Here is a 144,179-nt window from a genome sequence, read left to right as displayed (position 1 = left end):
TCAGCTTACATACACTCAGGTGTGTGGGTGAGTGTAACAGTCACTTTCTGGCTATATGAGTGATGGGTATATAAGTGCTTTTGTGGGAGCATGACTGGGTCTGTAAGTGCCTGCCTGACTGCATGAGCATGTGCAAATTACATACTACTAAATTGCATACTATAAGCAAGCACACACATCTAATTTCAAACACATTAATTTATACTGGCATAACAAAATTAATATCCATTCAGTATATCAATTCCTCTTTCTCTTTTCCTGCTCACTGTATTTTAAGTTAATGTTCTCATCTAAGAATCCTTGTCTTTTCCCTTATAGTATAGTGTCTAGAAAGCTATGAAAGAAACCCAGAACCAGGTCCCAGGATGCTTGTTTCCAGTCCAGGGAGGACCTGGCCTGGCAGTTTGGGCTGGACTGTTCCAATGAGGAGCAGGGTCAAGACTGATTTGCATATGGATCAAAACTGTGGAGGTACAGTGAGCAAAAGAACAATGGATTAAACCCTGATCTCTTGACTGGGGGTGAGTGGTTGAAAGGGTTCAACACTCCGTCCATCATCTTGTTGTGTTTGCTATGTTTGTCCCCTAGTGGCCAAGGGTATGCCCAGATGAGGGTCCTTTGATTGGTGTGCCACTGGATTCAAGCTAGCCTGGCTGATGAGGGCTGAAACTCCAAAACCGGTCCCAGGATGCCTGTTTCCGCTCCAGGAAGGACCTGGACTGGCCGTTTGGGCTGGACTGTTCCCATAAAGAGCAGGATCAAGACTGATTTGCATATGGCAGGGTCGAAATTGGGTTGGCATATTGAGCAAAATAACGATGGATTAAACCCAGATCTCTTGACTGGAGGTGAGTGGTTGCAAGTTTTGAACACTCTGTCCATCATCTTGTTGTGTTTGACACATTTTTTTTCAGCTTACATACACACACTATTTTTTATAAATATATTTTTTATATACTATAATTAATTAACATACCTATAAATGCTCTTTGCCATTATTTCAGTTTTATTTCTATGTCTGGTAACATCTGTTTTCATTTGAAATCTCCAGTCACAACTCCTGCAAACCACCTCCTCTCTCAGTAGAATGGCTACCCCCTCACCATGTGCTCTTACTTATGCTGCTCTAGTTAACAAACCACAGGCTTCCTTTCATCTTTCTTTTTTGTTATACCACTTCTAAATGGTCAGTATTTCTTTTTTTTACCCTTTCCATGTTTCCTATGAAGAAGCTCAATTTGGTTGTTTTTTTCCACGAAGCCGCAAATTTGATGCTCAGCACAGCTCCCCTATGTAACTTCGACGTGGATCCATGGATCTATGCAGGAGTCTGTTAATCCACTTAACATTACTTTACTATAACTTTGCATCTACAGTTAACTTTATAAGATAGTTCTGATTTAGAAACTAACTCCTCCATAATAAGGAATGTGTCTGAATCATTCTACTTTTATGTTTGAAAGTACAGTCTCTTTGGAACCCATCGCCTCACACTTCTTTTTGCTCAGTTTCCATAGCAACCACCTTTGGAACACGCTCTTGTACCAGTAGGTCAAAAGTTCACAACACTTTCTGTGAACAGCATACTAGTCCAAATTTAACTATAGTAGAAGTGGTTGACTGGAAATATTAGCATATCCCAAACAGCATAACATTTTAAAAACAAATCCAGAGCCAAGCACAGAATGAGTTACTTTTTTCTCAAAAACACTACCCAATTTTAGCTACCAGCATATTTATACCACCTGATCAAATTATTATTATTTTTTTTAATTAGGTGCGGTTCTTCATTTTAAATACTTTTCATTTTGAAAACCGTCTCATTCAGCTCAGCTCCAGCTTTCTCCTGTGGGATACATCTCCTTACTTTCAAAATGGTTAGAGTTTGGATTGTGGGTCATAGCTTTGTGTTTTGGGCTAGAGAGTGTGCTAGAAAAGTGGCATTGACAAGGACTTGGGTTTGCCTAATGTGGACATTACTTGGATTGGCCAGAGAGGATTAACATGGCATCAATTGCTGCCTTTGGTTGAAAGCAATGTGGATTGCCAACATCCTGACTTCATGATTGTGAACTGTGGTGGCAATGACCTAGGCACAATGGACTGGAAATCCAAATGAAGGCTATATTTGATCAATTAATGGCACTTTTCCCTCTCTGTGTCTTGGTGTTCTCTAACATTTGTCAAAGGCAGAAATAGAAGTGGTCAAACAAATTCTGTCCACAGAAAGACAAAGCCAGGAAACATGTCAATATAATTGTTTCTGCATTCCTCATAGAGCACAACATGGGCTTCATCTATAACAACAATTTACTCTTTGACAAGGAGGGTATATATAAAAATGATGGTGTTCACTTGACAGACAAAGGCAACAGGGTGTTCCTCAAGAACTTCAAATACTGCATCCTGTATTATGTGTAGTTATCACCCACACATTGACACAAAGGCTCTTTTCAGAGCCAGCCCTTTCCCAAAAGACCGTTTATTTCATTTTATATTGCAATTTCTTCAATCTTATGTGGATCTGCGGATCCGTTCGGATTCCCAAACAAAAAGCACTCATCCAGTACACACCAGTAACCCCGTAGAATGTCTTATTGGATATGTGATTGGTGTATCACACTAACACTAGGTGTGCAAGTGAATATGTGTGTGAGTAGATGTGTAAGAGTGTGTCTGGGTCTGTGAGTGTGTGTCAGACTGTCTCTGTGTGTGTGTGAGAGATTGTTTATGAGGGCATCAGAATGGGTGTGACAGTGTGTGTGTATGTGTGTGTGTTTATATGTGTATGTGAGTGGGTGTGAGAGTGTTTGTATGGTGTTCAGAGTGGATGTGGCAGTATCTGGGTGTGTCATTGGATGTCAGAGTGTTTGTATGGGCATCAGAATACATGTGAGAGAGTGTCTTAGTGTGTGAGTGGGTGTGATAATGTCTGTCTAGGTATGTCACTGGGTATGAAAGTGTTTGTTCGATAATTAGAGTGGGAGTGAGAGTGTCTGCCTGTGTGTGTGAGTACCAGTGTGTGAGTGGGTGTGAACTGTCTGTATGGGTGTCAGAGTGGGTGTGAGAGTGGTTGTCTGGGTGTGTCACTGGGTGTGAGAGTGTCTGTCTGGGGACCATAGTGGATGTAAGAACATCTGTGTGGGTGTGTGACTAGGTGTTAGAGTGTCTGTTTAAGTATCACACTTGGTGTGATAGTGTCTGCAGGGGTGCCAGAGTGGGTATGAGAGTGTCTATCTGGGTGTATCAATGGATGTGAGAGTTTTTGTATTGGTATAAAAGTGGGAGTAAGAGAGTGTGTGTGGGTAAGTGGGTATGAGAGTGTCTCTGTGTGGGTGTGAGAGTGTCTGTGGGTGTGAGAGTATCTGTATGTGTATCGGAATGGGTGTGAGACTGTCTGAGTGTGTGTGGGTGTGAGAGTGTCTGTCCTTGTGTGAGTGGGTGTGAGAGTGTCAAAACATGGCTCTTGGATACACTTCCTCCTTGATAGACAAGACCCTGCACCTCCCCCCCGCACCTTGAGACCCCTACGGGCGAGTAGTCGCACTCAACAAACCCATGATTGATTGATTGATTGAGAGTGTCTGTATCGGTGTCAGAGTGGGTGAGACAGTGTATGTCTCTGTGTATCATTGGGTGAGTGTTTGTATGGGCATCACAGTGGGTGTGAGAGTGTAACTGGGTGTGTGAGTGGGTGTGAAAGTGTCTGTATGGGTATCAGAGTTCATGTGGGAGTGTCTGTCTCAGTCTCACAGTGGGGGAGAGAGTGTCTGTGTGGGGGTGTGACTGGTTGTGAGAGTGTCTGTTTGGGTGTCACAGTGGGTGTCAGTCTGTCTGTATGGGTGTCAGAATGGGTGTGTGAGTATTTATATATATTATAGATATATTTTTTATTCACAGTGAGATTTTTAGATCCGTTGCATCTTTACACAGGGTGCCACACTGAGCCCCATGACAGATCCGTAGACCTCGGGTGTGGCAAAAAAATATACATGCATTTTCTACATCTGTAACACATGTGTTCAGGAGAGCTCTAACATGACCCCTTCATTTACCTTTCAGCTCCAAGAACAGTTTCCCAATATATAAAATGGCGGCCGCCACTTTTCTGTCAAGGAGCGGCCAGCCCATCAGGACCTTGATTTGGCATGTGGATTCTCGGACCACTGCTGGTGGATCCATGGAGGGTCCACGTCCCTAGATATACAAAATTTGGTTTCCATTTAATATCTCAAAAACTACTGAATGAATTTACACCAATTAAAAACAAGCATTTGCAATGCAATAGGTCTTGCATTTGGGTCCTTATAAGTGTTTAGCTATGCAGCATATTATTGATTATATTATATTATCTATTACAGTTATGAAAGTTTGTGGTAAAATATCACAAATGAGAGCACTCATATACCAACACTTTCATAACCGCGCAGGGAGCGCAACACAGTGCGGCCAACCATGCCTTTAGGGACATCTGGGAAAAGTTTTTGTGCGTAGGAAGGAACAGAAATAAAACTAGCAAAACAAAAACAAAGGCGCTTGGCCGCCACTGTTACTAATGAAGCGCGGTGTGCTGCACTGTTAAAAAAACAACATACAACATTCAACTTAAGAGTCTGGCGAGCAGTGCATAAGAAAAGAAATGTGCGTTGCCACTATTGTTAAACATGAAGGGCAGTGTGTCGTGCTGCTTTTAAAAAGCATGTAATATTTATATAAATATATATATAAAAGAGTTTGGCAAGCCACCATAATGGGCAACATAATGCATGCCACACAAGTGCAGGTAATAAACCCTTCAAAACTGGGCGGCAAATGTAATGCATTACCACATCTCACCCACAAACAACTGCTTAATTTACAATGTGTCTGGCCTCAAGAATGTACGGGTATTGAGGTAAACAGAATGAAGAATGTATCCATTGGCAGCAAGTCTCCAAGCAGCAGGGACCTATAATCCGTTGAAGGAGGATCCTAAAAGCAGAAGCCTTTTGAGTACCTGCCTTCAGCCCCTTCGACGTCATCAGGGCTCAACAACTAGCGAGAGTGCATTGCTGCAATGTCTCAGCTCCTGTTCATGACAGAACTCTTCTGGGTTCTGATTGAACAGCATATGTGAGCGTGCACCACAGAAGGAGTTGGAAACTAATATTATGGTACTGGAAAGTTTGAGAGTGGTAGCATTTGGAACGCTAATAAAGTGACGCAACCGACGTTGATTTACAGCGTGTGGCAGACGCATAAAGAACCAAGCATTATACTTCCCTACCCGTGGAAAACTGCCTGATGCTGAGGGCACAGTCTCCCTAGGCAGGCAGTGAGTCTGGGAGGAGCGCTAAAATACAAAGGGGCAGATTTACAAGAACTGGCGCATCTCTCTCTGCATATTAGAAGAGAAGCATATGTTTATTTGCGTCACGTAAAAAAACCCTTGCGCCACAATGGATACGTCGCATTTCCAATGTGGCGCACCGTGGCGCAAGGATAGACAGATACATGATGCATCTTTCAGCATAAAGGCAGCGCATTGCTGGAGTGGTGTCCCAAAAACGACGCAACTCCAGCAATGGTCTGGAATGTTTATTTCTATTAAGGTGCTTCACACCTTACACCTGCTTCAAGCAGACGTAAGGTTTTGACGCAGTGGCATTGTAAAAGTGACTCAGTGGAATCTTGTAGATTTCACTGCATCACTTTTACGAGGCTTTCTCACATCGGAACGCCCACCCTGCGTACATTATACCTGATGCAGGTATAATATAGTGCAGGGCTTTACAACGTGACGCATCTCCCTAGATGCGTCACTTTGTAAATATGTCGCAATGTGGCGTATTGTTTACGATGCCGCTGCGTCACAGAAGTGATGCAACGGCAGCGTAAAGTTGTTGCAAGTGGCTTGTAAATCTCCCCAAAGCGTTTTTTTGGTGGTGGGAGGGAGGGCACCCCCAAGGGGAGAAGCAGTGCTGAAGCTGCAAGTCAAAGGTAGAGTGCGGCGCTCGGAAAACGGATGCCGCACTGAGAATTAACAAGGTGCTGAATAAGAGCGCATATACCGACTGCGATAAAGAAGCACAACACTCCACAACCCGATAAAGCTAATGTTTAGAAAGTAAACGAGGTTGTTCAGATGTGAATGGTCAGTAACAGCAGCTGATTGACTCTGCATGGGAGAAGGTATACTAAGTGCAAACATAAATGAAGGAACACATTGTATGTAGTGGATTGATTGGATACATTGTTATACATTAAAGTGAATTCAAGAGCATGAAGAGCATCACATGATATGAGTAAAGAGTGGAAGAAGTGGGTGTGATCAGAAATGTTACAACAATGGAAGATAGACAGGCGAAACGGAAGTTGGAGGCAGAGCATATGTTCAGTGAGAAGCCTGGTAGTATAGAGGATGGAAACTCCTCTAATACTATGAATAAAGCACCGACCAAATCAATGAAAGAACTGGAAAAAGCAAGGAGAATGGAGGCACAACAGTGGTGGGAGATTACATCACTTACTAGATGCCTAGAGTGCAAGACGATACAGAGGGGGTTATGAATAATGCTAGTACCCTCATATGAAGATATGGATGAGGATTTAATAAATGAGTGGTGTGAAAATATAGAGGATAGCTCAGTGAAACTAATGAGAACACTGACTAAACACGAAAAAAGGAAAATTGAGTTGCAAGCAGTAAATGATGAAACCACTTTAAAAAAACTGGAGAAATATAAAGATGGTTTACCAGTAAAAGCAGTGGTGTCTTGAGACATTTGAAAGTGGTGAGGCGTAAAATGTGCGGTGGAGCGCAAAGCGGCAAACAAGCGCAGCGAGCGAGCCTGAATGACCTTTGGAGGATTCGGGGAGGGGGGTTCTCCCCGAGAAAAGTTTGCAAAAAGAGTGGGCAAATGGTGCATTTTCAAGCAGGTTTCAAGAAGGTTAAAAAAGCAATTGTGAAAGTAGTTATTACCTTAATGAAGAAATGTCACTGTCATATAATATAGATAGCTGCTTATTCAGTATAACCAAATTAAAGTGCAGAGTGACTCTGCACTTCAAAGAGTTTTAGTGTTTATAGAGCGGGAACCGTGAACTGAAGGTAAATTAAGAGCGCGGCCGCGGCTGGTATCACATGAGTGCTCTAGTTAGTACAGAGGACACAGTAGGGTCCTCACACACAGTCCTGCTCACAAAGTCAACAGTGGACTTTGCAAAGTCAATTTCCTACCACCTAGCATTCCCCCAGGTATCCTGATAAAAGTGGTACCTCACTTGTGTGGGTAGACATAGTGGCTGCAACAGGAAATGGCCCAAATCGTACTGTGGAGTCTTCAAAATTACCTATCATAAAACTACCTGGTTTTGTGGGGGGGACCTGTTTTTTTGGGCCCGGGGCTCGCGACCATCTCGGGAAACCTACCAAACCCACACATTTCTGAAAAACAGACACCCTAGGGAGTCTAGTGAGATATGGCTTGCATGGATACCCCAACTTTTTCCTACCCGAAAAATCCTACAAACCTCAAATTTTGCTGAAAAAAAAACGTTTCCACACATTTTTGTGTGGGATTAGTGACGGCACAAATGTCCTACCATGTAGCGTTCCCCTTGGTCTACCGAGTAAAATGATACCTCACTTGTGTGGCAGTTCAATGCAGTATCCGCTAAGAATATCTTTTTTTTTTTTAAATGTAGTGCTTAGAATTTGCGGTGCTATACTTTTAATCCCTATGTTTGTGGCTCTTCCCAGTCATAGGTCACACAAGCGAGGTATCATTTTACTCAGGAGAATAAGGGGAACGCTGGGTGGTAGGACATTTGTGCCAGCACAATGATGCCCCACAAAAATGTTTGGAAAAAGTGATTTTTCAGCTAAACTTGAAGTTTGGAGGGGATTCTGGGTAGGGAAACGTTGGGGGAGCCACGCAAGCCATACCTCCCTGAACTCCCCCAGGTCTCTAGTTTTCAGAAATGTGTGTCTGGGTTATGTCAGTGACTGTATCAGTGTGTCCCGGGGTTTATCAGAGGTTGTATCAGTGTGAGCCTGGATCTCTCAGTGACTGTATCGGTGAGTGCGGGGGTGTGTCAGTGCCTGCATTGGTCTGTGCATGGATGTGTAAGTCTGTGTGTGGTTTTAGCAATGTATCCACACTATAATTTAGACAAGCAGCCAAGAGATTTGAGGCCGCACAGCTCAATAAGTCGCACAAGTAAAGACATTTTTTATATAATGTTGCCACCTCAATGGTCCGCTGCTTATAGACCACACAATATAACATACAATAACCACACCAGGGAGGCAACTATAGTAATTGAACATAGATAAGAAAGAGGTTCTTGAGTCTTCAATATTGTGTCTGTATTCTTCTTTAATATTCTTTATTCAACAGATGTGCAGCCAACACATTTCACCCTAAACAGGGCTTCATCAGAGCTGCAAATACAACATACCGAAATCAAACACTTTATAATCAAAGGGGCATATTATCAACGGCTAGCGATAATTATCGCTGGCCGTGCTTAGCTATAGTTTAGTTATCGCAGGCTATCTCTGGAATTTATCGCCCTGGTAGCGCGTTATTAACAACAAGTTTCTCCAGGGCGATAAAAATTCCAGAGATAGCGAGGTTTTTGCCGTTTTGCAAAACGGCGATAACCTTGCTGATACGACCCCCAGGGTCATATCAGCATAATCCACCCCAATGTTAGGGGTAGGTAATTCTGCATTTTAGCAGACGTTTATTTTTGGAGAAAACTGCGGTTTTCTCCAAAAACTATCATGTGCTAAAATGCTGGGGCAGCCAAGAAATATTGCGATGTGAACATCAGCGATATTTACAAGGTTGTCCTGCCCAGTGATGCCCACTTTGCAACTCATTAGAGATGCAAAGGGAGGCGTTGGGAAACAGGGTGCTAACATGCGCTAATGTATGTTAGCACCCTGTTGTTAATAGGACGATAGTTTTATCTCTGCTTTTTTGGCTTTAAAAGCCAAAAAAGCAGAGATAAAGCCCTTTTAAATATGCCCCTTAGTTTCTACTGAAGTGCAAATACAAAAACTTGTGATCATAATTATTAAAAAATACAAATCTCTTAAAAAATTTATTTAAAAAAGGGCATTGTTTAGATATGCCCCCTAGAACAATTAATTACCAAAGAGTGCAGGAGAATGAGTCTCACGTGATAAGACCAAAAGAACTCAAGAAACCACCACAGAATATATAAAAGAGAGTTGAAGAGGTAAAAAGAACAAAACCTTATAGAGAGACTTAACAGTAAACACACCCAAAAGTGTGAAGACACTAAATCATTGTTCCTAATGTGATCAACAAGTGAGATGATAGAGAACCTCAAGTCATAAATCAGAACAAGTCATAAGCTAATACAATAGCCACCAAACAGTAACACATGCCCACCATGCAGTGCTTGTGTTAACTAATCAGAGACAGAATTATTGAATCCAGCTCCCTAACCAAGACTAGTATCTCACGGTAGATTTTAGAATGGAGTACAGCGTCATCCAAAAAATGCAAATGTCAAGGTGTAAAACCTTCCTGTTAACGTCGGGAAATAATAATATTAATTTTAGAGGGACGTCTCACTTTTATCTTAAAGTGTTACTTAGCCTTTTAGTTTTTGTTTGAAAATCCTCCTTTGATATTCCTTTGTGAATCAGAACAACTAAGTTAGATGGTAACATGATTAATAAGGATAAAATAGTCTCATTGAAATTTGATTACACCGTTCTTATTCGTAACGTGCGATTTTTAGATGAGCTTTATTCTTTTTACTAAGCAAACACATGACCAGCTGAAAAATTAAATCTTTGTTATATTTGCTACCTATGAGAACTAGGAAGAAAAAAACATTACTTTGCTTTTAGCATGATCTGGGAGTACTCCTTCGATAAATCGTTGTCAACGTCGGGGAGACAAGAACAATAAAGTTAAATAGAGAACTAAACATGTCACTTCTATTTCAAAGTATTACTTATCCCTATAAGTGTGGTTAATATGCGGTTACAGGAAAGGTTATTTTTATCGTTTATCAGTAAACATGCGAGTAGACGGAAATTGAAACAATTTAAACAGCTACTAAACGTCGGGAAGCAGGAACAATATAGTTATAATGAGACCTAGAACTCGCCACTCCCATTTGTGACGTGCATATTGTTGATAGGTTAGTTTCTCCTTTGAAAATGACTGTGGAAATAGATGGATATTGAAGCCCTGAGTCGGCGGTCCTGATCCGTCGTCAACGTCGAAAAGGAAGGCGAGCCGTACACAGGTGAGTGCTGCCGGCTAATAACTATGCCGGGGTCTCTGGCGTGTAGTCGGTTTGTTTATGTGGTTGTGCATACTTGCGCAAATAATGATGATGAACCGGGTTTAACATCAGCTATTTACGAGCTGGCGGACACTCGTCTAAACTCAAGAGATGACCTGGGATGTTCAAATCGGACGGTCATCTCAGTGTTTTGTGTTTGCGCTTCGTTTGATTATAGTTTCTTAAAATGCACTGAATTAAATAGTGAGGTTGTGCTTTACCTAATGACATATGCTCTTGAGGAGGTATCCTGTCATTCAGGATACCATGCCTTTTCTGTCTTATGCCTTTTTTGAGTGATTATTATGTCTGTAGAACAAGAATCATGACGTTTTCACCAATTGAACAGACTACAATATGATTTCAGGTTTACATATTCAGGGTTGGCATCTTGTATTATATACACTAGCTTTATTGACATTCTCCAAACAATATGGACAACTAATTAATTTTAATTATCATAGGGTACGTGCATCTGATATTGGTGCTAGTTTGTAGGCTTCCTTACACAATGGCAAGTAAGCCGGGTCTGGAAGCTTAGTGGACTAATGCCTCCACTCTAAGGGCCTGTGTTCGAACTCATGGTCACAGGTTAAAATCCTGAAAGGTCCACTCAGCCTTTCATCCATCTGAGGTCGATAAAATGAGTACCATTGTGTTGGGTAACAATAAATATCTGTTATTCAGCGCCTTGAGACCCTAGCTTGGGTGATTAATGTGCTTTACAAATACACATGTTATAGGATTCTAGAGTACCTTAAGCTCTTGAGTGAGGCACTTCCTCCGCATGGACTTTGGTTGGACTATGCATAATCAGGAACTATGTGTTAAAAGATAAAATCCAGCAATGAAGGCCAATTAATCACTTCTTCGGGCATCATGAACTCCTTTGAGTCCGAAAGATGTTCAAAGCAGTATGGGCTACATAAAAAGGCAAAAGTTGTCCTTATTGTTTGACCTATAAAAGGCATAAATCGCCAAGTAGAGATGTTGTGTCTACCTCAAACGTAGCTTGGTGGGTGAGTGAGTGTGTGAATGGTTTTGTGGTTTTATGAGTTTCAGTAGCAGTTTGCTTGTGTAAATTGTTGTGTGACTGATTGCATGGGAATTTGAGTGGCTGTATGAGTGTATGTGTGGGTGCATCAGTACCTGTATAAATGGCTCTATAGGTGTGCAAGCTCATGTATGGGTACATGTATGGTGGATGTGTTTGTGACCCATAGCTAAAATTGCTAATATACATTTTTATAACTTTACAAATACATTTTAACAAATTACAAAACAATTTAAAACAAACAATTAACAAATAAACATAACATCGCACATTTAACTATTTGCAAATACACGTTTGTGCACCAGTACTTCAAGAAGCACAAAACAAAGTGATGTTTTGAAGCATCTTACAATATAGTCAAGGGAGATACATATCTGCACTGCAATACTTGCAGCAAGCAGTTATCCAGAGGTACTGCAAAAAAATGATTTACCTGTGACAACTTCTACGTGGAAGCAATTCCAGAAAGGGGCCACAACTAAATCATGCGGGACAAAGTAGTGCAACAGGACAGTCCACCTGTGCAGCACCCCTGGGAGAACCATCATCAGCTGCAGTCATTACAATAGCACCTGCCTTCAACAATTTAAGTGAGATACTTTCTCACTGTACAAAATGCCATATGTTTGTCAACATACCATATTCTCTGTAGGTTCATTTTCCCTGTTTTACTGCTTTCAGGTTCTATATTCATACACCAGAAGTGATGTACTGTTGAAATAATCACCAATAAACAGTGGGAAAAAACAATCATAAATATTGCACAAAACTCCTCAAAAACTTGGTTTCTAACTCTGAGCTGTGCAGAATATGTAAGGGATAACTTGCATAACTTGTTCACACAAACAAACTATAACATTGAAGGCATTAAATTCAAGACACCAGGAGACCTTTGCTATTTGCATCCGTCAAATGTTCGCAGGTACTTTAAGCACAGATTTCAAACTATGTTGTCTATTATCTGCATCAACAAAAAATCCACTTCTTGCAGAAATTACTGATTTCCTTTTACAAAAAGAGTATTAAGCAAGGGGAGCTCCTCATATTCATATGCTGTTGTAGGTAAAAGATGCACCTACATTTTGAACTGACACTGATCAGTCTGTAATCTCTTTCATGGAACAGTATATTGCATCTAGCATTCCAAAAGACACTGAGGAAAAAACATAAAGCATCAAGTACTGCATTTCCATTCACACATATGTTTAAAGTACTTTCAGCAGACATATTTAATTATTTTCATAGCTCCCCATTGAATCTTCATGTTTTTCACAGTCTGAAGATACTTCCTTCCTCCCAGTTCTCTTTGAAAAAAAAGTAAAAGTATAAAACTATTAGAAAAAGCTTCTTAAAAAACAACAGTACTTTTTGCAAACAAAAGTAACCTACAAAATCCTCTCAGGACTGGTGACACACTTTCAGACTGCCCCTGTATTTCAACCTCCACTCCTCTAGTGTGAATTCATATTTACTGCCAAGGGTCTTCTTCATGATGGGATACCAAACCTCTTCCCCTTCTCTAGAACCAGCAGGACATTCCTTCCATTACCAGGTAAATGATTTCAAACACCAGTTCCTCAAAACTCCTCAGAGATCATCCTTATCTCTAGAACTGCTCCATATGTTTCAAACAACCTGTGTATGTCACCCCACTCCTTGCAGTCAGGCATCATGTCACTGGGAATATGGACTCTTTCTTCTGCACTGGACACAGTAGTTTTGCTCCTACCATTTCTGACAGACTCTAACAGCTATTTGGCCTTTAAGTCCACCTCCTTCACAGATGGACCCCACGCAAGAGGACGACATAAAGAGTATGTTTCGTGACCTAAAAGGCTGCCTCAAGGAAATAGATAACAAACTGGATTCCATGGCTATGCGCATAGATGGCATCTCACACAAAGTCGACCAACATGAGGAGCGACTGACGGCGGCGGAGGCGCGAATTGCTGAGTGTGAGGAGGGCCACAGTGACACCCGGGAAAAACTGTTGCGCATGGATAAGGTCCTGGAAGTAATACGTGGACGTAACGAAGATTTGGAAGCCCGCTCACGCAGGAACAACATACGTATTATTGGCATTACAGAATCCACAAATATTGGAAATATGGAGCAGTTCGTAGAGGGCATGTTCCGTGACTTGTTTGGTGCGGACCTGTCGGCCATGTTTTTGGTCGAGCGCGCACACTGTACACTGGGCCCGCGCCCAGTGCCGGGTGCGCCGCCGCGCCCGTTACTTGCCCGAGTCCTCAATTATAGGGACAGGGACACAATACTGAGGCTCTCCCGGGAAAAAGGCGACCTAACCTTCCAAAACATGACTGTCTCCTTATACCCTGACTTTACACAAGCTGTGCAAACTAAAAGAAGAGAATTCATGCCGGCAATAAAGATCTTTCAAAAAATGGGGACCAAGTACGCCATGTTATATCCTGCCAAACTGAAGATCCAGGTTAAGGGGAAGCCGCTGATATTCACGGAGGCGAAAGAGGCGCTGAAATTTGCACGACAAGCAGAGCGGTCACAACGGGAAACGCGGGACGGCCGAGGGACCTCCCCGGCAAGCCAGCTGAGTGACAATGAGTAAAACATTATAGTTATCTGGGGGCTATGATTGTCTACGACGCCAAAAGAAGCCCTAAGGCCTTGTTGTTAAGTATACACCATCTCTTTCTTGATACTGTCTTGGGGCTTGGCGCGGGTAGGGGGCACAATGATGGGCCAATGGAGGAAGTTAGCCACGAGGCAGAGACTATTTTTGATTTGTGGCTGAGTACCAATACCGTGCTGGGCAAGGCATAGGGCATGTCCTGCTGCAATTAGGCATATTGCAAATACAGAAGGCAGGAAATGTTCGGCCACCCTGTCACTTTAAGACAGGGGAGGGTGCCGGTGACCCCACGCCCCCGAAGGGATGATTCCCAAGATATTGCTTAAGGAGGGTTGTTGTTTGATTTGTTCGGGGGAGGTGATGGATCTCAACCTGATTGGGGGGTTGGAGTGGGTGGAGGGGGGGTAAGTTCTTTGTTGTTTTGTGTTAATGTACTGCAGTATTCTTTCACACAACTGATTGCTAGGACATCACTGTTTCCGATCGTCTCTAAGTTAATGCTTGGGGTGGGCCATGGTGTAATATAGCTCCCACCACATGCCCCACCTGCTGTTCTAAAGGTAGACATACAGCCGCGTAGGACACATGTCCAGACATCCCTCTGTCCGCGCTGCGCTGCCTGACATGGAACATTCGCACCACATTGACATATGCCTCTTACAGGAGACCCACCTGTTGGGGAGGGCTGGGGAGCGTCTCAGACATGCCAGATGGGGTGAAGTCCACGCCTCTGGATACTCCAGCTATTCCTGTGGAGTGGCCATATTGATTCGTAAGGGCCTACCGTGGCAAACATTGAAGGTTCACATCGACCCCGAGGGGCGATATATATTACTGTTGGGGCGATTATTCCACACACAGGTAATAATTATTAACACTTATGGACCTAACACGGACGACCCAGGTTTTTTCCGGCATGTTTGGCTCAAAGCACAGACACTGGGAGAGGGGGCATACATATGGGGCGGAGACTTCAATGCCGTGCTTTCACTGGAATTAGACAGGGAGGGGGCTGCTCGCACACACCACCCACAAACGGCGGGTCTCCTTCGGGGCCTGATGGAGGAATATAACTTACTGGACTCTTGGCTGATATTGCACCCCGCGGTGAGGGAGGGCACCTGTTTCACACCGCACAGAGGAGCCTGGTCCAGACTAGACTTTTGGCTATTGACCCCAAATGTGCATACCTGGGTGTCTGGGGTTCATCATAGGGCACACACCCTCTCAGACCACTCCCCGGTAGAGCTAGTGCTACAGGTCCCCAAACCGTACATTCCACCCTTCACATGGAGAATGCCAGCACAGGCCTTGTTAGATCAGGTGTTCCGCGAAGACATACACCAGCACATCCTCGACTATTTCGAAATGAACACTGACTCGGTGCCCTCGCTGGGCACCTTGTGGGATGCATTCAAGGTGGTTATCAGGGGCCACTGTATTGCGGGGAAAGCCCGAGTATTGAAGGATATCAGGAACACGCTCCAAGGGCTTGAGGAACGCCTACACACCCTGGAGGTGCAATATTGTTCTGACCCTTCAGCAGACACGCTAGCGGAGACATGTACCAAGCTTACGGAATATCAAACTGAGGCGGATAGGGAGCTTAAATTTTTGCATAAGCACGCGGTGGCCCGCCGTTATGGTGAAGGGGACCGCCCGGGCAGGACACTTGCCAATCTGTTACGATCACAAAGAAATTCCTCTTATATTTCCTCAGTCGAAACTACACAGGGCAGCCTTGCACACACGCCCCCGGAAATTTTAGGAACGTTTTGGACATTCTATAAAGACTTATACAGATCTCAGGGAGCTCCTACATCGGAAGAATTGTCCGATTACCTGGACACGGTACAATTAATCTGGTTTGATGCGCACCAAAAAGGATATTTCGATCTCCCCTTTACGGTAGAAGATGTTAAGCTAGCAATAGGGTCCCTAAAAGCCGGAAAAGCGCCAGGACCAGAAGGCCTACCAGCGCAATTCTATAAGGAATATGCTGACCTCCTAGCCCCCAGGCTGTTGGCCGTATACGTGGAGGCAGTGGATGCGGGATTACTCCCGGCGTCAATGAGAGAGGCAATCGTCATTACTCTTTTAAAGCCAGACAAGAATGCCCAGAAATGCGACTCCTATAGGCCACTGTCCCTAATCAACACAGATGCGAAAATATTCGCCAAAATGCTCGCCACGCGTTTGCAGCCAGCACTGCCACTCATAATACGCCCAGATCAGTCGGGATTCGTACCGGGCCGCTCCACGTCTCATAACCTCCGAACCCTCTTTGGGGTACTGCACTATTTGGCCCCGCACGTAAAAGCCGCTGCGGTGCTACTGGACGCCACGAAAGCGTTCGATTCCCTGAAATGGGGATTCCTGTTTCCGCAACTGCAGCGAATGGGGATAAGTGAGTCCTTTATTCGCCATATCAGGTTACTCTACACTGCAATATCTGCCTGAGTACGGGTAAACGGGCTTATCTCTGAGCCCTTTGCCATTGGCAGAGGCACACAGCAGGGTTGCCCCCTGTCACCCCTGCTCTTTGCGATCGCCACTGAGCCACTGGCTGCACGGATCAGACAGCACTACACAGCCAGGGGTATCGGGTTCTTGTCCCGGGCACTAACCATCTCTATGTACGCTGATGACATCACACTGTACATGGTTGATCCACATGAAAATCTCTCCCCCATGACGAGAGAGTTGATACACTATGGCATACTATCGGGGGTAACTATCAATTGGGAGAAATCGGTCATTCTGCCCCTGACAACTGGGACACGCCGCTTTACTCCGGACTGCCCGTTGGTGTGGGCGAACGGACCGGTGCGCTACCTGGGGATATGGTTTAGCACTGACATGCAGGAATTGTGGACCGAAAATTATGGGCGAGCGCTGGGATGGGTCGAGGAAAAGGTGAGCCGATGGAAGCATTTGCCCCTTTCTCTAGCTGGGCGAATAGCTGTGGCCAAAATGGTCATATTGCCCAAACTACTGTATCTATTTGCCAACATCCTGCTGCCCCCGACCGCACATTTTCTGAAACAAGTGCGCTCGCAGATGATAGAACAGGCGTGGGGCGGAGGGCAGCCGAGGGTGGCCTGGGAGACCCTTACTCTCCCACAATGACAGGGTGGAATGGCGGCACCGGACTTCACGCTATATGCCTACTGCGCACAAGCGCAGTTTTTGCAATACTGGGTACACCCCACACCATTTCAGCCACATGTAGTGATAGAGATAGATAGGGTGGCCCCGCTTCCGCTAAACACGGCCCTGTACACACCACACAAGAGAAGATGCAAGGACATTGACACTGTACACGCACTTAAGTGGGCCTGGGACGGGCTGCGTCGACGGGCCAAGTTGGACCTTCTCTATACCAAATCGATACCCCTGCGTGGAAATCCCATGGGGAACGAGCAACGACACACGGCCTTAATACTGGGGGGGGACCTCTTCCCGGACGATACCTTCATCACGCCGGAACAGATGTGTGGTACGGAAGCCCCGACGACGCTCGACACACTGCTCTATTATCAGCTTCGCCACACATGTCAAAAGCTGTTTCCTACTTTTCCAGCGCCGCCACCAGATCAGCTGGCCCTTGAAAACGTGCTCCGAGTGGAATCGGGGCGTAAACGAGTATCCCGATTGTACGGAAGCATGCAGAGTAATCACCCGATAGTGGCCCCAGCGGTGCGACATCTGTGGAGTGCGGAACTAGGCACCGAACTAACTGACGATCATTGGGATCTGTGCTGTAAACTACTTGAGGCCCTTTCCCCTAACTATAGACTCCGGCTGATACATTTTAAATACATACATAGGGTATATCGTACTCCGAGCCGGCTCCATCGCATGGGCTTGAGGGACACAGACAATTGCTGGCGTTGTAGTGCGCCCGGCGCCACATTCTTACATATGGCGTGGGAATGTCCCAAGTTGGCCACCTTCTGGGCTAGGGCAATGGAGCTGGTGTGTGCAATCACTGGCCTACTGATCCCATGCACTCCGCAGACTACATTACTGGGGATCTTACACATGGTCAAGCCTAAACACCGTAAACTGCCGGCCACACTGATTGTGCTTGCAAAAAGACAGGTTGCGATACACTGGGGAGCGCCTACATCACCTACTATTAGGGACTGGATCAAAAGCGTGGTCTACTGCCAGACACAACTTTCTTTATATTGGGAGCTCTTACCAATGCGCTCAATGCCAAAGGACATATGGGAACCATTCACGCAATGGTTAGCTCAAACTACGATTCAGGCATTGTAAAGCAGTAATATACACCGATAATAGCCGGGGCGGGACAGGAGCTGGAAGGATCGTGGGGTGTTGAAGTCATCATGTGTGATGAGAGTGGGTTACGGGGCGGGGGGCGGGGATGGGGGGGCTGTGCAAGACTTACCGAGCAATAACGGGTTGGCACCTAGACCTCCTATTTCTATTGTTGTATTGGTGGGGGACTGTGTTGTCACTAAAATATCTAATTCATACTACAGAGAATTGTATTTGTTATGCTGTTGGAAATGCAAATAAAAAGAATTAAAAAATAAATAAATAAAAAAAGTCCACCTCCTTGACAGTCACTTCATGAGCCAACAAGGTGCTTTTCTCCCCACCAGGCACTCCCAGCCTCAGCTTCTCTCTCCTCTGCAGCCACCTGGGCCAGATGCATTGACATGTCCATCTCAGCCTGTCTATCTTTGGGCTCCTCAGGAGATTGGATTTGAGAGGAGACACTACTTTGTGCATCGGATCCAGAAGGGATCTCTCTCTCTCTGTGGGGGATCCTCTTTCTTCTCTGGAACCTTCACCCAGTCATTTCTAAACTCCTTTCTCTCCTTCTCAGTGCCAATACCCTTAGGGGCTCTGATTCAGAGGCCAACTACAATCAGGATTCTCCCTTCTTAAGAGTGCTGAAGAAGTCCTGTTAACACTCTTCCTGTGGTGCACATTGTATTCTGTGGATGTCCTCCTAGACTGTAAGAGCAAACCAGTACTAAAACTTGGAGGTACAGATGTGTATGTGAATTGTCTTATGATTGTGTGAGTGACTGTGGCAGTCACCTTCTGGTTATATGAGTGATAGGTACATACGTGCTTTTGTGAGGGTGTAACTGCCTGCTCTACTGTATGAGCTGTGTCAATTACATACTATTAAATTGCATACTATAAGCAACTAGTTTCAAACACATTCATGTATACTTGCATAATACCAATTGATATTCATTCAGTGTACCAATTCCTTTCTCCTTTCCTGCTCACTGTGGGGCAGATTTACAAGGCCCATGCGTCATTTTTGTGCCGCAGTTGCGTCTCTTTTTGTAACGGAGTGGCGGCATAAAAATGCAGCCCATTTACAACGTTACGCATCTAGGGAGATGCGTCACCTTGTAAAGCCCTCTGTCACATTATACCTGCATCAGACCAAACCAAAAGCGCTCATCCAGTACACAACAGTAACGCTGTAGAATGTCTTATTGGATATGTGATTGGTGCATCACTCTAACACTAGGTGTACAAGTGAGTATGTGTGTGAGTAGATGTGCAAGAGTGTGTCTGGGTCTGTGAGTGTGTGTCAGACTGTCTGTGTGTGTGAGTGTGAGATTGTTTGTAAGGGCATTAGAATGGGTGTGACTGTGTGTGTGTGTATGTGTGTTTATATGTGTGTGTGAGTGGGGGTGAGAGTGTTTGCATGGGGTTCAGAGTGGATGTGGCAGTATTTGGGTGTGTCACTGGGTGTGAGACTGTTTGTATGGGCATCAGAATACATGTGAGAGAGTGTCTGAGTGTGTGAGTGGGTGTGATAGTGTTTGTCTTGGTGTGTCACTGGGTATGAGAGTGTTTGTTCGATCATTAGAGTGGGAGTGAGTGTGTCTGCCTGTGTGTGTGAGTACCAGTGTGTAAGTGGGTGTGAACTGTCTATATGGGTGTCCGAGTGGATGTGAGAGTGGCTGTCTGGGTGTGTCACTGGGTGTGAGAGTGTCTGTCTGGGTACCATAGTGAATGTAAGAATGTCTGTGTGGGTGTGTGACTGGGTGTGAGAGTATCTGTTTAAGTATCACACTTGGTGTGATAGTGTCTGCAGGGGTGCCAGAGTGGGTATGAGAGTGCCTGTCTGGGTGTGTCAGTGGATGTGAGAGTTTTTGTATTGGCATAAGAGGGGGAGTAAGAGAGTCTGTGTGGGTAAGTGGGTATGAGAGTGTCTGTCTGTGTGGGTGTGAGAGTGTCTGTGGGGGTGAGAGTATCTGTATGTGTATCAGAATGGGTGTGACACTGTATGAGTGTGTGTGGGTGTGAGAGTATCTGTCTGTGTGTGAGTGGGTGTGAGAGTGTCAAAATATGGCTCTTCGATAGAACCTCCTCCTTGATAGACAGGACACTGCACCTCCCCCCGCACCTTGAGAACCCTACGGGTGAGTAGTCAGACTCAACAAACCCATGATTGATTGATTGATTGAGAGTGTCTGTATCGGTGTCAGAGTGGGTGAGACAGTGTATGTCTGTGTGTGTCACTGGGTGTGAGTATTTGTACGGGCATCACAGTGGGTGTGAGAGTGCAACTGGGTGTGTGAGTGGGTGTGCTAGTGTCTGTATGAGTGGTACAAAAGGGGGTGGTGATGGACGGAGCATCAGAACCAATCAAACACTCACACCCAGTCAACAGATCTGGGTTTGATCCATCACCATTCTTTAGCACACTCTGCCACCCCAGTTCAGACATGGCCATATGCAAATCAGTCTGACCCTGTGCCTCATGGGAACAGTCCAGCCCGAACTCCCAAGCCATGCCTTCCCTGGACCGGAAACAAGCTTCCTGGGACCGGTTTCTGGCATTTCAGCCGTCATCAGCCAGGCTTGCTTGAATCCAGTGGCAAAGTGAGCAAGGGACTCACGTCTGAGCATACCCTGCCAACTTACGGCGAACAAAGCGGTACAAAAGGGGGTCGTGATGGACGGAGCATCAGAACCAATCAAATACTCACACCCAGTCAACCGATATAAGTTTGATCCATCACCGTTCTTTAGCACACTCTGCCACCCCAGTTCAGACATGGCCATATGCAAATCAGTCTGACCCTGTGCCTCATGGGAACAGTCCAGCCCGAACTCCCAAGCCACGCCTTCCCTGGACCGGAAACAAGCTTCCTAGGACCGGTTTCTGCCATTTCAGCCGTCATCAGCCAGGCTTCCCATGAGGCACAGGGTCAAGACCTATTTGCATATGGCCATGTCTAAACTGGGGTGGTGTAGTGGGCAAAAGAACGATGGATTTAACCCAGATCTCTTGACTGGGGCAGAATGTATGCATTGTCAGCATTCCGTCCATCATTTGTTTGTTGTAACGCTTTTCGCCCTAAGTGGGATGGGTATTCCCAGACGTGGGACCCGTGCTCACTACGCCACTGGAGTCAAGCTATCCTGGCTGATGACGGCTGATAGCCAGAAACCGGTCCTAGGATGCTTGATTCCGGTCCAGGGAAGACATGGCTTGGCAGTTCGGGCTGGGCTGTTCCCATGAGGCACAGGGTCAAGACTGATTTGCATATGGCCATGTCTAAACTGGGGTGGTGTAGTGGGCAAAAGAACGATGGATTTAACCCAGATCTCTTGACTGGGGTAGAATATATGCATTGTCAGCATTCTGTCCATCATTTGTTTGTTGTAACGCTTTTCGCCCTAAGGGGGATGGGTATTCCCAGACGTGGGACCCGTGCTCACTACGCCACTGGAGTCAATCTATCCTGGCTGATGACGGCTGATAGCCAGAAACCTGTCCTAGGATGCTTGATTCCGGTCCAGGGAAGACATGGCTTGGCAGTTCGGGCTGGACTGTTCCCATGAGGCACAGGGTCAAGACTGATTTGCCTATGGCCATGTCTAAACTGGGGTGGTGTAGTGGGCAAAAGAACGATGGATTTAACCCAGATCTCTTGACTGGGGGAGAATGTATGCATTGTCAGCATTCCGTCCATCATTTGTTTGTTGTAACAAGTGTCTGTATGAGTGTCAAAATTCATGTGGGAGTGTCTGTCTCGGTGTCACAGTGGGGAAAGAGTGTCTGTGTGGGTGTGTCACTGGGTGTGAGAGTGTCTGTTTGGGTGTCACAGTGGGTGTCAGTGTGTCTGTATGGGTGTCAGAGTGGGTGTGTGAGTATTGATATATATTATAGATATATTTTTTATTCACAGTGAGATTTTCAGATCCGTTGCATCTTTACACAGGGTGCCACACTGAGCCCCACCACAGATCCGTAGACCTCGCGTGTGGCCCAAAAAATGTTTTCTGGTATTTTGCTACCCATTATACATGAATTTTCTACATCTGTACCACACATATGTGCACAGGAGAGCTCTAACATGACCCCTTCATTTACTTTTCAGCTCCAAGAACCGTTTCCCAATATATAAAATGGCGGCAGCAACTTTTCTGTCATGGTGCGGCCAGCCCATCAGGACCTTGATTTGGCATGTGGATTCTCGGGCCACTGCTGGTGGATTCATGGAGGGTCCACATCCCTATATATACAAAATTTGGTTTTCATTTAATATTTCTAAAACTACTGAATGAATTTACACCAATTAAAAACAAGCATTTGCAAAGCAATAGGTCTCGCCTTTGGGACCTTATAAGTATTTACCTATGCAGCATATTATTGATTATATTATATTAGCTATTAAATTTATGAAAGTTTGTGGTAAAATATCACAACTGAGAGCTCACATATACCAACACTTTCATAACCGCGCAGGGAGCGCAACACAGTGCGGCCAACCATACCTTTAGGGCCATCGGGGAAACGTTTTTGTGCGTAGGAAGGAACAGAAATAAAACTAGCAAAAAAAACAAAGGCACTTGGCCGCCATTGTTAATAATGAAGCGCGGTGTGCTGCACTGTTAAAAAAACAACATATAAAATTTAACCTAAGAGTTTGGCAAGCAGTGCATAATAAAAGAAATGTGCGCAGCCACTATTGATAAACATGAAGGGCAGTGTGTCATTCTTCTTTAAAAAAGCATGTAATATTTATATAAATATATATATATATATATATATATAAAGAGTTTGGCAAGCCACCATAATGGGCAAAATAATGCATGCCACACAAGTGCATGTAATAAACCCTTCAAAACTAGGCGGCAAATGTAATGCATTACCACATCTCACCCACAAACAACTGCTTAATTTACAATGTGTCTGGCCTCAAAAATGTCCCTCAAAAATCTACGGGTATTGAGGTAAACAGAATGAAGAACGTATCCATTGGCAGCAAGTCTCCAAGCAGCAGGGACCTATAATCCGTTCAAGGAGGATCCTAAAAGCAGAAGCCTCTTGAGTATCTGCCTTCAACCCCTTCGACGTTATCAGGGTGCAACAACTAGCGAGAGTGCATTGCTGAGATGTCTCAGGTCCTGTTCGTGACAGAACTCTTCTGGGTTCTGATTGGACAGTATGTGTGAGCGTGGACCACAGAAAGAGTTGGAAACTAATATTATGGTACGGGAAAGTTTGAGAGTGGTAGCATTTGGAACACTAATAAAGTGACTCAACCAACATTGATTTACAGCGTGTGGCAGACGCATAAAGAACCAAGCATTATACTTCCCCACCCGTGGCAAGCTGCCTGATGCTAAAGGCACAGTCTCCCAAGCAGGCAGTGAGTCCGGGAGGAGCGCTAAAATACATAGGGGCAGATTTACAAGTACTGGTGCATCTCTGCATATTAGCAGAGATGCATCAGTTTATTTGTGTCACGTAAAAAAACCATGCGCCACCATGGATGCATCGCATTTCCAATGTGGCGCACCGTGGCGCAATGATAGACAGATGTATGACGCATCTTTCAGCTTAAAGGCAGCGCATTGCTGGAGTCGTGTCGTAAAAACAACGCAACTCCAGCAATGTTCTGGAATGGCTATTTCTATTATGGTGCGTCACACCTTACGCCTGCTTCAAGCAGACGTAAGGTTTTGATGCAGTGGCATTGTAAAAGTGACTCAGTGAAATCATCACTTTTATGAGGCTTTCTCACATCGGAACGCTCACCCTGCGTACATTATACCTGATGCAGGTATAATATAGTGCAGGGCTTTACAACGTGACGCATCTCCCTAGATGCGTCACTTTGTAAATATGTCGCAACGTGGCGCATTGTTTACGACGCCGCTGCGTCACAGAAGTGACGCAACAGTTGTGTAAAGTTGTTGCAAGTGGCTTGTAAATCTGCCCAAAGCCTTTTTTTGGTGGTGGGAAGGAGGGCACCCCCAAGGGGAGAAGCAGTGCTGAAGCTGCAAGTCAAAGATAAAGTGCGGCGCTCGGAAAACGGGTGCCGCACTGAGAATTGACAAGGTGCTGAATAAGAGCACATACACCGACTGCGATAAAGAAGCACAACACTCCACAACCCGATAAAGCTAATGTTTAGAAAGTAAAAGAGGTTCTTCAGAAGAGAATAGTCAGTAACATGCAGCTGATTGACTCTGTATGGGTGAACGTATACTAAGTGCAAACATAAATGATGGAACAAATTGTATGCAGTGAAATGATTGGATAAATTGTTATAAATTAGAGTGAATTCAAGAGCATGAACAGCATCACATGATAGGAGTAAAGAGTGGAAGAAGTGGGTGTGATCAGAAATGTTACCACAATGGAAGATAGACAGGCAAAACGGAAGTTGGAGGCAGAGCATATGTTCAGTGAGAAGCCTGGTACTACAGAGGATGGAAACTCCTCTAATACTATGAATAAAGCACCGACCCAATCAATGAAAGAACTGGAATAAGCAAGGAGAATGGTGGCAAAACAGTGGTGGGAGATGACATCACTTACTAGATGCCTAGAGTGCAAGACGATACAGAGGGGGTTATGAATAATGCTAGTACCCACATATGAAGATATGGATGAGGATTTGAGAAATGAGTGGAGTGAAAATATGGAGGATAGCTCAGTGAAACTAATGAGAACACTGACTAAACACGCCAAAAGGAAAATGGAGTTGCAAGCAGCAAATGATGAAACCACTTTAAAAGAACTGGAGAAATATAAAGATGATTTAACTGTAAAAGCAGTGGTGGCTTGAGGCATTTGAAAGTGCTGAGTCGTAAAATGTGCGCTGGAGCGCAAAGCGGTTAAAAAGCATAGCGAGCGAGCTTGAATGACCTTAGGAGACCCCGAGAAAATTTTGCAAAAAGAGTGGGCAAATGGTGCATTTTCAAACATATTTGAGAAAGCAAGAAGGTTAAAAAAGCAATTGTGAAAGTAGTTATTACATTTAAAAAGAAATGTCACTGTCATATAATATAGCTAGCTGCTTATTCAGTATAACCAAATTGAAGTGCAGAGTGACTTTGCACTTCAAAGAGTGTTAGTGTTTATAGAGCGGGGACCGTAAACTGAAGGTAAATTAAGAGCGCGGCCGTGGCTGGTATCACATGAGTGCTCTAGTTAGTACAGAGGACACAGTAGTATCCTCACACACGGTCCTGCTCACAAAGTCAACAGTGGACTTTGCAAAGTCAATTTCCTACCACGTAGCATATCCCCAGGTCTCCTGATAAAAGTGGTACCTCACTTGTGTGGGTAGACATAGTGGCTGCAACAGGAAATGGCCCAAATCGTACTGTGGAGTCTTCAAAATTACCTATCATAAAACTACCTGGTTTTGCTAGGGGGACCTGTTTTTGGGCCTGGGACTCGCAGCCATCTCGGGAAACCTACCAAAACCACACATTTCTGAAAAATAGACACCCAAGGGAGTCTAGTGAGATATGGCTTGCGTGGATCCCCCAACATTTTACTACCCGAAAAACCCTGCAAACCTAAAATTTAGCAGAAAAAAGCACTTTTTCCACACATTTTTGTGTGGGATCACTGTGACGGCACAAATCTCCTACCATGTAGCGATCCCCTTGGTCTACCGAGTAAAATGATACCTCACTTGTGTGGCAGTTCAATGCAGTATCCGCTAAGAATCTTTTTTTTTAAATGTAGCGCTTAGAATTTGCGGTGCTATACTTTTAATCCCAATGTTTGTGGCTCTTCTCAGTCATAGGTCACACAAGTGAGGTATCATTTTACTCAGGAGAACAAGGGGAATGCTTTGGTGGTAGGACATTTGTGCCAGCACGGTGAGTCCACACAAAAATGTTTGGAAAAAGTGATTTTTTCAGCTAAATTTGAGGTTTGCAGGGGATTCTGGGTAGGGAAACGTTGGGGGAGCCACGCAAGCCATACTCCCTGAACTCCCCCAGGTCTCTAGTTTTCAGAAATGTTGGGTTTGGTAGGTTTAAGTAGATGGTCGCCAAACCCGGGACCAAAAACACATGTGACCCCCCTTCTAAAAGCAGATTGTTTTGTGATAGGTAATTTTGATGTCTCCACAATACGTTTTGGGCCTTTGCCTGTCACGGGTACTTGACACACCCACAAAAGTGAGGTGCCATTTTTATGGGCAATGCTGGGCGGTAGGAAATTTGTGTCAGCCCGGTGATCCTACAACTTTCACACACAGAAATTTGAGAAAAATATGATATGTTTATCAAAACTTGTGGTTTGCAGGGGATTCTGGGTAGAGAAAGATTGGGGGATCCACGCAAGTCATACCTTCCTGGACTCCCCAGCGTCTCTAGTTTTCAGAAATGTGTGGGTTTGGTAGGTTTCCCTAGATGGCCCCCTAACCTGGGACCAAAAACTCATGTGAACCCCCCTTGCAAAACCAGGTCATTTTCGGATACATAGGGGGCATCTGCCTTTTTGGTCCTGGAGTCAGCAGTCATTTAGGGAAACCTACAAAACCCACACATTTCTGACAACTAGAGACCCGGGGGAGTCCAGGTTGGCATGGCTTGCATAGATCCCTGTTTCCCTACCCAGAATCCCCTGCAAACCTCAAATTTTGAGGAAAAAATCTAATTTTTCTCAAATTTCTGTGTGGGAAAGTTCTGGAATCTGCATGGATCCACAAAGTTCCTACCACCCAGCATTCCCCCAGGTCTCCCGCCAAAAATGATACCTCACTCACGTGGGTGGGTCAAGTACCCGCGACAGGTAAGGGACCGAAAATTATTGAGAAGACATCAAAATGACCTATCACAAAACAACCTGGTTTTGCAAGGGGAGTCAACTGGGTTTCTGGCTCCGGGCTCGGCGGCCATCTTGGGAAACCTACCAAACACACACATTTCTGAAAACTAGACACCCGAGGGAGTCCATCAAGGTTTGGCTTGCTTGGGTACCCCAATGTTTTCCTACCCAGAATCCCCTGCAAAATTCTCACATTTCTGTTGACGCCCTTGGAAAACCGGGTTGTTTTGTGATAGGTCATTTTGATGTCTCCTCAATAAGTTTTGGGCCCTTGCCTATCATGGGTACTTGGGGCACCCACATGATTGAGGTACCATTTTTAACGGGAGAACTGGGTTAACGCTGGGTGGTAGGAAATTTGCAGATTTACGCAGAATCCAGAACTTTCCACCACAGCAATGTGAGGAAAATGTGTTTTGTTTGACAAAGTTTGAGGTTTGCAAGGGATTCTAGGTAACAGAACCTGGTGCAAGCCAGACAAGTCACCTCGTCCTGGATTCCCCTGGGTGTCTAGTTTTCAAAAATGTATAGGCTTGCTAGGTTTCCGTAGGTGACGGCAGAGTAAGGGTTCAAAATCTACAGCTAGGCACTTTGCAAAAAAAGGGTCAGTTTTCACTGTGAAAATGTGGTGTTTCCACGTTGCATTTTGGGCTGTTTCCTGTCGCAGCCACTAGGTCTACCCACACAATTTAGGTATAATTTTTCTCTGAAGACTTTGGGGAATGCAAGGTGGGTGGAAATGCATGGGTCCACGCAGATTCCAGAACTTTCCACCACAGAAATGTGAGGAAAATGTGTTTTTTATTTGACAAAGTTTGAGGTTTGCAAGGGATTCTGGGTAATAGAACCTGGTGTTCGCCAGACAAGTCACATCATCCTGGATTCCCCTGGGTGTCTAGTTTAAAAAAATGTATAGGTTTGCTAGGTTTCCCTGGGTGCCGGCAGAGCTAGGGTTCAAAAACTACAGCTAGGCACTTTGCAAAAAAAGGGTGTTTTCACTGTGAAAATGTGGTGTATCCACGTTGCATTTTGGGCCATTTACTGTCGCGGCCACTAGGCCTGCCCACACAGGTGAGGTATAATTTTTCTCGGGAGACTTTGGGGAATGTGGGGTGGGTGGAATTTTGTGGATCCACGGAGATTCCTGAACTTTCCACCACAGAAATGTGGGGGAAATGTGTTTTATTTGACAAAGTTTGAGGTGCAAGGGATTCTGGGTAACAGAACCTGGTGAGAGCCAGACAAGTCACCCCATCCTGGATTCCCCTGGGTATCTAGTTTTCATAAATGTAGGGGTTTGCTAGGTTTCCCTAGGTGCCGGCAGAGCTAGGGTTAAAAATCTACAGCTAGGCACCTTGCAAAAAAGGGTGTTTTCATTGTGAAAATGTGGTGTGTCCACGTTGCATTTTGGGCCATTTACTGTCGCGGCCACTAGGCCTGCCCACACTAGTGAGGTATAATTTTTCTTGGAAGACTTTGGGAACGTGGGGTGGGTGGAATTTTGTGGATCCACGGAGATTCCAGAACTTTCCACCACAGATTTGTGGGGGAAATGTGTTTTATTTGACAAAGTTTGAGGTTTCAAGGGATTCTGGGTAATAGAACCTGGTGAGAGCCAGACAAGTCACCCCATCCTGGATTCCCCTTGGTATCTAGTTTTCAGAAATGTAGGAGTTTGCTAGGTTTTCCTAGGTGCGGGCAGAGCTAGGGTTCAAAATCTACAGCTAGGCACTTTGCAAAAAAGGGTCAGTTTTCACTGTGAAAATGTGGTGTGTCCACATTGTATTGTGGGCCATTTCCTGTTGCGGCCACTAGGCCTACCCACACAAGTAAGATACCATTTTTCTTGGAAGACTTTGGGGAATGTGTGGTGGGTGGAATTTTGTGGATCCACGTAGATTTCAGAACTTTCCACCACAAAAATGTGAGGAAAATGTGTTTTTTGTTTACAAAGTTTGAGGTTTGCAAGGGATTCTGGGTAGCAGAACCTAGTGAGAGCCAGTAAAGTCACCCCATCCTGGATTTCCCTGGGTGTCTAGTTTTCAAAAATGTATAGGTTTGATAGTTTTCCATAGGTGCTGGCAGAGCCAGGGTTCAAACTCTACAGCTAGGTACTTTGCAAAAAAAGGGTCTGTTTTCACTGTGAAAATGTAGTGTGTCCATGTTGTGTTTTGGGCCGTTTCCTGTCACGGGCACTAGGCCTACCCACACAAGTGAGGTACCATTTTTCCCTGATGACTTTGGGAAATGCAGGGTGGGTGAAAATTAGTTGATCCACGCAGATTCCAGAACATTCCACCACAGAAATGTGAGGAAAATGTGTTTTTTTTTTTACAAAGTTTGAGGTTTCAAGGGATTCTGGGTAATAGAACCTGGTGAGAGCCAGACAAGTCACCCCATCCTGGATTCCCCTGGGTGTCTAGTTTTCAAATATATATAGGTTTTCTAGTTTTCCCCAGGGGCCGGCAGAGCTAGAGTGTCAAAATCTTCAGCTAGGCACTTTGCAAAAAAAGGGTCAGTTTTCACTGTAAAAATAAAGTATGTCCATTTTGCGTTTTGAGCCATTTCCTGTCGCAGCACAAGGCCTACCCACACAAGTGAGGTACCATTTTTATTGGGAGACATGGGGTAACACAGAATTGTAGAGAAACTGTTATCACCTATTGACTTTCGATGCATTTCTGCCTTCCAAATGAAAGACAATATGTAAAAAAGACATAACTTTGAAAAATGTCCTATAATTCCCATGCTAGTATAGGTACTCAAAATTTTGGAAATGTGCAAATAGCTACAGTTTCTAAATTCTTAATTTTGTTCCAATTTCAGTAATACATAGGTGTCTTTCATCCCGATTTTTCACTGTAGATATTTTCCCAAATTAATTGCTATATACTCTGTACATAATAAAAAACCATTGCAAGACACTGCTCAGTTATTGGCTCTGGATTCGTCGTGTTCTTGGTGAACCTCCAAGTCTTATATATCCCCACAACCAAAAAGGTCCAGCAGATGTAACGGTATATTGCTTTCAAACATCTGTCCAAATTAGAAGAAGTTACAGGTGAAAACCTTGGCACAAATGGCTGTTTTTTTCAACTCATTTAACATTTTTCCTATATTCAACTGTTAAGTTTCTATAAAGAAACCTTGAAGGAACTACACAAATGACCCCTTGCTGGATTCAGAACTTTGTCGCCTTTGCTAAAATGTAGAGCTTTTCAGGATCCATTATTGCTTTGATACCCATTTCTACCATTAACTGGAAGAAGGTTGAAAGCACAAAAAATAGCAAAAATAGCCTATGTCCCAGTAAAATGCCAAAACTGTGTAAAAAAGTTTGGTTTTCTGACAAAGGTCTGTCAGTCCCTGAAAACTGGGAAAATTGTGATTTCAGCCCCACAAACCCTTTTTGATACCATTTGCGGGGGAAAAAAAAGCCTTGCTCACTTTGCCACTGGATTCAAGCAAGCATGATTGTGTGAGTGACTGTGGCAGTCACCTTCTGGTTATATGAGTGATAGGTACATAAGTGCTTTTGTGAGGGTGTAACTGCCTGCTCTACTGTATGAGCTGTGTCAATTACATACTATTAAATTGCATACTATAAGCAACTAGTTTGAAACACATTCATGTATACTGGCATAATAACAATTAATATTCATTCAGTATACCAATTCCTTTCTCCTTTCCTGCTCACTGTGGGGCAGATTTACAAGGCCCATGCGTCATTTTTGTGCCGCAGTTGCATCTCTTTTTGTAACGGAGTGGCGGCATAAAAATGCAGCCCATTTACAACGTTTTGCATCTAGGGAGACGCGTCACCTTGTAAAGCCCTCTGTCACATTATACCTGCATCAGACCAAACCAAAAGCGCTCATCCAGTACACACCAGTAACGCTGTAGAATGTCTTATTGGATATGTGATTGGTGCATCACTCTAACACTAGGTGTACAAGTGAATATGTGTGTGAGTAGATGTGCAAGAGTGCGTCTGGGTCTGTGAGTGTGTGTCAGACTGTCTGTGTGTGAGTGTGAGATTGTTTGTAAGGGCATCAGAATGGGTGTGACTGTGTGTGTGTGTATGTGTGTTTATATGTGTGTGTGAGTGGGGGTGAGAGTGTTTGCATGGGGTTCAGAGTTCAGAGTGGATGTGGCAGTATTTGGGTGTGTCACTGGGTGTGAGATTGTTTGTATGGGCATCAGAATACATGTGAGAGAGTGTCTGAGTGTGTGAGTGGGTGTGATAGTGTTTGTCTTGGTGTGTCACTGGTTATGAGAGTGTTTGTTCGATCATTAGAGTGGGAGTGAGTGTGTCTGCCTGTGTGTGTGAGTACCAGTGTGTGAGTGGGTGTGAACTGTCTGTATGGGTGTCAGAGTGGAAGTGAGAGTGGCTGTCTGGGTGTGTCACTGGGTGTGAGAGTGTCTGTCTGGGTACCATAGTGAATGTAAGAATGTCTGTGTGGGTGTGTGACTGGGTGTGAGAGTATCTGTTTAAGTATCACACTTGGTGTGATAGTGTCTGCAGGGGTGCCAGAGTGGGTATGAGAGTGTCTGTCTGGGTGTGTCAGTGGATGTGAGAGTTTTTGTATTGGCATAAGAGGGGGAGTAAGAGAGTCTGTGTGGGTAAGTGGGTATGAGAGTGTCTGTCTGTGTGGGTGTGAGAGTGTCTGTGGGGGTGAGAGTATCTGTATGTGTATCAGAATGGGTGTGACACTGTATGAGTGTGTGTGGGTGTGAGAGTATCTGTCTGTGTGTGAGTGGGTGTGAGAGTGTCAAAATATGGCTCTTCGATAGAACCTCCTCCTTGATAGACAGGACCCTGCACCTCCCCTCCCACCTTGAGAACCCTACGGGTGAGTAGTCAGACTCAACAAACCCATGATTGATTGATTGATTGAGAGTGTCTGTATCGGTGTCAGAGTGGGTGGGACAGTGTATGTCTGTGTGTGTCACTGGGTGTGAGTGTTTGTACGGGCATCACAGTGGGTGTGAGAGTGCAACTGGGTGTGTGAGTGGGTGTGCTAGTGTCTGTATGAGTGTCAGAATTCATGTGGGAGTGTCTGTCTCGGTGTCACAGTGGGGGAAAGAGTGTCTGTGTGGGTGTGTCACTGGGTGTGAGAGTGTCTGTTTGGGTGTCACAGTGGGTGTCAGTGTGTCTGTATGGGTGTCAGAGTGGGTGTGTGAGTATTGATATATATTATAGATATATTTTTTATTCACAGTGAGATTTTCAGATCCGTTGCATCTTTACACAGGGTGCCACACTGAGCCACAACACAGATCCGTAGACCTCGCGTGTGGCCCAAACATTTTTTCTGGTATTTTGCTACCCATTATACATGCATTTTCTACATCTGTACCACACATATGTGCAAAGGAGAGCTCTAACATGACCCCTTCATTTACTTTTCAGCTCCAAGAACAGTTTCCCAATATATAAAATGGCGGCAGCAACTTTTCTGTCATGGTGCGGCCAGCCCATCAGGACCTTGATTTGGCATGTGGATTCTCGGGCCACTGCTGGTGGATCCATGGAGGGTCCACGTCCCTATATATACAAAATTTGGTTTTCATTTAATATCTCTAAAACTACTGAATGAATTTACACCAATTAAAAACAAGCATTTGCAAAGCAATAGGTCTCGCCTTTGGGACCTTATAAGTGTTTAGCTATGCAGCATATTATTGATTATATTATATTAGCTATTAAAGTTATGAAAGTTTGTGGTAAAATATCACAACTGAGAGCTCACATATACCAACACTTTCATAACCGCGCAGGGAGCGCAACACAGTGCGGCCAACCATACCTTTAGGGCCATCGGGGAAACGTTTTTGTGCGTAGGAAGGAACAGAAATAAAACTAGCAAAAAAAACAAAGGCACTTAGCTGCCATTGTTAATAATGAAGCGCGGTGTGCTGCACTGTTAAAAAAACAACAAATAATATTTAACTTAAGAGTTTGGCAAGCAGTGCATAATAAAAGAAATGTGCGCAGCCACTATTGATAAACATGAAGGGCAGTGTGTCATGCTGCTTTAAAAAAGCATGTAATATTTATATAAAAAAAATATATATATATATATAAAGAGTTTGGCAAGCCACCATAATGGGCAAAATAATGCATGCCACACAAGTGCATGTAATAAACCCTTCAAAACTGGGCGGCAAATGTAATGCATTACCACATCTCACCCACAAACAACTGCTTAATTTACAATGTGTCTGGCCTCAAAAATGTCCCTCAAAAATCTATGGGTATTGAGGTAAACAGAATGAAGAACGTATCCATTGGCAGCAAGTCTCCAAGCAGCAGGGACCTATAATCCGTTCAAGGAGGATCCTAAAAGCAGAAGCCTCTTGAGTATCTGCCTTCAGCCCCTTCGACTTCATCAGGGTGCAACAACTAGCGAGAGTGCATTGCTGAGATGTCTCAGGTCCTGTTCGTGACAGAACTCTTCTGGGTTCTGATTGGACAGTATGTGTGAGCGTGGACCACAGAAAGAGTTGGAAACTAATATTATGATACGGGAAAGTTTGAAAGTGGTAGCATTTGGAACACTAATAAAGTGACTCAACCAACATTGATTTACAGCGTGTGGCAGACTCATAAAGAACCAAGCATTATACTTCCCCACCCGTGGCAAGCTGCCTGATGCTAAAGGCACAGTCTCCCAAGCAGGCAGTGAGTCCGGGAGGAGCGCTAAAATACATAGGGGCAGATTTACAAGTACTGGTGCATCTCTGCATATTAGCAGAGATGCATCAGTTTATTTGTGTCACGTAAAAAAACATGCGCCACCATGGATGCATCGCATTTCCAATGTGGCGCACCGAGGCGCAATGATAGACAGATGTATGACGCATCTTTCAGCTTAAAGGCAGCGCATTACTGGAGTCGTGTCGTAAAAACAACGCTACTCCAGCAATGTTCTGGAATGTCTATTTCTATTATGGTGCGTCACACCTTACGCCTGCTTCAAGCAGACGTAAGGTTTTGATGCAGTGGCATTGTAAAAGTGACTCAGTGAAATCATCACTTTTATGAGGCTTTCTCACATCGGAAGACCCACCCTGCATACATTATACCTGATGCAGGTATAATATAGTGCAGGGCTTTACAACGTGACGCATCTCCCTAGATGCGTCACTTTGTAAATATGTCGCAACGTGGCGCATTGTTTACGACGCCGCTGCGTCACAGAAGTGACGCAACAGTTGTGTAAAGTTGTTGCAAGTGGCTTGTAAATCTGCCCAAAGCCTTTTTTTGGTGGTGGGAAGGAGGGCACCCCCAAGGGGAGAAGCAGTGCTGAAGCTGCAAGTCAAAGATAAAGTGCGGCGCTCGGAAAACGGGTGCCGCACTGAGAATTGACAAGGTGCTGAATAAGAGCACATACACCGACTGCGATAAAGAAGCACAACACTCCACAACCCGATAAAGCTAATGTTTAGAAAGTAAAAGAGGTTCTTCAGAAGAGAATAGTCAGTAACATGCAGCTGATTGACTCTGTATGGGTGAACGTATACTAAGTGCAAACATAAATGATGGAACAAATTGTATGCAGTGAAATGATTGGATAAATTGTTATAAATTAGAGTGAATTCAAGAGCATGAACAGCATCACGTGATAGGAGTAAAGAGTGGAAGAAGTGGGTGTGATCAGAAATGTTACCACAATGGAAGATAGACAGGCAAAACGGAAGTTGGAGGCAGAGCATATGTTCAGTGAGAAGCCTGGTACTACAGAGGATGGAAACTCCTCTAATACTATGAATAAAGCACCGACCCAATCAATGAAAGAACTGGAATAAGCAAGGAGAATGGTTGCAAAACATTGGTGGGAGATGACATCACTTACTAGATGCCTAGAGTGCAAGACTATACAGAGGGGGTTATGAATAATGCTAGTACCCACATATGAAGATATGGATGAGGATTTGATAAATGAGTGGAGTGAAAATATGGAGGATAACTCAGTGAAACTAATGAGAACACTGACTAAACACGCCAAAAGGAAAATGGAGTTGCAAGCAGCAAATGATGAAACCACTTTAAAAGAACTGGAGAAATATAAAGATGATTTAACTGTAAAAGCAGTGGTGGCTTGAGGCATTTGAAAGTGTTGAGTCGTAAAATGTGCGCTGGAGCGCAAAGTGGTTAAAAAGCGTAGCGAGCGAGCCTGAATGACCTTAGGAGACCCCGAGAAAATTTTGCAAAAAGAGTGGGCAAATGGTGCATTTTCAAACATATTTGAGAAAGCAAGAAGGTTAAAAAAGCAATTGTGAAAGTAGTTATTACATTAAAAAAGAAATGTCACTGTCATATAATTTAGCTAGCTGCTTATTCAGTATAACCAAATTGAAGTGCAGAGTGACTTTGCACTTCAAAGAGTGTTAGTGTTTATAGAGCGGGGACCGTAAACTGAAGGTAAATTAAGAGCGCGGCCGTGGCTGGTATCACATGAGTGCTCTAGTTAGTACAGAGGACACAGTAGTGTCCTCACACACAGTCCTGCTCACAAAGTCAACAGTGGACTTTGCAAAGTCAATTTCCTACCACGTAGCATTCCCCCAGGTCTCCTGATAAAAGTGGTACCTCACTTGTGTGGGTAGACATAGTGGCTGCAACAGGAAATGGCCCAAATCGTACTGTGGAGTCTTCAAAATTACCTATCCTAAAACTACCTGGTTTTGCTAGGGGGACCTGTTTTTTGGGCCTGGGACTCGCAGCCATCTCGGGAAACCTACCAAAACCACACATTTCTGAAAAATAGACACCCAAGGGAGTCTAGTGAGATATGGCTTGCGTGGATCCCCCAACATTTTCCTACCCGAAAAATCCTGCAAACCTCAAATCTAGCAGAAAAAAGCACTTTTTCCACACATTTTTGTGTGGGATCACTGTGACGACACAAATGTCCTACCATGTAGCGTTCCCCTTGGTCTACCGAGTAAAATGATACCTCACTTGTGTGGCAGTTCAATGCAGTATCCGCTAAGAATATATTTTTTTTTAAATGTAGCGCTTAGAATTTGCGGTGCTATACTTTTAATCCCAATGTTTGTGGCTCTTCTCAGTCATAGGTCACACAAGTGAGGTATCATTTTACTCAGGAGAACAAGGGGAACCCTTTGGTGGTAGGACATTTGTGCCGGCACGGTGAGTCCACACAAAAATGTTTGGAAAAAGTGATTTTTTCAGCTAAATTTGAGGTTTGCAGGGGATTCTGGGTAGGGAAACGTTGGGGGAGCCACGCAAGCCATACTTCCCTGAACTCCCCCAGGTCTCTAGTTTTCAGAAATGTTGGGTTTGGTAGGTTTAAGTAGATGGTCGCCAAACCCGGGACCAAAAACACATGTGACCCCCCTTCTAAAAGCAGATTGATTTGTGATAGGTAATTTTGATGTCTCCACAATACGTTTTGGGCCTTTGCCTGTCACGGGTACTTGACACACCCACAAAAGTGAGGTACCATTTTTATGGGCAATGCTGGGCGGTAGGAAATTTGTGTCAGCCCGGTGATCCTACAACTTTCGCACACAGAAATTTGAGAAAAATATGATTTGTTCATCAAAATTTGTGGTTTGCAGGCGAGTCTGGGTAGGGAAACATTGGGGGATCCACGCAAGTCATACCTTCCTGGACTCCCCAGCGTCTCTAGTTTTCAGAAATGTGTGGGTTTGGTAGGTTTCCCTAGATGGCCCCCTAACCTGGGACCAAAAACTCATGTGAGCCCCCCTTGCAAAACCAGGTCCTTTTCGGATACATAGGGGGCATCTGCCTTTTTGGTCCCGGAGTCAGCAGTCATCTAGGGAAACCTACAAAACCCACACATTTCTGACAACTAGAGACCCGGGGGAGTCCAGGGAGGCATGGCTTGCATAGATCCCTGTTTCCCTACCCAGAATCCCCTGCAAACCTCAAATTTTGAGAAAAAATCTAATTTTTCTCAAATTTCTGTGTGGGAAAGTTCTGGAACCTGCATGGATCCACAAAGTTCCTACCACCCAGCATTCCCCCAGTTCTCCCGCCAAAAATGGTACCTCACTCGCGTGGGTGGGTCAAGTACCCGCGACAGGTAAGGGACCGAAAATTATTGAGAAGACATCAAAATGACCTATCACAAAACAACCTGGTTTTGCAAGGGGAGTCAACTGGGTTTCTGGCCCCGGGCTCGGCGGCCATCTTGGGAAACCGACCAAACCCACACATTTCTGAAAACTAGACACCCGAGGGAGTCCAGCAAGGTATGGCTTGCTTGGGTACCCCAATGTTTTCCTACCCAGAATCCCCTGCACAATTCTCACATTTCTGTTGACGCCGGGTTGTTTTGTGATAGGTCATTTTGATGTCTCCTCAATACGTTTTGGGCCCTTGCCTATCATGGGTACTTGGGGCACCCACATGAGTGAGGTACCATTTTTAACGGGAGAACTGGGGGAACGCTGGGTGGTAGGAAATTTGCAGATTTACGCAGAATCCAGAACTTTCCACCACAGCAATGTGAGGAAAATGTGTTTTGTTTGACAAAGTTTGAGGTTTGCAAGGGATTCTAGGTAACAGAACCTGGTGCGAGCCAGACAAGTCACCTCGTCCTGGATTCCCCTGGGTGTCTAGTTTTCAAAAATGTATAGGCTTGCTAGGTTTCCCTAGGTGCCGGCAGAGTAAGGGTTCAAAATCTACAGCTAGGCACTTTGCAAAAAAAGGGTCAGTTTTCACTGTGAAAATGTAGTGTTTCCACGTTGCATTTTGGGCTGTTTCCTGTCGCAGCCACTAGGCCTACCCACACAATTGAGGTATAATGTTTCTCTGAAGACTTTGGGGAATGCAGGGTGGGTGGAAATTCATGGATCCACGCAGATTCTAGAACTTTCCACCACAGAAATGTGAGGAAAATGTGTTTTTTATTTGACAAAGTTTGAGGTTTGCAAGGGATTCTGGGTAACAGAACCTGGTGTTCGCCAGACAAGTCACCTCGTCCTGGATTCCCCTGGGTGTCTAGTTTAAAAAAATTTATAGGTTTGCTAGGTTTCCCTAGGTGCCGGCAGAGCTAGGGTTCAAAAACTACAGCTAGGCACTTTGCAAAAAAGGGTGTTTTCACTGTGAAAATGTGGTGTATCCACGTTGCATTTTGGGCCATATACTGTCGCGGCCACTAGGCCTGCCCACACAAGTGAGGTATAATTTTTCTCGGAAGACTTTGGGGAATGTGGGGTGGGTGGAATTTTGTGGATCCACGGAGATTCCTGAACTTTCCACCACAGAAATGTGGGGGAAATGTGTTTTATTTGACAAAGTTTGAGGTTTGCAAGGGATTCTGGGTAACAGAACCTGGTGAGAGCCAGACAAGTCACCCCAACCTGGATTCCCCTGGGTATCTAGTTTTCATAAATGTAGGGGTTTGCTAGGTTTCGCTAGGTGCCGGCAGAGCTAGGGTTCAAAATCTACAGCTAGGCACCTTGCAAAAAAGGGTGTTTTCACGGTGAAAATGAGGTGTGTCCACGTTGCATTTTGGGCCATTTACTGTCGCGGCCACTAGGCCTGCCCACACTAGTGAGGTATAATTTTTCTTGGAAGACTTTGGGAACGTGGGGTGGGTGGAATTTTGTGGATCCACGGAGATTCCAGAACTTTCCACCACAGAAATGTGGGGGAAATGTGTTTTATTTGACAAAGTTTGAGGTTTCAAGGGATTCTGGGTAATAGAACCTGGTGAGAGCCAGACAAGTCACCCCATTCTGGATTCCCCTGGGTATCTAGTTTTCAGAAATGTAGGAGTTTGCTAGGTTTCCCTAGGTGCGGGCAGAGCTAGGGTTCAAAATCTACAGCTAGGCACTTTGCAAAAAAAGGGTCAGTTTTCACTGTGAAAATGTGGTGTGTCCACATTGCATTGTGGGCCATTTCCTGTTGCGGCCACTAGGCCTACCCACACAAGTAAGATACCAGTTTTCTTGGAAGACTTTGGGGAATGTGTGGTGGGTGGAATTTTGTGGATCCACGTAGATTTCAGAACTTTCCACCACAAAAATGTGAGGAAAATGTGTTTTTTGTTTACAAAGTTTGAGGTTTGCAAGGGATTCTGGGTAGCAGAACCTAGTGAGAGCCAGTAAAGTCACCCCATCCTGGATTCCCCTGGGTGTCTAGTTTTAAAAAATGTATAGGTTTGATAGTTTTCCATAGGTGCTGGCAGAGCCAGGGTTCAAAATCTACAGCTAGGTACTTTGCAAAAAAAGGGTCTGTTTTCACTGTGAAAATGTAGTGTGTCCATGTTGCGTTTTGGGCCGTTTCCTGTCACGGGCACTAGGCCTACCCACACAAGTGAGGTACCATTTTTCTCTGACGACTTTGGGAAATGCAGGGTGGGTGAAATTTTGTGGATCCACGCAGATTCCAGAACTTTCCACCACAGAAATGTGAGGAAAATTTGTTTTTTTTTTTTACAAAGTTTGAGGTTTCAAGGGATTCTCTGTAATATTACCTGGTGAGAGCCAGACCAGTCACCCCATCCTGGATTCCCCTGGGTGTCTAGTTTTCAAATATATATAGGTTTTCTAGGTTTCCCTAGGGGCCGGCAGAGCTAGAGTTTCAAAATCTTCAGCTAGGCACTTTGCAAAAAAAGGGTCAGTTTTCACTGTAAAAATAAAGTGTGTCCACTTTGCGTTTTGAGCCATTTCCTGTCGCAGGCACTAGGCCTACCCACACAAGTGAGGTACCATTTTTATTGGGAGACGTGGGGTAACACAGAATTGTAGAGCAACTGCTATCACCTATTGACTTTCGATGCATTTCTGCCTTCCAAATGAAAGACAATATGTAAAAAAGACATAACTTTGAAAAATGTCCTATAACTCCCATGCTAGTATAGGTACTCAACATTTTGGAAATGTGCAAATAGCTACAGTTTCTAAATTCTTAATTTTGTTCCAATTTCAGTAATACATAGGTGTCTTTCATCCCGATTTTTCACTGTAGATATTTTCCCAAATTAATTGCTATATACCCTGTACATAATAAAAAACCATTGCAAGACACTGCTCAGTTATTGGCTCTGGGTTCGTCGTGTTCTTGGTGAACCTCCAAGTCCTATATATCCCCACAACCAAAAAGGTGCAGCAGATGTAACGGTATATTGCTTTCAAACATCTGTCCTAATTAGAAGAAGTTACAGGTGAAAACGTTGGCACAAATGGCTGTTTTTTTCAACTCATTTAAATTTTTTCCTTTATTCAACTGTTAGTTTCTATAAAGAAACCTTGAAGGAACTACACAAATGACCCCTTGCTGGATTCAGAACTTTGTCACCTTTGCTAAAATGTAGAGCTTTTCAGGATCCATTATTGCTTTGATACCCATTTCTACCATTAACTGGAAGAAGGTTGAAAGCACAAAAAATAGCAAAAATAGCCTATGTCCCAGTAAAATGCCAAAACTGTGTAAAAAAGTTTGGGTTTCTGACAAAGGTCTGTCAGTCCCTGAAAACTGGGAAAATTGTGATTTCAGCCCCACAAACCCTTTTTGCGGGGAAAAAACAAGCTTTGCTCACTTTGCCACTGGATTCAAGCAAGCCTGGCTGAAGACGGCTGAAATGCCAGAAACCGGTCCTAGGAAGCTTGTTTCCGGTCCAGGGAAGGCATGGCTTGGCAGTTCGGGCTGGACGGTTCCCATGAGGCACAGGGTCAGACTGATTTGCATATGGCCATGTCTGAACTGGGGTGGCAGAGTGGGCTAAAGAACGGTGATGGATCAAACCCAGATCTGTTGACTGGGTGTGAGTGTTTGATTGGTTCTGATGCTCCGTCCATCAACACCCCCTTTTGTACCGCTTTGTTCACCATAAGTTGGCAGGGTATGCTCAGACGTTGAGTCCCTTGCTCACTTTGCCACTGGATTCAAGCAAGCCTGGCTGAAGACGGCTGAAATGCCAGAAACCGGTCCTAGGAAGCTTGTTTCCGGTCCAGGGAAGGCATGGCTTGGCAGTTCGGGCTGGACTGTTCACATGAGGCACAGGGTCAGACTGATTTGCATATGGCCATGTCTGAACTGGGGTGGCAGAGTGGGCTAAAGAATGGTGATGGATCAAACCCAGATCTGTTGACTGGGTGTGAGTGTTTGATTGGTTCTGATGCTCCGTCCATCACCACACCCTTTTGTACCGCTTTCATTTACAGCACTTTTTTCCCATTTTTACACCCCAATTTTTTTTTACTGTATTTTGGCTAATTTCTCAGTCCCTTCCAGGGGAATCCACAAACCCTGGGTACCTTTAGAATCCCCATGATGTTGGAAGAAAAGGACGCAAATTTGGCATGGATGCCTTATGTGGTCAAAAAGTTACAGGGGCCTAAGCGCGAACTACCCTAAATAGCCCAAAAAAGGCTTAGCACAGGGGGGAAAAGGCCTAGCAGGGGAGGGGTTAAGGCAACGACGCACGCCAGCCAGCGTGCGTAATTCTTCTTGGTATTTGTTTTGGAGAAAGCCTCTCGACTGGATCGGTTTGTGAGGTACTTTGGAGATTCGGGAGGTCGCACGGAGCAGCATCCATTGCTCAGGTCTCCTGTTTCCGGTTCGGAATGCCCACGGTGGGTGGCTTTCGTGCCACGATCCAGGAGTCAGTCTCCGCATCCAGTGATTTCAGTGAGAAGGCATTGGTGTTCCTTGGCTAGTGGAAGCCTTCTCCGAACCTACCCAGGCTTGGGTGGCTTTGTGCTAATTAGAGTTTCTTCAGATGACAGAGTTTAAGAAAAGCGGAAAGTAAGGCATTGCCTCCTCTTCTGTGTATGTTTCTGCAAGAAGGTAGGAAATCTTCCAGGATGATTTCGTGACTTTTGCAGGTTCCATTTGAGACTTCTTTTTGTTGCAGAGTTGGAAATGATGATCTAATTTCCATATATCCTTTTGAACGTCAGTGCTTTGTGGCCTTCTCAGTTTAAGTTCAGTGGGATATTTTTTTTCTTGATTCTAATTGCTATTCATGGAACTCGTTCTGAGTTAACATTTGGTGACATTGGGAACAGACTATTTAATATTCAGCCACATACATTTCCACACTCTCGTATGAGAGAAGAACCAGTCCATATTATTTGTTTTCGTTTCTTTTGGTGGCAATGAATGAAAGACGACGGTATGTATGAATGACGCTGGGGGCATCAGGGATTAGGAACATGTGGAGGAAGGGCTATAATGTGGTTGTGCTTTATTTCTCTAGGTGTATGCATCTGAGAAGAATACTCACTTCAGATTCAAGTGATTCAATCAAAGGCCACGTCGGCTTGGGTTAAGGTATTTGCAGCCTTAGTGAGACTCTATGAGAGTAGCCAGTATTTTTGGATTTATATGTAACAGTGTGTTCTCTCTCTACAGGTATCCCTTTCCCAGCTGTTCCTATCCTAATTTCCTTCCCTTGCTTGATCACCCTAATACTCTGTGTTATTTATATCAGAGTTGGGGATCTCGAGAGGCGGACATTTTTGTGCGTTGCCCGGATTCTGAGGAGCTCCCATCACCAGTTCATGAGAACCTTACAGTCTGGACAAAGCTAAACCTATCTAAGAGCTATCATGATAGCGAAACACATGTCAGGGGTGGCTTTTATTCCTTTGAGGTTGGCTTGGATGGTATTTTACCGATCCAAAGCTAAAATACTGTGCCTGGAGTGCTAAAAGGCTTTGGCCAGTTTACAACTCGGCATGGATAGCACTGTGTTAATCCTATGCTTAAAGACTTTGCTGTGGAAATGGTAAAAGACTTTGTCCCTTTCTATTTCGGCGTGGATGGCACTGTGCTAATCCTACGCTTAAAGACTTTGATAGAAAAGCAGACATTTGAGGTGAGTAAATTTAGAGTGTCGCTGGTGTTGAGAGTGCCTATCATTGGAGCTGCTTTCCACTTAAACTTGAGAAATACATACATAAATTAGCATTTAAAAAACCTTACAAATTCACTAAAAAAAACATAGGTTTCACACACGTTATAGTTAGAAATTAGCATTTAAAAAACCTCGCAAATGCACTTAAAAAACCATAGGTTTCACACACGTTATAAATAGGAATTAGGATTTAAAAAACCTTGCAAATTCACTTAAAAAAACCATAGGTTTCACACATGTTATAGTTAGGAATTAGCATTTAAAAAACCTTGCAAATTCCCTTAAAAAACATAGGTATCACACAAGCTATAGTTAGGAATCAGCATTTAAAAAACCTTGCAAATTCACTGAAAAAACCATAGGTTTCACACATGTTATAGTTAGCTGGACATTGCACTCGTACAAAACCATTGAAATTCCCCTGTTATAGTTAGTTCAGCTAACTATAACTCGCATGACCGCAATCCACTGCAGCCACTTATACACAAAGTGAGACACTGATACAGATATTTAAATATTTAAACATTACTCACTAATGACATCTCAAATGACATCACTGATGACATCTTTGATGACATCATCCAGTGAATATGTGTCTTTCTGAAAAATAAATATTTTTTATATATGTATATCTAAAGGTTAATGGAAGAATAAATGGGTAAATAAGTGTCTAAATGGATGTTTTTTTTGTAAAATTAATTGTATAACTGACTTATTAACAGTATCTTAGTGAATACAAGTATTAGTGAGTAATGTTTAAATATTTAAATATCTGTATCAGTGTCTCACTTTGTGTATAAGTGGCTGCATGAGTGATGTCACTGACCATGTCATGAGTGATGTAATATGTGACGTCATCAGCAGTGGATTGCGGTCGCGCGAGTTATAGTTAGCTGAACTAACTATAACGGGGGAATTTCAATGGTTTTGTATAAGTGAAATGTCCAGCTAACTATAACATGTGTGAAACCTATGGTTTTTTCAGTGAATATATATATATATATATATATATATATATATGTGATCAAGGTTCTTTTTCGAACCGAAACGCGTCAAGACCGTACAGGCTAAATAAATCACGTATTTTGGCACTCAATTGTGGTCCGTCTCCGTCTTTGGCGAGAAGCTGCAGATTGACGGTGTACTATATATATATATATATATATTATCTACTGGCGGTCGCCAGTAGATAGTTATAGTTAGGACCGTGTTTCCATAGGAAATCCGCAACATTCTATTTGGAATAACTTTGGCGCCGGTTGACGAATCCTCGCAAAATTTTCAAAATAGGTGGGGCGCTCCGCTCCGCTCCTACCCTGAAAGTCTCGGGGGGATTCGTCAAGCGGGGGCTGAGAAAAAAGGGGGGTCCCAAAACGTGTTTTCCCCATGCAATTTTCCATAGGGACCTTTAGTCCAAGGTACAGCCCGAACGGCTGAACAGAATTACTTGAAATTTGGCAAAGAGGTAGTCCTCAGGTCAGGCATGTGCCTTTTGCATATATGGTGTCAATCTGTTCAGTAGTTGCTGAGAAAATCAAAAGTAAAATCACATACATATCTGGGCAGAGCCTAACCACCCATTTCATCGTCAGATCTGATTGGCTGTCAGTACTTCATCCAAGAAGTGTTGGCAGCCATCTTGGGACCAATATACATGATAGCACCTCATTAAAAAGCATTGCAGTTAATAGAAGGTTTTAAGACTTTAGTTACATTATAAATCATTTGTTGATGGTACCATACTCATTTTAGGAATTGTGGTGTGTTCTAAGGTGATTTTACCATGTGAAAAAGCCTTCTGCTGTGATATCACGAACCATGTTTGAGAGAAAACTATTTTCTCATACTTTTCCCACAGAGGTTTGGAAGGTGGTCTATAAGCTAAACTGAGAGCATATTTTCTGTAAATTCACATTATCTTTCTCAGTCATGTAAGAATGAAGTCTGACATTCTCAGTAAAACATGTACATCCAACAAGGGCAGAGACTGTCAGTTGATTCCTTTGTGTTCTACTGCAGCTTCCCAGAGTGCTCTAAAGAACAACTAGAGCGCTAACAGTCTTACTTATGACAAAAGTATGGCACACCTGAAGCCATCTTGATTGGAATAAAGTGGTAACACTTAAAACATTTAATTTGCAAAGGAACAAACTGAGGGGGTTCATTTTGCCATATAAATTATGATTAGTGCTGCAGAAAGAAAAACTAGGGCACATTTTGACTTCTGAAATCCTCTTTTATTTCATAAAAACATTCTGACATGCAGACTGAAACATGCACTTTGAATACCAGCAGCAGACTTGCCTGGTGAGCAGTAGCTTTACTACAGTGATCTAATGAGCAACTAGAGTGCTAACATTCAGAATTTATGGAAAATGTGTGACACATCTGAATGCCTTCTTGATGGAATCAAAGTAAAAAACTGAAAGTATTTCCTACTGAGGAGACTGCAGTAAATGAGGAAATTAGGAAACTTCATAACAAATAAATCTCCCAAGATGGCCACCAGAGACAAAAGATCCCAAATGTAGCCCAAATATCACCCAGATGTAGCCCAAGTATAGCCCAATGACAGAATGTCCCAGAGTGTTCTTAAGAACAACTAGAGCGCTAACAGTCTTACTTATGACAAAAGTATGGCACACCTGAAGCCATCTTGATTGGAATAAAGTGGTAACACTTAAAACATTTAATTTACAAAGGAACAAAATGAGGGGGTTCATTTTGCCATATAAATTATGATTAGTGCTGCAGAAAGAAAAACTAGGGCACATTTTGACTTCTGAAATCCTCTTTTATTTCATAAAAACATTCTGACATGCAGACTGAAACATGCACTTTTAATACCAGCAGCAGACTTTTGTGGTGAGCAGTAGCTTTACTACAGTGATCAAATGAGCAACTAGAGTGCTAACATTCAGAATTTATGGCAAATGTGTGACATATCTGAATACCTTCTTGATGGAATCAAAGTAAAAAACTGAAAGCATTTCCTACTGAGGAGACTGCAGTAAATGAGGAAATTAGGAAACTTCATAACAATAAATCTCCCAAAATGGCCACCAGAGACAAAAGAGCCCAAATGTAGCCCAAATATCACCCAGATGTTGCCCAAATGTAGCCCAATGACAGAAGTGTGCAAAACACTTATTTTGTGTGTATTTGCAGTTTTATATAGTGCAGACTTGTCAGGTATTGGAGTGCTTTACATGAGCATCGGTTACATCACACAAGATCAAATTCATTTTGGTTGTAGACATGGGGAGATTAAGTGATTTGACCAGAATCACAGAATGTTGAGCTGAAGCAGAAACTCCAACCTGGTTCCCCAGTTGCAAAGTCTGCAGCTCTGGAAGTAACACCACATCCTCTCCCCTTGGATGCAACATTTAATCAAGTGGTCAACTGAATAAAAAAACTAAGATTACAAATAATTTAAAAGTTCTTTGTCGCTATTTGAAAACTCAGAAAATATGTCCTCATTTTAGTTTTTTAGAGCACTAACCATAATTTTGATGCAAATAAGACCCTCTCATATATGTAATTTCTAAAGGAAATGCTCTAGGCATTACAGATTTGATTACATCAAGATGACGTCAGGCATTCCACACTTTTGTAATAAATATAGAATGTTAGCAATCTAGGGGCCCGATTCACAGAACTAACTTAAGACAAAATCCTAAACTTACTACCATTTTGGTATTCATAGAAGGCACTTACTCATTTTGGTATTCACAGAAGGCACTTACTCATTTCGGTATTCACAGAAGTTAGGAGTCCTAACTTTAGGACTCCTAAATGCCTTCTGTGAATACCGAAAGTCTTAAAATTAGGATTTTTCTCAGTTTAGTAGTAGTATAGTTAGGACTCCTAACTTTAGGACTCCTAAAGGCCTTCTGTGAATACCGAAAGCCTTAAAATTAGGATTTTTCTCAGTTTAGTAGTAGTATAGTTAGGACTCCTAACTTTAGGACTCCTAAATGCCTTCTGTGAATACCGAAAGTCTTAAAATTAGGATTTTTCTCAATTTAGTAGTCCTAAGTTTAGACTTAGGACTACTAAATTGAGAAAAATGCTAATTTTAAGACTTTCGGTATTCACAGAAGGCATTTAGAAGTCCTAAAGTTAGGACTCCTAACTTCTGTGAATACCGAAATGAGTAAGTGCCTTCTGTGAATACCAAAATGAGTAAGTGCCTTCTGTGAATACCAAAATGGTAGTAAGTTTAGGATTTTGTCTTAAGTTAGTTCTGTGAATCGGGCCCTAGTTGTTCATTGGGATACTGTTGAGAGGCAGAGGCCAGGGGCACGGACTCTGAAAATTGAAGGCAGGTAGGAGAGTGCCGAGGCAACAATTTGACCACACTAGGCAGGCAGGAAAGGCAGTGGCAGCACAACAGACTATGGAGGGCAGTGGAAAGGGGGGCAGGGGCAACAAACCAACAATACAAGACTGGCAAGAGAGGCTGTGGCAATGTAATAGACCATTGTGGGCATGCCAACAGACCCGTTTCAGCCAGGAAACGTCCAATGTTTTTAAGCTCAAATGGGCTTTACTTGATCTGTTTCCTGTCTACAATCTTCTCTTTTTCAATGTAACTCAAAGGGGAAAATCAATACCCCAGTTTTATTTCAAAATCTCCCTCTTACCAAGTTCAAACTGTTCGCAAGTATGGTACATTGGATCATGGTAGGCAGGAGGAATTGGGGTAGGCACATGGACTCGGATAACAGAGGACAGGAGGGACATTGAGAGGTGCACCAAACGGACCCTACAGGGCAGGCATCAGGGTTTGCAGCAGCACAATACACCACACAGGGCATGCGGGACGGGAGTGCAGCACAACAATCCATAGAAAGCAATAGGGAGGGGACAGGACCATGCACATGGACAACAGACAACAGAGGGGAAAGAGGCAATGGTAGCTAGCTGACCATAATGGACAGACAGGAGAGAAAGCTGCAGCATAACAGACCATAAAGGGCAGGAGGGACGGATCAGGGGCATTACAATGGAACCGACAAGCCAGGAAGGAGGGAATAGGGGTCTGCACATGGAAACAGAGGGCTGGGGGCAAGGGGGCAGGGCAGGAGCAGCAAGATGACCATGGAGGTCAGGCAGGATGGGCACTAGAAACAAGACACACCATGGAGAGCAACAGTGAGACTGATGGCATACACACAGACCATGGAGGGAAGGTGGGAGGGGGTCAGGAGCAGCTAGCTGACCACACAGGGAAGGTGGGAGGGGCCATGGCAGCACAGAAGACCATGCATGGCAAGCGGGAGGGTTAGTGGCAGCACAATGGCTATGATGGGCAAGAAGGAGGGTGCAGGGGCATGCACAAAGGACCATGGAGGATAGAAGGGAGGGTCAGGACCTGGGCACAGACAAGAGAGTTCAGGGGAAGGGGCCTCACAACAGACCGTGCGGGGCAGGCAGGAGGAGCAGTTGCAGCACAACAGACCAGGGAGGGCAGAAGGGTGTGGCAGTAAAATGGACCATGAAGGACAGGAGGAAGGGGATAGGGGCATGGCATGTGGACAGGCAGGGTGGAGGTGGCAGGGACAGGTTACAGTCATCTGACAATGCTAGGCAGGTGGTAGGGGAGTGGCAGCTCAACAGAACACTCAGAGTAGATAGGAGTGGCAGGTCCATGGAACATGGTGGTCAAAAAGGATGGAGCAGGGGCATGCACAAAGACATCAGAGGGCAGGCGGAAGGAGAATAGGGGCAGCAAGCTAAGCACAGAGGCTAAGCAGGAGGTCAATGATTGCCCATAGAATTGGGCAATGGAGGGCAGGAGGAGTGGACTGGTACATCATGCTAAATGGAGGGCAGTAGCAGCACATCAGACCATGCATGGCAGGAGGGAGGAGGCTAGTCCATGGATTCAGACAACAGAGGATAGGGAGGAGGTGGATGGGGCAGCAAGCTAACTGTTCATAGAAGGTGGGTATTAGGAACGTTATTGTTTTTAAAATGTGTGTCTGTGCGAACTACTTAAAATATGAACAAGTATGCAGCATAATCTCACTTTTATTCAGGAAGAAGAGAACGTTTGGGACTGTGACTCCAGGCTCACTTGGCAGAAACATCCCCTGACCTTCCAGCCCCCATCGCAAAATGTAATGCCCGTGAAAAGGGTAGGTGAACGCAGTGTTATATAGAACATAGTCCTGATTGCACGTGTGATATAAGATGAACCGGGGCGTGAAATATAATATGCAATACATTGTGCGCAATGACAGATTCATTGGAGAGCGCGAGATAGCACAGGCACTAGCGCTTGCTATGTGATATGCGCCTTGGAGTGTAATATGCACAGGGCAGTGTTGTGTAACCTAAGTAGTCTCTAAAGTTGTGGTGTTGCAGTGCACATGGGCTAGAGAGTGTCATAGCATAAGCACTAGATGGTGGAATACAACACAGAGGTGTGTGGCACTCGGCAGGCAATGGTGGGTGTAACACAGCATTGGGCTCAGCCAGGAGCACGCTGTGACTCTCAAGTGAGGTTTGTCTCCTTTCCAGAGAGTAAAATAAAAAGTATTACACATCCGGCGGTGGATGTGTGTTTTATTAACCGTGAGGGGGTTTCTTGCATAGTTTGGTCGAATTTTTGTCTAATCCCCTTTGAATGGTTTGGTGTGCATGTGTATTAAATGTGCCCGTCAATAGCTACCCTTGTTTGTATAAATAAACGACAAGGGTGTCTACTTGGAGAGTACCCACCAGCGGGGGCGCCGGGATTAGGCACGGTAGGGTGTCAGACATGTCAGAGCTTCACTAGCGGTGTGAATACATTCTACATGGATTCATTGTATGCATAGTTGCCTTTTAATGAATATCAAGCAAATCGTCATGGTGATAGGTACATACGGTTTGTTCAGCAACACAGCTCCCCTCCTAAAGAATACAGAAAATAAATAAATTTAAAAAAGCCATGACCCGGGGGTTGGGGTCCCCGGGGCCGATTAAGGCCTTGGGAGGGCCAAATTAATTTTTTTCAACAAAAAAAATTAGGGTGCAGGCCCTGGGGGATGGGGTCACCAGGGCTAATAAATTAGAAAAAGAAAGGGAGCCACACAGCCCTCCTTCTTAAAAATAAATAAATAAAAGACCGGCATCGCGCCGGAGGCCATGCCCCCTCCTTGCAGCACTCTGCAAACGCGCCCCCTGGCCAGTTGTAAGTTGAGGAATTAATTCCCCTTCAATACTGAGGGTCCCTGAGGGCCAACTAGCCCAACAGGTATCTCCAGTATGCGCCAGGGAGCTGCGTTGCACACAGGTGTTTTGATGCCACGCCACTTTTTACACCTCCATGCAACGCAGCTCTGTGGCGCTTACTGGAGGTACCTAGTGGGCTAGTTTGACCCTAGGGACCCTTAGGATTCAAGGGGACTTAATCTCTCAACTCAGAACGGCCGCAGGGCGCGTTTACACAGTGGTGAAGGGAGGGGACGGGGCCTGAGGTGACGTGTGCAAACACGCCCTGTGGCGCGTTTTTAAGTTGGGGAAATAATTCCCTTTCAATCCTGAGGGACCCTGGGGTCCAACTAGCCCACCAGGTGCTTCCAGTAAGCACCACTGCTCTGCGTTGCAGAGAGGTGGTGCAGGCCGTGCCACTTTTTACACCTCTCTGCAACGCAGATCTGTGGCGCTTACTGGAGGTACCTAGTGGTCTAGTTGGACCCTAGGGACCCTCAGGATTCAAGGAAACTTAATCTCCCAACTTAAAATGGCTACAGGGTGTGTTTACACAGTGGGGAAGGGAGGGGACGGGGCATGAGGTGACGTGTTCAAACACGCCCTGTGGTGCGTTTTAAGAGGTAGTTTTAATCCCCTGCCCTATTATACACTAGGGGCTTACAGAGGAGGTCATGCTAATCACAGGGGGACCCCAATGCATAGTGTGCCCTAGTGTATGTAGGTGTTTTCACTGTATTCTGAGTGTCTTTTAACATAGCACTGGCTCTAGGACTGCTTAGGCAGACTCAGTTACCACCAGTATCCGTCTGAAAAAGTTGAGGGTACAGGATGATTTTGCAACAAGGCTTCTTTCTGCTCTTCTGTTTGTTCTTTCTGCATGTTATATTTCTTCCTGCACTTTTCTTCGTCTTTGAGGACTTCTGTTGCTTCTTTCTGCATTTGTTTTTTTTCTTTCTGTGCGTTTTTCCTTCTTTCTTCACATGTCCTATCTCTGTAGGCATAGTTAGAAATTAGCATTTAAAAAACCTTTGAAATTCACTGAAAAAACCATAGGTTTCAGGCACGTTATAGCTAGGAATTAGCATTTAAAAAACCTTAGAAATTCACTGAAAAAACCATAGGTTTCAGGGGCAATATAGTTAACTGGACTTTTCACTCATACAAAACCATAGAAATTCCCCTGTTATAGTTAGTTCAGCTAACTATAACTCGCGCGCCCGCAATGCACTGCTGATGACGTCACATATTGCATCACTCATGACATGGTCAGTGACATCACTCATGACATCACTGATGACATCATCCTTGTGATAGAGTGGCAGACCTCCTCTCCCCCTAATATAACCTTTCATACACACATTCAAAAATAGAAATTAAAATTTTCAAAACAATGTACATACCAATACCAGTTACAACAACCTATTCAGTAATTGTAAGATCCACATACACATCCACTCATTCACCAACAGTCCTATACAGTCACTCATACATGCACTCACTCATCATATGTATTCATACACCTATACATTCTGTTACACAATGCCACTCATCCATAAAGTTACTCACACACGTAGTCACTCATGCTAATAAAGAATCAAACATCCGTTTACCTGCATATTCAGTTATACACACACCACCACACTTACTTCTACAGAAACTTACACATACTTAGTCTTTTAAACAATCACTTATAGAAACACATACTTATTCATACAGGAACTCTTTCAATCTCTCACTCTCACATATACTCACTTACATACACCAATAGTCACATATACTAGTTTAAAACATATGTAGTTACTCATAGAGACACTATTGAGACAGTCATTCACTCACTAACACACCCATGCACACACTCATCCACCCATACAGTCCTGCACACATGCTGTCTTCAACACATACAAACAGTGAGTCACTCATTCATGCACCTATGCACTACGTAATACCCCCCACCGAACCATACAGACATCAGACACTCATACTGATACTCAAAAAATCAACTAATAACCTATATAGACACTCATGTAGCTACTCACCAACCCTTGCAGCCACTTATACACATAGTGAGAGACTGATACAGATATTTACATATTTAAACATTACTCACTAAGATACACTTAATCAGTCAGTAATACAATCAGTTTTTCAAAAACAAATCATCCATTTAGACATTTATATACCCATTTATTCTTCCATCGACCTTGCGATATACATATATAAAACATATATAATTTTCAGAAAAACACACATTCACTGGATGATGTCATCAGTGATGTCATTTGAGATGTCATCAGTGATGTCATGAGTGATGTCACTGACCATGTCATGAGTGATGTAATATGTGATGTCATCAGCAGTGCATCGCGGGCGCGCGAGTTATAGTTAGCTGAACTAACTATAACGGGGGAATTTCTATGGTTTTGTACGAGTGAAAAGTCCAGCTAACTATATCGCCCCTGAAACCTATGGTTTTTTCAGTGAATTTCTAAGGTTTTTTAAATGCTAATTCCTAGCTATAACGTGCCTGAAACCTATGGTTTTTTCAGTGGATATGTATATATATATATATATATATTCACTTAAAAAACCATAGGTTTCACACATGTTATAGTTAGCTGGACATTTCACTCATAAAAAAACAATGAAATTCCCCCGTTATAGTTACTGCAGGCAACTATAACTCACGCGACCGTAATCCTCTGCTGATGCTAATACTGTATTTAGACACTTATTTACCCATGTCTTCTTCCATTAATCTTTAGCTATACATATATTACAAATATTTATTTTTCAGAAAGACACATATGTCATCAGTGATGTAATATCTGACGTCATCAGCAGAGGATTGCGGTCGCGTGAGTTATAGTTGCCTGCAGTAACTATAATGGGGGAATTTCATTGGTTTTTTATGAGTGAAATGTCCAGCTAACTATAACATGTGTGAAACCTATGGTTTTTTAAGTGAATTTGCAAGGTTTTTTAAATGCTAATTCCTAACTATAACGTGTGTGAAACCTATGGTTTTTTCAGTGAATTTGTACGGTTTTTTAAATGCTAATTTATTTATGTATTATTTTTTTTATATATTTATTTTACAATAAACTACGTATTAAAAATTATTATTTTTTTTTTTTGGTTTTCACCCTGCGAATTATTATTTTTTTTTGTAATTTTTTTTTTTTTTTGTGTTTTTCAGGGTGCGCGCACTGTGCGCGCACCCCCGTGATTTAAAAAAAAAAAAAAAAAAATTTTGCCTTAGGGGTCCTTCAGGGACCCCCTGACAAAGGCTAGGGGGTCAGGAACTCTCTACCCTGCACCCTTTTCACGTTCGCCACCTTCCTTTTTCACTCTCGCACTGAAAACAAACAAAATTGCGGCCGACACTTCCTGATTTCGACCGATTCGAACGTTGACTAACATGTAACCACCAATCAGAATTACGCTCGCGCACGTTAGGGTGCTCGCACGGTGCTCGCACGGTGCGCGCACCCTGCGAGCATATAGATATATATATATATGCTTTTAAATGCTATTTTCTCCGTAAATACTGAACAGATTTACACCAGACCTGCAAAAGGCACTTCCTTGACCTTATGGCTACCTCTCTGCCAAATTTCAAGTAATTCTGTTCAGCCGTTCGGGCTGTAGCTGTGTCTAAAGGTCCTATGGAAAAATGCATGGGAAAAACGCGTTTTGGGACCCCCCTTTTATCTCAGCCCCCGCTTGACGAATCCCCCCGAGACTTTCAGGGTAGGAGCGGAGCGGAGCGGAGCGCCCCACCTATTTTGAAAAATTCGCGAGGATTCGTCGACCGGCGCCAAAGTTATTCAAAATAGAATGTTGCGGATTTCCTATGGAAACGTGGTCCTAACTATAACTACCTACTGGCGACCGCCAGTAGGTAATTCACTTAAAAAACCATAGGTTTCACACATGTTATAGTTAGCTGGACATTTCACTCGTGAAAAACCATTGAAATTCCCCCGTTATAGTTAGTGCAGGCAACTATAACTCACGCGACCGCAATCCTCTGCTGATGACGTCAGATATTACATCACTGTATTTAGACACTTATTTACCCATGTTTTCTTCCATTAATGTTTAGCTATACATATATTACAAATATTTTTTTTCAGAAAGACACATATGTCATCAGTGATGTAATATCTAACGTCATCAGCAGAGGATTGCGGTCGCGTGAGTTATAGTTGCCTGCACTAACTATAACGGGGGAATTGCAATGGTTTTTCACGAGTGAAATGTCCAGCTAACTATAACATGTGTGAAACCTATGGTTTTTTAAGTGAATTTGCAAGGTTTTTTAAATGCTAATTGCTAACTATAACGTGTGTGAAACCTATGGTTTTTTCAGTGAATTTGTACGGTTTTTTAAATGCTAAGTTATGTATTTTTTATTTTTTTTTAAAGTTTTTTCACCGTGCACGATGCGTTGTTCGTGCCGTGCGCGTACGGTGCGCGCACCCCGTGAATTTTCGCAAAAAAAAATATATTTTTTTACCCTTGGGGGTCCTTCAGTGACCCCCTGACAAAGGCTAGGGGGTCAGGACCTGTCCATCCTGCCCCCTTCTCACGTTTTCCCCCTGTGTTTTTCATTGCCTCAGACTGCGAGAGACAAAATGGCAGCCGACACTTCCTGATTTCGTCCGATTTGAATGTTTACTGACATCTAACAACCAATCAGAATTGCGCTCGCGCACGTCACCGTGCGCGTACGGTATGCTTACCGTACGCGCACGGTGCGCGCTTATAGATATATATATGCTTTTAACTGCAATTTTCTCAGGAACTAATGAACAGATTTACACCAGACCTGCAAAAGGCACATCCCTGAACTGAGGACTACCTCTCTGCCAAATTTCAAGTAATTCTGTTCAGCCGTTCGGGCTGTAGCTTGGACTAAAGGTCCTATGGAAAAATGCATGGGGAAAACGTGTTTTGGGACCCCCCCTTTTTCTCAGCCCTCGCTTGACGAATCCCCCCGAGACTTTCAGGGAAGGAGCGGAGCGGAGCGCCCCACCTATTTTGAAAATTTCGCGAGGATTCGTCAATCGGCGCCAAAGTTATTCCAAATAGAATGTTGCGGATTTCCTATGGAAACACGGTCCTAACTATAACTATCTACTGGCGGTCGCCAGTAGATAGTTATAGTTAGGACCGTGTTTCCATAGGAAATCTCAAAATTCTATTTTGAATAACTTTGGCGCCGGTTGACGAATCCTCGCAAAATTTTCAAAACTAATGGGGCGCTCCGTTCAGCTCCTACCCTGAAAGTCTCGGGGTGATTCGTCAAGCGGGGACCGAGAAAAAAGGGGGGTCCCAAAACGCGTTTTCCCCATGCATTTTTCCATAGGACCTTTAGTCGCAGCTACAGCCCGAATGGCTGAACAGAATTACTTGAAATTTGGCAGAGAGGTAGCCATAAGGTCAAGGAAGTGCCTTTTGCAGGTCTGGTGTAAATCTGTTCAGTATTTCCGGAGAAAATAGCATTTAAAAGCATATATATATCTATACGCGCGCAGGGTGTGCGCACCGTGCGAGCACCCTAACGTGCGCGAGCGTAATTCTGATTGGTGGTTACATGTTAGTCAACATTCAAATCGGTCGAAATCAGGAAGTGTCGGCCGCCATTTTGTTTGTTTTCAGTGCGAGAGTGAAAAAGGAAGGTGGCGAACGTGAAAAGGGGGCAGGGTAGAGAGTTCCTGACCCCCTAGCCTTTGTCAGGGGGTCCCTGAAGGACCCCGAAGGCAAAAAAAAAAATTATGTTTTTTTTAAAAATCGAGGGGATGCGCGCACAGTGCGCGCACCCTGAAAAACCCCCAAAAATAAATTTACAAAAAAAAAAAAAAATCGCAGGGTGAAAACCCAAAAAAATAAAATAGTAATTTTTAATACGTAGTTTATTGTAAAATAAATATATATAACAAATAATAATACATAAATAAATTAGCATTTAAAAAACCGTACAAATTCACTGAAAAAACCATAGGTTTCACACACGTTATAGTTAGGAATTAGCATTTAAAAAACCTTGCAAATTCACTTAAAAAACCATAGGTTTCACACATGTTATAGTTAGGTGGATATTTCACTCGTAAAAAACCAATGAAATTCCCCCGTTATAGTTAGTTCAGATAACTATAACTCGCGCGACCGCCACTCTATCACAAGGATGATGTCATCAGTGATGTCATGAGTGATGCCACTGACCATGTCATGAGTGATGTAATATGTGACGTCATGTGCAGTGGATTGCAGGCGCGCGAGTTTCAATAGTACTAATAGTAGAATCTTAGAATTACTCAAGAGGTTGTTGTAACTGGTATTGGTATGTCCATTTTTTTGAAAATTTTAGTCTCTATTTTTGAATGTGTGTATCAAAGGTTATATTAGGGTGAGAGGAGGTCTGCCACTCTGTCACAAGGATGATGTCATGAGTGATGTCATTTGAGATGTCATCAGTGATGTCATGAGTGATGTCACTGACCATGTCATGAGTGATGTAATATGTGACGTCATCAGCAGTGCATTGCGGGGGCGCGAGTTATAGTTAGCTGAACTAACTATAACGGGGGAATTTCATTGGTTTTTCACGAGTGAAATGTCCAGCTAACTATAACATGTGTGAAACCTATGGTTTTTTCAGTGAATTTGCAAGGTTTTTTAAATGCTAATTCCTAACTATAACGTGTGTGAAACCTTTGGTTTTTTCAGTGAATTTGTACAGTTTTTTAAATGCTAATTTTTGTATTATTTAATTAAAAAAAAAATTGTATATTAAAAATTAAATTCCTATGCATTCATTTATATATTATCTGTATCTTTTTATTTGTTTTTGCTTTTTTTTAAAAATTTCAATTAGGATAAAGTTGAACAGTTTTTTTATTTTTTGCAATTAATTTTTCTCCACTTTTTTTTTTATATAAATTCTTGGAGTGCGCGCTCTGAGCGCGCTCCTAGTACAATTTCGTAAGTTTTTTATGAATACCGCCGTACGTTATTTACGTACGCAAATATACGTTATAGTGCACGCTGGGAGTGCGCACCCAGTACGTATGCGTACGTACGTACGCATGCGTGCGTGCGTCCTACGCGCTCCACGCGGTTTATTCCGCATACGCTAAAATTACGCGCAATAACGGTCGCGTATACGCGTGTTCAACGTATGCGCGCTACGTACGCGCATATGACGTATGCAAATGTGCTCCTACGCGTTCGCGCATACGTAATCACCTCGGGTATCTGCATAATAAAACAGCACTTCATATTGGTTATCATTACTTTCAGTTTCTGATTGTTTCAACACCACACCCAATCCCCTCATGGCAAGTCATGTGATCAAGAATCAACACTTTTGATTGGTTTGAAGTACTTTCAGTTCCAGATTCTTCCCAAACCACACCTACTCCCCTCATTATTAGTTCTGATTCTGGAGAAGGAGCTATTCTGTTGTTGAGAGACAATGGCTGAACAGCAACCATCTTCAGACAGTGACCAGGACACTCTTGAGAGGCAGAGGAACAGGAAGCAGAAAGACAGCCTTATATGGCAGTTTTTCACTTTTCCAGAGGGACAAAAAAAGGTAAATGCACCTAAAGTTACATGTGTACTTTGTCAAAAAGTCTTGTCACGTGGGAATCCTAACAAGAAATATTCTTTTAGCATTCACACTATGTTGAGGCATGTTGACAAAATGCATCCAGTGACTTTTCGTCGAGCTTCTGGAGCAAACCCTCCACCTGCTCTACCGACGACATCTGCAGCAGCTCAGCCGAGCACATCTTCGGCAGCTCAGCCGAGCACTTCTTCTGCAGTGGTGCCTTTGCCTTCTTCCACACCTCGTTTTGGACCACCTTGTTTTGCTAGGTTGTCCACACGCTGCACTGATTGCGGTAAACTTATTTCTGTGTGTGAGACCAGTCTTGATCTCATTCAGAGAAAATTTGATGCCCATGAGTGCAAGTAGGCCATAGATGTTTTTTCTTTTTTTTCGTTTTTCTCTTCCTGTTTCCCTCCATTAACTCAAGGGCTCTTTTAAGAGCCACTTATAAACTAAACCCCCAAAAAATTTTTGGGAGGGATTTTAAAAAAAATTTTTTTTGAGGTGCGCGCTCCCTGCGCGCACCCAAGGTTTTTAAATTTTTTTTTTTTTTTTAAATAAATTTAATGTACAAAAAGAGGTGAAGAAATGGAAGCATGAAAAAGGAGGATTGAGTAATACTAATATTTTTCACTTATTTTTTAAAAAAAATAAATTTTTTCGAAAAAAATTTTTTTTAAAGTATTTTGCAAGGGAACAGAATTTTTTTTTATTTTTTCTTTCCAGTTCTGCAAAAAAAGAAAAAAATATTAATATTCAATCATACATTACAAAAAGCATTACATGTTTTTACATATTTTACTAAGCAATTTTTTGCCCTTTTTTTGCTGTTGTCAGAATTTTTTATTTTTCACTTAAAATAGTGAAAACAATTGTATTCATCATTTAACAGCGGGCAAAAAAAAACAATCTGAAAGATTGCTTAAAAAAAGCCCTAAAATTTTCCTCACTAAAATATACCTTGTTAGAAATATTACATATATATTACAAGTACTTCTCTAGATGAATAAAAATTTTCTAGACAAACCGTCTTTAAACCTTGTTGCAAAAGCACACATGCCAAAATAATTTCTGTCAAAGGAGTCCACAATTATTTTAATTACTTTTCCTTTAGGCCAAATAGTAATTTCAAAATCCTTTTTAAGTGATATCTTCAATTATAATCTTTTAAAATTACAAAAAATGCTTTCTTCAGATGCAGTTTTTAGTTTTCAAAATTTAGGTTTCAGAAAAATTAAGTAAGAATTGGGTAAATCATAAGGCAAACGTTGCTTGAAAATCAATTGGGAATCATTACACAGTGTCCAGCCTTTTTCACATTTAAGATAAACTGTGTAATGCCCAGAAGTTACAGTAGGTCCTTCATAAAAAATTATTGCAACTGTAACAAAAGTTTTTCCAGAAATTGATAATTGCTGTCCTGTAAACTTCTTTATTAGTGTCCAATTTTGAACCATCAGCTCTACAACGTTGCATCATTAAAATTACATACTGACCATATTTCTGTATAAATAATGTAGAAAACATGTCTGATTTACACTCAGAACATGCCAGGCTTTCCAGCTGATTTAGGGCGGAGGCAAGATGGCGGCCGTGGCGTGGGCTGTGTAAGCAGCTCCTCACTCTGGCTCCGTACCCGGTGGAAATGAAGAGTGTTATTCGGAGCTTTGTTATCCAAAACGCTACCATATGGACAGTACGAATCGGGGAGAGTGATCTGCACCGCAGAAAGCAGAAAAACTAGCCGCTATAACCTCGTATGGTGCTGTGGAGATTCTGGAGGGAAGGATTACGGTCTGGAAGCGGGAATCGGACTACGGCTCGAGCACAGACGTTGACTCGGAGGCGGACGCTTCAAGAGACGCCGCCTTTCAGGGTGAAGCTACGGAGCCGCTTCTCCTTTCAAAAGCGTGAGTAAGCCGAAACTGTTTGACTGTTTGAGTGGCACAACGCGACTGGAAGTCCTCTTTACTTTGAGATTAAAGTGAGACGGCGCCTGTGGGAGCCTCCGGTTCTGCTTTCCGAAAATCATAGAAAGAATATTGGTACCGACTGCACTGCGGATTTAAGAAAGAGGTTTGCAACATTGTGTCGCTGCATGGATACATATTTCTTGATTCACTGTTAAACCTGACAGCTGATAGTTGCTTTGACCCGGTCATTGTAATTAGAGGAGAGGAGAGGAATGAGAGCCTACTACAACTACAATCTCCTGAACTTTAATCTATCTATAGCACTAATTAATTAGAAATCTGCATCAGATGTTGCTTCTTGTTCATGAATACCGGAACTGTTTTCTGCTTTGGCGCTATTTTGGCTTCACTGGCGCTCACTGGTCGATAATACACGGGGGTAGTACCTCGCCGAGTTCTCAAAGTATGCCACCAAAAAATCAGTCAAAGCCTCACACTCGGAGTGTGCGGATTAAACAACCCGCTGAGGGAAAGGGTGCCTCATCTCAACTAGAGTTGAATAAATCTATACCCGTTATTGCTGACAAAGGAGCAAGTCTTACCGCTGTCGGCATTATGGAGAAAGGCTCCCTGCCTCAATCTGCTGTAAATCAAGGGATCACCCCGATACATCATTTCTTTGAGAAAAAAAATGAGAAACAGAGAGATATTGTTTCACCAACACCTATATCTGAAATTCTTGAGTCAGCAACTGCAGATACTATTTCTGAAACCAATATTGCTGCTCCAAACATAACGGCGCAACTTGTAGACACTCAGGATTCTGGCAAGGGGTTGTGGGAGTTGGAGTTCTAAGTAATATTTTACAATCTAATGGGTCAGCCGAAACTCCCATTAATTTGGATTTAAATATCCTAGAAAGAGCCATAACCAGTCAAGAAGGTGGTGATAACTTTTACTCCCTATCTGACTACACATCGGATGATAGTCCAAGCCCAAGTCACAGCAAGGAGTGGGCAGATTATACTGCAGAGAGCAGTGTTGTCGGGGAAGATGATGATGATGGTGTCTCACCAAGTACAAGTATCGCGACAATTAAAAAACTAAAGAAGAGGGGATCTCATAATCGAGCGACAACTAAACTCAGAATCGAGTCTGGGGGATCCCCCTCCTCAGTTCCTGACAATCCAGCGCTAAAAAACAGATCTGAGGTCGAAACTGAAGACATACTGACTAATATTCAAGACAGATCTAATATAAGTGAAAGCCCTCCAGAAATTACGCTAACCACTATATACAATACCATGATGACACACCGTGCAGAAAGCAAAGCGGAAAATTTACGCACTCAAGCTACATGCGCTAAACTAAAGAACTCTATTCGTCGAGTGATTAAGGTCTCAACGGAGACCGCTGATAGAGTCACTGAAGCCGAGACTCGCATTTCGGTGTTGGAGGAGGAGTCTCGAACTCAGAAAACAGAACTTGAGAACGTCAAAGCACAAAGGGATGACTTATCTTATAAATTAACCGGGCTAGAAAATCAGGCTCGAAGAAACAACCTGTGATTCTTGGGCATTCCTGAAAAGAAAGAAGGATCAGATACTAGACAATTCATTATTGAACTTCTAAAGGAAGCCCTCCCTGATTTAAAAACATGGGATTGGACAAAGGAGATTCAAAGAGCCCATCGCTTTCCATTCTCTACGAAGAATACTCGACAGGGTGATCAGTCATATCCGCGAGCAATTCTTGTTAGCTTTAATAACTTTCTTGCAAGTGAGGAACTTTCAATGTTAGCAAAACCTGAGAAGAAGATATCTGCCAAAGGCTGTACTTTTTTTGTACGGCCAGATTTCTGCCAGGCAACAGTGGCCCAGCGATGGCAGCTCAGACAGTTAATACCTCAATTCCAGCAGAAAGGGGCTACTGTTTATCTTCAGAATCCTGCAAAACTTAAAGTTATATGGAAAGATCAAACAAAATTCTTTTTCTCAGAGATCAAAGCTAAAGAGTTTTTACTCATGTTATAACATATGGTCAGTGTTAGCTATTGGACGTTTATATATATATCTGTCTAGTATAGCGCTATCTGCTTTTCAGAATTTTGCTTTCTGATATGGGTCGGAGCCAGAGAGATATGGCATTCCATCTTACACAGGAACTGTCAGTTCCTGAGCCTCATGTGGGGGGGGAGGGGGTTGGGTGGGTGGTCCTCAACCTGGGGGTTGAGGTGGTGGTGGGGGTGGTGGGGTTGGTGGTGGGCGGTGGGGCATAAAACAGCAATGATGATTGATCTGGGCTATATAAGCCTTGGTGGGTTGATTTTTATGTGTTATGTGAGAGTTTATCGGCAAAAGGCTTTTTTGATTCAATTAAATAGGTTACGATTGATAGTACTTTTCAAAAATTTTCAATATGGTGAGAAAGATTAAAATTTGTTCTCTTAATGTTAATGGTCTAAATGATTTTAAAAAGGTGGGGATTTTGCGACACTTGATTCAACTTCTCCATATTGATATTTTATGTCTACAGGAGACACATATCCCTTGGTCCAAGAGGAATTTGTTCAAAAACCTTGATCTAGAGCTACTAGTCTGCTCTAAACAAATGGGAACAACTAGAGGTGTCGCTATTCTTACAAAACGCGGAATTGGGAAATGTATCAGATCTTTAGGCGACAAATGGGGGAGATGGAGGATTGCAGAAATTATTATTGACGGGAACAAACTGACTATTTGTTCTCTATATGGCCCGAATTTAGATGATAAGGAGGTATTTAATACAATTAATTCTGAACTAGCAGTTTGGGATCATCCGTTAATCCTTTGTGGCGATTTCAACATTAATATTAACGCTGATTGTAATATAAGGAATTTTAGGAAATATAGAGATCAGAAACCTCAAACGTTTAAAGCTCTTAGAGAATTAACATTAAATAATGGACTGATTGATGTCTGGAACAAATTTAGACCTTTAGAACCAGGCTTTACTTACTTCTCGGGCCCACACCAAAAATTTGTTCGCTTGGATTATTTTTTTATTTCTACTCAACTTGTCAGTAATAGCAGTATTGAAGTCCTACCCCAAATCATCTCTGATCACAATCCTATTGTTTTAGATTTGTTGCTTTCTCATTCAGCCTATTCACAAAAAAGACCGTGGACATTTCAGAGAAATTTATTGTTAGATCAAGATTATCTAGCTCATATGGCCCTGGTAATCAGGGAATTTTTTTTGAAGAACAATAATACTGCCTCTGTACAAATGGTATGGGATACTTTTAAATCAATAATAAGGGGTGAAACCCTGAGTTATTGGAATTTCCGTAAAAAGAAAAAATTAGCTGCATTCAGAGAGAGTCTGGATCGAGTAAGGCAAGCAGAAATCAAACTAGCTTCTTGTGTTAGGTTGGGCTCAGCGATACAAGAAGCTCAAAAATCGCTGGCCACTGCACGGTCGACTGTTTACTCTTTTTTAGCCAATCAGGTAGCTGAGAAGTATAAATTATTTAAAAAAGAATGTCATGAACTAGGCGAACAAACTGGCAGAATATTAGCCCAAAGATTGAGACAGAAAGCAACCGCTATGGATATAGCTCAAATATTGGATATGGAAGGGGTTATTCAGGAATCCAAGTCTGGTGTCTTAGAAGCATTTCAAAATTTTTATCAATCTTTGTACAACCGATCAAATGACGGCACTAGTGTTTGTGAGGATGCTTCCAACTATCTTCCGAAAATTGAACATCACTCCTCTCTTACGGAAGTTCAAAAAAACACACTAATCGCTTCAGTTACTTGGGAAGAGATAGAAGGGGCTATTCTAGGCTTGGCATCTTGTAAAGCGGTCGGACCAGATAACATCCCTCTAGAATTTTATCGAACATTCCGTAATATGTTACAACCAGAGTTATTGAAAATATTCCAAGAAGCATTTAATGGTCGGCCGCCTCCATCATGGTCATTAGCCACTATTGTCGTATTTAAAAAAAAAGGGAAGGATGCTATGGATCTCGGATCATACAGACCTATATCCTTAATAACATCAGACAGTAAAATCTTCTCTAAAATATTAGCTAATAGATTAAATGATTTAATGCCAAATTTAGTGGCTGAGTCGCAACACGGATTCATTAAAAAGAGAGATACAACTGATCATGTTAGAAGGATCATTACTCTGTTAGATTGGGCGCAGGCCACGGGATCCCCAGTCGGAATTGTCCTACTTGATGCTGAGAAAGCATTCGATAGGGTTGATTGGGGTTTCCTTTGGCAAGTACTGATCTGGAAAAAGTTTCCGGTTGAATTTGTATCTGCTCTTAAAGCCTTATATAATCAACCTAAGGCTGTAATTCGTATTGCTTCTGAGACTTCTACTATATTATCAATAACAAGGGGGACCAGGCAAGGGTGCCCATGTTCACCTCTTTTATTTGCACTTTATATTGAGTCTTATTTGCAAAAACTAATACATCAGGAAAATATCCCACCGGTTATAATTCATCAAGTAGAGTATAAAATCTTTGCATATGCTGATGACGTCGCGATTGCTACTTCAGATATCAGTCTAGCATTTCCTAAAATTGTAGAGGCAGCTCGAGAATTTGGTTTATATTCTGGATATAAATTAAATATAGCCAAAACACAAATAATTCACTCCAATGCTAGTATACCAACTGATTTGACATATGCTAAAACGGCCTTATATTTGGGCGTAACACTTTCTGCTAAGGTCGAGGACATTGTTAATCTTAATCTTGACCCACTACTCGTCTCAACTTCTAGATCTCTTGAAAGGTTAAATAATCTCCATCTCTCCCTCTATGGTCGTACTAATGTAATCAAGATGCTCTTTTTCCCCAAATTTCTTTATTTTTTTCGCACCATACCTTTATTATTTCCCTCTACTTTATTTACAAAAATAGATAGAATATTTTCAAGATTTTTCTGGGGATATAAGAGAGCTAGGCGATCTTTTAAGTGGTGTTCACTCCCTACTTATAGAGGAGGGTGGGGATTACCAGATTTCCGGTTATACTACTTGGCGATCTCACTTAAATTTATGAGAGTCCTAATTTTTCAAGAATTACCACCTAAGGACTTCACTTACCCAACTATTTATGAAATGATCTTAGGTGTGCAAGCACGTCAATGCCTTGTACGTTTTTTAGAACCAAGCTACTACAAAAAAACAAGATTTAAAGTTATATTGACCATTTATCAGGTATGGAGACAATGTAAGAAAAGATTTTGCTTCAATAACATTACCTATTATACACCATTATACAATAATCCGACTCTGCCATCAATATTTTCAGACCAGATTCTTCAGCAATGGCAAAGACTTAATATGTTTAATCTAGGCGATCTTTATCAAGAAGGACGATTTGTTTCATTTTTGTACATACAACAAAACTATAATGTACCTCAAAAAGACTTTTTTAAGTACTTGCAAATACGTAGTTTTCTACTCACCAAGAACTTGTTATATACTAATAACATTAGGAAAATTGATATACTTGAATGTTGTAAGAAACAAAATAGAATTGGCATAATGTATCAGACTATGCTGACCCGGATGGAAGATAATCTTGATTCGTTCAATCTAAAATGGCAAAAGGATTTGGGTATAGAGACTATTAACTTATCTGATGCTCTATATTTATCTGATTTAGTTCTAATTAATGGATCTTTTAAAAGCCAATTCTTTATGAGTATTTTTGATCTATATTATACTCCAGCTAAATTGATGAAATGGAAAGCTAATAGGGGTGATAAATGTAGTCGATGTAATCTTCTTGGTGCAAATGCCGCACATATGTTTTTTTTCTGTCCAAATTTAACTCAATTTATTTCCGAAATCCAAATGTTTTTGAATAATATTATGAATTCATCCGTTATTCTTTCTGCTGATTTTGTCATTTGTGGTGTTCAATCAAATCCTGTTAAAGTGTGGACAATTGCTGAAGAAGGCTTTTTATTTATATCTATGTCTATTTTTCGATATTGTATCACTTCCCACCGGCTTGATTCTGACTCTCCTTCATTTATACAATGGCAATCGAAATTGTTGAATATTTATCAGCTAGAGCAAGCTGTGTATCGGCTAAAAGGGAAGAAAAAGAGAGCTCTAGGCTTAAATATTTGGGCCCCTATTAGCAACTGGACTCAGTCTTAGAAGACAAACTTTTCTTTTTCAATTGTGTTAACCTTTCTTCTTCTATTTTTATGTATGCCTTGTTAAGCTCGTTCAATTATCTATGCTGTTGTGAAAATTTAATAAATAAATAAAAAATAAAAAAAAACAGAACATTCCATGTTGTGATTGGCATCATTAACTAATTTACTAAAAGTCACTGATTTACTTTGTGGTAATGGTAAAAATATGAACCTTTCTGAATCAACATTACTACTACATGTGTTCATACAGTTTTCACAGCAATGTTCCCATTTGTAAGAGACACCAAATAAGTTTTCTACTTCTACTCCTTCATCTTCTAGTACACTCAAAATATATATTAAGAATTCCTGAGCATCTTGCTGGACATTTTCTTTAAACTGTGTAGAACCACAACATACATCTAAAAGATTTCTAACATCAGTAGCACTTTCTATTTCAGTTTTATCATTACTCAGCTTCTCATAAAGGAGACTCAGCAGAGAACACAATCTTTTTCCATGATTTACTATTATCTGTTCTAGCAACTTTTCAAGATAAAATACAACATTCAGCACTACATTTGCATAGCAGTTGACACCAGAGCTATTTTCAAAATGGCAACCAACAACCTCTTCAACACTGTCCTTTTTCTTTTTCCTTGCTATCACATCACTGTCCTTTTTTTTTGTTCTGTTCATCCACATTACAGATATTCTCAAATCTCCTTTTCCGACAAACAACATGTTTTTCAATCACAGGATACTGACCTAAATGAGGAGCATAGGTTCTTCTTAATCTGTTATACTCCTTTACACAGTTTGTATCAGCACTAACTTTTGAGTCATCAAAGTCTATCATAAATAAACCAGATAATGTTTTCACTCGTGACAAAGCAACATATGCCATACCTTCTTTGAACAAAGTAGAACCCATGTTTACAAAAGCACTATCTACAGTCAATCCTTGAGACTTGTGAATAGTTACAGCATATGCTAGAGAAAACGGAAACTGCTTCCTACGTACATATAAGTCTTTCACAAGCATGAAACGAACTGAACAACGACAAATGTCTTTAACTTCTTCTATCTGATCAAATTTTATTTTTAAACATTCAATTCCATCTTTTTTCTGGTAATTGTGGAAATATGGATTTTTCCGATCAGTTATGTCCCCTATCTTGGACCCCAACGGTTTCATGTATGAATCACAAGTACATGTATGTTCCCTCCAGTTCCAGTTATGAAGACGCAAACACATGTGCGTCCACCGTCAACATGTCCTCTTTCAGATCCGCCATTAATAGGTCGGATATTCCATTCCTAAGGATGAAAGGCCACCGGCTTTATATGGTTCACTTATGCCGTTTTACAGTCCAGGCAAGTAGGCCCTGATTCTGTCGTCAAACTCTTCTTGCCTTCTGCCTCTGAAAGCTCCAGTCTGAGCCTGCATCTGTGACCATGAACTTTGTCTCATTCCCTGCGCGGCTCACGAAGCCTGACATCAGCCTGTTGCCTGCCAAAAACTGTATTTCACCTTCGAAATTATCTGCTCCGCTCCCTGCCCAATACATTCCTGTCTAGTAGTTTAAGTAAACATTCTTCCAGCTACCGAGCAAAGGCCCGGTTTCTCTGTCTTTATGCAAGTGATTCATAGCCCTATTATTATGGAAGATTTCTGCCCTCGCATCTAGTGTAGACACTTAGACGCTTATACACGCACTAACAGTCAGTATAGTCAGTATAGAATAAGATTCTACTCTAAGAAGACCTCTCTTTTGGATAACATAGTTCTTTAAACATAGGATGTTAGATATGATTTGGGATTAGGTTGACTTGACCCTCCAGACTTCTGTCGCCACATGTAGAGCTAAATGTCAAGCCCCCTTTACCCCCTAGTTGCACGTCAATCACACGTCATGCGGCTGCGCACGCATTTCTGCCAAGTATTTCTGCTGACATTGCGAAACTCTTTCATGGAACCACCCTATTATGACATCACACCTGATGACGTTCTTTAGCCACACCCAGTTATGCCCACTTTTGCTACGTATGTACATTTTATCTACACTATCAATTGTCACGCCTCTTGCATTTGCTTCACTGTAATGCCTATTGTATAAAAGTGATTAATTATCAATAAAGTATGTACTTCACTTCCTGAACCTTCGTGGTGATGGAACTTGGAGCAACCGATTCGAATCGTCCATTGGAATAAAGCCTATTCCGAACCTCTAATACCACGGATTCTGCCTCTTATTTACTGAGCTATTTTATTATGTTTCTGTATCAAATTAAGTCCCGGTAATTAAATTATTTACCACATGAATGGCGCCCGAACAGGGACACTTTCTCATCTCACGCGCCGGCGGTGCGTTGCAGGCCCGGTCTCCTGCCACAGCTGAACGGACAACAACGCGTACCAGCAGGATTTCCTGTATCTCCCTCCGGTCAAGCGGGGGCGACTGAGGCTGCGATCAACACCCAGACGAGGCGGTGAGAAGTGCGAAGTATCCCGACCAGAGCCTAGCTGAGAGAGCAAGATCCGAGGTACACAGAGGCCCACCAGTTTCCGAAGTTTCCGAAGTCCTGAGTCGAGTCCAGTCCGGTTCAAGTTCAGTTCAGTTCCGAGGCCTTCCGTTCCGAGCTACCCGGTGAGTACCATTACTGGGGAGGCGTTCTGACGTGCACATAGGTTGTGCCGGTCAAGACGGGTTTGGGTACACAAATCCGGTCTGCACTGTTTTAGCAGTGTATCTGTACTGTTTAGCAGTATATCTAGTATATCAAGTATATAAATTCAGAATAATTCAGTTAATGCCGAGTATTATGTTTAGTGATTAAGTTTTCCTTAGATCGTCATCATCATTGTTGCTCAGTTAAATGTTAAATGTTAAATGTTTTAAATACGTTCTGCATATTGTGGTGTGAATGACTGTTCATTATTGTGTTTATTGTATTAAGTTTGTTCAAGATCAAGTATCAGATCAGTTTTCAATATGCCGCTCTTTTCGAAATTAAGACAGATCACTACTAGAAAAGGGGTACTCGAAGAAGCTGTTCCTATTCCTCCTAGGGACACTCCAGGGTACTTCATGTATCATAAACACGGCTTAGACGCTATATTATTTCTTGATTTATGGGTAGACTACACCAAGGAATTACCAGAAAGCCAGAGGTGGCCCGCAGCTGGGACCTGGGATGCAGAGTGCATCATGAAAGTAGAGGAAGAGTTATGGAAAAGGAAAGTCAGACAGTCACAGAAAGACGCCGTTGAGTTATGGCGTAAGGAATCTCATAGACGTACAGAAAAAGCACTCCGACAGGAGGAGAAAAATAAGGAGAGTTCAAATAAGGTCCGAGAAAATCTATTAATTGAAGAAGGTACACGAGTGAAATCAGAGCAAGTAGACAGACAAAGAAATGCCCTTATGAATGGTATGTATCCCCTCCTGGCCGAGGGATTACCTAAGGCTACTCCGGAGATACCAAAAGACTTGCCACCCCCATTGTTTCCAATAAAAATGCATCCTAAGGGGCATCCTAGAACAGCAGAAGATGTTTTTCTTTCCTCATATTTAGATGACGCGGCTCCCGAGTATGCTAATCCCGCCCCACATAGACCGCCTGCCAGGGAGGTTCAACGCCAAGATCCCGTATCTGTATCTCTACAGCAACAAATCCTGACACAAGTTCCGGCAAGCACATCTGTTCCCACATCTGTTCCTACAGCTACTTCTATAGCTGTGTCCACACCTATAGTTGCTGTATCGCGTTCAACGAATCCTTTCACGCCCGATACCCCAGACGGGGCTACCGGAGGTGCTACCAACATTTTTTCTACGCCACCCAGAGTAAATAAACTTACCTTTCAAGAATCAGCACATTCACGTACCCCCAAACTTATCAATGCCCGCACGCTTAAGGAACTTCTTATAGATTGTAGATATGACCCTGTGCCCGGCAAAGAGGACGAAATGATCATGGCATCATTACGTATCAGACGAGCCGCGGTGTATCTAGGGAAGATACCAGGAATGACTGTGCATCTAGATAATATATATCATTTTGTCCAAACAGGGCGAGATTCTGAATGTATTAACAGAGCTATGGAATACCAGAAAGTGGAGATACAGGGGGAACTGTTACGTTTCCTCATAAATTGTGTGATCAGAAATCAGGACCGACCGGGGGTAGACCCGGAAGCAATGCAAACTCTTACCAGATGGAGCCAGAATATATCAGAAGGGAGACATGATAAGCAAAATTGTATAATAGCCATGTGCCGAAAGATCCGTAAAGAAATAGAACGCCTACACGAAGAGAGATTAGCGGTAGACCAGTTCGAACAAAGCGAGGAGGAAGGATCAGGACTGCCCACAGGACAGTCAGAAACCATAGCATATGTAGGTAGAGGAAGATCTTGTAATAGTACTAGATGTTTTTCCGACCCGATACGTCCGATATGTCCAGATAATAACAGGAATTTCCAAACACCTATAATAAATATAAGGTCTCACGAACATTCGTTCCAAGCCGCTGACAAATTACTCCGAGAACGAAGGGGTTATCATTTCCTCGATTCTATGGATGAACAAGAATTAGCCAGGTCAGCCGTTCATTGGGTTGACAGTCCCGGAAAGTATGGTGATGATACAGTAGCACACACATTTTTGAACCTCACCCCAGATGAACAGCGTTTAGCTGGGATTTATATGATTCAACAACTCCTTATACTACATAAAAGCCAACATTCAGATCCTGGTCCCTTACCTGATATATTGACTGAACTACTCACGAATAATTGGAGAGGTTCAGGTACTAAGTTAATTAGAGAAATACTAGAATCAAGAAAGCAGTACATTCTTTTTGTATGCCCAGAACATGTCTCACTGCCCATCAAGGAAAGAACGACGTATTACATGGACCGACAGAATCCCTTACGAGAAGTACACCCAATAAAAGGCGAGGACAATGAGTTTAAACGTGTATTTGTATATACGCCCATATCGAAAATAGAATTGTTACAAATGAAGAAAGTGGTACCCAGTCATGACAAAGACCCAGCGGGTTTCCACCGAGAAATTAAAGACATGTTACTCATGGGAGAGTATACCTATCCTGACATTATGACAATATTAAAGGTATTAATGCCTGCTGGCATTTATGAAAAACTCAAGGAAAAAGAGTGGGAGGTGGGAGACCAAAAGATAGACTGGTCAGCATTAGAAGCAGAAGAAAAGGCCCGAACTGCAGGAGCAGGGCTTGGAGATAAAACTAAAGCACTACCAGGTTTACTAGTACAGGTACTGCCACGTTTATTAACTACGAAAAAGGAAGACTGGGGTACAATTTCAGCCTGTAAACAAAAGCAAGATGAAGACACTAGTGATTTCTATGCCCGATTTGAAAAATGTTTTGGTATAAATAGTGTTAGAAAAATTGAGAGGGACCCCTTAGTAACCAAGGGAGATAGGGTACGTCACCCAGATAAAAGGAAATGTTCCCTTGATTTTGCTAGTTAACAGAGCATTAAGTATTACGTCAGAAAAAAGTTTATCTTTGGGAATTGAATTTTTCTTTTTTTTTTTTTTTTTTTTTTAAAAACAAATATATTCATCTTTGTAAATCATACAAATTCATGAAACAAAACATCCAAAATGTTAAAAACCTCCTAAAATACAGTACAGTTTCAATGCATTCACATAAACAAAAAAATTTTTGAAATTATAAAAAGAAACTTTACAACACCATTATGACCAGCATAACGTTTGAGACAAAAACACAAATTGTAAGATTCAGAAACTTCTCTTTACGAGTGCACATCAGATTGAGTTTTTGAAAATACAGTACATTATACGTTGACAAATCTTGTATATACGTAATCTGTATTTGTTCTCTGATTGCGCTATCCACAGCATGTGAATGCATTGAAACTGTACTGTATTTTAGGAGGTTTTTAACATTTTGGATGTTTTGTTTCATGAATTTGTATGATTTACAAAGATGAATATATTTGTTTTTTAAAAAAAAAATAAAGAAAAATTCAATTCCCAAAGATAAACTTTTTTCTGACGTAATACTTAATGCTCTGTTAACTAGCAAAATCAAGGGAACATTTCCTTTTATCTTGGTATAAATAGTGGCATAAAAGCAAGTAGCGAATCATACCCACATCTGTTTGTGACAAAATTAGTTGAAAATTCCTTGCCTCAAGTGAAGAATAGAGTATTAAAATTCGAGAGTACCTGGCAAGGTAACACCCCATCACAAATGTTACAAATGTTACAGTATCATCACAATAGAATTAGAGAGGAACAAGAACATGAACAAAGACGCATGAAAGACACAAAAATGAAAATGCTAGTCTCCCAGACAGTTCCAGCTGAAGGACATAAAAAGGGTACGACACATTCCGGTGATTCAGCGGGACCTGTAAAAGGGACATGCAACTATTGTAAACAACCAGGTCATTACATACACGATTGCCCAGTCCTGAAGCGTAATATCGCCACAGGTATTACAAAAGAAAGACCACGGCCACCTAGACAGGATCAGAATGAACAAGGAGCCCCGCAGCATGCACAGTCCATGCCAGCTCCACCACAGTCTATACAGTTTGTGCCAGCTGCACCAGCGCTGCCTGTTGCTGCCACACAAACCACGACACGACAACTGTACCAGACCGCACAGTACGACTATCCTGATTATCAACGATACGCATGAACCAGCCTAGAGAGGGAAGTTGACTTACCCCTTATCGAGGTTCCAGTAGACCAAGAAGGACCTTATGTACATAGTGAATTATTAGGCCAAGATAGAAAATTTTTACTTGATACAGGGGCAAGTCGAACAACCATAAAACGTAGTGAAGTTCCAGGGGCACCCCTCTCAGGCTCACAGAATATTTCCCTTGGTTTTTCAGGAAAACCTATTGTTAATGAAGTATCACAGCCTCTCCCACTTACGATAGGACCTTTAACCCGAACTACAGATTTATTGCTTACTAAATCATGTCCAGAAAACTTGTTAGGTATAAAAACACTGAAAGCTCTAGGAGCTATAATATGTTGTTCTCCGGAAGGAGTAAGATTGTTTTTACGTGATTTCAAAGGTCACTATGTGTCTCGAGACATGGATCCCCGATTGAAGACTTTACCTACACATCTATGGGCACAAGGCCCTACTGATGTCGGTTGCATGAATATTACACCATATCGAGTTACACTAAAGGCAGGAGTGGTACTACCACGAATGCGACAATACAAGTTACCACCAGATGCTGTAGTGGCTTTACTGCAAATCATTGACGAGCTCATTACCCAAGGAGTGGTTATGGAAACAGACTCCAATGTATGTAATTCACCGATAATTCCGATTCTTAAACGAACAGATCCTAAGGCCCCGCCAGTATATCGATTGGTTATTGATCTGCGAGAATTAAACAAATGCATTGTGCCACAATTTCCTGTGGTCCCAGATATCTCGTCATTACTGACAGCTATTGATTCCGAAGCAACATTCTTTACTGTAATTGATCTCAAGAATGCCTTTTTCAGCGTCCCAATAGATCCGGAAAGCCAATACTTATTCGGATTTAGTTTAAATGGACGTAGCTTTAAATTCACACGCGCACCTCAAGGATTTACAGAAAGCCCCAGCATCTATAGCCAAGCACTGAAACGAGAACTCGACAGTATCCACATGCCAGTTAACACCGCTCTGCTTCAATATGTCGATGATCTGCTGATCACCGCGAGAAGCGAACCAGAATGTGAGAAAGCATCACTGACAGTTTTACAATTTCTAGCCGAAAAGGGGCACAAGGTATCCCCTTCTAAGCTGCAATTCTGTGTCCAGCGAGTTGTTTATCTTGGACACTCGCTGTCCAAGGAGGGAAGGCAGCTTACACCCGACCGCATTCAGTTAATAGCTAACATGCCAATACCCAAGACACAAAAGGAGGTGCGGGCTTTCATAGGCCTCACTTCATATTGTAGGCAGTGGATCCCTCAGTATGCATTTCTAGCAAAACCACTCATTCAGTTGACAACACAGGAGGCAGCCACATCGACTGTTCTCCCTTGGACTCAGGAACATACACAAGCTTTTGAAAGCTTAAAGAAAGCTTTATGTCAAGCACCTGTTTTAGCAACACCATGTTACAATAAACAGTTTACACTCTTTGTTACTGAACGCGAAGGTACTGCCTTGTCAGTACTCACACAGGAACAAGCAGGATCACACAAACCATGTGCTTATTTTTCTAGTACATTAGATCCCGTAGCTCAGGCTTTGCCTGCATGCCTGAAATCAGTGGCAGCGACAGCTTTAGCAATCAGACAAAGCGATGCCATAGTGTTAGGACATCCATTGACAGTTCAAGTACCACATGCAGTAGAGGTTCTTGTAAATAGAACGCAAACACAACACTTGACTATAGCGCGACTTACAGGGTATGAATTAACATTGTTTCAGCCACATATAGAAATCAGACGTTGTAACACATTGAATCCTGCCACACTTTTACCTGTAATCGGAACAGACCCACTAGCTCATGATTGTATTGAAGTTATTACAATCACGACGAAACCCAGACAAGACTTGACAGATGTCCCATTGTCAGACCCAGACCTGACGTTGTATGTAGATGGTTCATGTATGAGAACAAATACAGGAGAGTTAGTGGCCGCTTACGCAGTCACAACAGACACTGAAGTCGTTGAAACAAATTGCATAAATACCTTGTCAGCTCAAGCCGCAGAGCTCATCGCTCTGACACAAGCCTGTATTCAAGCCACAAATAAAAAAGTCAACATATACACTGATTCACGTTATGCATTCGGAGTTGTACATGACTTCGGCGTGCTGTGGCGAGAGAGAGGTTATTTAACTTCTCACGGTGCCCACATTCAGCACGGACCCCTCATTCATGCCTTATTAGATGCAATACATCTACCCACTGCAATATCAATTATGAAATGTAAAGCTCATACGAAAGTTATTGATATCATTTCTCAAGGCAATGATCTAGCTGACAGAACAGCTAAACAGACTGCTCAAACTCAAACATCCGACATGACAAAGACAATAGTCCCGACGCCAACACATTGTATGGCGATTAAAGATCCTACTCTTGACGTAATTGACATACAGACACATGCTACACCAGACGAAATAAAGAAATGGACTGAATTAGGAGGGATCCAAACGGATCAAGGATGGATGATGAAGGAAAAATCTGTGTGGTTCCTTCCTGATTCAATGGTCCAAGTCATTATTAACACAATACATAGTCCAGCGCATCTAGGAGAAAAAGCTATGCTAGACAGCATTCAACACATTTGGTTTAATAAACATTTACGAGCAGCAGCTAAACAAAAAGTTCGTACCTGTATGATCTGTTGTCAGTTCAACCCAGGAAAAAGCGTTCCCGTAGAACAGGGTGGATTTCAGCCTCCTGATCACCCTTTTGAAGTCCTCCAGATGGATTATATCCAGATGGAACGATGTCGAGGATTCAAATATGTTCTCGTAGTTGTTTGTGCTCTTTCCCGTTGGACAGAGGCATACCCGGTTTCAGATTACACTGCCCCGACTACTGCCAAACAGTTGGTTCGAGAATTCTTCCCACGATACGGTTTACCACGTGTTGTCTACTCAGATAACGGCCAGCCGTTCTCATCCGAATTAATGAAACACGTTTCACTTTTGTTAGGCTATCAGTGGAAATTCCACTGTGTCCGACACCCCGAGGCAGCAGGTCTCGTAGAAAGACATAACCAGATCCTGAAAATCAGATTGTCCAAAATATGTAGGGAGAAAGGTGTCGACTGGGTAGTAGCATTACCAGTTGCACTCTTTTACATGAGAATGGTAGCACACTCTTGAACAGGGCTATCCCCGTATGAGGTGATCTTTGGCAGACCACCAAATATGTGGGGGACGCCTATACCACGCAAAATAACTGATATTGACTGTAATATGCTGACAGATTACTTGGCTTCCTTGATGTCTGCACTACAATCTTGTCGTTCACAGGTAGCTGCAGCCTTTCCTGACAACACTGAGGTGAAACCCCATGACGTAATTCCGGGGGACCTGGTCCTAGTGAGGAACTTTGATCGAAAGACTCAGCTGGATCCTAGGTGGAAGTCACCGCAACTGGTCTTGCTCACCACAAGGACAGCCGTGAAGATCGAAGGCAGAAAAGGCTGGGTACATTCAAGTCATATCAAGAAATTTCATGGACTACCATCGGATGTAAATACCACACCTCGTGTGTCTTCACCCATTGACTCAAAACTTCCTTTGGTTGAAATGAGCAATCACGAACAATATAAACTAAAACTCAGATCTAACCAGTCGAGAAATTTGATTGTTTAAGTCCTCTCCAAGGTGAAGCGGTTGAATTTGTCTCTGACATGTATCCCTTAGACCTGAATAGAGAAAAAACCCGAAAAATGTTGAAACGACATGCGTACTTTAAATCACTGCGTAGTCATTGTATAGTGACGTTATTAATTTTGTTTTTCTTAAGTCTTTTAATAATTACTGCAAGTATATTGTTGCACATATATTATCCTATTTCTAGACATGTTTATAATATTACTGCTGAACATTCTTTTAGTGAATTACCTCCGCATGAGTTGTCTTATAGATTTGCGCTGCGCAATAACACGTTTATTAGTATGTTACATCATTCCCATCAGGTTAGCAATGCTACTAATTGTTGGATATGTGGCCGACTCCCTCCCTATCAGAATTATAAAGGAATTCTACCTCTCTTTCCATACCCGTTCACACACAACGGCTCCTGTGGAGCATGGTTTAGTTTAATTAATTCCCTAGATTCGAATTCTGCAGTTTATCAAGATAACTGGGTATGGGGAAATTTGAATTTAGTTTTACTTAAAGTCTGCTACCCTAACAAGGAGGGACTTCCCAAAAGAACAGGAACTGACCTAGAAAATGAAGTGTATGGATTAGGTAATTTCACGCTTAATCTTATGATCCTAAATGTCGAATCCGAAGCTACTCCAATTTTGCCCGCTATGTCAATATTTCCAGTAAAAGGTGAATTATGTGTAAGAAAGAATGGTTCCATACATATGGGCCATAGTAGATGCACCACTTTAGTGATCAAGGCAAGTCTACATTTAGAGCTTCCCGCCATTCCTATTTTATATGTGGTCAGACGGCATATGTACGTTTGCCTCAAGATTGGGATGGTACTTGCTACATTGGATTCCTTTTGCCACCTGTTTTCCTAGCTCCTCCTGACTATCACAGAAATACTCATTTAGTACACAATAGAGAAAGGAGAGATCTCCCAATAGTCGATTACACTGAAACAGCATGGGAAAAATACACAGATTTCAATAAAGGTCTCTTTCCCTATATAGGTACCGTTACTAATAGTAAGCTGATACGTAGATTAACTAGAACCCTTGAAGCAGTAGTGAACGAAACTATTTCCGCCTTAGACAATTTAACAGAAGAGCAGTCTGCTATGCGGATTGTTGTGCTTCAAAATCGTCTTGTCCTTGACGTCATCTTGGCCGATAGGGGCGGAGCTTGTAGGGTCATCGGATCAAGTTGTTGCATTTTCATACCAGAAAATTCGCCATCTGTATATAAAGCCATAACTCGCCTTCATAAGATTGTAAGCCAGATACACCAGGATCCAGGCACCTGGACTTGGTCCGGTTGGTTTTGGAGTGTATTATCTACCTTTGGATGGAAGGTCCTATCCTTCCTAGGTATTGGCCTTCTCATACTATTCAGTTGCTGTCTATGTCTACAATGTGGACCAGCGATCTGTGGTCTGTGTGCCACATCGTGTATTCCAGCACCAAGATTTCATTCATCCCAGAAGAAAAAAGAAGAACAAATGATGCTATATGAACAGATCAACGGATTGATGAAGATTGATATCTCTTAACGGGCAAGTAGGGGACAAGGAGGGAATGTGGAAATATGGATTTTTCCGATCAGTTATGTCCCCTATCTTGGACCCCAACGGTTTCATGTATGAATCACAAGTACATGTATGTTCCCTCCAGTTCCAGTTATGAAGACGCAAACACATGTGCGTCCACCGTCAACATGTCCTCTTTCAGATCCGCCATGAATAGGTCGGATATTCCATTCCTAAGGATGAAAGGCCACCGGCTTTATATGGTTCACTTATGCCGTTTTACAGTCCAGGCAAGTAGGCCCTGATTCTGTCGTCAAACTCTTCTTGCCTTCTGCCTCTGAAAGCTCCAGTCTGAGCCTGCATCTGTGACCATGAACTTTGTCTCATTCCCTGCGCGGCTCACAAAGCCTGACATCAGCCTGTTGCCTGCCAAAAACTGTATTTCACCTTCGAAATTATCTGCCCCGCTCCCTGCCCAATACATTCCTGTCTAGTAGTTTAAGTAAACATTCTTCCAGCTACCGAGCAAAGGCCCGGTTTCTCTGTCTTTATGCAAGTGATTCATAGCCCTATTATTATGGAAGATTTCTGCCCTCGCAACTAGTGTAGACACTTAGACGCTTATACACGCACTAACAGTCAGTATAGTCAGTATAGAATAAGATTCTACTCTAAGAAGACCTCTCTTTTGGATAACATAGTTCTTTAAACATAGGATGTTAGATATGATTTGGGATTAGGTTGACTTGACCCTCCAGACTTCTGTCGCCACATGTAGAGCTAAATGTCAAGCCCCCTTTACCCCCTAGTTGCACGTCAATCACACGTCATGCGGCTGCGCACGCATTTCTGCCAAGTATTTCTGCTGACATTGCGAAACTCTTTCATGGAACCACCCTATTATGACATCACACCTGATGACGTTCTTTAGCCACACCCAGTTATGCCCACTTTTGCTACGTATGTACATTTTATCTACACTATCAATTGTCACGCCTCTTGCATTTGCTTCACTGTAATGCCTATTGTATAAAAGTGATTAATTATCAATAAAGTATGTACTTCACTTCCTGAACCTTCGTGGTGATGGAACTTGGAGCAACCGATTCGAATCGTCCATTGGAATAAAGCCTATTCCGAACCTCTAATACCACGGATTCTGCCTCTTATTTACTGAGCTATTTTATTATGTTTCTGTATCAAATTAAGTCCCGGTAATTAAATTATTTACCACATAATTAATAAAACCCACAACTCTTCCCATAGCTCCATTCACTAAACCTTTTTCTACATCCAAATTTCTCCTTAAAATCACTCGACAATTCATGCAAACATATAGATTTTTTTCTAATCAAGCTGTTTTGGAAATATTCTTCTCTAGTGAATCCAATTTATTTTTCAGTTTGCCTGTTAATGTAAAAGTAATTCTTTCATGCTGAATTTTGTCCTCTGCTTCCATTTTCTTAATCTCTTCCTTTTCCAATTTCAAAAGTTCCTCATTGAATATTGAGCACTCACGTAGTGTTGGCATTAAGCAGATTACAGTATTTTTTTCTGCAATGTTCTGGTATATTTTCTCTGCAACTATTTCTTCATTTGGAAATAAGTTATGTAGCAACCAACTCTGTAATGCTTTTTTGCCAACTTCTGTTAGTAGTCCAATTCTGATATCTTTCAGAATACTTGCATAATCTTCGTCATTTGCTTGTCTCATATTGGTAGTGAGTTCTTTGTACTCAAAGAACGACCAAATATTCGCATTACCAATGCTTCCTAATGACTTCTTCGTGTCTTCATGTGTCACAGTATTAAACACTGGTTGTCCTTTAACTGGAGTGAGCTGCAGAAGATCCCCAAAAACTATGACGTGTTTTCCTCCAAATAACACGTCATAGTCTCTCTTAAGAATTTGTTGCATTCTTAAATGCACAAAGGCAAGCATTAAATTTGAAACCATGCTCACCTCATCAATAATGAGAACTTGCATCTTCTTCAACACTCTTGAAACTTCGAGGCATGCTTCTCCAGTTAGCTTGTGGTATTCTATTTTGTTCTCATGCTCCACTGGTAACATTAGCAAGCGATGTAAGGTAATTCCTTTTCTGTTATAGGCTGCTAACCCAGTTGGAGCAGTTACCACACAAGACACATTTGAAGCTGTTTTTTGCTGTAGGGAGCTTCTGATGACTTTTATTAAGAAACTTTTACCAGTTCCAGCTTGTCCACTCACATACATCCTGATTGGTTCAAATGATGTGCATGAGCACGTCATGTAGTAATCCATGATCAACTTTTTTGATGACTTCTTCATAAATTTCTTTTTGTTCTTCATTCAGTTGTTGTTCCAGATTTAGTAAGTCGATTGAATCTTCCTGTGCTTGATTCATAGCCGTTTCTACTTCAGTCATGGCTACTGCAGCTTCATTTTCTATGATTGGTTGTCCTAGGGGATCTTGACTAAGTGTTCCTGAACTTTGGCTGTCTTGAGAACTGTCTCTAGCTACTTCAGCTGCAATTTTTGCTTCCTGTTCATTTTCTTCATTTAACATTTGGACATAAGTTGTGAAAGTACTGCATTCTATACTGTCTTTGCTAGCATTAAAAGAATCTTCATAGCTTTGAAATTGTCCCAGTAGTTCGTCCTCTGAACGCCATGGTTTAAACAGCTGTAAAAGAGCCAAGTAGTAAAATTCCTTTTTGTCAGTAGTTTCGCAACTGAGCTTCCTGTGATTTATCAAACTTCCTTTTGTTTGCTTCACCAAACATCCTTCCTCACCAATGACTTTATATTTTCCATTGTTGATGTCTTCTGTGGCTTTCCGTGAATAAATGTAGTTCTGCAGCACTTCATAGAGACACATGTTCTCAAGATGATGACTTCTCTTTGGGTAATATGTGTCCAACATGTTTGATTTCAAAATATCTGTACTTTCTGGGTCATTCTCGGCCAAATATTCAATTTCTCCAACAGATTTCAGTACCCGATTTCTCATTCCTGCAAGGCCTAAGCTTACCCAAATTATTCTTCTGGATTTCGAGTAAAGACTTGCAGATGGAGGGGAGGAGCCAAGATGGCGACCGGAGCAGTCGCTTGAGCGCCCGGCTCCGGCGGCCCTTGGCCTCGGACTATTATCCTGATTCCTCTCCTTGCCGATTTTCGAGGTGCAACGCGTGCGACGACGCGCTGACTGCGCCGCCGCTTTCCCGAAGTCTTAGCCCGCCCGGATGCCGGAGTTCTTGGTGCCTTTGTTCTCCGCCCTGGACCCTTGCTCTACTGTGGCCTCGGCCGGCCCCCTGGAAGCGTCGCAGTCACCGGACCCGCTGGTGCAAATCTGAGCCCGAGGTCCCGATCCCGCCTCACGCCACGTACGGTCGCCAGAAGAGCCGGGAGAGAGACGCCCGGACACCTCCTGTACCCTGCACCTGACGGGCTGGAGCTAGAGGGTAGGCCCCGGTGTGGCGGGTCTCCTACCCCGCTCTGTGGACCACGCTGTGGAAGGCTGCAGACCCCCTTCTTCTATGGTCTAGTCGGCTGCAAAGAGAGCCCGAGGGAGGGGAAGCGACTGCTGGCTTTCACCTGTTGCGGCGCAGACCTGTTGGGAATTGCCTCCTTGTCACAATCCCCCCCCTGGCCACGGTACCGTTCAACGGTAAAACATGGCGCTGATTGCCTGCTCGCTGCTGGGGGGTGATGCTCCGGTCTCGCCCGCTGCCCGCTTCGCCCTCCCTCTACCAGACTCCAGCTCCCCAGTGCCGTCCCGGATTGCTGCCGTTGTGGGGACGCAGCTTCCGCTGACATACGGCTCCGTTCTGGCTGCCCTGCGGGACTTACGTCTGCAATTGTGTGTCGGCTTGCAAACGCTGAGTGAGCGGTTCGACTCTACACTGTCTGCTGCGGGCCGTGAGCGCCCCGTTTGTGATCAACAAGACGTGAGTCTGCCAGTGCTGTGGTCCTCCTGCGGGGAAGCAACGACTGGGTATAACGGTGCTACACTGGTGTCTTCATTTGGCTTTCCCGGCGCTCAGGATCAATCGCTCTCCTGCTCAATGGCAGATACTTTGTTTCCCCGGTCATTGCTGCCTGCTTTGTTGTTGCCTGCCTCACCGTGCCCGCAGGAGTTTCCAGCTGAACTACACCTGGCGACCTCGAGGAACCGTTCACGGTGGCCTACGGCTCCTTTTATGTGGAACTCATGTACTTTACAAGCCAGGTCTGGATTTTATATGGTGTGCAAGGGGACCTCAATAGATGATCGGCGGCCATTTTGTGACTCTACTTCTCCATCTTCTCCCAAGTGGCCATATTGTCTTTGTCTGTTCGGGATGCGGGGCAGTCACGAGGGGGCGGGTCTAATCGTACGCCCGCGATCGGGCCAGGGCTAGATTACTTTCTATCATCAGGGCTTCACGGCCGGGCTGGACTGGGACTGGAATTGTCTACATATGTTGTGCGCACTCGTCGCGATCTGTCTGCCTTCTTTTCCTTGGTGTTACATGCTATCTTCACACGACCGCCTTTGGGTGTAGTGGGGTTTCAGTGTGTGGAGGATTGGTTGGCCGGTGGTGTCGGGCGCTCCGAGGATACGTGGGCTCCTCCCCACCTCCTTTCTTCTTTCTTCTCTTAGTTTCTTTACTCTATTCCTACTTTCTCTCTCGTCTATATTTCGGGTTCATTGGGCGACAGGCACTATGCTGGGGGGGGGGTAGGCCATAGCCTCCGCATTGGTGTAGGGTGGGGGGGTAATTTACTGTTTCTTTTTTAGTTCTATGGGCCTCTTTCTTTCATGTCTCTGCGCTATACTTGTCTCGATTCGGGGTCCGGGTGTGGGGTGGATTGAGTGGGGGCGGCTTTTAGGGGGTGCGTATTTACTACTGTGATGATCCTGTTATCTAACTGCATCGCCTTACTGTATGAGAGTTTCTATGGCTGTTTTAATGATGCTGCTGCTCTCCAGTGTATGAAGCCGACTTGCGGACTCGAATCTCCTTGTTTTTATCCTTTACTGACTTTTTTCTCGATAAAAATTTTTTTTTTTTGAAAACCTTAAAATTAACCTTCACTTCTCCTTCCCCCGGTGTCAAGGATCCCTCCAGTGTATGAATCCTGAATCGTTGCTAATCTTGACCTTGTCTCTGTGCTCAACCGTATTGTGGCCGGCCTGATGGTTGTAGGCCCGTATTTGTTCTTTTACTATGCACAAATAAAGGTTTTTAAAAAAAAAAAAAAAAAAAAAAAAAAAAAGACTTGCAGATGATAACCTATCTGAGCATTCGTAGGATCCAATTTCTCGATGCGATAACATCTTTAAACTGAAACTGTACAGCTTCTTACTGACAGTCTTCTCGTGAGAAATCTCTTCCCACATTTCCTTCAATTCTGTTTTCTCAGATTTAGTGATGTAAGATGTCACATACCGAGCAACAGCAATAGAATTGTCGGCCACATACTGAATATCCATGTTAGCATTCCACATGGATAAAATGACTGGGTTGAAGTCATTTATAAATTTTGACTCTTCATTTCTTTTTAGGTTGTAGGTATTTTTGGGAGATTTTCTGGTTATAGTATGTCGCACAGCTGACATAAAACTGTTGACTCTTCCTTTTGAAAGAACAGGTCTAGGAAATCCAAATCGACACTTTGTGTAGAATTTATCTTTCGTCTTGTACTTCCGTCGACAGTATTTTCCACACCGATGACTTTGGAAACGTAAAACTTGCTCTTTTAACTTTTTCTCTTCTGTGCTTTTAGGTATAGCACATGTTGCATATTCTTCAATGAAAGATAACACTGCTTCATCAGTATCTGTTCCAAACTTTGGGGCATCCTTGATCCACAACAGCATATGAATATGAGGAGCACCTCTTGCCTGGTACTCTTTTCTCCAAAAGAAATCCACCACTTCTCCAAGAGGTGGATTTTTTTTATTGCAGATGAAGGACATCATAGCCTCAAATCTATGATTGAAATATCTGCAAACATTAACTGGATCCAATGAGCACAGTTCTCCAGCTGTCTTGTATTCAATGTTTTTAATGTCTGAATTTGCCTCTCTTAGAAAATCCAGTAAATCATCCCAAGCGTACTCGGCACAGTTTAGGGTTAGAAACCATGTAGGAGTTCCTAAATTCCGTAACATGCATTTTAATTCACCATGGCGTCGGTACCAATATTCATTTGTCCCACGCTGACAAGCCATCAGATTGATCAGTTGTGTTTCCAAATGATCATCTCGGTGCTGCACTTTCTCCATAAAATCCTTAGCAGACAAATTTTGTAAATGTACTCCACTTTTTAAAATGTGATTTACTGCATAAGATAATGCAGACAAGTCGCTTTCAAATAAAAGATGGAACAAATAAGGAATACTTTGACGAAATCTTGGATCTTCTGCATATAGTCTTGGAGTCCGATACTCAGAAGCTGGAATCTGTTCTGGACGTTCATCGTATCGTCCTCCTTTTCCTGTAGGAAACAGCTGGGGAAAACATCGAGCTTCCAAGCTCTCCTCCCATACACTCACGGGAGTTCCTTTTGCTTTCTTCATCTGAAACAGATCAATAGTGTCTCCCATAATTTCTTTTGAATGAAGAGGATGTATGCTAAAATGTTCATAAATTTCTTCTTCCTTTGACTTGTCCACTTTTTCAATTTGACCAGTTGGTGTTTCTGTGTCTTCTTGTAAATCTTCTTCTTCTTCTTCTATATAAATTGTTTCATACCATTTATTATTTTTTTTCAAATACAAATTTGCTCTTTGTACTTTTCGTACATCCACCAGCTCCTACCAAATCTTCTTATTCTTTGTAGGTACACCATTAACCAGAATTACTAATGGTTCAGTTTCCAAAGTATCTGCATCAATAGTTTCCATATTTTCTTTCAAATCCAAGGGCAAATACACCACTCTTCCTTTTAAACCTCTCAGTAAATCAGAAGGAGGTAATTTACCAGTTTTGGGCTCCATACGTACTATGGTCTGGAACGGATGAACACATTGAATGAGTATAGACTCATATGTATTTAATTCAGAACGTTCGGCAGGAATAGCATCCAATTCTAAATGATTATGTACAGCTCTGGTCGGCATTCTATTTTCTTCTAACTTATTATAACAGTATTTACAAATACGCTGATCTTCACCCGATTCAAAACAATTTTCAAGAAATATATATGTTGCAAAATCCTTCCACTTATAATTTTCTTCATTTTCACTTTTTTTATACAGATCAACATTCCTTGTTTGAATCTTATAATGACTTCTGCGGCAACAAATACAAGTAATATTTGGTCTTTTATTAGAGGTGATAGTAAATTTTGTCATTTCATCCTCAAAATTTTTAGTAATAATGAGTTCTACATTCTGTTCCTCATTTTCCTCATTTACTGTGTCCTTTTCTGCACTTTCTTGTTCTGGACCAAAGTAACAAAACTGAATCTCATCAGTAACCTTCACTACATCTGATACAGATCCACGGAACAGAGCATTATTCAACTCATTCAACTTTACTGCTGGACTTTTAGCAAAATACAATGTTCTCACAAACTTTCTCATTTCAGTATAATGAACAGCCAGCATCCTAAAATGATGAAAAACACTTTTACACACTTTTCTAGATAGACAAGCCAGAGAATGTCCCTGCAAACCAGTATTTTCTCTCACTCTGCATGGATCTAGTGTTTGAAGCACCTTCATCTTCTGTTTTACACTCTTTTTACTATATTCTCTTAGAAAGTCACGTAATTTATCAATAGATTCCTGACGCACCGTACAAATACTACTACAGTTCCAAGTGTACACTGGGGCTTTTGGACGTCTCCCCATAGCCTCAGCAGCCATTACTTCTTCCTCATTTCTTGGGACCATTTTCTCTTTTTGCATCACACAACCATCCTTAACTTCATATGCTCTACCATTGGTGTCAACTGCATGCAACAAACTATTACTTTGAAGATAACTCTCTTCATTAAAAAATGGTTCAGTACTTGAACTGTGTTTCCATTCTCCCAAGAACACTTTACAAAAGTTACTTTTTTTCACTTCTCTTTTCCTTTTGCTTTGTGACTTCATTGCATTGACTAATTTATCTAATCTACGCATCCTATTCAAAATTAGGATAAAAAGTTTTCTTTTTATTTCCAAAGCCTTCCTTACAATATTTTCTATAAAAAAAATTTCTTAATAAATTTAGATTTTTTCTTATATTTTTTCACATCCTTTAGCAAATTTAACATCACTCTTCTATGAAACATTTTTCGACGAATGTTTTTAAAATCAAATTTTCGTGTTAAATCAGTTTGACATACTTCTGATTGTACATTAGCTTTTTTTTTTTGCTGTTGACTGTGTTGTTGCTTTGTACATAAAACTCTCTTTGTTTTACAGTTATTTTTGCCATTTTTTTGAAAATCTTTTTTAAGAAATCTCTGCTCTGCTTACTAGTAGACTTTTTCTTTTTGCCATCACCAGCTTCTCCTGCTATTTTTTTTTCCCAGTTTTGTCCAGATATACTTGTTGTTGCTTTTCTTTCCTCTTTCTTGTCCTTAAAGGCATTTTGTTTTCACTGTTGCTCAGCAATACCTGCAAGGAACTAAAAAAAAAATCCTTTTTGTAATTATAATTCATTAAAATATTTTTTTTTACTTTTCATTTATTTCAAATGTTTTTCCATTTGTCTCTCATTTGTGATTTACTAATTTGTGCACAGTGCTAACCACCACAGTTGAAAAAAAACAAGCTGCCCCTTTCCTGCAAGTGCATTTTTTAACAGAACAACTGCAACACAAATTATATCTGTGGCCACAATTCCTGTGCGCACATAGCCTCATGGTGTGCTTCTAAGCAGAAAACAGAATTTGATTTGCAAATTCAAAGCACATTTACTACTCTGGTAGATCAAGTGATAATTGCTGTTACAGCCTTACACATTTTCCTTGTAGATCACAGAGGCAGAAAAGTGCACATTTCCTAACAGCTACTTCATACCATAAGTATCTGCAACCTGGGTGAGTGTTTAGAGTAGAGCAAAGAAAATGAGGCCTTGGTGACATTGAATGTGTTTGCATTACACACAGTCCTGAGTAGTATGCATGGGAGTGTTGGAGAAGCTGCTGCGTGTGTCCCAAGAGTGTGTTTCTGCAGAGTATGTATTGTCAGCTGCAAGAGACATGAGCAAGGAGATTTCCAGAACTGCATGAAGACTGCAGGGATGTACGTAACAGTGCATGTGTGCTAAGGGATAATTTGTGTAAACACAACAGGCTGCCCCTTTCCTGGGACTGCAATTCTTACTGAACAACAACTTCACAAACCAAATCTCTGCCCACAATTCCTGTGCGCACACAGACTCATGCTATGTTTTTTGGAACAAAACAGTGTCCCTGAATAGTACCAAATTACTGTTACAGCCTGACACATTTCCCTTATCATTTACAGAAGCAAAAAAGAGCACATGTCCTAACAGCTCCTTAAGACCATGACCATATGTTACAGGGTGAGTGATTAGACTAGATCAATTTAAATGAGGCCTTGGTGATGTTGAATGTGTTTGCATTACACAGTGCTATCTGAAACAGCACACAGAGCTGAGTACTACACATGAGAGTGTTGGAGAAGCTGCTGCGTGTGTGCCAAGAGTGTGTTTCTGAAGACTGTGTATTGTCTGGTGCAAGACAGATGAGCAAAGAGACTTCCAGAACTGCATGAAGACTGCAGGGATATATGTAACAGTGCATGTTTGCTAAGGGATAATTTGTGTAAACACAACAGGCTGCCCCTTTCCTGGGACTGCATTTCTTACTGAACAACATCTTCACAAATTAAATCTCTGCCCACAATTCCTGTGCGCACACAGACTCATGCCATCATTTTACACACATAACACAGGCTGCCCCTTTCCTGGGCCTGCATTTCTTACTGAACAACAAATTCATAAATTAAATCTCTGCCCACAATTCCTGTGTGCACACAGACTCATGCCATCATTTTACGCACATAACACAGGCTGCCCCTTTCCTGGGACTGCATTTCTTACTGAACAACATCTTCACAAATTAAATCTCTGCCCACAATTCCTGTGTGCACACAGACTCATGCCATCATTTTAAGCACATAACACAGGCTGCCCCTTTCCTAGGACTGCATTTCTTACTGAACAACAACTTCACAAATTAAATCTCAGACAACAATTCCTATATACACACAGACTCATGCTGTGTTGGTAGGCACAAAACACAGGCTGCCCCTTTCCTGGGTTATCAATTCTTACAGAACTAATGCTTTTTTCAAATGTGCTGCCATTTTCCTCTCTTTTCTTTCAAAGTGATTTCTGCTAAATGCTAACCATCACAATTAAAAAGAAGCTGTCCTTTTCTTTCAACTGCAAGTCTTACTTTTCAACAGCAACACAAATTAAATCTCTGTCAACAATTCTTCTCTGCACACAGACTCATAGTTTGATGGTAGGCACAAAACAGTATTCCTCATTGTTACCAGTACACATTAACTTATGGTGAAAACATACTCCATAATATTTTACATATTCAAAACAGTTAAATATCTCCCAAAACAGAAAATGTAAATCACAACTTTAAACAAATAATCACAATTCTTTTTTTTATATCTAAATTAACCACAAACACCCCCTCTCAAACTCATAACTCACCTTTAAAATTAGTTAGTTGTGAAAGAAATGTGGCAGTCACACAGCAGTTTATCAGACCAGAATCTCTGAGCTGAACACCTCTCTCCTCTCAGCAGAACCAGTTAATGGCACAGTTTCCCTCTCTTTTTTCACACATATACATGTTAATTTCAAATCTCAGTGCTTCCCACATTTTTTCAAATGAAATCACACATTTCTATTGGTTGAAAACTTCAACCCCTTTCCAAATGTATCCTTCCCCCAACTTGACTTCTGCCTGCTACCATAGCAACAGGTCATGGAACACAGGTGTGAGCAGAGAGGTCAGAAGTTCAGCAGACAATGTTTTATTTCCAAAGAGCAAGAGTGCTTGACTTTTTAAACCTAACAGCAAATCCAAACTAATGTTCTTTGTTCACACATTTTTCTGAACCAATACAAAACATGCTTTTTAAAATTTAAACATACAGCCTAGTTTTTAGTGTAGAATGGTTTGAAACAGCCAATGAGTTCTTTTTATAAAAAAAGTATGTGTGCCCCCATTTTTCAACTGTCTTTCATTTCATTTTGCCTTTCTACTGAAAGACACCTCCTGAGTGCATCCAGATCTCCTTTGAAGATGTTCACAGTGTGGATTGTAGGTCACAGCTATGTCTTCTGGAGTGAAACATTTGCAGAAAAAAGAGGTATGGTGAGAGACCTTGCTTTGCCAAATGTAGACATTAAATGGATTGGTCAGAGAGGGTTAAAGTGGCACCAATTAATGCCTTTGGTGAAAACCTTTCTACACCTCCCACAGCCTAACCTTATTATTGTGCACTGTGGTGGAAATGACCTAGGCACTTTAACTGGGGTAGGTCTGGAAATGCTTATTAAGGACACCTTTGTGCAATTGATGTTGCTCTTTCCTCAATCTGCCTTCGTATATTCTAACATATGCCAAAGGCAAAAGTGGAACTGGTCCAACCAATTTTGTCCGCAGATTGACAAAGCAAGGAAGCACGTCAACAAATCTATTTCTGCTTTCCTCAGAGACTATGGTATGGGTTCTATATACCACAACAACTTGCGTTACAACATGCAAGACATTTATAGAGGAGATGGTGTACACTTCACTGATGAAGGCAACAGAGTCTTCCTCTTGAACTTTAGACTCTGCATCGGTACTTACTTGTAGGTACCAAAAAACAAACAATAAACACAAGGGCTCTTTTTAGAGCCACCTTATATCTAAACACTTAAATGCGATTTTTTATTATTATTTTTTTTAAAGTTTTTTTTCGGGTGCGCGCTGGGTGCGCGCACTCGGCGATATTTTTTTTCAAAATATAAATCTTTTTGTTTGCCCTACAAGGTCCTACTGTGACCCCCTTACAATGCCTAGTGGGTCAATATCTCCCCACTCTGTCCCCTTTTCAAGTTCTCCCCCTTTGTTTATCACCCCCTCTTTATGCGAGAGACAAAATGGCGGCCGCCGCTTCCTGATTTCCACCGATTCGAATGTTTACTGACATCTAAGAACCAATCAGAAGTGCGCTCGCGATCGGCAAGGTGCGCGCACAGGACTTGCTCAGTGCGCGCACGGTACGCGCGTACAGATATATATATTGATTTAAATGCTAATTTCTCAGGAAATACTGAACAGATTTACACCAAACCTGCAAAAGGCACTTCATGGACCTTATGGCTACCTCTCTGCCAAATTTCACATAATTCTGTTCAGCCGTTCGGGCTGTGGCTGCGACTAAAGTCCCTATGGAAAAATGCATGGGGAATGCGTTTTGGGACCCCCCTTTTTTCTCAGCCCCCGCTTGACGAATCCCCCCAAAACTTTCAGGATAGGAGCTGAGCGGAGCGCCCCATTAGTTTTGAAAATTTCGCGAGGATTCGTCAACCGGCGCCAAAGTTATTCAAAATAGAATTTTGAGATTTCCTATGGAAACACGGTCCTAACTATAACTACCTACTGGCGACCGCCAGTAGGTAATATCCACCAACAGCTCGCAAACTTCCTATGCAAGCACGAGCCACACAAATCCAATATATATATATGTATATATATATATATATATATATATATATATATATATATATATATATCCTACAGCAAGATATACAGCCATTGATGTTTATGACTCGCAAATTGCGAGTCGCAAACATTAATGTACAGTAGTGTCAGAGACACTGTTTGCGATTACCAATGGGGTCGCAAATTGCATGCCTCATGCATATTAATGAGGCAGACCACCATGTCTGGGACTGCTTTGCCAATAAAGCAGTTTAAAAAAAGAAATTAAACGTTTTGGTTCCATTTTTCAAGGGCAGATAGTGGTCCCTGGGATCACTGCCTGCTCTTAAAAAAGTGTTTGCGCACCCATTCACAAAGGGGAAGGGGTCCCCCGGGTACCCTTTACGCTTGTGAATGGTTTAGAGGGTGGTAAACTGCGAGTGTTTTGCGACCACAAATGCGGTCGCAACATGTTCTTACATAGGGTTCGGAGTCATTATTAGGAAAGGATGCCCTTGGAACGTCTCTTCCTAATAGCAAGTCGCTAACACTATTTTGCCAGTCGCTATTACATTAGGGACTCTCAAAATAGGGTTGGTACATTTTCCAGTCACAAAAGGGCAAAATTCCCCTCTGTGACGACACAAAACAGGAGTAAATCTGGCCCATAGTAAAGACTTAGCTTCCAATAAAATGAGACACTCACATCAGCTTGTGTCTGGAAAGTTTTCGGGTGGCCCGTCAAGTGGGGGCCAAGAAAAAGGGAGGTCCCAAATCTTGTTTTCCCCATGTTAATTCTTATAAGCCCTTTGAACAAGCGTACAGCCCAAACTGCTGGATGGAATTACACCAAATTTGGCAGAAAGTTAGATCTGGTTACTCAATTCCCTCTTTCTCTTATTTGGTGTCAATCCATTCAGTAGCTTCAGACATATTAACTGGAAAACAAATGTGTAAATATAAGGGTGCAGATCCTCCGTGAATCCTTCCATGGTGGACCCATGGATTCACGCAATACAGCAAAGTCCAGATTGGCTGGCCGCACCTTCGCAGAAAAGTAGTGGCCACTATTTTGTGTGTCTGAGAAACGGTTTCTGGGGCTGAAAATATGTGTGCAAATTGAATGAAGGGGTCAGGAGAGATGTTTCCTGACCCCTTGTACACATTGTAAAAGAGGGCGGAGCATGTATCCTGGGGTCAGAAATGAGAGAAAAAATTGTGCCCCTCGCGAGAGCCACGGATCCCTCGCGGGGCTCAGCATGGCCCCAGTGTAACTCTGTGGGGATCCACGGATTTAGAGTAACTGAAAAAAGCATATATTTTTATACTCTCTCTTCCTCTCACAGCTACTCACATATCCATACAAATACTGACACATCCCCTCACATACCCAGAAGACACTCTTACATCCAGTCCATAGAGACACAGTCACACCCATTCACAAACTCACACAGAGACTCTTACACCCATTTAGAAACCCATACAGGGATTCTCATACCCAGACTTACATCTATAAAGACAATTTTACACTCACTAATATGCCCATACAGACACTGTCAAACCCATTCACATATGGTACAGACACTGTCAGACCCATTCACAAACCCATGCAGAGACTCTCACATGCACACTTACATCCATACAGAGACTTTCATAGCCACTCAATACCCATACAGACCCTCTCACATCTAGTTTTACACCTTTGCAGACACTGTTACACCCATTGACATATCCATACAGATATTCGTATACCCACACTTATATCCATACAGAGACTTTCACACCCACTCACATACCCATACAGACCCTCTGACACCCTCTCTTGCACCAATGCTGACACTGTTACACCCTTTTGCAAACCCATACATAGACTCTCACACCTACACTTGCACCTACATAGAGAGTTTTATATCCACTCACATACCGATAGAGGGACTGTCACACCCATTCAGATATCATACATACACTGTTACGCCCATTCAAAAACCCATACAGACACTCTCACACTTAGAGTTAAACCAATATAGACACATTCATAGACACTCAGATACTGATGTAGAAAGTATCACACCTAGTAATATACTCATACAGGCACTGTTACAACAAGTAAAATATGCATTGAGACACCTATGCACTTAAAATCATACCCATGTAGACTATGTTATACCGAATGTGAGATCCATTCAGAACAGTCTACTAGAAATATTAAATGTGCTGTTTTGCATTAAATGTGTGCTTTTGGTTTGCAAAGCTGTGATGGATCCGCGGATTTGATAATTACTTAAAAAAAAGATTTATAGTTAAAAATAACAACTGTTTGGGACATAGGGTGGCTCTTAGAATAGCCATTGTGTTCATTGTGTGTATCTGATGACTACATATACGAGGGGATACAGAGTTTCAAGTTGCTGACTAATATTTTGTTGCCATCGTCTGTGAAGTGAATACAATCTCTCCTGTATATTCCATCCATGTTGAAGTGCAGGTTATTATTGTAGATGGAGCCCATGTTATAGTCTCTAAGGAATGCTGAAACTGTTTTATTAACATGTTTTCTGGCTTCCTCTATCTGTGGACAAAATTCAGAAGACCACTTCCATTTCTCCCTCTGGAGTATGTTAGAAAACACCAAGCAGTGTGAGGGAAAAATTTCATTAATTGTTCAATGATATTCTTCATTAGGATTTGCAGTCCTACCCCACTCAGTGTGCCCAGGTCATTGCCACCGCAGTGACCAATTATGAAGTCTGGACCTTTTGAATCCATTATGCTTTCAACCAATAGAAGCAATTGCTGCCACTTAAATCCTCTCTGGCCAAAGCAACTAATATCCACATTAGGCACTCTATCTAGCAAGCTCTCTCACCCAGAACACTATGCTGGGGCCTACAATCCATGCTCTAATTATTTTGAAGATAGAGCAGTAGCACCAAGGAGAAGGCTGAAGATCGCTGCACCTGAATGAGGCAGTTTTCAAAATGGAGTGAGTTAAAAGAGACCCTAGCAAGTACAATTAAAAGACAATATTTGATTGGATGCTGTAATTATGGGACTGTTTAAAACTAGGTTGTGGTATAAATTTAAAGTAAGTACATGTCTGATTTGCTATGTGGCATATATACTTAATGTATCTATAATACATATATTCGAGAAGTAAATGTATATAGAGTTATATGTGTGGACTATGCAAACTAGAGTAAAAGATTAAATGAAAGTATGTCTAGTATTACTGATTATAAACTAAAGACTATAAGAATAACCATCCGGTAAATTAATTAATGTTAATGTATTTATTTTTTTACAGACTTAGGATTTCATTTGTGAAAGAGATGTGCAATGCCTGACAGCAGAGAAAGATAAAAGAAAGAGAGAAAAAAATATTATGAACTGCAGACTCAGAGAGACAAACAAAATAAGGAGGAGATTATCCAGAGGAGAAAAAGGGAAACTGGTTAGATACTAAGCATTTCTAATAAAAAAGCAGTAAAATGCAAAATGTGACTACAGTTTTGTCTAAAATTGGAGTTTACACATAAAGTGGAAAAAAACAAGGAGTACATCTTTCTGAAAGTAGAAAATACTCCTAGACATCAGGGACTTTGTCATGGAGACCGAAACAGTTTAAGGAGTTAAGAGCTCAAATGTTTCAGACTAGAGTATCACAAATATGATGAAAGGGATGAAAAAGTATGAGAGGAGAAGTGATGTTCTCAAGCAAAAGAAACACGTTGAGAGTGTTGTTGACAAATCATTTGCTCCGAAGAGAAAAGTATTTAAATTAATATTGAATAGAATGAGGAAACTAGACAAAACATTGTTGTGTATGAAAAAAAGAACTGTTAGAAAACAGCTTATTAATAGAATTTTTTTTGAAAAATGTATTAAGGTGAATGGAAGCATACGTCTAGTATAGAAGCTTATTTTAATGTAGAAAGCTATTTCCAACAGAACACACTAGTGCATGCAGTTCAACTGCTCATTGTTATGAAGTAAAAGATGGTATTCCTGTTGCAAAAGAGGAGATGGTTCCTAGGAATGTAGAGAAAGTGGTATCTGAATAGGTGCAAGGTAGGTGTACACAGGCCCCAGTATACAAATAGTGCTGTAGTACTATTTGCAGTATTCATCAGGATTCAATTGATTTATTTAAAAAATGTATACGTGACTTGCCATCCAGAAGTCTCAAACAGAAAAATGCAATTTTGGAATGATTCGATCCATGCATAATGAAGAAATATACTATTTTATTACGACATTTATTTGCATGTCTTTCAAGGAAATCTTGAAAAAGCAGTTTTCATCATTTCAGGATGTTAGCTGTTCACCACTCCAAAATACGAACTTTGGATAGAAGACTTTACTGTGTAAAAACTCCTGTGTTATGTTTAGGAGGGATTAATAGAGTTTTATTGTATGGTACACTAGCAGAGGTAGAAAAAGTTTGTGAATATATCCAGTTTCGTTTGCTTGGTCCAGAAGACGAGTCTAGTGAAAATATAGAGTTGGCTACTGGAATTGTCAAAGAACAGGATACAGATATTACAACTGAAACTTTGAACAATAGATTGTAAAGTTTAACACAGTTTGCTCTGGCAAACCAAACTGTGTTTGTATTTGTTGTCGACGCACTCACTACAAAATGCGAACTCGCTATGTATTTGCGTGCTCTAAAGCTGAAAAAAAACCCAATGATAAGTGGCAAGAATTTGGTGCATATTTATTTGTTGAGGAAAGATTTGATTTGTTCACACAGCACATTATATGTAAGTACTGCTTTAATAAGTTAGAGAATATTAAAATGCCAGCTAGAGCCATAGATAATAAGTTAGAATTGGTGTCTGTTTCAGAAGAGCTCAAAGTATTACATATTTAGGAATCAATTCTAATACAGTGTATACATCCATTCCGAGCCATGGTTCATATGGAGGCACAGACAGGAAAATTACCTCCAACTGAGCTCCAGAAAGGACTAAAAGGAAGAGTTGTCTATTTACCTTTAGATTTTAAACAGAAACTATAGGGGTAAACAAAGATATTGAAGAACATCTTATTAGTTTAGTAAATGGTGTTCCTTCAAAGAGTAGAAAAATATGGCAAGAGTTAGTAGATATTAATAAGGTCAAAAAAGCAACATTTTACCCAGCAAAAAATTATATTTACTATAGAAATGTTGATGTTGCTGAAAGGTAAGTTGTATGGAGGATGAGACGTATGCATCAAGTGGACAGATTGAAAAAGTGGAGGAATCCAGATCTGAACAAATTTATGAACACTACAGCATCCATCTCCTGCATTATAAAGGAATTGTTGGTGATGTTGTTGAGCTATTTCATATTAAACAAGCAAAAACTCCCTCAAGTGTATGGGAAAAAAGTTTAGAGGCTTGATGTTTTCCCCGACTGTTTTCCACTGGAGCAGGAGACCGCTATGATGACAGTGCTGTACAGATACCATCAGCTGAATACCTCTCAACCCGACCATATTCGGAGGATCCAAGATTTCGTCTGTATATTCTATATATCTTCCATCTTCTGTTTGAAAGTGACTTGTCTGGATTTTCATATGCTGTGAATCCTATACTGAAGACAAGTGTTAATCTTCAAAATCTCACAGCAAAGGAATTTGTTGATAAAGTTCAAGAAAAAGATGAAAACATATAATACAATTTAATGATGTGCCAACATGGCACCAACGAGTATTGGTATCATCAACATGGAGAACTCAAATGCATGCTGAGAAACCTGGGTGCGCTAACTTGGTTTGTTACAATTAGTTGTGCTAATTATGCATGGGATGACCTGCTTGAATTTTTAAGAGAGGCAAACTCAAACATTGAGGACATCAATAAAAGGACAACAGGAGAACTTTGCTCTTTAGATCCTACTAATGTTTGCAGATATTTTCTCCACCGGTCCCAAGCCATGTTAACTTTTATCTGAAACGAAAGTAAGCCTCCTCTTGGTGAAGTAACTGATTTCTTCTGGCGTAATGAGTACCAAGCAAGAGGTGCTCCTCATATTCACATGTTGTTATGGATAAAAGATGCTCCCAACTTTGGAACAGACAGTAATTACCCTGTGCTGTCTCTCACACGACAGTATGTGACATGCACCATAACAAAATAAACTACTGAGAAAGGCCTGAGATAAAAAGTTCTGCATTTCCAAACACATAGATGTGGAAAGTACTGTTGTCAAAAATACAGGAGCAAAATATGGTTTACACAAGATAGAATTCTGGCTTTCCATGACAGTTATTTCACAAGGAAGAGTCTTTTTGTCTGCAATGACACATACAGTAACACAGAATTTAACCAGAAAATGTATACAATCTAAGGAGAACAGAGGCTTACAAGTTCATTAATGATTATAATGCTGGAATTCTTAAAATGTGGAATGCAAATATGAACATTCAATTTGTTGCAGACAACCCCATTGCTGTTGCTCGTTATGTGACTTCGTACATTAAAAATCAGAGAAGACTGAAATGAAAGAGATCTGGCAGGAGATTTCTGCAGAATAGTTTAACAAAAAAGTTGTACAGCTTTAGTGTAAAATGCTATCCAATAGGGAGATGGGTTTTTATTAATGTTGTGACAGGTTGAACTCGCACAGTTTATTCTCAAAGTCCAGGGGAATACTTTGGGTTAGTCTAGGCCTGTCAAACACGTGAAATAGAGTGTTGAATACTTTTGCAGAAATTCAGTATCTAGCGGAGTTCGACTCAGGAAGTACTGACATTATAAAATCCAACATGTTGGATACATACTACCCAAGAAGAAGTGTAAATCTAGAAACTATGTGCTTATATGAAGTTCTTCAACACCACAGGTACCAAAGGAATGTAACGGAAAACATAGAAGAAGGCACACTTGTAGCAGCTGGACATGATGGTTGTTTAGTGAGACATGCAAAAGGAAACTTAATAAACCATAAAAAAACTGAATTGCCAAACTTCAGAGAACAGAGAATTTTTCTATTTGGCACTTCTTCAACTGTTCATGCCTTGGCGTGCTGAATCAGAATTACTTGGAGGCTATTACTGCCATGAAGATTCATTTCATGCTGTGAAAGACAGTGTTTTACCTTCAAAAATTAGATGCAAATGTTAACTGATGAGATTCAGCAAGAAGAAACAATTGCTGCAGAGGTAGCTAACAACAGTTCACAGAGTAATCAAAGTTCTGCACTACTCAGTCAAGATCCTCTTGGACCGCCTATTATTGAAAGTGAAGCTGCAATAGCTATGAATGAGGTAGAAAGTACAATGGAACAAGCTAGACAAGAATCTATACATCTGGAGCAGTTAGTTGCACAACTCATCAATGAACAGAAGTAAATTTATATGGTAATATCAGCAGAAATAGAACATGGATTCCTCCACGAGAAGAAAGAATGCAATTGTTCATCCTTTAACCCAATTCTGTTATATATCAATGGTCAAGCTGGCATGGGGAAAAGCTTTTGAATTATAATTATCACTACTTACCTACAGAGGAGAACACAATCAAATTTGTCACGTGTAGTAACAGCATCAACTAGATTAGCTGCACACAATATTAAAGGAATTACTCTACATCGGCTATTAATGTTACCTGTAGAACATGATAATAAACTGGAATACCAGAAGTTATCTGTTGAAGCATGTCATGAGTTAGCAAGAATTTTGAGGAAAATGAAGCTTCTAATCATCGATGAGGTAAGTATGATTTCAAATGTAATGCTTACCTTTATTCACTTAAGAATGCAACAGATTTTAAGAACAGAATACGATTTTCTCTTCAGAGAAATTAATTTAATTGTGTTTGGGACTTACTGCAATTAACCCCTGTAAAAGGAGAGCCGTTTTCAAGACGCTTCTGCATGAACAAACTCGTAATTCATTAGGAAGTATTAGAAATGTAAACTTTTGGCTGAATTTACAATACAAGGAACTACTGAAGAATATGCATCGAGCATTGGTTGAGAAAATCTGGTAATTTTCGAAAGAATATTAATGTTGGACTTCTGACTAAAGGAAGGCAAGAGTACCTTAGAAACTTGACTTATCATAGAACTATTTATGTCTAAGAAAACAGCAGCACAACTAATGTTCAATTTGATTCATGAAGGGAAATCAATAGTTTGTTTAATGCCTACACTTCAAGAGTGTGCCAATTTTAATGATGAATTGCTGAAACTGGAGAGAAAAAACATTTTGGACGTTACAGCTTCTGACAAAATAGAACACCAGGGAGTAACAATAGCGCTAAATAAAACTTCAAGGGAAACTGGATTAATTAGAAAAACATTTATTAAAAAATGCTGTATTAGAGAAATGTTTACATGTGTGTAAAAACTGTACAGTGATTTTGTGACGTAATTTAAATGTTGAGGAAGGATTAGTAAATGGTGCGATGGGTAAAGGTTTTGATTTAATTCATTTTCCAAATAGGAATGAGGTTGAATACTTGGTTATAAATTGTGATCATATAAACGGCATTAAACAGATTGGTCAATGCGTTGTACATTTTTTGCTAGTGAAAGATGTTTGCACCAGCAGTTCTCTCTCTCTCTAGCATATACTGTAACTATCCATAAATCACAGGTTTAAATGTAGATGCAGCTTTTATTAACATTGGAAGTACTGTATTTAAAGAAGGTATGTCATATGTAGCATTGTTGCTAGTTATAATGTTGTCCGGTTTGTTTTTGGTTGATGTTGATGAAAAGAAAGATAGTGCTTATACTAGTTGTTTGAGGGAATACAAGTGTTTAAGAATTGTACATGTCCCTTACTTAGGACAGTATCCTGTTTATAAGAAACAAATAATCAATGGATGTGCCTCTAAAGAAGCAAAAAAAGAAGATATGTAAAAAGGTTTTAAGAGAGGAAAATTGAAAGATAACGGTGATATTGTAGAATTTCAGCTGGAAAATAGTAATGGTGTCAACTGCTATTCACATGTGGTTCTCAATGTACTCTTCCATTTATCGCATTTTGTAAATTAAATTCAACATAAAGGAGAAAATGGAATCTGCTCTCATCTGTGTCATTTGCTGGAATGTTAATGTAGTGATAGGACAGTAGTACGTTCTGCTTCAGGCATTTGAGATGTAGTAGACCTGCCTAGTGGATCTGTAGTATCTTTTCTCAACAGTCAATAAGATGCTCAGGTATTTATTATACTGATGCTTGGATGTTTGGAAGAAATATAAGTTGATATTTATGAATTATTTGGACTGAGTTACACATGGAACCATGATTGTAAAGATTGCTCCTTTGCAACTACTACTCAAATCAATTCAGAAAGATGTATCTACTTAACATTATAAGATTGTAAAACTGTGTCTTTTGACAGGCTAATGAAAAATGCAAACCAAAATATTACCTGCTCAAATTGTAAAGCAGATTGTATGTCTACCTTGCAGATACAGAGAAGTGGAAAATACATTATATTGATGCTACGATACAGAGCTGATGGATCAAAAATAGAAACTGATTTTTAAACTTCAAACCAGATTACATTTCAATTTCTGGAAGAACGTACACAACAATGGCTATTATCTTTAATGAAGGACTCATTTAACTTCAGGACACTACACTGTGTATTTAAAAAATTGGACTAGATAGACAGAATGCAACAACAGCAAGCTCACTTTCAAACAAAAACTACCTTTCAAACTTCCAAATTCATATCTCTTCTTTCTTCAACCAAAGTTTTAAGAAATATTAGCTTCTAAAGAGCAGTATACGGTGTTTGTTTTTTATGGATGATCAGTGTGTAAGATATAATACAGCCTAACAGAGGTGATATCTTCAAAATGAAATCCACAAAAAAGAGGGGAGAGGACTACTTCCTACCTCAACCTCCCCAAACCTTTACTGTCCACACAAAAGAGAGGTAGGAGTGGAGGATGTAACTATATAATATTGTGCAAGTGGCATGGGCTCAGTGCAAAAAAACTGCCCTCACTCACAAATTGTGACATGCTTTATCCTTGGGCTTGCTAACTGATACTGCCACACTGACCAATGTCTGGGGTGGAGCAAAGGGGAGGGGAAGACAATACAAACATACAAATAATAACGAGATCAAAAAATAATAAAGGTGCAGTTAGTGATCATTAAAACTAGCTAGGGTATATCCACTGCTACGCTTTATTCCTGGATTACCCGGCCAGGATTAAAAAGGAATAGGATGGTGGTGAAAAAGATGGTTGCACACCCTGACACACTCTAGGACTTACCATTACATACACTGATACACCCATGGATTAACTAATGCATTCACACTCACAAGCTTACTTCTACACATCCTGAGTGTCTCAGTAACTCTGTGAGTGTATTAGTGTGTTAAAAGGAGTGACTATATATAGTGGTGACTCCTAGGAGTTACCAATATATACACTGAGACTCTCTTTAACACACTAATGCACTTACTGAGTTACTGAGACACTTACTCATACACACAGAAACACACCCCAACACTAACTGATACATATACTAATACACCCATACACACACACTTATACATACTATTTAGAATGAATAAATGAGGCAAAGAACAGAGCTCTTTTTTGATTATTTAGATAGGTTCCAAAACAAATCTTTTTTTTTATTAACTGTAGTTTATTTTTTTGAAGGATTAATGACCCAAAAAAAACTTGGTACTGAACTATTCCAAAATCAGTTCCATCTCAAAGAACATGATATCAACACCAAAAATACAGGCATCAAATGTGGATGGTAATAAGAAAGACAGTTATCAGGATGACTATTGACAGCGTGTTAATGCTCTGCAACAGATGTTGTGTTTAGTCCAACAGACATATGGCATTGTACACAATGGATGGTCATGTGTGCCAAACTGGGGACCAGAGCTACCACCGTTATGGTTGCTGAGGTGGATGGTGCTGCAACAGTCAGACGTGAAACAGAAGGAAGGGAAGCAGCTTCCTTCTCACGCAGCATCCTCTGGTATGTTTTCTCATGGATTGTCTTTATATGCTTCCACATGAAAGAGGTGCTGTGACTGTACTTTTTGGCTATTCCACAAGAAAGCTCTTTGCCACAGAAGTTGTGTTCGACAATTTTTGCTGAAACTATCTTTTCACTTGAGGGTATACTGAAGTATTGCCAGACGTCACTTTCCTTCCTCCATGGTGCATACTATTCTTCATCCTCCACATTCTCCAGTAGAACAGGATCTTGAGCAGGAGCAGTTGTTGATCCTGCAGCCATTGTAAATAGCAGTTGACTGCTAAAGTGAAAACAGCTGACTTTGCTGCAGAAATGGAAAAATACTTTGTCTCTTTCTATCTAGGCGTGGATGGGTACCACATGACTGACTCCAGCGATTGGAGTTAGAAAGCTGACGTGGTTTGGCAAGGGGCGGCAATATGGGACACTTCAATCAGAAGCAACGGGCACCTTTGGATTATGAGGGGGAACTGCACGGACTTACCCATCCAGGGAACATCGAGGGCGAGTACGCCACAGCGGGTGTGAGAATTGATACACAGATGGGGTTTGAAACATCACTGTGCCCCACTGTGCTAAAGTTAGGTTTGGATACATCAGACAGGGGGAGGCTGGACATCGGTCTAGCACCCAATAGCAGCAGTTCTCTCTCTTTGCCATCAATCCTCATATCCAATGAGGCAAACTTTTCCAATTTAAAAAGTGTAACGTTAGCTGTGTCACATTTCAATGAAGCGAGCTGGAAGAAGGCTAAGCGCCAAAACGTGTCCTCGCAATAAACAAAATTATGCCACTAACCCCGTGAGTGTGATTATCCTATAGAAAGGATCCCACAGCACTCCAGTAGAAGTTTTCAATATGCTCATTCATTTAAGCAAAGGCACAAACACCAACATAAACTTAACATCTCTGTGTTCATGCTGCTTGAAAAATCGAATAATATTAGAATTTTTAGAAACCCAAAATATTACTCACCAAGACCCCTAACTTTGACACCTAGCAGGTCAATCTGGTCTAATTTCCTATCCAGGCTGTACTCTCAGCTGCTCCTGGGTGTGCAGGACACTGGTGGTCCCCACCTTCAACCCCAGAACACCTGAAACTCCCACAGGCCCTACCCGTTCCCAGGCCTGCTCAAAACATGCTGAGGAGATGGATCTGCACCCAGAATATGAGTGTGGCCATATCCACCTCGCTGAAGGTAGGTGTAGGGTGGGGCTGCACCCCTGCCCATCTGTGTCCCCCACAGGAGGTGCGGGTGGTGCTGCCTGCTTCTGCCATCACAGTTCGTGGGATGAAGTCAAGACGGAGTCAGACTGTGATGTGAAGGAAAACAGGAGAACAGAGGACAGGTCAGACAAGGCAAACAAAAAAAAGAAGTACAACAAATAAAAAAAGAACACAAATATGTAAATATACACAGGGAAAGTCAGGCAGTAACAAAATAAAGTCAAGAAAATCATGGGATTGGGAAGAGGGTGAGAAGATGGGGTAAATTAGGTTGAATGGAATTTGGAAAGTTGGAAAAGACAGACAAAGCTAGACAGGACAGGGGCAGGCAAAACAAAATGGCAGCTCGCTTGCCCACCACGTGGTTCACTGAATTGAGCAGCACAACGTGCACTTTCTGCCCGTTCATGGAATGCCACAGAATCTCATTGAGTGTTTTAGTAACTCGGAATTCGGTGGAGTGAAAAATCTGCAAGTTCTACCCACCTCTAGTTATTTTCTGACAGGACGGTTATTACAAGAAAGAGTGTTAGAGAGATACTCTTTAACTGCAACATTGAGGACAACAAGTAAGTTGAGAGTAGATGAAAAGACCATAGAGGGAACTGCTGCACTCAGACTAGTGAACATTTGGGAAAGGGAACTGGATGCTCTGTAGCATATTCACCCCACTACAATGGGGTTTATGTTGGATGCTAATATCAATGGAAGCAGGTTTCTACCTTGAGGGATACTGGAGCATATAGAACTATGGTTGAGAGGAAGTACCTCAAATCCGAGTAGGTTACTCATGGTGCATAGTGCAGAAGTTTGGTAGCCAGTGGGGAGGATATGGAGCATCTGATTGCCCGAGCTGAGTGTAAATTAATGGCAATTTGGCCTAATTTGATGTAAGGGTGAGAGGGAAGTGAGGTGTTTGGTATCTTGTGGGGAATTATTTGACTGACCAAATAATCACAACAAGAGGGGACCAAGAGCACATTAAGATCCAACATACGTGCTCCAGGGTGAATATTAAAAATTAAGGGTATGCAGTTCCTGGGAGGGAGTGTAGCAGGTCAGACATATAGTAACCAAAGGTAGGGTGATAGTTCCTTGTGAAACTAGGGGCCTCACACAGCAATGTGGGTGTCATGCTTTATCATAGAGCTATAGAGCTTGCTCCTCGTCAGGCCAGTGCTGCAATGCCTGCCGGTAATCCTCAAGGGTGTAACTGCAACAAAAGATGGATGGAATGCTGAATGATTCAAACATTAGCCTCGAGTCAAGAGATCTGGGTTAAATCTATCGTTCTTTTAAACACCATGCCACCCCAGTTTGGACCCAGCCATATGCAAATCAATCTTGACCCTGTGCCTCATGGAAACAGTCCAGACCAAACTGCCAAGCCAGGTCCTCCCTGGACTGGAAACTAGCATCCTGGGACCGGTTTTGGGGCATGTCACCCTTCATCAGCCAGGCTAGCTTGAATCCAGTGGCACAGTGAGCAAAGGACCCACGTCTGGGATTACACGTCCCACTTAGGGCGAAAAGTGTAACTGCAACAAATGATGGACGGACCGATTCAAACACTCTGCACCAGTCAAGAGAGCTGGGTTAAATCAATTGTTCTTGTGCACACTACGCCACCCCAGTTTGGACCCAGCCATATTTATTTATTTATTTATTTGGTGTTTTATATAGCACAAACATGACCCAGAGTAGGGTATCAGAGCGCTTTACATTTACATATCAAGAAACAGTTGAGTTACCAGTCAAGTCAACAAACATCAATTGTTATACATTATTTTTGAGAAAAACATTAAGGCTTAATATACATATGTACGATCCACAACTAGGTTAAAGTTCGATGAGTATTAGCATTCGTATGATCTTGGCAGATGAAAGAAAAGGAATGAACTGTTGAGATTATGGGAGATATTTACTCACATAAAGAGATTTGGCTTCATGTTTAAAAGTGGAAATGGATGAAATTCTCCTAATGTTCGGGGGAAGAGCGTTCCAAATTGTAGGGCCTGCACCCGAGAAAGCTCAATCATAAGTTCTTTTCTTACGGAAACGGGCTGGTTTCAATAGTAGGTCTTCCTGACTCCAAGAGAGGCGGCATCCTCCTGATAGTGTGATTTTCTGGGCTAGGTACACTGGTGTGTTGTAATGTATCGCTTTGTGAGTGATACATGCTATTTTTAGATGCATTCTTGCTTCGTAAGGCAGCCAGTTAAGCACCTTCAAATGGGGGGTGATGCAGTAAAATTTTCTGGAGCCGGTTATAAGTCTTGTGGCCGCATTGAGACAGGCTTTCAGAGGGGCTGTTGAGATCTTGGGGAGACCAGCTAGAGTTGTGCAGCTGTGCCCGATCCTTGATATTACTAGTGCCTGGACTGCCGTTTTCAGGTCTGAATTGTTTAAGAAAGGTTTCAATTTTCTTAGGTAACTTAAACGGAACCGGGTGTTTTTTGCCATCATGTTAATATGTGATAGTATGTTCAATTTTTGTCTAGTACAATTCCAAAGGATTTGGTAGACTCAATAATCCTCGGAGTACAGTTTAGTGCAGTGATCAGATTTGTCCATTCTAGGATGTTCATAGCACTTTTCTGGGAGTAAATCAACAGGAATTCGGTTTTATGTGGGTTGAGCTTCAGGTGATTACTGGTTAACCAATGGATGGTTCTCTTTAATGCTTTGTTCATGATCCCTATCTCTTCTGACGATGTGATCTTGATGTAAAGCTGTTTGTCATCTGCGTACATGTGGAACAAGATGTTTGCTTGTTGTATGGTTTTTGTGAGTGGCTCTACGTACAGATTGAATAATGCCGGGGATAGAGTTGAGCCCTGAGGAATTCCGATCGCATTACTGAATGAAGCTGATAGTGTTTGGTTGACTGTGAATTTTTGTGTTCTATTCTCTAAGAATGAACTAAACCATCTTAGGACTGTACCATCTAATCCCATATGCAAATCAGTCTTGACCCTGTGCCTCATGGGAACAGTCCAGACCAAACTGCCAAGCCATGTCCTTCCTGGACCTGAAACAAGCATCCTGGGACCGGTTTCGGGGCATGTCACCCTTCATCAGCCAGGCTAGCTTGAATCCAGTGGCACAGTGAGCAAGGGACCCATGTCTGGACATACCCGTCCCACTTAGGGTGAAAAGTGTAACTGCAACAAATGATGGACAGAACGCTGAATGATTCAAACATTCTCCCCCAGTCAAGAGATCTTTGTTAAATCCATCTGTCTTTTGCACACTAATCCACCCCAGTTTGGACCAGCGGTATGCAAATCAGTCTTGACTCTGAGTCTCATGGGAACAGTCCAGACCGAACTGCCAAGCCAGGTCCTCCCTGGACCGGTAACAAGCATCCTGGGACCGGCTTCAGGGTATGTCACCCTTCATCAGCCAGGCTAGCTTGAATCCAGTGGCACAATGAGCAAGGGACCCACGTCTGGGCATACCCATCCCACATAGGGCAAAAAGTGTAACTGCAACAAATAATGGACGGAATGCTGAAAGATTCAAACACTCTCCCCCTAGTCATGAGATCTGGGTTAAATCCATCTTTCTTTTACACAATATGCCACTCCATTTTGGACCCAGCCATATGCAAATCAGTCTTGACCCTGTGCCTCATGGGAACAGTCCAGACCAAACTGCCAAGCCAGGTATTCCTTGGACCGGAAAGAAGCATTCTGGGACCGGTCTCAGGGTATGTCACGCTCCATCAGCCAGGCTAGCTTGAATCCAGTGGCACAGTGAGCAAGGGGCTCACATCTGGGCATACCCATCCCACTTAGAGCGAAAAGTGTACGGGATGCTGAATGATTCAAACACTCTCCCCAAGTCAAGAGATCTGGGTAAAATCCATCGTTCATTTGCACACTACGCCACCCCAGTTTGGACCCAGCCATATACAAATCAGTCTTGACCCTGTGCCTTATGGGAACAGTCCAGACCAAACTGCCAAGCCAGGTCCTCCCTGGACCAGAAACAAGCATCCTGGGACCGGTTTTGGGGTATGTCACCCTTCATCATCCAGGCTCGCTTGAATCCAGTGGCACAATGAGCAAGGGACCCACGTCTGGGCATACCCATCCCACAAAAGGCAAAAAGTGTAACGGCAACAAATGATGGGCGGTATGCGGAAAGATTCAAACACTCTCCCCCAGTCACAAGATCTGGGTTAAATCCATCGTTCTTTTACACACTAGGCCACTCCATTTTGGACCCAGCCATATGCAAATCAGTCTTGACCCTGTGCCTCATGGGAACAGTCCAGACCAAACTGCCAAGCCAGGTCCTCCTTGGACCAGAAACAAGCATTCTGGGACCGGTTTCAGGATATGTCACCCTCCATCAGCCAGGCTAGCTTGAATCCAGTGGCACAGTGAGTAAGGGACTCACATCTGGGCTTACCCATACCACTTGGCATAACTGCAACAACTGATGGATGGAATGCTGAATGATTCAAACAAAATCCCCCAGTCAAGAGATCTGGTTTAAATCCATCCCTCTTTTGCACACTACACTACCCCAGTTTGGACCCAGCCCTATGCAAATCATTCTTGTACCTGAGCCTCATGGGAACAGACCAGACTGAACTGCCAAGCCAGGTCCTCCCTGGACCAGAAACAAGCATCCTGGGACCGTTTCGGGATATGTCACCCATCATCAGCCAGGCTAGCTTGAATCCAGTGGCACAGTGAGCAAGGGACCCACGTCTGGGCATACCCGTCCCAATTCGGGCAAAAAAAGTGTAACTGCAACAAATGATGGACGGAATGCTGAATGATTCAAATATTCTCCCCTAGTCAAGAGATCTGGGTTAAATCCATCATTCGACTGCACACTACGCCACCCCAGTTTGGACCCAGCCATATGCAAATCAGTCTTGACCCTGTGCCTCATCGGAACAGTCCAGACCAAACTGCCAAGCCAGGTCATGCGTGGACTGTATACAAGCATCCTGGGATCGGTTTCGGAGTATGTCACCCTTCATCAGCCAGGCTAGCTTGAATCCAGTAGCACAGTGAGCAAGTGACCCACATCTGGATTAAACCCAGATCCTTGTGACTGGGGGTGAATTTTTACATTGTCCAGCATTCTGTCCATCAATTGTTTCTATTGCATATGCTGTCCTAAGTGGGAAGGGTATGCCTAGATGTGGATCCTGTGGTCACTACACCACTGGATTCAAGCTAGCTGGCTGATGAAGGGTGATGCCCTGAAACCTGTCCCAGTATGCTGGTTTGCAGTCCAGGGAGGACCAGGCTTGGCAGTTCAGGCTGGACTGTTCCCATAAGGAACAGGGTCAAGACTGATTTGCATATGGCTGGGTCCAAATTGAGGTGGTGTGGTGAGCAATAGAATGATGGATTAAACCCATATCCTTGTGACTGGGGGTGAATGTTTGCATTGTCCAGCATGGGTCCCGTGCTCACTGCACCACTGGATTCAAGCTAGCCTGGCTGATGAAGGGTGATGCCCCAAAACCGGTCCCAAGATGCTTGTTTTCGGTCCAGGGAGGACCTGTCTTGGCAGTTCGGGCTAGACTGTTCCCATAAGGAACAGGGTCAAGACTGATTTGCATATGGCTGGGTCCAAACTGGGGTGGTGTGGTGAGCAAAATAATGATGGATTAAACCCAGATCCTTGTGACTGGCGGTGAGTGTTTGCATTGTCTAGAATTCCGTTCATCAATTGTTTTTTTTGCATATGTCGCCCTAAGTAGGAAAGGTATGCCCAGACATGGGTCCCGTGCTCACTACACCACTGGATTTAAGCTAGCCTGGCTGAGGCAGGGTGATGCCATGAAACCGGTCCCAGGATGCTTGTTATCGGTCCAGGGAGGACCTGACTTGGCAGTTCGGGCTGGACTGTTCCCATAAGAAACAGGTTCAAGACTGATTTGCATATGGCTGGGTCCAAACTGGGGTGCTGTGGTGAGCAAAAGAATGATGGATAAAACCCAGATCTTTGTGATTGGAGGTGAATTTTTGCATTGTCCAGCATTCTGTCCATCAAATGTTTCTTTTGCATATGTGGTAATCGTCAAGGGGGCGCTTTATTGGAGATCTTTTGTCCCAGTGCTGTATGAGAAGTACAAGTATGGGCCTTGGTTGTTGATTGGTGAAAATAGGTGTTAGTGTATTTTCAGGAGTGAATTAAAATAGACTACTATAGAGCTGCTCAATGCACACATGCATATCACTGGATACACGGACCCTCTGACATACCGCACATACTGATAGAGACCATAGTTGCCGATCCCAAGCCTTTGACTGCCTTGCTGTTCTCGCCTCGGGACAGGCGCACTGGCATAATGGACTCTTTCAATTCGGTCACACACGCTTGGCATTATATACTGGACGCTCATGCTGGTAATATTCTGTTTGCTCCATTGGCCCGCCTGGCCTGGTGTTAGTAGCTTGCACCGTGCAGGGACAGAGGAGTCATACTCGCATTACAGACGCTAAACATACATACCATAGGAGACCTCTTCAAGGACGGCACTGCACTTTCCTGGGAGGATATAGCTGAGGGTGATACCGCTCGGACACCCCTTGCGCAATTCCAATTCCATAGAGTTAGACACGCTCTCAGGGATTTACTTGGAGAGGATATGATCGAACCCCCAGAGATCCCAACTCTGACCGCTGTTATTGAAGCACAGTCACCTGCTAAATTAGTATCTAGAATTTATCGCTCCACACTATCTGTCAGAGACGGTGCATACGTAAAACCGCGTCTGGCGTGGCAGCAGGACTTACAGATAGAACTGACGGATGATAAGTGGCTCTACTGATGCTTGAGTACCAAGCGAATCTCGCTCAACGGACGCCATAGATTAGTTCACTTTAAATTCCTTAACAGGGTTTACCATACGCCGGAACGGTTACAACGCTATGGACTACGTGAGGGATCCCAGTGCGAAAGATGCGGAGAGCCTATAGCTGATTTCCTTCACGTGGCCTGGGCCTGCCCGGGGGTTGCCCACTTCTGGGGTGATGTATTCATGGAAATTAACCGCATTATGGACATGACAATATCCCCTGACCCAGTTCTTGCCCTACTGGGCTATTCCCAACCACTTCCCAAGAAATACAGACACCTTGTGGACATGGCATTCCTTCTAGCGAAGAGATGCGTGGCTCTCTGCTGGCTCCGAGGCCTGACACCTACCTTGGCGCAGTGGTCTAGGGATATACTGTACTGCTGCACTCAAACTGAAAACTACAGCGAGTTATTACCACCCAGCAACAGACCCAAAAACGTCTGGGCCCTATACATGGCCATGAAATCCACTCTGACGACCTCTGATCTTGAAGACACCACTTCTCTGACGGGGGCAGACCGTAATAACCAGGACCCTATCGCGCAACGTTAACCTTATTTTTGACACTGAACACTCAATCTCTCACGCACCTTCCCTCCTGGGTAGAGACATGTCAGATAAGGAGCTATGGTTCGTTCAGTTGGCGGGACCAATCTTGTGTCTGAATTCCTGGCTGCTTTCTCATTTTTTTTCTTTTTTCATAGTATGTATCTATGATGTATGATCATGAACCGCTGCATATGGTTATCACCACTTGGACCATGTCAATGTCTCTTTTTCATTGTTTTGTATTATTTTCCTTGCTCCTTTAAAATTCAATAAACATATTATAAAAAAAATTAAAATAGACTAAGCAAATCTCTGGAAAGAATTTTAATTGGTGAGTGTGCTTGTTTAGTTGAAAAATGTGGTTGCCATTAGTAGAGACAATGATCCATGGTGGGCAAAAGTAAGGAGTTAAAAGGTCAATATGTTTCTTGCCATCTTGAAGTCAATAATGATCAAGAGGCAATGCATCAGGACCAGTGGAATCTAATCTACACAACGTTTGGAACCAGTGGTGAAATATACGGAACCCAAACAGTCAGTACCCAACACTGGTGTACCTTAAAATAAATGGCTTAAGGCTGACCTGGAAAATTAAATGATAAAATCACAAAATTAAATCATTCAATCAAGTAAAGCATCTTATACTAATGGTGTGGCATGCAACATTTGGCATGCTACCAACCTTGGAGATACGGTGCTGCCCTATGTTTCAGACGTGGCAGAGCGTGGCGTTAAGCCACGGTGGCAATGCAATGCTCTGAACTTCACTCAGACATATGCCCCTATGTTCTATCAAGGTTTGAAGAGCTCTTTATGGTCTTTCTGGATGACACTGAGGTACTTAGCAATTTCTGGACGACCATCTGAAGCAACTAGGCCAGGTGATGATGATGAAGCAGATAAACTGCCTAATCCCTTAGTTGACACATAAAACTGATTTTGACACCTTTCAAAGAAAAATGACAAACATTTTATTGTATTGTAATTGCATTATACAGCGCTTACTACCCCTGATGAGGCATCAACATGTTTTTTCGGCGTCTAGCACGCTACTTTGGAACCAAAAATGAATAGTGGTGAATTAGTAAAGTGAAATATGAGATTAACTTGAGCAGTGGATATGTTAGTCTGTTATTTGGATTGAGACGGATAGTGGAGGGATAGAAGAGAAAATGATTTGCATTTATATAGCGCTTGCTACCCCTGATGAGTTGTAGTAGCACTTTTCGGCAAGTAGCATGCTACTACGGAACCAGAAAAGGATTAGTGGTGAATTAGTCTAGGGAAATATTAAACAAATTTCAGCAGTGGACATTTAATTCTGTTATTTGTATTGAAAAGGATAGTGGAGGGATAAAGGAGGGAAGGATTTGAATTTATATAGTGCTTGCTCCCCTGATGAGGTGTTGAAGCTACTCTGGAACACAAAGATAATTAGTGGTGAATTAGTGTAGGGAAATATGAAATTGATTTGAGCAGTGAAAATGTTAGTCTGTTATTTGGATTGTAAAAGGAATAATGGAGGGATAGAAGAAGGAAGGGTCTAGAAAGGTTTTGGGAGTTCATAGCAGTAGGAGGGGGTTTGGATGAGTAAAGGGGAGGAGGGGGGAAGAGTCAGAGGGAAGGCTTTAGAAAGGCTTGTTTGGGAGATTTGAATAGTATTAGATGGTGCAAGGAGGGGTAAAAGAGAGAAGAGCCTCGAAAGGGTTATTTGGGCGTTCATAGTAGTGGTAAGGGGTTTGGGATGAAAGGGAGAGTGGAGGTAGAGGATATATTTAGAGAGGTATGGGGTGAGAAATAGAGCAGTGCATTGGAAAGAGTATCGGAATAGGATTTGAGATGAGTCAGAGAGTTAAGGTAGAGGATATATTGAGAGTGGTATAGGGTATGAAATAGGGTAGTGCATTAGAGTGAGTAGTGGAATGAGGTTTGAGATAGTCAGAGTGGAGGTAGAGGATATATTGCGAGAGATATAGGGTGAGATATATAGGATAGTGCATTGGATTTGCTGAATTAGAGGCAAAGTAATAAATATAAAGATACATAAGTACATGGAAGGTACATCATAAGTACATGGAAGGTATATATGCATGAGGAAGGTAATGTATGTATATTAAAGTTAATAAACTCAAACTTTCAAGTGGTGCTGTACTTTAAATTAATAATTTCTTTTTTATATATCAATAGTGAAGCAATTGCAGATGGATAGTTATGATAACAGATTTACTTATTTAAGCAGTCATTTATAAACATGTTAAACATAGAAAATGTAACTATAAGTAATATGTACATTTGTTAAGCAGAACTAACGAATATCTATATCTTTATAAACATAATTATTGTACATGCTTATACAAAGCAATACACATCTGTAGGTACACATCTATAGTCCAAATAAATGCTTAAATACAGAGGGATATGCAGTATATATATATTTGAGTATGGTGGTTATGTGGGGAAGAGCCAATTCTTTAGTAGTCTTCTGACGATAAGGTGGTTGTCAATGGATCTTATCTTTGGGGGTAATGAGTTCCATAGTTCGGTAGCTTGAACAGAGAAGGATGTTCCACCCATGTTTTTTTTTCTTGTACAGAGGGATTTTGGGGCGAAGTGCCACTCTAGATCGGAGGTCCTTTGTTAAATGTATTTTGTGATTTTATTCCTGATGAAGAGCTGTCAAGTTCCATGTATCGCTTAGTGGGTGATGCAAAGCAGCTTAAATGTGGATTTTCTGGAAACCGGTAACTAATGTAGGGCTTTCAGGCAGGGGAGATGTGGGCTTGCTGTTTTAAAAGTAAGAATAGTCTGGTAGCAGTTTTCTTAATCCGTTGTAGTCCTTTCATAGCTGTTAAAGGTGATCCACGGTAGAGGCTTCTGGCATAATCAAGTTTGGACAGAAAAAGAAAGATTCTAGCCTGGACCCTGTGTCGGAATCCCAGGTAGGGGAAGATGCGTTGCAGAGTTTTTATAGTAACAAAGCTTGATCTTGCTAGTTTGTCCACTTGGGCATTCATTGATGGCTTTAAGTCCAACATATCAATGAATGCCCTTCCTTTGATACTTAAGCAGTGTTCCCAGATCATCAGGGCATGCGGCGAATGGGTCATAATTTTTCCAATGGCCACACATGAGTATTTTTGTTTTGGAAGCATTCAATTTGAGATGGCTCCATGTCATCCAATGATCCACGGCTCTGAGACAACTGAAAATTGGTGAGTTTCCAATGTCTTTGAGGCATTCCAGTTGAAGGAGTATTTGAAGGTCATCTGCATAGTAATAGGACGTGAGGTGAACATGATTGATCAGTGATGATAATGACCTCATGTAGATGTTGAAAAGCATGGGTTAGATGATAGAGCCTTTAGGGACACCTGCTTTTGTGAAGTATTGTTTGGAAGAGAAAGGGGGAGTATGGATGACATTAGTTCTGTTGTGAAGGCACGATGTGATCCAGTCGAGAGCAGTTCCCTATATGCCAGCTTCGTATCGACTTTGTACCAGAGTTTCATGGTAAAGCATGTAAAAGGCAGCTGAGAGGTCCAAGAGAAGTAGCGCAGCAACCCCGTTCTGGTCAACTATGTTCTTAAGGTCATCCCAGATGGCAACGAGGGCAGATTTTGAGCCTCTTCCTGGATGGAATCCTGTTTGGAAGTCTGAAAGTATGGCATTATCTTCAATTGTCTGGGCAAATGCTGCCTAAACAGTTTGCCCAGAAAAGGTCCATTTGTAATCGGTCTGTAGTTTTCTGGGTTCAGCAGGTCCAGGTATGTTTTCTTCAGTAATGGGTGTATGTATGACTTTTTTAGTTCTTCTGGAAATACTCAGGTAGTTAAGGAATTGTTGATGATTCTTCTTACTGGTGTGACAGCAGAGGTTGTTAGAAGAATTTTCTTGAAGGCTTGTGGTGGACAGGGGTCAGAAGGGCTGCCAGCAGGCCTGTTTGGTTTGACCAGGTCCATAAATTCATCATGTGAAATATGTTTGAAGGAATGGAGAGGCTGAGTTAGCGTATTCTTGGAATGTTGTTTTGGAAAAGGATCCGTGATGGTGGTTTTTCTTTGTTTTAAATATGAGTCCAACATGTCTGCTTTGGCTGTGTAATGATTTGCCAGTTTGTCTGTGAAATCAACGTATTCAGTTTATACTTACAAGAACTCTACTAACACCACAATTATTTGGTTGGCTAACTGCCTCTGGTGTGCTCTGGATCACTGTGGACATTGTGTTGGGTGTGGTTTTCCACCACTCCCTATTTGGTATCAGCAGGATAGCAAAGATACGTTCCAAAGAAGCCCCATTTTGCAACATTTTCATTGTGACCACATAAATGTATACTTTGATTCCAAATGCTTTAATATTTATTGGATGTGTGATTATTCTTATCCAAGACTACCGTTTTGTAAAGCAAAATACTATCTCCAAGAGAGTCTTAACAAGGATTATTACATTGCTCATCTTCTATCCCAACATTAACTAATGTTTTTCACAATTAATAAGCTAGACCAACTGCCTTCGTCATAACGTTTCATAAAAAGCAGACCAGACCAATGGTATTGGACATAAAATTTCCCAGTGCACCATTCATGTCTACAGCTTGTCACCACAACCAACTCAAGCCTACAGTTTTGAGGATAAGCTTTTTTATAAGGCAACCATTAGCTGCACAGTCAAAATTAGAAATGTATTTAAAATTACAGTTGGCTAAGCAAACTTTTAGCTCTCTTAGAGGGCCTAAGAAGGGTTCTTAAAGAGGAAATCGGCTATATCCAAGGTTTGTCACATGGGGTAACCAACACCAAAACCACAGGCTTTTATGGTAATCTGAGAATCTATGTAACAAATACCTATCTGTAGGCTTTACTATAGAATAGTAATCGATACAAACGCCTACTGACTTTAAATTATATGCTTTTCACAATACATAAGTCAGGCCTAATGCCTTTATCAAAAATGTCATAACAAACAGATAAGGGCTATAGCCATAATCCTTGGCTCGCCCCCATAATCAACTCAGACCTGCTGTGCATGCATAAGCTTTGCCACAACCCTAAAAGTGCAATACCATCAGACTTTTCAGTGGAAGCATAACATTTCAGCACAATAAAATACTGTCCTCAGGAAAACCAACATGTGGGCGGAGCTTAAGCCCATCTCTCAATAGTACTCCGAAAGCTCTTTTGTTGATCACGCCACAGTTAAATTGTCAATTCAGACCTACAAATCCAATATTTTAGTATAGTCCTGGGCATTCTACACTGCTCTCAAACAGAAAACTGCACTCTGAAGTCTAAAGTTAATGATGGAAGAGGGGTGTGTGCTGGGACTGCATTGCATTCCTCCTAACTGCCCACCTCCCACCTGTGCCGCCACCAGAGAACAGCAAACACTGTAAATCATCCAGCCATCCAAGACATCCCAACAGCACAACAATGCTGTGGATACCCCCAAAAGCTCAAGCACAGGCAGACATAGCTTAGGCAGCTAGATAAACAACCACAGTAAAGTGGATGGCAAGCACCCTTTTGCGGAAGAACACACCCCCATCCAATAAAAACATGTACTATTGGCTACCATGTACTGAGCCAAGCTCTTCTCTATAGTACTCCTGAAAAGCGGTTGCTTAAGTTGTTCATGTTACACCTCGCGACAGCTGCACTCTCAAGCCAGACCTAAAAACATAAAAGTGAGTTTAAAAAACCTACACACAGCAAGGACCTTTTTAATACAATAGGAAGTATATAATACCGTGATACACTGGTTTTGCCTGGAGCAAAAATATCAAGTTGTAACGCATGCAAATACAGGAACGTGCAAGTGCTGTTGGCATGAATTGGATGCACAAATGCTGTTTTACACATTAAAGCTGGAATGATTGGCTTTGCCAATAAGAGGAGAGAGGGCTGAAGGTGACAACCAGTGTAATATTGAAGTGTACTTTCCAGATGTAAAACAATTCCCAATTCACTCCAATGGAAGCACTTTCTTGAAGGCAGAACATTACACCAAATAGCTAACAGTATTAAGTGAAAGAGTAATAATCCACTTAGTGGAGCGAAGGCCTACTATGTACATTTGGGCTACCATGTCAGACCTAAAAATGTGGAGGAAGCATCCATGAGATGGGGCAAGAAGTTTATTTTCCTGGACCATCTGATGGGTGCAGGCTCCCCGACCCCTCCCCCCTACACACACAGTTAATCATGGCACAATGAATGCCATGAAGAAATTATTGTTTAGTAAAGAAGCTGCCGTCCCTGGTAACTGAAGAACTGTGATGTTCCGCTACTCTGTACCTCCTAGTTTATCCCAATAATATTTCTGGCAAGACGAGAGGACAGACTTAAGAAAGTCTAATAATTAGGCAGTAAATCTTTATAGGCCACGCCCTTGTGATACACGTTTGTTATCACCGTAGATTAAGAGTTGGAGAGTTGAAGAGAGCTGCCCTCACACTGCCCACTCCACACACAACACAAGCAGCAAATGAACACAGGACCAGGACAGGATTTTGTTTCTGTAACCAAAAACAACTATTTACAAAGATATGGTCGACTTAAAATGGTTTTGATAAACAAGCGAGTTATCAACAGTAAGTGTATATTTTACATAAAGATGATTAAGTGATGCTCCTTGACTTCAAACCTTAAAGGAATTGATTAAAAGAAAGTTTAGTTTTCAAGTTGCCACAAATAAGTCTAAATACATTCTTTAAGACATTCATTTAAATGTTATTGACACAAAGTTTACAAAAAGAAATTTCGAAGAGTACAATTAGACAGCAAATGCAATTTATGCACCAATCCCGGTTGCTTAAGACATTTTCAACCATCTGAGCTATTTCTACTCTTTCTATTAATGTTCGTCCTAATCAACGCCTCATTTTTTTTTAGATCCAGCTTACTTGACAGTGCATGTGCTGTCTGTCACGAGGCACATTGTGGCTTATCAAGAACATAGAAGAACTTGGGAACAGCGGGAACAGCCCAATGTTTACCAGTGGTTAGCTTTTCTGGTCATTAATTTGCCTGCTTCTTATTAAAGTCCTAGCTTATCAATTTTGTGTTTATTGTAGAGTTGTGGGCCCTAGGTCCACATACAGCAAAAATAAGTGACACAGACTCTGGGTGATAGTTAGTAAACTGGCCACGAGCACGTGCACCCGGACCCTTTTATTTGCAGGGTCACGTCACTTGTTATGACTGGGGGATGGGGAATGGGTGTAAGTGTGTTCAGCCCTTGAGGGAGTGGCTGGCAAATTAAGTTCCTGCTGAGACACTAGAACATGTCCAGCACAACACTATATTCCGCCCAAACTTTATTAAAAACACAGCAAAGTCCAACCTATGGAAATAAACTATGGACATGGGACACCACCCACTGTCTCGGTCTTGAGAGGCAGTCCACATTACAGCGGTAGATAGATGCAACTGGGAGCACCCAGGCATCTCAGCACATATCCATAATTTAACCAGCTACTACTGGGCACCAACAATGCATCAATGTAGTATGGATTCTTTCACAGCCTGTCCGTCAGATCACTGTCCACTTACACACTGTTTGATGGATCTGTGTGGTCTTGCCGTGATGCTGTTGGTGTCGGACAACTCAAACATGGTGCATCAGAAGAATCGGGGGAGTCCTACATAGTCTTCTCTTGTGGGCACCTGGGCACTAGGATGACCAATCTGCCAGGACTGGGATGAGGTCGATGATACTTAGGGCGTTAGCCTTCTAATCACCGGTGCGTCACGGTACCTTGTAGTTGGATCCGCTTCCAGACCATCTCTCGTGCCAGGAACCCTGGGTGCAAAAATGTCATTGAGGCCCTTATGCGGGGCTGCCACAATACCTTGTGGACTGTGCAGGGCTGCTTGTGGGCCGCCTGGTGGCCACTGCAGGATCACTGACAGGATCCAATGATGTTTTTTCGAGAAACCGCCAGGGTAGGTGACTTAATGGTCGGTGTGCTTGCCAACAGGTCACAGGGGCACGTGGGCTGTCAAATAGCCCCTGGACACTTGGTATCTCACTTCGATAGGGGTGCCTCTGTCTCTTGGTGCTTCGCAGGTGCAAAGCTCCACCTTAGTGACGAGTTGCTCCTTGGCTAGATTGGGTGATGGCCATGGCAATGATACTGCTGTTGCAGTTAGACTTGGACAACAGATGGTGATGATTCGCCAGGAGTGAAGATGACTGAAGGGACTTCACAGCCACATATCTCTGTGTCTTTTCTGAGGTTGTTTTTCACCCATGGCATCTGCGGTCACGAGCAGAGATGCTGTATGACTTAGATTGCTGACATTCGGGAATTGATGGTCGCACTGGGAAGCATTGGGGAGAGACACAGCTTATATTTGGTTCTCCCATTGAGCTGTCTCCAGGGATGTCATTCCACCTTGGTGGCTGTCTTGTGTCTGCTGGTGTCCTCATTCTTCTCCCCTCATTGATCTCTTCAGCGCACCTGTGTTCATCAGGTTCTTCAGGGTGACAAAATTGTCACTCTTCTTTATTGATGTGACTTTGTGCCACATTCTCTTCTCCTTGCTGTGATGGTGGCTTGCCGCTTGGAGTGTGCGACTCTCCTCTTGTCTGTATTGGGCCACTGGCACCTCCATCTTGAGGCAGTGTAAGGGAGGACACTCTTTGCCATCATTGACACACTGCGGGGCTGTACTGCAGTGGAGATATAGAGGATCTCCCTCCTGCATCCAGGCCATGCTTGGCCTTTCTGCTCTTCTTATCTAAAGAGCGCTGGTGGTGCACGTTCGCTACTGAGGCATGCAGTGAAGTCTTCTCACTTGTGGTGGCGTCAGATAGTCCCTTTGGGTTGCATGCTCTGCACCCGCTCTTCTCATGTTTTATGAGGGGCTTTGCTGCTCTTGGCTCGGGAAGCTTTCCTCTACTTGGGGCTTCCTGTGGGGGTTTAACAGTCTCTTGCTGTGGTGCCTTGTTGGGGCACAAGAGTTTCTTCATCTCCTGTGATTGCACAGGCAGCACATGCCCCTAGGTGGTGGCACAGCCACTCCTTTCGGGATCACGGGTTTGCTTACTGCATCATATGGCCTTTCGGATAACCTGCTGCCTCAATCTTCTCCCTCTGACCAGGTGCTTAATGATGGGGCAGGGAGATATTCACTGTAGCGCTGTATGTCCTTCTTCTTTTACCAGTCTCTTGTATGGTGGCAGGGCAATGGTAGCAAAGTCACCGAAGACCAGCTTTCCACCTCACTCGCCCGGAGCCCACCCACAGATCTGACCGACCCGACACCGCAGCTCGCAACCTCAAACAGTGGATCAACACCCTCGCCCCCCCTCAAGAAGCCCTCCATCACCCACACTAGCAAGAAAGCCAGCTGGTTCACCGAAGACCTCCTGGTCTCCAAACAAACCTGCCGAAAACTAAAAAAAAACTGTATCCGCAAACGAACACCGGAAAGCTACACCGCCAACAAGAACGCCACCCGCAGACACCACCACCTCATCAGATCCGCCAAAAGGACCTCCTTCAAAGACCGCCTAGACAACAACGCACACAACAGCAAAGAGCTCTTCAACATCGTGAAGGAACTCTCCAACCCCAGCTGCAACACCAACGACATCCCGCCTTCACAAGACCTGTGCGACTCGCTGGCCACCTTCTTCCATCGCAAGATCGTAGACATCCATGACAGCTTCAACGCCGACACCACCCCGGCAACCACTGAGACCCCCACTCCCACGACCACCACCCGCACCAACCGCCTGACCTCCTGGACCAACATCAACGACGACACCATCAAGATCATGAACACCGTCCACTCCGGATCCCCTGAAGACCCCTGCCCACACCACATCTTCAACAAAGCCAGCTGCACCATCGCACCCCATATCCGGAAAACCATCAACATCTCCTTCGAGACAGCGACCTTCCCGGAGAGCTGGAAGCACGCAGAGATCAACGCCTTACTCAAGAAACCCAAAGCGGACCCCAAGGACCTTAAGAACTTCCGACCCATCTCCCTGCTCCCGTTCCCGGTGAAGATCATCGTAAAGGCCGTCAACAAACAACTGACCAGCTTCCTCGAGAAGAACAGCATCCTGGACCAGTCCCAGTCCGGGTTACGCAGAAACCACAGCACCGAAACTGCCCTCAGCGCCGCCACCGTTGACATCAGGACCCTGCTAGACAACGGAGAAACCACGGCCCTCATCCTCCTGGACCTGTCAGCCGCCTTCGACACGGTCTGCCACCGCACACTATGAACACGCCTCTACTACACTGGAATTCAAGAGAAAGCCCTGGACTGGACCACCTCCTTCCTCTCCGGCAGAACACAGAGCGTCCGCCACCCCCCTTTCGCTCCGAAGCCACTGAGATCATCTGAGGCGTACCCCAAGGCTCATCCCTCAGCCCAACGTTGTTCAACATCTACATGGCACCACTCACATCGCACGACGGCATGACCTCAACATCATCTCCTACGCTGACAACACCCAGCTGATCGTCTCCCTCACCAAGGCCCCCCACGCCACCAAAACCAACCTCCACGAAGGAATGAAGGCTGTCGCCGACTGGATGAGGAACAGCCGACTGAAGCTGAACTCGGACAAGACAGAGGTCCTCATCCTCGGATCCACCCCCTAGGCCTGGAATGACTCCTGGTGGCCGACTGTACTAGGAACACCCCAACACCCACCGACCACGCACGGAACCTAGAGGTCATCCTCGACTCTACCCTCTCCATGATGAAGCAGGTCAACGCCGTCTCCTCCTCCTGCTTCAACACCCTCCGCATGCTTCGCAGGATCTTCAAATGGATCCCCACCGAAACAAGAAGGACGTTCACCCAGGCCCTCGTCACCAGTAGACTGGACTACGAAAACGCACTCTACGTGGGAGCCCCGGCCAAAGACCTGAAACGGCTCCAACGCATCCAGAACACCTCTGCACGCCTGAACCACGACATCCCTCGCCGCAGCCACATCACACCCCACCTGAGAGACCTACACTGGCTCCCTGTCAACAAGAGGATAACCTTCAAACTCCTCACCCACGAACACAAGGCACTCCACAACACCGAACCAATGTACCTCAACAGCCGACTCCGCCTCTACACCCCCACCCGCCAGCTCCGCTCCGCAGATCGCGCCCTCGCCACCGTCCCCCGCATCCGAAGAGTGACCGCCGGCGGCAGATCATTCTCCCACCTCGCCGCCAAGACATGGAACACCCTCCCCATCACCCTCCCCCGTGGGTAGGTAGTGCGCTTTACAAATACCAAGATTGATTGATTGAATGGTGTTCAGTAGCTACTAGGGGGCGCATGGCACTTACTGTGCTGTATTTGGCCTCGTTGCGCATGTCCCTTGGTGCCTTTGGCTTAGCCTCCCTGGGTTGTACAGGGGCTGTTTGCTTTTGTCTTTCTTTGCTGCTGATACCACAGTGACGCTGTAGGGCCGTGCTAACAGCTCCGTGTCATCACCTCTGTGGGCCTCAAGTCAAGTAGAGCTCTTCGCCTGGGCTGCAGTGTGGTGATGGTTCCCTGGGTGGTGCTGCAGCCACCACTTGTTTCAAGCTGCTGCAGCCTCGACTTTGTTCCAGGCTGGCAGTACAGAGCTGAAATGCCAATGTGAGGGTTCCTTTGATGCTAGTGCGGAGGAACAGTCACCAGGCGGCACTGCAGTTATCACTTCTTGCAGGCCGAGGGCAGACTCGCTGGTGCCATGGACCGCACCTGTGCTGGAGACTTAGGTGAGAGTGAAGGGCACGTGGCCCCTGCTGAGAGCGTTGGTGGCTGCGGGCCAACAGCACAAAGTGACGAGTGCCTACTCCCTGGCAGGTAAGCAGACAGCCGCTGATAGGGGCGAGGCAGTCTCTCCCGTGCCTCATCGGGGTATGCCTTGTTCAAGGTCCCTTCCAGGCCACCTGCCCTGGAACTTCTTTCCTGCTGGCTGGGTCTCAGCAGGCTCGTAGGTCAACTGCAGCAGCATGCGGACGCCCCTTATCTGGCAAGAACGCAACACGTGGAGAAGACGCTCTTGCTTAGGCCTCGCTGTGGGTCTGACTGCGCATCGTTGGGCGGGCACTACTCCCTACTTTTTCACCCCTGGACAGATGGCACTTCAGTAGGTAGGGGGCATATACGGTCACAGGCCCTGCAGTACCTTAAGAGGAGGTCTGGGGTGTACTTTCCTGTTGGCTATTCTTTTTTTGATGGGGAGCCAGTGGAGTTCGCAGAGGTGTTGGGTGATGTGGTGGTGGCAGGGGATGTCTAGGAACAGTCTGGCTGTGGCGTTCTGTACGGTCTGGAGCTTGCGAAGTAGTTTCTTATTGATTCCGGCATAGGGAGCATTGCCATAGGCCAGTCTCTGACAGATGAAGGCGTGCGTGACTGTTTTTTTGGATTAGGGCGGGATCCATCTGAAAGGTTGCCGGAGTATGCGGAGGGTGTTGAAGCAGGCCGAGGATACGGCATTGGTCTGGCAGTACATCATGAGCGATGAGTCTAGTAGGATGCCGAGGTTTTGTGGGTGGTCCATCAGGGGGGGTTTTGAGGGCAGGGGTTAACCCAGGCAGATGGGGTGGACCGAAGATAGGACTTGCGTTTTTTCAGAGTTGAGTTTCAGCTCCAGGTGGCGATGGCTTTCAACCCTTTTTGGAAGTTCTGCCTGGTAATGTTGGGTTCTTTGGTGAGGGAGAGGATGAGGTGGTTGTCGTCAGAGTAGGAGATGATGTTGAGCCTGTGGTTTCTGACGATAGCTGCGAGGGGGGCCATGTAGATGTTAAAGAGGGTGGAGGTGAGGGAGGATCCCTGCTGCACTCCACATCTAGTCTCTGTTGGTTCTGAGAGGAAGAGTGGGAGTATGACTCGCTGAGTTCTGCCTGTGAGAAATGAGCATATCCAGTCAAGGGCCTTTCCGTGGATGCCAGTGTTGTGTGGTCTGTTGGCTATTGTGTAGAGGGAGACGATGTCAAAGGCAGCTGAGAGGTCCAGGAGGATGAGGGCTGCTGTTGGGCCAAGGTCGAAGAGGAAGTAGATGTCGTCGGTGGTGGTGAGTAGGGCAGTCTCGGTGCTGTGGTTGCTGCGGAATCCAGATTGGGAGATGTCGAGGACGTTGTTGGCTTCGATGAAGTTTGCTAGATGGGTGTTGGCGGCCCTTTTGATGACTTTGGCTGTGAATGGAAGGAGGGAGATGGGCCTGAAGTCTTAGATGTCCCTCAGGTCTGCAAAGGGTTTCTTCAGGAGGGGTTTGACTTTGGTGTGTTTCCAGTTGTCTGGGAATATGGCAGTTTCGAGGTAGCTGTTGATCATCTGGTGAAGTTTGGGTGCGATGGCCGTAGCGGCTCTGTGGATGATGTGGGGTGGGCAGGGGTCTGAGGGTGCCCCAGAGTAGATGATCTTCATGATCTTTAAGGTGTCTTCTGTCGTGAGTGGGGTCCAAGTGAGCAGGATCTGTCGGGTGGCGTTGCTGGGAGCTGGGGCGGTGCAGAGGTTTTGTTATCGAAGTTGTCGTAGATCGTCTTGATCTTGAGGTGAAAAAAGGTGCTGAGTCGGTTGCAGAGATCTTGGGAGGGTGGGACGTCTGTTTTTTTGCTGCCGGGTTTGGCGAATTCCTTGATGATGGACAAGAGTTCTTTGGAGTTGTGGGAGTTGGTGAGGATTCTGCCTTTGCCTTGGAGGAAGTTCTTTTTTGTGGATTTGATGAGGTGGTAATGTGCTGTGGTGACTGCTCTGTAGGCAGTGCGTGTTTCTGGGATTTTGTTGTTCCTCCATGTCTTTTCGAGTCATCGGCAGGAGCGCTTGGATTCCTGGCGTGCAGGGGTGCATCAGCTTGCTTTCTTGATGTGTCGCCCTGTGGCTTTCTTGAGGGTGTTGAGGGTGTCGGCGCAGTTTGTGATCCAGCGGTGGAGTTTGCGTGCCGTGGTGTTAGCGTCTCGCGTAGTCGGTGGTGGGGTGCTGGTGAGGGCAGAGATGAGCTGGTCTTCGGTGACTTTGTTCCAGCTTCTATGGGAGCAGCAGTGAGCAAGCTTGTGTACGGTGGGTTTTCTGAAGGAGAAGTGGATGCAGTGGTGGTCTGTCCAGAGGAATTCTGTGGTGTGGCTGTAGGTAACATTGTTCCCTTCTGCAAAGACAGGGTCGAGTGTTTGTCCCGCCATGTGATGCGTAGGGGCAGTGACAAGTTGCTTCAGTCCTATGGTGGCAAGGTTCTCTAGGAGGGCGGTGGTTTTGGGGTCATGATGGTAGTCCAGGTGGAAGTTTAGGTCTCCGAGTAGGATGTAGTCTGTGGAGGCGAGGGCATGGGGTGTGATGAGGTCGGCGGTGGTGTTGGTGAAAGGAGCAAGGGGACTGGGTGGTCTGTACATGAGGGTTACACAGAGAGTTGTTTTTGGGTTGGTCTGGATCTGGAAGTGGAGATGCTCCATGAGGGTCATAGTGTCGTCCGGTGGTTGTCACGCGGAGGGAGCTTTTGTGGATGATGGCGATGCCTCATCCTGGGTGGGTGGGGTCATCTTTTCACGGGATCTTCTATCCATCGGGAATGGTGGCGGCAATGTCAAGCGCGGAGTTGGCATTGGTCCAGGTTTCTGTGAGGAAGGCGATGTCGGGCGCGTGGGTGTTGAGGAGGTCCCAGATTTCTATGGCATGCTTGTGTAGGGAGCATACGTTGAGGAGGATGCCGTTCATGGTTTGTGACTGGTGACGTCCGGTAGACTGGGGGCTGCTGCTGGGTTCCGGTGGTGGATGAAGGTGCAGTGGCGGTGTAGACAGGAAATCGGCCATTGGATGTCACTCGGTGAAGAACACTGGCAGTTGTTGCTGCATCGAGGGTTGACAGCGTGGAGGGTGCTGAAGTCATAGTGGAGGCGGGTCAAAGGACCAGGGTCCCTGGCGCTGGTTGCAGACAAGCGCAGACAAGCTTGCCCTTGGTGCTCCTTTGGCGTGCCAGCGGCTCGGACACAATCAAGTAGGGGTCGGGGAGGGGCGGTCAGCTAGGAGGCGTGAGTGGGTAGGAAATGCTGGAGAGGATGGGGCCGTGGGGAGCATGAAAAGAGAAAGAAGAGAGCAAAAAGAAAAGAGGGAATAGAAAGCAAGACAGAAAAGAGAGCAGAGAGAGAAAAGGGAGCAGAGAGTGAAAAAAAGGGAAGGCTTTGCCACTGGACCACCAGGGATGAGGCGCAGACAGGCACCTGTGGGTGGAGGAGGGCCTCGAACCATCAGCAAAACAGAGAGCTCAGGGCTTAGAGAGCAGCACTTACTGGGGTTGATGTACGGGGGGAGAGCATCACACTGACCAGGTAACTAAAAAGAAATAAAAGAGACTATCATTTTGTAGGTTTGCAGATGCGTGGTGCACATGCCTACAAAATGACAGGCACAACGTCAAAGGCTTTTCCTTTCAGTTTTGTTTTTTACTTTCGTCAAGCTGAACTGTTTCAGGGATGCTGTGCAGTGTGGTGAAAAATCCTTGGTAAAGCCAATAGGTCACAAAGGGGAGACCAACTAGCTTTGCCAATAATTGATATGTTCTGCAGATATTTTTACTAAATTAAGAATGTCTTTTTTTCATTTTTTTCAACATGCATGTGATATTCCAATTTTTACTGCTCTAAGTGTGTCCCGTTATGTTCTGTCATTTCTTATATTGTACACAGTCTGAAGCAATCAGCGTAAAACAGATAAGTGACAAGTTTGTAAGGGAAGTCCACTATCCTCAAAGTTTATGAACAGGCTTAGACACCTTCTTGAGGATCTGAAGATCCATCTTCCCTTCGTCATGCCACTTATCCTGGCCTTCTCTCTGTCCTGTGTATGATAACACATGCCTCAACAGAAGTGTTGTCACATGACAAGGTAGCATTTGCACTTCTACCACTTCAAGGTTCTGTTTTGCCAAAAAAGTGTTTGCTCCTAGAAATATGGGTTACCATAAGAACAGCAGAGGTTCTTTTATTCTCTGGACCATTAGGAAAGCAGAAGGCCAAATACTTTTTAGATTGTAATTATCCGTTATGCATAGCACAAGCCAAAGGAACCTGCCATACATAAAACAAGCAATGGCAATGATTATAGGTCTTGCATTTGCAATAGTTGGAGCTACTTGTGTTGTAAATGACAATCTCTTTTACCTATGTCTTTTGTTTTGGAGTGGAGTGGCTGTGTGTGGAGTGAAACTTCGTGGGTTGGATTGAATTGTTAGTTGTGAAATTGTGTGGGGTGGAATTGTGTGATGTGGGGTGGATTTGTGTAGTGGGATTATGTGGCATGGTGGATAGATAGAGGTGAGAGCTGCACAGAACAGATAGACTGGTAGACACATAGGGATAGGTAGTTTGTGCACAAAACACCGAATAAACTACAGACACAGGAGCAGAAAGTGTGTAAGAAAGACAGTGAGTTAGTATGAGAAGAGAGGAACAGAAAGAATGATATCCAAAGAAAGAACAAAGGGTGACAAAGAAAGAAACAAGAGAGAGAGAAAGAGCAAGAAATTGTGGGGCATATTTACATAGAAGTGATGGAACGCAGCGTTAGCCTTCTTGGTTTAACACCGCTCTCTGCCACCTCTGCAACGCAGGGCTGCACTGTGTATTTACAACAATGTGGTGCAGCCCTGTGTTTCCCCCTGTGCTTGTGCTAATTTCAGCTGCCTAGCGCCAACAGGAAGGGACACCTTCCTGCACATAAACAATCATTCATGGTGTTCTGCTGTTTTATGTGGGATGCACATAAAAATAGCAAAAATGAGGAGAAATAAAGCATTTCTACTCATTGCACACTGTTAAGGCCAGGTTTTCCCTGGTCTTAATTTTGGCACTGTCCCATATTTACGCCACTCTTGTAAATAGGGGCATCATCAAAATCAGTGAGTGTTGCAGTGGAACGCCCATCGCAACACCCATTGCCCACTCCTTTCACACTAAGTAGAGCGTGAAAGGGTGCCTTATTTACAAGGCAGTGTTAAGCCACGTTAAGTAGCTCAACGCTGCCTTGTAAATAAGGTGAAGCTGGTATCGCCACCACAACGTAAAAAAAGTGACGTTCTGGTGGCCATAGGGGCTTGTAAATATGCCCCTATGTGTGTGTGTGCTTGAGAGAGAAATAGAGGAAGCTAGATAGAGAATGGGTGAAACATAGAGGGGGAACAGATTGTACGTTTTAAAGTGAGAGTGACCACGGGAGGTTAAAAGCATTAGAGAATGAGTACCTGGGTGAATGGTAGACAGAGAAAGAGAGAAGGCAGAAGAGCAGAGACGGAGAGAAAAAAGCAGTAAAGAAGAAGAAAAAAAGATGAGAAGGGAAATGATGAGAAGGAGAGTGGAAAGAGATAGAGGAGAGAAAGAGGAAGAAGAGAAAGAGCCACTGAGGAAGTGCAAAAGGGGAAAAGGCAGCTTCTATGCATGCTTAATGCAGCACACATAGAAGCTGGAAAGCTTCATTTTTTTCCAATGATTGTTTATGTGCTGTAAGGGACACTTTCCTTCACATAAACAATTAATAGTGTTTTGCTGTTTCTATGTGCACTATACATTGCAACACACATGCAGCGAAAATACGGAGAAATAAAGCCTTTCTCCTCGTTTCACCTGTTTAAGACCAGGTTTTGCCTGGTCTTCATTTTGGCAATGTCTCCTATTTACCACACTCTTGTAAATAGGGGGCAGCATCAAAATCAATGGGTCTTGCGGTGGATAACCCACGGCAAGACCCATTTCCCACAAGCCCCTAAGCCACAGGAACGTCACTTTTAGTGACGTTCCTGTGGCGATATGTGCTTCGCATTATTTCTAAGGCAGAGTTAAGCCATTGCCCACCTCCCCTTTCACGCTAAGTCGAGTGTTAATAAGGGCTTATAATAATGCAAAGTAAGAGGATAGGGATGTCCCTGGTACTTAGGAGAGAAACAATGAGGCAATGGGGGTTTTTCTTAGGTAAATAACCTGGGTATTTGAATGTCATCATCATGTCGAATGAGCAAGAATGTAAAAATGAGGTTAACAATGTCAATGAGTATGAGGAGAGTCGTTTGATAATTTTAAAGATTTACTAATGAAGTGTATCATTAATGACGATTGGTCTAATTGAAAACCCATCCTGGGTGTATGTTTGTTGGAATGGAGATAGGCAGGCATCTAAAAGTTTATGTAGTATTGTGGGTTTGAATTGATTTTTGTGAAAATTGCTTTTGTATCAGTATAATGTATAACATAATAATGAATCACATTGTATAGAATTGATTGTGGTATACATTTTCTTTTTTTCAGCCCTGATGAAGTCCGGGTTAGGACGAAACGCGTAGACTGAAAAGATTTGATGATATTGTCTGAAAAGATTGGATGAAATTGAATGAATGACATTGTATGATGTTCTTTCTTTAATAAATTTGGAACCAAAATTCTTTGGAACTGAAAAAATGGCCTGTGGACTGGACTTTCTTTGAGAAATTCAATAATTGATTGATAAAATTGAAAGAAGGGGATAGGCTCCTTTCCTATTGGTATTGTTTCATTGAGGATTGTGGCCTGTGAGTGGTGGGCCATGGGGAGTTGAGCATTGCTATTTGAATTGAGAACAATATTATCCAAGAACAATGACTTGTGCGCACATGTTTCAAGCCCTAACCGCCCTGGGTTCAGTGAATCAATGTAAATAGGAGGCAGCGCCAAAATTAAGACCAGGTAAAACCTGGTCTTAAACAGGTGAAATGAGGATAAATGCTTCATTTCTCCATGTTTTTGCTGTTTCCATGTGTGCTGCATTGTGCAGCACACATAGAAATAGCAAAAGGCCATTGATTGTTTATTTGCAGGAAGGTGACCCTTGCACCATGGTGCAACGGTGCCTGCGTTGGTGCTGCGCTGTGAAATTTAGCGACAGCGCAAGGGGGAAAAGCAAGCAGGGCTGCACCATCCTGTTGTAAATATGGTGCAGCCCTGCGTTTCAGAAGTGGAGGAGAGTGGCGTTAAACCAAGAAGGCTAACACTACGCTCCGCCACTTTGTTGTAAATATGCCCTGAAGATTGCAGAGAGACAGAAGGGACTGAAAAAAACCCCAGATCTCCTGTGAATTTGTCAGGTTGTGCCATGTTAGCAGACCCCGCGCTGATGGCTATCGTTGCTGACGTGGAATTACATGCAGGGGCATATTTACAAGAAAGTGACAAGGGTGTTGTTAAGCCAAGAAGGCTAACGACACACTTTGTCACTTTAGAGACGCAGGGCTTCACCATATATACTAGAATATGGTGCAGCGCTGCATTTCCCCTGCGCTGGTGCTAAATTTAGCTGCCTAGCGTCAATGTAGGCAACCTTGCACCATAGTGTAAGGGTGCCTGTGCTGAGGGGAAGATTGTTTATGTGCAGGAAGGCCCCCCTTCCTGCAGATAAACAATCTTCAAATTCTGTTCTGTAACTTCTATGTGTGTTGCTTAATGCAGCACACATTGAAGTTGCAAAATGGCATTTTTTAAAATATTTTTTTATGTGCAGGAACGGGGACCTTCCTGCACATAAACAATCATTGTCATTTTGCTGTTTCTAAGGAAACAGCAAAAAAGAGGCGAAATAAAGCATTTCTCCTCGTTTCGCCTGTTTAAAACCAGGTTTTCCCTCGTCTTAATTCTGACACTGCCTTCTATTTACGCTGCTCTTGTAAATAGGGGGCAGCATCAAAATCAATGGGTGTTGAGGTGGAACGCCCACCACAACACCAATAGCCTGCCCCTTTCACACTAAGTGTAACGTAAGAGGGGGCTTTCTTTACACGGCAGCGGTAAGCCACGTTAACCCCTTCAGCGCTGCGCGGATTCCTCCGCGGTGCTGAAGGGTTCGAGCGCGGGCGGGGCCATGACGGAACGGTTCCGTCATGAGCACAGCTCAACCGATGCTCATGACGGAACCGTTCCGTCATGAGCATGGAAGGGGTTAAGTAGCTTAACTCTGCTTTGTAAATAAGGTGAAGCTCCTATCGCCATCACAACGTCACTAAAAGCCGCGTTGTGGCGAAAGGGGCTTGTAAATATGCCCTGTAGTGCAGGGGCTGGAAATAAAGGGAGTTAGAATACTTTAGGGTCATATTCATAAGAAAGTGGAGAAGCATGTTGTTAAGCCAAGAAGGCTAACAACATGCTTTGTCACTTTAGAAACTCAGGACTGCACCATATTTACTAGAATATGGTGCAGCCCTGCGTTTCACCCTGGCTGGTGCTACATTTATTTACCTATTGCCAACGAAAGCACCCTTGCATCATAGTGCAAGGGTGCCTGTTGTTAATGTACAGGAAGGGGCCCCTTCCTGCACATAAACAATCTTTAAATGCCGTTTTGTAACTTCTATGTGTACTGCTCAATGCAGCACACGTAGAAATTGCCAAAAGGCATTTTTTCCAAATGATTGTTTTTGTGCAGGATGGGGCACCTATCCTACAACCGGAATGCGCACTAACAAGCATGCCCTAATTATACAGACAATGAACTACTACCTTGTCATCGGTGAAATACATAGAGTGGTGGTGGCACGTTTTCTGAATCTACAGTTGTGACTAAACCCTTGCACCTGTGTCACTTGAGTGCAGGCCTATTGGCCCACTTATTGTTCCAGATCCAAGTGCTCTATGATCAAGGAAAGCAGAGCCTAGCACAGAAAAGCTTCCATTGTGGGCCGGATCTTGGTAAAGACAATTGTGGTGGCAATGAGAATGAATGGTGGTAATCTCTATAGTTTACAATGGCTTACCACCCACTTTCCATAATGGCAGGATGGGTACACAGAAGTAACCAAGCCACAGGTCTACAAAACAAAGCCATTGTTTTGGTCTGTTGGCATGATGTAAGCCAAATGAAGCATCTTAAAATTGTTCATGGCAAAATGATTCTATAGCAGAGAAATGAAAAGTGTGGTGGAGTCCTCTACCCTGTTTTGTTAAAGGGAAGTACTCAGAGCAATATCCTTGTCCACATTTTGGGGAAGGACCTGCTCTCAGCGTTCTGACGAAGTTCTTGGGATGCCAACAGAGAAAGAAGTGGCCACGATGGGGGCAGTTATGAAAGGTGTAGAGCGTAGCTGATCTTGATCATTGAGAGGACCCAAACATCAGTGGTTGTGGTTATATTGGTCAAGTGATGGTAATGGAGTGAACACTTTCTCAAAACTGGATTGGGATGTACATCCTGAGATGGTTCTCATGAGGGTGGAAGGTCAACAGGAAAGTTATTTAGACTTCTTGGTCTCTATTAAAGCTGGGTGTGTGGGCTTACTCTTGTGTCTCACCCTGACTGTTGTTTGCTCCTTGAAGAAGAGGCAGATCCTACCATTGATTTGGAGTCATGAAAAGATGACTTAGACTTGAAAACCTAGAAGTCCTTCACCTCTCAAAAGGTAGGAGGAGGTCTTCGTCGTACCATCCAGATGGTACTCAGCAATTTGCTGTCAATGTGACCTTGCCTTTTTTTTATACTCTTGAAGAACCCCAACATTAGAGAACTGAACAAGTTTTTCCTATTTGGTAAATAACCTTTTGCTAGTCCTCTGTTCATGATGATTTAATCTCATGTACGCTAAAGATTTAGGCCATAATTGCATGAACCATCCTGAACTCATGGTCCTGGCGGCAATATCGAATAGGGCCCAGGACAACAGCAAATTATGTTCTACAACCTCCACGCCCTTTTTCAGCATGAACATGCACTCCTCCTAGGCATTCCCTGGGAGTAAGGAGGTGTACTTATCAATCTTGTACCACTGGTGCAGAATGTAGCTGCTCATGATGGCATTAGCCAGTAAATGGGGAATCTATCGGATTGGTACAATTTCTTTCCATGTGTCTTGAAAGTCCTAGCCACTGGTCCATGTGGGATCACAATGCGCTGCTCTCCATGGAAGCAGCTATCAACATAATAGACTGGGGGTTCCTGGAGGCAAAGACTGTCTGTGGAAGCTGGGAATTGTTGTCTAAGGGCTTTGAGACTGTCATTTTGGAGAATGACTGCCTCCAGATCACCTCGGATTACATTGGACTCATTCTCCAGGACAGTCTTTGGCAGAGATGTTGTAGCGGGCACCCTTCCCTTTTCTGATGATAATACATACAGCAATTGGTCACAAGTAGGGGGAAATCAGTTTTGAGAAAAAGTATCACTGATACAAAGAGAGATTCCCGAGAGTCCTGAGTGCGCACTAGAGAGAGCCATTATAACTTATGTTCCTCCTACATCTAAATCAGCAGCAATCAAGTACCCCTGGTGTATCTCTATTGCATCTCTCCTGGTATATCGCTGTTGTTAGGCCTGTCAGCCTTAGGGTGGTCTTCCCCTAAACGTTTTGCCTGCTTGCCTCCAATTTTGCAGGTTTCGTTTTTTTCTGCCTTAGGACTCTGTGCACTTTATCACTGCTGACCAATGCTAATGTGCTTGTACTCTCTCCCTTAAACATGATTGGATTGGATTATCCATAATTGGCATATTTAATTTACCTATACGCCCCTAGTAAAGTGCAGTCCATGTGCCCAGTGCCTGTGAATTAAATTCTATGAGTGGGCCTGCAGCACTGATTGTGCCACCCACTTAAGTAACCCTTTAAAACATGTCTCAGGCCTGCCACTGCAGAGACTGTGTGTGCAGTTTGCACTGGCATTGCGACTTGGCATTTACAACCCTTGCAAATCCTTCAAACATGCCTTTTATTACATATAAGACATCTCTAAGGTAGGCCCAAAAGAGGCAAAAAGACAGGGGGCTGTGTAATTAAAAGGTAAGATGTATTTTAAGTTTTACATGTCTAGGTAGTGCAACCCCCCACATTTGTTTTTCACTACTGTGAGGCCTACCCCTCCCAAAGGTTAACATTGGGGATTCCTTATAACATTCAATAAGCTGTAATTCCCAATTGGAAGGAGGTGGAGCTATCATGTTTAGTGCCTATGGAGTTATAATGATAAATCCTTTTTGCTGGTAACGTCACATATATCGTTACAATTTTAAAACTGGAACTTTTAGAAAGATTATATTATTCTCCTCTGAGCCCTGTGTGCCTGCAGCCTGTCTCCAATGCACGTCTGAAGTGGGTGACAGCTGGGATTTGTGCATTCCCTTGAGACAGCCTCACACAATGGGAGCTTAGGTGTGACTTAATAGGGCATCCTGGGAGGATGGGAGGGAGGAGCTGGGAACATCCTCACACTTATACCTGATTAGGCTGTGGCATGTCCCGACACGAAGGGTTGCATACCTCTCTGTAGTGAGTTTGGAGCCAGAGCAGGAAGGGAGGACCTCTATGCACATAAAAGCCCTTCTTTGAAGTCCCCCACACTTCAAAGGCACCACTGAGTATAAGAACTGGACCTCTGACCATACTACTTCAGTACACTTCTGGCCCTGTGAAGAATCTCCCAGGAAGAAGGACTGCTGTGCTGCTAAAGGACTGCCACTTTGCCAGACTGCTGCTCTGGAAGAACTGCTTACTTGCTGAGCTGAGCTACTGTCTGCTGCCCTTCTGGCCTGACTGAGAAGGATTGGGCCTACATCACTTGAACCCTGCACTGCCAAGTGGTGCCAACCAAGTCCTGGGCCCTTGGAATTGGGTCTTAATTGCTGCTCCAGCAAATTCCATGCATCACCTTCGACGCAAGGCTCGGAACCAACGCATCTCCTCCACTGTAGACACTTCCCCACCATTACGCAGATTGGCACCGGCACATCACAGTCGTTGAGAGGATCGATACAGACTGCGCAGCGGCGTATCATCCCCACTTCAGACGCATCTTCATCTTTGCAAGGCTCAGAACCTAACAATCACCTTCCCTGTGTGGACCGTCGTCAACGCATCATTTCACCTGCACCCCATATCTCATCTTCAACGACAGCAGGCCCAAGGTACTTTTCAGCGGGCCTAGCTTGGTCCCTGTCTCTGGCCCATGCTCCATTGTGGTTGGCTTGAACATTTGGATTTGACCTGGTCTAGCATGACCTGATAGCCTCGGTTGACAAGTTAAGCTTTTAAGCACTACATTTCAGTTTATTGTTTAAAAATTCATAACTCCAGTTCTACTTATTGGATTTTTGTCATTTTGGTCCTGTGTTGTTAATTGAATTAAGCTCTATTTTTCTATCCAGGTGTGGTATTTTTTGTGTGGTGTTCTCACTGTTTTACTGTTTGAAGTGTTGCACAAATACTTTACACATTGCCTCTTAAGATAAGCCTCATTGCTTTGCGCCAAACTACCAGGGGGTGAGCACAGGTTAATTTAAGGTTTGTTTGTGACTTACCCTGACTAGTATTGTGGTTCCTGCTTGGACATGGTGCATACCTCTGCCAACCAGAAACCCAATTCCTAACATTGGTGATCAGCGGTGAGGATAGGACTTGTATTTGTGCAGTGCCATGCAGTAATTTGGTGTACACGATCATCCCATACCTAAGCTTAATTCAAGTCAATTTTTCCAAATTTATCCTCTCTCAGTCTGCTTCTTGGATCTTTGGCCTCACCTGCAAAAATGGAGTTTGTGTTGGCCAACCTTGAGAGCTACACTGTGGCCCAGCTCAAGGAGTGTCGCCAGGAGAAGCGGTTGCCTGCCAAGAGGAGCACTAAGAAGGCAGAGCTCCAAAAGGCGTTATGGGCATGGCCAGAGGCCTATCAGGCCCCCACAAATAATAAGGAGGAGGAGGAGCAGAATGATGAGGAGGAATTGGAGCAACACTCGCAAGAAGGTCTTGGACTGCTACCTGTGGAGGAGGGGACAATATCCTCCCAAGGTTGGAGATTCCACGTGGGCAGGGAGCAATGTGTCATCAAGGAGCCTCGCCCCAGTGGAGCTGGAGGACAGAAGGGAGGAGAGCAATGTTAAGTTGGAGCTTGCTAAGGTGGAGCAGGAGCAAGCTCTGGAAGAAAGGCGACTTCCCATGGAGGAAAAGCGAATGGCTCATGAGCTTAGCCTCAGGCAGCTGGACCGGAAAGCCATGTGAGTCCAGCAGTAATGGTTGCAGCATACAAGCAGTATCCAATGGAGAAGGTAAGCTCTGCATCCCAAAGGATTTGGTACCCAATTATGTGGTGGGGAATGACATTGATAAGTGGCTCTCAGCATATGAAATTGCTCTAAGGGTGCACAAGGTTCCTGCGGAGTACTGGAGATGTAACTTGTGAAGGTACATGCCCACAGTAGGGAGAGACACATGTCTAACACTAGAGGTAGAAAACGAGACACAATTCACTCCCATGACTCTGTGACGCCACACGCAGCTTCCAAACTGCAAGCTGCGCGGAGCCGCAGGGAGAAGCTCTCCGCTCCTGCAATACCAGTGAGGCATACACCTTGTGACCCTCAGTGCCTATCTTGTCCCAAACCAACACAGCGGCCCCGCAGGCTTGGCAGGTGGCTTTAGACAGGGGAACACAGATAGTCTTAAACAGCTGAAGTAGGAGGCGTGTAAGAGGAGGTGCGGAGAAAGTAGTGGTAATGCCAGTGACATTACTCCCCTGAGGTGGAAGAGGCCAGTAGCAAACCGGTGCAGTTTTCCTCAGTGAGAAAACTCAACCCGATTCTTCAGCAGCACACGTCCCTTCTTGGTGGCCCTGAGCCAAGCAGTCCTGCGCAACCCAGATTTTTGGCCTCCTGGGTCGAATGTCACCAAAGACAGGTGGGGGGGCAGTTCATAGTGCAGAACAGCTTAGGCCAGATGCTCCAAACCAGCTATAGCCATCTACTAGTGCCTGTATGGGAAACAGCTTTGGAGGAACAGAGGGCTGAAAGGAACCCCAGTGAGGTTGCGGGGGGGGGGGGGGTTAGACCCTGCAGCGTGAGCGTTGTACCGGGTGAGCCCCGGATCACGGAGGCGACCCAGCTATGTCAGGGTGCAGCTTGTCGCTTGGGTGAGCTCCCCGCCTCTGCTGTCGAACACCTGTTCCTGTGTCGAACACCTGTTCCTGCCCTAGGTGCATACTCCTAGGCCGGAGATAAAGCTACACATGGTCTGTTCATGCGATGTTTTCTACACAAAACTAAAATTCCGGCATTTTTCCAGAATAACTGGACCCCCCGCAAGACCACTTCCAGGATTTAATTCACCAAACAATGATTTGATACATCAATGCCATTAACCGCACCCTAGAAGGATCTGAAATATAAAAAGGGTGGGGGGAAAGTTGTTGACGCCATCTAAAAAAAGTAAGCGCTCTTCAGTTACTTGGAAGCTGAACTACAAACTAACATTTAAGCTGCAAGACAAGAATTTCCATAATAAATAAATAAATATTAACAAGTAAGTCTGCAACAGAGGCACATAATGACAAAAAGAAGACCAGGGATCAAAAAGACCAGTAATTTCCACCCTACACAAGGATTAATCAAAGATATACAAGTCCCATGTGAGTCAACATCTGCTGTAGCTTCAGTCCTTCATGCTACAACAATTTGTAGGTACTTTACCCCAGTACCCTCCCCGATAAGACTTCTCACGAAGGGGCAGCTGTGTGATAACTCTTTATTGCCCCCACCATCTCCAAACAAAAAGGGAGAACAATCATTGCAACACCAAGAAGCTGTATAGGTATAGGAACAAATCACTCACAAACTGGGAACTCGGACAGTGGAGCCTCTCCTCATGCCCATTCCTCAGAAATTAATTGGTCATCGGAACAGTGTACACTAGAGAAGGAGCAAGGCCATGAACAACTTGAAGCTATTGAAATATCATCAGACCTCATTTCCCCGCAAGGCAACATTAATAATGCTTTCCCAGGGTCCAGGCAGCTGCTCCTACGGTGACCTGTTTTCCAACACAAACCCCTCCACTATTGCAGCTTCACAATTTTCCCAATATGAACCAGAACCTCCCCTCCCTGGGGTCGGAAGACAACAATACAGACGGCAACCTGGATTGCTCACATTTGTCTCACAATAATGAGTGTACACCCGTGCCTGGGTGCACTCAACAAAATTCCCTCTTATCCTCAATAAACACGACACTGACAGCGGCAATCTACGCCCTCATATTGCAGATGCAAAAAACGGAACTCCAAATGCACACGATGCAGGCAATAGTAACAGCCATTATGGAGATGACAGCTAAAATTGACTAATTGGAGAGCAAACTGGACTCAATAAACAGTCATCAAATGGTGAAGTGCGCATGTCTCCCCATAGTAGAGAAACTTAGCACTCTGCCAGAAGTTTTCTCTTCATTGATAAGAGAATTAAAATAAAGACAATTGTCGAACATAGATCTGTGGGGCCAACATATAATAATAATAATAATAATAATAATAATAACAATAATAATAATTCTATTTGTAGAGCACCTGGTTACACCCAACGGTGTGTTCCCACGCTAGGATCCAGACCCCCCCAGAAGGAGAGCAGAGATAGCACCTAAGAGAGGAGGAGGAGTACAGGAAGGCATAAGGAGAATCTCGGGTTAGGGGTAAAATAACTAGGTTTTTAGATCTTTACGAAAGATGCTCTCAGTGGGTTCAGCTCTCAGGGTCAGCGGTAAGGTGTTCCAATTTTTAGCTGTCAGATAGCCAAAGGTGCACTCCCATCCTGGCCCTTTGGAATTTGGGCACTTTGACCAGGTGGGCTCCCATCGACCTCAGATTACGTACAGGAATATAGGCGGTTTACATGGGGTAGAGATAGCTTGGACCAATCCTCCACAGAATTCTGTGGCAATAGCGCATAGCTTTATAGATGATCCTATTAAGGACAGGGCACTGTCTCAGCCCTGGTAGGACAACCCTCATCATCATTACAAATATCAAAAGTGTCAACACAACAGGAATGGAGACTCCTCCCTCCACGTCACAATTGGCCATAACAGGGAATTGCAACCAAATTAAAAAAAGATCGGACTACAGCTGGCAAAACCCCAACTCTGGCGCTGTGAGATGAGAATACAGAGACTTGACTCACCTATCTAGAAGAGCAAATACGTTTGAAGAAGCAAGCTAAAAACAACAAACAGCATCGGCACACAAAGGAACTTCAGTCACGGTTAGAGGCATCAGATAGTTACAATATCGCCACCAAGGCAGACTATGACATCGCCCTCCCATCAAAGACACCAACACCAAAGAAACTCTTCCCAATCTTTCAAACAAAGAGGCCTGTCATTAACTCTGACAATGAACAGTCAAATAAGACGCCGACCACGTAGCCATCCATAACTCCTCATACTGGAGTAAGCCGGGACGAGGAAGAGCAGAAGAAAGCCACACAGGTGTCTAACTACCTCATCCCAGCGGAAATCAGAATGAGTAATGACATGGCGCAGCATTTTAGTAGGCAGGTTCACATGGGGGCATTACCCATATGCAACACCACTGGTCCAATGCCTTTTCACAAAAACACAAATTGGCTACAAGAGATCAGTCCACTGCAGATGTGCACCAGCCCAACTACAACACTACAACGCTGGACGTGCTTAGCGATAATAATATTATCGCAGGCTATCTCTGGAATTTATCGCCCTGGTAGCATGTTATTAACAACGTGTTTCTCCAAGGCAATAAAAATTCCAGAAATAGCGAGGTTATCGCCCTTTTGCAGGGAACATCGCTGGTTTTTGCAAGGTAGTCCATCCGGGGTACGCCCAGTAACGCCCACTTTGCATCTTATTGGAGATGCAAAGGGAGGCGTTGGGAAAAAGGGTGCTAACATGCGATTATGCATGTTATCACCCTCTTGTAAATAGGGCGCTGGATTTATCTCCGCTTTTTTGGCTTTGTAAGCCAAAAAAGTGGAGATAAAGCCCTTGTAAATATGCCCCGCAGTTAGCATAATGTCTGGGGATCATGGTATGAGGAACCTAGAGAATAACATCACGGTATTCACCCCTGAATTTGTATTCAGAGGAAGCAAGGACATACTAAATAGGGCAAATATTTTAAAAATCCTTCATCACATTCCACAGTCAACTCAACTTAATACAAAAGCTCTAACACGTGTACAATGTAAGGTGATGAGCAATAATGCAAATAAAGAATCAACATTATTCACATGGAAAACCAGTGCATTAGCTTAAATGATTTTAGCAGCAAAGGACCAGCTCGCAGGAATCTGTGCCTGAAAAATACCTGCATATGCAATTGGATCAATCTATTGAAAACCCGACACAGTCGCAGAAAAGCTACATACTAAGGGACACTACACCAGCAGTAGCTCCTTAATCATTTTCCAATCTGATAATACACTTCACCTCTGCAAACGTCATGATGAGGCGTAAATCACTGAGGGGCATATTAACAAGGAACAGGTAAAATTAACGCTAAGGGCGCTTAGCGTTAATTTTTTTAACGCCCGCTATCACTGGATAATATCGCCTGGTTATCGCGTTATTAACAACACTAACCGCCTCGGCGATAAAAAATCCAGCGATAGCGGCATTTTGGGAGGTTATTGCTGGTAATGCAGCGATAAAACTACAAGGATAGGGATATCCTTGTTGATCGCCCATGGTGGATTTAGCCATGTAATCCACCTCCCATTGGATTACATGGCTAAATCTGAAAATTAGCAGACGTAAAAAAGCAGCGTTAACCGTGGTTAGCGGTGCTTTTTTTGTCTCTAACAGGGTTAGCGTGAAGCTTGATAATAGGAGAAATGTCGTTTAGCGACATTTCTCCTATTATTTTGCTCTGGAATGCCCACTTTGCATCTCATTAGACTTGCAAAGGGAAGCGTAGTGAAAAAGGGTGCTAACATGTGATCTTGCATGCTAGCACCCTGTTGTTGATAGGGCGATATTTTTATCTCCGCTTTTTTGAATTTTAAAGCCAAAAAAGCGGAGATAAAGCCCTTGTTAATATGCCCCTGAGGGACTAAAGGAAGCAGATAGCACAAACGATTGGAGCTGGCTGGCGACTAACCTTGGAGGACCCCAACCAAACTGTTCCTAGCACAAAGGAGTCAAATAGGTCAATAATATGTGGAACTGACAATGCTCTAAAAATAATATCCTGGAATTTCTTCGGGCTCAAAACAATGTTAAACAACCGTGATGCTTTGGAATTCCTGCAGACAGGGGATGTACTTTGTTTACAGGAAACCTGTTTAACCCCTTCGCCGCGGCGCAAATTCCGCCGCCGCGGCGCTGGGGGGTGTGCGGGGTGAGCGCGGCGCCGCCATGCTCGTGACGGAACCACGCCGTCATGAGTCACGGGCGAGCTGTGCTCATGACGGCGTGGTTCCGTCACGACTCCGCCCACTCTTTATTTCGCCCGCACAGGCGGGGAATCAGCGACGCGTGGGCGGAGCGGCCACAGCATGACGGAACCACGCCGTCATGAGCACACGCCGCCCGTGGCTCATGACGGTGTGGTTCCGTCATGCGCACGAAAGGGGTTAATGTCATCATTGTTAATCCCCGGATTCGTGGAGTTCCAACACCCAGCCAAAAAGCACCACCTGTTAGGGAGGCCATCTGGTGGCCTATCCATTTATGTAAGTCTGACTGCGGAATTAAAATGTGTAAAATCCCCAAAATGCTCCGAACAGCGATTCTATTGCTAAATGTGTATTTTAATTGTAAGGAAAGCCCTCGATATGTAAAATGGGGGAACTGGTTGGGACATTGGAAGCTTTACTTACCAACTACCCAAATTTCGGGATAATTCTAGCTTGTGACTTTAACATTCACAACCTGGCAACTGATAAAGACTCCAACATACCTAGGGGCCCAGCCTGTACCATGCTAAATTCATTTTTAATGACACATTGCCTAAGGTCTGTTTAATCAAGACGCTACTCCTGCTAAACCAACATGCACTCCAAGAAGCCAAACATCAACTATTGACTATATCTTACTGAACAACCTTCTTCATAAACAAGTTGTGGAGTTCTTACAACCCCTGCAGCAGTCGAGTGACCATCTTCCTTTATTTACTATAATCTTACTTCAAACATTAACTTCATCTACCGGGAAAGAAATCCTCAAGTTATTACAAAGACTAAAATAGGGAAAAAACTGATACATCTTGTTTGGAAAAATAATTGCCGGTCAGTCAACAACAATAGCATTGGGGAGATCAGATTTTTAAAATGGGCAATTATCTCCGTAGATTTGTACCATCTGCTGTGCGGCGGACCACCTAACCTACAGTGAGCACACAAAGATGAGGTGTGCTGCCGACTGCAATGATAACACAAAGAAAAAGGGCACTGATGCAGACAAACTACCATCACAAATAACTGGGACGAGAAGCGTCGCACCGTAAGTGGATTTCAGCCAGAAAGACGCACAAGACATGGGGCCAGATGCATCAAAGGGTTTTGCCCATTCTGTGTCTATGGGAAAATGTGTTCATGCATATGGTCCATGGCATTTTGAAAAACACCAAGAATTGCAATGGTTGTACGTCCACAGCCTCTTAAAGCAAAGTAGGCAATCATAATTTTGCCACTTTGTCAATGCTCTTGAAGGGCACGGCCATGACAGGCGACACGGAGTCCGAGCCACACATGGATCAAGAATGTGAAAACACTGTATTGCAAGCCGAGCAGTAGAAGCTCAGGAGTAATCATACAACAGAACATAACTGGAACTTAAACCGAGGAAGGAGAACAGCCAGTGAAGACGTATTTAAACTCAAGTGTTCACAACCATGTGATAAAAATACTAAAAAACATCAGAGGTAATAGAGACCCAGGCCCGAATGGACTACCAGGTCAACTATTTAAAGAGGGCTATGATTTCTGGGCGACTCTACTCACCCTGCTACTTCAGTTCTGCAGTATTAATGCTACAATCCCGGAAGACTGGAAAGGCTCCCTATTACAACCAATTCACAAAAAAGGTGATACATTAGCCTCTACTAACTACAGGGTGTAGCTCTGTTGGATATTGAGGCAAAGGCATATGCTGGTCTCCTTTTACAAGAACGACAGCACTAGGTTAGTGATGAAGTATTACTCCAGTTGTATCATTTAGGCTTTAGGTCCGGGGCCTCAACACTGGCCTAGTTGACTGGGCCAGTCACGCAAGACAACACCCTCTCTTTCCTTGTTTTGTGGACTACACTGCAGCATTTGACTGTGTCAACAGAAACTTACTCTGGTCAAAATTACAAAATTGGGGGATCCCAAGCATATTGCTGAATGCCATCACTGTTCTCTATACCAAAACCTGGGTACGTGTCAAACTCACTCAGAGTACTGTGACAAAAAAGGTGTATTTGGACCTAGGGCTTAAACAAGGCTGTGTGTTGGTGCCCCTGCTTTTTAACCTGTATACCGCATATCTGGGTAACTTTTTGTCATCTGCCAACTTGTCTGTCCCAAATATTGGGAGGACTAGATTGTTTTTAATGCAGTATGCAGACGACATGGTCCTTATAGACCATACAATGATGGGACTGCAGAAAGCACTCAATGTGTTAAGTAATTACAATAATGCCAATGAATTTGCAGCCAATGGCAATAAAACAAAGGTTGTGATTTTTGGAACCTTTGCTAACAAACTTAAGCAATGTTGGAGATTGTGCCACTTGAAAATCAGCACCACCTCCAAGTATAATTATCTGGGGGTTTGGTTTCTGAGTAATGGTAAGCCCAACCAACACATTGCCTCCATAGCAGCAAAGGCCAAGGCGGTGACATGCGCCATGTGTAAACGTAACACTAAAATGCACAGCCCATCCACCGAGGCAATACGAAAAGTAATAAAAGCCAAACTACTCCCCTCAATTTCCTAAGGACAATTGGTCTTTCCAGGGGTATTGGTAAACGCATGGAGACTTCCCTCTGCTGGGCTTTCAAACTGATTTTCAAATTCCCGCCCATACCCGGACTGCCATGGTAAGACTGGAGTTTGGCACAAACAAACAATCATATGAAAACTGGGCTTCAATTATCCGATACTACCGTAGAATCTGTGCAGCCCCATCTAATACAGAGAAAGAAACCTCAAAGAAATCTTTCACAGAAGGCCAAAATCCCTGGTCAGACTACCTGTCGACTGCATGTACTAAACTAAACCTTGATATGGCAAACAGGAGTACTTTTATCCATCAGCCCGAAATACGTGGGGATGAGCTGGGTCACCGATTCGGTGCGTTACCTGAGGGTCCGGTTGATAATCACACAGGAGGATTACTTAATGCATAATGTGGGACGATGTGTGGAGGGTATCCGCAAATCGGTGGAGTTCTGGCGTACCTTGCCCCTATCACTGATGGGACGTATCGCTCTGATAAAAATGGTGCTCTTCCCGAGGTGCTTATATGTAATGCAGAACTCGCTCTATCAGATATCGCGGGAGTACTTTCTTCAACTGGATCGTCTGTTGGTTGACCTCTTATGGGAAAGCAAATGGAAAAGGTGGGGTTATGGACGCTACAGAGAACTTGCGACACAGGGGGACTGGAGGTTCCACGACTAGATTTCTATATATGGCGGCGCAGCTCCAACATACCGTACACTGTCTTGATGAGAATGATAACTGGGACAAGCAGTTATTGAGGGGTACTCACCAGGATATTCCTCTCCCGGACCTCCTAATGTTGGGTTCACACGTACCCAAGTCACTCCCGTATATTGTGAGACATGTGGCCTCCGTCAAGGAATCTGCGGTTAAGGTGTCGATACGTAGGGCGCCCTATGGCCCAGAGGCCCCGCTGTGAGCTGTCGTCCCGTTTGGACAAATTGGCCAAGTTATGTCGTTCGCTAGATGGAGGGAGGTTGTAAGATTATGGACGATCTATATTTGAATCAGCACTTCCTGACCAGGGAGGAGGCGGAGTCTGCATGTGACCTGGGCAGAGGTCAATACCTCCAATATGCGAAACTTTCCACGGTGGCACGGGGGATTTGACCGATGTTCCCGGAGGAACCGCCGATAACTGCCACCCTTCCGGCCCTTGTGACTTTAGCTGGGGGTCGCAGACCGGTCTCTCATATCTATCAGGCATTAAGGGCGGATCTCACTGCATGCTCACTTCCGATCCAGTCCAGGTAGGATGCAGTATTGGAAGCGCCCCTCATGGATTCCGAATGGAACAGAGTACATGAAGGGGTTAAACAAATTAGTTCCAATACTAGATTTAAACTCATCCAATTTAACGTTATTCATCAAACCTATTTGGCCTCGCGAGTGCTTCATAAAAGATATCCTGATTGTTCTTCTTGTTGCCCCCTTCTTGCATATGTTAGGGGACTGCCCGAGGCTGCAATTTCTTGGGAACTCAACACTGGAAGGTTGGAGACAATTCACAGGA

The sequence above is a fragment of the Triturus cristatus genome, chromosome 6, assembly GCF_964204655.1.
Source record: "Triturus cristatus chromosome 6, aTriCri1.1, whole genome shotgun sequence".
Classification (NCBI taxonomy): Eukaryota; Metazoa; Chordata; class Amphibia; order Caudata; family Salamandridae; genus Triturus; species Triturus cristatus.
Note: the sequence above shows the minus strand (reverse complement) of the source record.